This window comes from Uloborus diversus, chromosome 9 (assembly GCF_026930045.1).
Source record: "Uloborus diversus isolate 005 chromosome 9, Udiv.v.3.1, whole genome shotgun sequence".
NCBI classification, from domain to species: Eukaryota; Metazoa; Arthropoda; class Arachnida; order Araneae; family Uloboridae; genus Uloborus; species Uloborus diversus.
In genome coordinates this window covers 89,364,049-89,490,007 of record NC_072739.1, presented here as the reverse complement: position 1 = coordinate 89,490,007, position 125,959 = coordinate 89,364,049, and the positions used below count along the sequence as shown (strand labels likewise).

Sequence of the window (125,959 nt, the reverse complement as noted above, 5' to 3'; positions counted from 1 at the left end):
CTTTGCTTTTAGCAAGGGCGCCCATATAGGAGGCAAGGGCGGCTGGAGCCTCCCCCCCCCCTAGAAATTTGAACTCCCTTGCTTTTAGTACTTTTTTCTTTGGAAAAATGTAAACATTTCTTCTCCAGCCATTAAATGAATAAGTTATTGAAAATGTCAAATTTTAATGACTAATCTGTCCTGAAATCTGCTTCCATGGAGGAAATATCCTGCTAAACCATGGTTAAAATATCTGACCCCCCCCCCCCCTTATAATTTTGCATATGGGCGCCCATGGCTTTTAGTATCCATTACAGGTGTCACAGGCAGGTATGACACCACTTCTACATGGCACCTTTCGCCTTGTTCCAGAAGAAGAGATCTTGATTTATATGTTCAGGTCTTAACGACACAAAAATGTTCTCTAGTCGGGATACTTTTCAATTTCTTCTAAACATATGATATTTATGTTCAAGAAAGTGGTATAACTGCTACCTATTTGTCCCACCATTGTCATATCATATTTCCCTTTGACTAAGGTAAGTTTGCAAGAGTTAGCGGCAAATTTGTCACAACAAAGCTAAATTTGCAATGAACGTTCAGCAAATTTAATACGACAAAGTTGACTTTTGTACTTCCTCTAATGTCCCCAAAGTTTGGATTTTAACAATTGCATTTTTAGAGCCTTAATGTTGAAAAATGTCCGAGAGGAGCCCCAAAACCCTCTCTCTTCCCCTGTAATGTTGCCAAACAAAACCAAAGAGTGCATTTTCAGGCCTTAAATTTTGATGCCCCATCCCTTAACGTCCATGTTCATGGACGTCAGCTGAACATGGAAGGGAGGGGAGGCTCAGAGAAGCCCCGATGGGAGGTCACTGTGACCTCATAGAAATTTTCTTATTCGGCAAATTTTTCTGACGGTTCGGCAAAAATGTCATCATTCGGCGGAATTTGGAGTTTTATTCAGCAAATTGAGTGTTTCCGCCCTCCCAAAAGTTTAAGTTCAGGACCCTAATTACACGGGACTGATCTATTACCCCCCTCCCTCCCTCCCTCCCTCAGAGATTTTAGAAGAAATGTAATTCTAAAATGATAGTGGTATTAACCCAACCAAACGCCAATAACTTTCTCTCTTCAATGGCTCCCAAAGATGTGTACCCTTTCAAACTCTGACAAATTTACTACAGCCCAACTCATTTTTGATAATAAATCGTCAGTTAAAGTTTTTTTTTTTTGGTTTTATTAAAAATATATATTGGGGGGGGGGAGCAGCTGCCCTCCCTTGCCCAATCTGGATAGGTCCATGTTCACGTCCAGTGTGGTGATGACGGGGGGGGGGGGGGGGGGGGGGGGGGGGGCAAGAGATGCGACTAATCTCACATTTTTTTCATCATTGAAGATAGCTAATAAATGTTTATAGATACTTTTTTAAAAATATTTTTTCAGAGTATTCATGCAAATCTAAAAATCATCAAAGGTAACTTAAAATTGCAATTTTAAGACTTTAATTCCGAAGACTATCTGGATGTAAAAACCGCCGACCGAACACACACCCTCCTACTCCTAACTTCAAAGAAGGCCCAAAGTTGCGTTATTAAGACCCTAGTTTCGGAATCTTTTCTAGGAGTTAGAGAAAACCCTCTTACTTTTGCGTCTGTATAAAAGTAGCGCAAAACTACGTTTTTAAGACTTAGATTAGAAAAATCGGGACTCTATGTTAGAGGGAATAGTTTTTGGGAGTTATTCTGCAGAAACTTTCAAAACTCAAATCCTTAAAACAAAATTTAAGACAATCTTTAATGATGTTGCGAAAAAGGGAGGGAGGAGACAATTCCCCCGATTTTTAAAATTAGGTTTTAAAACATAAATGTTCTATGATTGATCGATGAATGAAAGGTTTGGGAGTCCTCCTTCAACTTAAAATTGCAAATGATCTCCTATGATTTTATCTAGAGTCCCTATATGAAAACGTAGTTTTCAGAGTTGCTACAACGCAGCATCATTTTCCTATTGGTCGAAGACCGCCTGAGGCAAGATTTCTTCTTCTCCCGTAGGATTAACATGGAGCGTATGACAGTGCTGTGGAAAAACCCAGAATCTGAAAAATTAAAGGTGAGTCCAGGACTTTAATGCTCATATTACTGTTCTACAATGTTCAAATTATACGTGTGTAGCTTTACTTGAGTGAGTCCATTCCTATTTCTTTAACTATCGCGTAATTATATCAAGAACATGTGTTCCGGTGTGCTAAAATTCCATTCTGACACTTTATTTGGGTCTTTTATAGTTATTTTTTCTGTTAAATCAATGATTCCAATCACAACGTTATTGAAAAACAACACTTTAAGACAAGGCAAAAGTTTAAATTGTGTAAATTAAATATTTTTAACGATAGATCTCTGTATTCGGTTTGGCGCGATCAATTTCGTGCTTGGCGACGAGTGGAAGTAAACAAAACATACACTTGTGATGTGAAGAGATCTTAACTTGTGATTTGTATTATAAATGCTGTATGCTGCGGAAATTTTTATTTTGAATGTGACTTGATATAAAAACCCATTTTAACTTATGTTTTAATGTTAAGGTTCTTATTTTTCCTGATCATTTCATTTCTTAGACAAAAATTGACTAATGTATTGTTTTTAATGTTCCTTCAAGCTAAAACTCCATGTTAAATCTTCTCTTAATGCAACGTAAGTATTTACCGTGTCAAATTTTTGTTTTTTGAAAGGAGATGCAGAGGAAATAAAATGCTTATAAATAATAGGACTTTCAGTGCTTGCTCGCAGTATCTTTTAATAACATTTTGATTTATGGAAACGTTTTGTTATGATATTCTGCCAAATGTTTATTAGTTAAAATTTGTTTAAAAAAATGTCAGTTCAATTATGAAATTAATGTGACCACATGAATTTGCCAAAGCGTTTGAGGTGGATATGAAGTACAACACTTGCTTGACACACAGTACAGTTTTTATCGATTTTTTAAGTTGAGCGAGCCAATTTAAGATGTACTAATTTATTAAAAATTTAATTGTATGTAGTTTTGGTTATTTTGGCAATTTACTCTTTTTTTATTCAACAAGCATGTCAGTCGCTGTGTGTTCCATCATAAACAGAAAACTGAGGTGACACCTCAGTTTTCAGCTTAGAACACCATAGCACCGTCAGTGTATAAATAAATGAATTTACTGAAAAATGTGGCTTTATTTTAAAGAATTTAAATTTAAGCATCAGCATATTTCATTCTCTATATTTTTACTTCACTTAAATTTATATGTTAAAGACAAATAAGAACAGTTTATAATTAGTTTCTATAGTTTGCACTCACATTTTTTTAATCACAAGCACAAGTAAGCGCTTTGATGAGGTAGTGGCATTCACGTAAAAGTTTAAGACAGGAGTTCAATTTTTTTTTTGAGCAATCACGATTGCTTATTGTTCTCATTTGACTGTTTTTGGCGTCTTTTGATTTTTCCCACCGCCACCCTCCGCACCATCACCGTCGATGGGCTCCTCACGATGCTGCTCCTAAAGCGAAAGCCATCTCCAGGTTGCATCCATGTCCTACACACAAGCGCATACATACACAACTACACATACACATGCACATACACACACATACATACACATACACGCACACACACATACACACACGCATACATACACACACATACACACACACACACACACAACTACCCACACATTCATGCCAGCACACAGACATAAACACATATGCCTACACACACATACCCCCCCCCCCCCCACACACACACATTCATACAGGGCCGTGTCCAAGGAGAGGGTTTTAGGGGTTAAACCCCTCCCATTGGGGAAAAAAATTAATAAGCCAAATTAAGTAAATGTGTATTTGGTTTTTATTAACACAAATGTAAAAGTTAGTGTTCAGCGATATCGGGGAAAAAAAAACAAAAGAAATAAAACTTTTAATCAGAAGTTACATGCAATTTACAACTGTGAGAGCTTTATCAACTAGAATAATGCTTTGGAAAAACTATGTAGGATGAACCACAAAATGATTTGCCAATACCAAGCATTATGAACTTGGTACATGTTGCAGCAATGAAGATGCGTTGATTGTGTTTGGTAATGTAATTTGCATCTGCAATAAGCCTTTTCTTGTCTAGTATAATAAGCAATACTTCAGAACATGAAGCCTGATATACATGCTACATTGTAAAAGAACTTGTGAAAAGCTTTTTAAACATTTTTATTGCATATACTGCATAGTAAACAAATTTGAATAGAAAGAAACAAACAAGGTTTTTTGAAAGTTTGAATAAAAAAAAGCTGTAAAATGATGGAGTACTGCTGTCACTTTCTCAGCCAGAATTATCCTTCAAGTGCGGGAAGGGGGAGGGGGGAAGCAGTCCTTACAGGTGTATCAATGTCATACTGGGATCGGCAATTTAACGTAAAACTAAAGTTTGTTAGGGATTGAACTCCCTGCCCCCCAGTTAAGGATGTACTAGTTTTAAAACCCCTCCCTATGTGAAAATCTGGACACGGGCCTGCATTCATACACACAACTACCCACACACTTATGCCAGCATGCAGACACAAACACACACGCCTACATACACACACTCGTGATTGCGGAAAACATAATTTGAATTCAAGATGTCAAAATTCAAATTATTTTTATTTTATTTTATTTTTTTACACAATCTTGACTAAAACCATTAAAAAATTAATTTATTGTTTTCTGAAAATTACTCAGGACTACTGAAATAACACTTTCTGGAATAAAATTTGTTCAATATAACTGCCATGTGATTTCATTATAGGATTTGTAGGACCATAGGATCTATTTCTAGGTCAGAAAATAAAATAAAAATTATTAATATTATTAAAATAATTGGGACCGGTACAACGTGCCACACTGTCCAACGTGCCCCACCTCCCCCACAATTTTGTTGTGGATATTCCTAAGTGAGGTGCCGTTCATTACTTATTTTAGTCATCATAAACTGGTGATTTCTCTTCTTAAGAGCAAAGATGATGCACAGTAACAAATATGTACATAATTTTATGTACATACATGAATGAAAAGCACAATCTATGCAGGTCAAAAGGGATTGATGAATTAAAATATTCCCCTGTAATATGTGTTTTACTTTTTCATGTGTTTTTAAAACACACCCTGTTATTCGAAATTTAACTTTACAACACTTAATGCAAAGTAGTTGAAATACCGCTGTATTTCAATTAAAGTGTGTTTATTTATTTTCCATTTATAATTTTATGAACTACTTTTAAAAACATTCCTGCCAATTGTGTATTGATGATTTAGCACATTTAACTAGTTTTACTTCTGCTTTTAAATTTATTTGCCCTTAATGTTTTTTAAGTTTTTTCCAGATATTCCGCAACTTGAAGAAAGCTCAGCTATTAATTGAATTGTAGCCCTGATGCAGATGGTCTAGAAAGCTCATGATAATATTGTACTGTTCGCTTAAAAAATTGTATAATAGAATGATCTCCAATTTTCAGTTTACAAGCATGTCCAGAAATCATTTTCCAAGTTTTCTTAGCTTGACAGCTTTATCAAAACTAATTTTAATCAAGTTGTTTAAAAAAATAATAAACTTCCATACATAATATGCCATTCATGTTTGTTATGCGTCACATTATGCTGATAACTTCGCAAAATTTGTTGCCGAAATGGTCTTTCGACTTTCAGCAACGACATACAAATCAACGAAAATTTTGTGTTTAAATGCTAAATAGTGTAATTAAATTAAATTTCTGATCTTCATACAAACAATGCTGTATTTCTGATTTGTCATGCTTATTATCAAATTTATTATCATTCATTTGTATAATAATATTGAAATGTAAAGAGGTTAAACAAACAATAATTTTGCAACAGAAATTGAGAAATAGCTGGAATTCTGTTTTGATTCTCCAAATTTAGAGTTTTGAATTTGTTTTGTAAAACAAATACTTTCTTAAGGTTTATGCTTGTTTGTCATGTAAAAATATTGTTTTCAATTTAGATTTTTAATAAATTTTTGGTATTTAATGCAAGGCTAAAAAATATAGGTATATATAAAATTATGAAAGATGCATTTAGGTTTGTTTATTGTTATACCTTACTTCAGCATTGAATGAATAGTTCATTGATGCTAGTTCTCTTCCTGTAGTTATGCAGAAATCCCCTCCCCCCTCTCAAGAAGAGATTTTTCTGCCCACTTAAACTACAGGACAGGATTTGAATAACTGCGAATAGCTCCAATTTTGGAAGGGATAGGTAGCAACTGTTCTTAGTCTACTTCTGACTGTCAATGCACCTGTTCTGTGTCTGACTGAGTTCTGGAAGTATTTTTCAGGATGTTGGAATATAGGTCGTGTTCATCCATCCATGATATGGGGTAATGAATAGAATTACAATCTATATGAAAAAATCTGAACAAAAAATTCAATTTATTTCATTGAAGGGTTCTTTTCCCCCAAAAAAAATTCACTTCACAAATAGTATAAAAGAAAAGAAATTACAAGCATCAGTGTATTTTGCCCTGTCTAATCGAAACTCCCTGATTGAGTAGATGGGAGTAAAGCCTATAACAAAATTTATTTTCTTTATGCTTATAAGTGATTGAAATTTTTGATTAAACTTATGTTTTGTCCATAGTTATAGGAAATGATACTTTGAAGTAAGGAATTTTTAAAAATTTGGTAATAATAACCACATTTTGAACATCTAGATATTTTGAAGTTATGTTGCATTTCAGAAAACACAAAGATTATTCTTTGCTTATTTTGTTACTTAAGCAGTTATTGACAATAATAGTTTGCCCCAAAATCTATAAAAACTACAAATCCTGTTTCAGTACCCTGAATTTGATTTTGATTGCCTCATTGAGAAAAATGTCTTCGTTTCCTCTTTTTTTTCCTCGTGTAACAATAATGGAAATTCTGTGTTTGAAATAATGTTTACACATGTAACAACACCAAAAAAATAATTGAATATTAGAGACTTGTGTTGTAATCTTTATGTGGTAATGACCTGAAGACTTATTATGGAATGAATGAGTTTTCTTCATACTAAGTTGTATTTAAAATCTCTGTCAAAATTAAATGTAAACATTGCTTTTCCACCAACATTGAAAATAAGTACAAGTCCTCTACTGGTGCTATGAATGATATTTTTCTTTGTTTCATTAAGAAAGTGTCTACTTTCTTTTCTTTATAATATTGTTTTGATGTGAAAATATTGTTCAAAATTTAAGTAATAGATGTATGATGCAGAGAAATAAATAAATAACAATAGATACATTTGTTTCTTATTCATATGAGTTGAAAATAAGTAATGTTTAAAATTACACCACCTCAACTCCTCAATTTATTTCTGAATATTTCAGTCTATATCAAATTAAAGTAATAATTTTCAACTTTATTCAAATTAATATTTCAACCAGGAGTGCCTACTGAACCACTAAAATATTTAGAGGATCTTGGTATCTTTTCTTTCTTTTTTTTTGGGGGGGGGGAGGAGGTTACCTCTTTTTAACCATCTACCTATTTCTAGTATTAAGCTTTCAAATTTTCCTTTGCATATTTATCCTTCAAATTTTTAATTTAATGTTGAACTCAATCACTTTAAATCAGAAAATTGTACACGGTAAACTTAAACATGCAATTTTTTTAATAGCAAACCATTTTAATTAGTAATATTGCTTTTTAGATGGTTACAGGAAATATTTTTAGATTTAAAACTCTTTATAATGCTTGCCTTTCCGAAACAAAAACAAGCAATTTCTAATGTGCATTATCTGTATTTTTCATTTATAAATTTTAATTTTCTTACCCTTTTTTTTATCTCTTCATTTTTATTTTGAATCAATTAAATTCTAATACATGGAGGTGAGAATTCACATGCTGCAACCAAGAAAAAAAAAGAAAAGAAATAAATAAAAATTATTACAAAAAAAAAAACCTGTCAGCAGATTTGAATGGATATATTTTTGCTGAAATTAAAAAATATTAAATTATTCCTTAGTTTTGACTGTAAAAGGCATGTGACAGCAAAGTTGCACTTTTTGAAGATTATCAAATTGCCCATTAGCAAGGGTTCCCATATGCAAAATTTTAAGGGGGGGGGGCTCAAAAGTTTTCCCTATCCCCATGGAAACCGATTTCAGTACACATTAGGGACATTAAAATTTTATATTTTTTATAAATTATTCATTAATGGCTGGGAAAGAAATTTTCATACATTTTTGCAAAGAAAAAAGCACTAAAAGCAAAGAAGTTCTCATTTGCCCTTGCCCATTAGTGACTGAAGTTTTTAATTAAACTAATGTTTTGTTAACAGTTATGGGAAACAACACTTTGAAGTGGGGATTTTTAAACATTTTGTAATAATAAACACATTTTGTATATCAACTGTTTTGAAGTTGCGTTTCATTTCAAAAAACACTAAGACTTCTTTGCCACATAAATATAATAGTCACGAACATTTAATTTTAAATCCTGTCTTGGTATTCTGGTTTTGATTGCTCCATTAAGAAAATGCATTTGGGGGGGGGGTGAAAATGCTTTAAATTTTGTTTTTTAAATAAAGTTCATAGATACAATAACACCAAAAAATAAATTGAACAACAGAGATCTCTGTTGTTTACAACAACAACAAGATTACAACAATAAGATCATGCTATTGATCTGAAGACTTAGCATGAGGTAAATGAGTTTTCCTCATGCTCAATTGTTTTTAATTTTTTGTTTTTGCTTTCTCATAAAAATTCAAAATAAGTACAAGTCCTTGCTTGGTGTTCTGAATTGTTTTAACTTTGTTTCATTAAAAAAAATGTCTACTACCTAACTACCTTTCATTAGAGTATTGTTTCAGTATAAAAACGTTGTTGAAAATTTTAAGTAATATATAGTGTACTTTCTAGAAATAAATATAAAACAATGTCGACGTCTATTTCTTATGCGTATACAAATGTTAAAAAAATATAATGTGTCAAAATACACGCCCCCCCCCCCTTAACTTCCCAATTTATTTCTGAATATTTGTATCTGTATCTAGTTTCAAATAAAAATGACCTCTGATTTCAGTTTTCAACTTTATACAAATTAATCTTTTAACTAGGGCTGCCCACTAAACCATTGAAATATTCAGAGGTTCTTAATCTCTTTTTTGGAGTGGGGGGGGGGGGAGTGAGATAAGATCCCCGCAGTGTGGGGTGGCTCACGTCTTAAGGGGTTCAACGGCCAATGAAAGTGAAGAAAAAAAATGAAAAAAACCTAGCACTAAGACTTATTTAACGTTACAAATATACACTGATGGCCTCTGGGGAGAGCCATACAGATTTTGTTGCAGGGAGGCCCAAAATGTATAGATCAGGGCCTGGATAAGATACCTTGTTTTAAGCTTCTACATATTTCTAGTATTACTCTTTCAAACTTTCCTTTGCATATACATGGGTGACACACCCCTAACAGCACACCACAACCCCCCTTCCCCCCTAGGTGGGCATCCCAGGCATATATTTCCCTTCGGAATTTTTAAGCTAATAATGCTAAACTTTTTTTCATTGAAATCAGAAAATTATTTTTTTTCCCCTTAGAAAAAAAATAAGTGATGCTTTTGATATATTAATATTCGCAACTCCAATGAACTATAGGGGGCACTGAAGTCACTGTCTAATGGAGGACTTAAAAACTAAAACAAACGCACATGGTAACGAAGAAAATGCTAAAAGTGTTGTGATTTTTGTTCGTACGTATGATTTTTTCGCTTTATTCCTTTTAAATTAATTTTCAAAGTCTTGTGGATATTCTGGCCCACGTAGAAAGAAATGAGAATTCAAGAAGCATTACTAAACGTCAAAGATTAATGCAAACTACGTAGTTCGTAGTTCTAAGCAGCTATTTCCACGATGTTGAATTCGATATTTATCAATTCTTGATAAAACTAAACCCTATAACCCTAAACAAATTTGGCGAAACCTTTCAGCTGAGAATAAAAGGAATAAAGTAAATTCTTTCTCGGTTATTCATTTTGTTCTACGATAATATATTCAAGAAAATATTTTGCATACTGTCCAATACAACTAAATGCTGCTGTAAAATATGGTAAGTTTAATTAATTTAAGATTAAAAAAAACCCCATATTCTTACAAATTCATACAAAACAATAAATTTTTTTACCTTGTATAACGTTATCCAAGTTTGTTAATCCAGAATTTTCGCTTTCACCAATTATTAAGGAAATAATGAAAACTAACATTATTTTGAGAAGCTCGAGAATACTACTAAGGGACGAATTAATTTCTGTAGCTGAAAGCAAACTAAGACACATCGATTGCGTTAATAAATACTCAGAACAAACCGCCTGTGTTTACGTCAACAGACACACGTGGAACGCAACGTGGCAATGTTTTAGTTTCATTTGCAGTTTTGTAAATCACCGCAAGGTAGCGTATTCGAGCGCTGGAGTTCCGAATAGGAAATATTTCTATGTTCAAAAATCTTTATAACGCTTAATTTAATGTAGCAAAAACAAGCAATTTTTTTTTTTCGTTATTTGTTGCTTATTTATCAATTTTCATTTTCTTAATCAGTTTTTTTCCTTCAATCATTTTGAATCAATTAAAATATATTATTTTCGTTGTCTCTGAATCTTTTGATTAAATTAAAATTAATCGTATTAAAGAGAATAAGGTTTAAGAAAAAATTTGCTTTAAATTCTGCTAACACAGGGCCATTTTGTCTTTTTTTAATGTTTGAATCAAAATCGAGCGTTTCATTTATTGACGGCATGCATTTTCGAATCCGCGTGCTTACATCATTGAGCTGTATAGTAACCCTGGAGAGCGGATGGGGTCGAATCCATAGACTAATAATAAGAGTAGACCGAGCTTTTTCATTCTTGCTGATGAAGAAAATTGGTTCATAGATGCATCACGTGACTAGTGGAAGGACTTGGCGAAGACTTTGGCAGCATGGTTGCTAGATGGCAGCATTATCTATAGTTTGACACTCGACATGTATTTTAAGACAATGTGTTTTCATTAAAAAAAATTTTCCAAGTGCAGAGATTGAACTGTTTTTTTTTAGTTATGCATTATTTTGACACTAGTAATAGTTTTTGGTCTCAGTTTTCAGTAACTTTTATTTCATTCGGAACTACTACGTCAGCGTTTTGGCGTAAACGTATAATGACGTAAACGTTTTGCGTTAACGCAAAAATGTACTAATCGGTATATTAAATTGAAATTGTAGGTAAAAATCTTACCGTTTGCCGATTCGTTTTGGGCGCTTGAATATTTAATTGCTTAGAGAGTTATTGAAATTGACTAAAGGAAATGCAGAATACTATCTAAACGAAAAACTCACTATATTAACAAAATATTTACAACTTAGAATAACAAATTTACAAATCGGGGCTCTCCTCTGATATGCCCCCCTCTTGGCGAGATTTTAATTTTTCGCTCGATACGAAAATCGCCAATGAGGCGATAACTTGGCAACCCTGGTTTTGCAACTTGAACGCTGGAAAGTAGTTTCTCGAAGTCTGTCTTTTTGCACGTGTCTGTGTGGTAGGAGGTAGGTGCTCATATGTTCCGCTTTTAGAGTATTCTTTTTCTTGTTGTTTTTTAATGTTAATTTAGTTGAATTTTCTATTTTAATTATGAGTTCGGTTTGTGATGTCCAAAAGTATCAATTGAAATTTTTGAATGAATCTTCTTTTTCTTTTTCGTCAGGTCGTCCAACGTTTGGACGTACCGGAGTCCTAAATAGATTTTTTATATTTAAACTAATTGAAAATAAAGAGGTTTTTTTAGAATTTTTAAGGGAAATTGGTTTACTTAAGAATGAAATGTTATGTTCTAGATGTAATTCTGTTATGAAAATTAAAAAAACTAAAAAATGTTCAGATGGGTTAATTTTTTTTTTGTAGAAAGGTTATTGGGGGTGTTGTTTGTGGAAAAGAAGCAACGATCAGGAGTGGGTCATGGTTTAGTTCTAGCAAGTTGAAAATAGAGGAGATTTTTTTTGATAACATATGAGATTTTAATTGGGACCAAAACTGCTGATATTGAAAGTCAATATTTTTTTTCATCACAAACTTTAGCCGATTGGCGAAATTATATTAATGAAGAAATATTAAATTACATTGAATTAAAATCCGAACAAATAGGGGGGGGGGTTTGGGAAAGTTATTGAAGTTGATGAATCTAAATTTGGGAAAAGAAAATATAATCGGGGACATGCAGTTGAGGGACAATGGGTTTTTGGGGGGGTTGAACGGGGTTCGGGGAAAACTTTTTTGGTTGCTGTTGGGGATAGGGGTAGGGAAACTCTATTTTTGGCAATTAAGCAGTGGATACTACCAGGCACGACGGGTGCACTCCGATTGTTGGAGGGTATATGATACATTGGGGGAGGAGGGGTATGAGCATTTAACAGTCAACCATAAACTTAATTTTGTACATCCAGAAACTAAATGTCACACTAACACAATTGAATCCACATGGAGACACGTTAAAAGTACTCTACCAACATATAATAGATTAGGGGATTTTAAATTTTATTTAGCTTATTATTTATACAAAAAAAATTGTGAATACAAAAATGAGGATATGTTTGTAAAGTTTTTCGAAATAATTCGCGAAATTAATTGGGTGGAGTACAAAATACAAGTAAAATAAGGGTTGTTTTTTTTGGAATTTTTTTTGTCAAAACAAACATAATTTAAATATTTTTGTAAAGTAATGATAATAAAAAATGGGATAATTTCCCTAAGAGCGGAACATATGTGCACTGCCTCACGTGAGGAAGTAAAAGAAAAGTAAAAAAGGTAAGTGAACATATTTTGAATTATTGTGTTTTTAGTGTGTTTCTGGTAGTTTGTATTTTGGTCTGGTTGGCATTTTTGTAGCACAAAAATGGTGTTAATTTCACATAAAATCTGTGACTTTATTGTATACTGAACGGAGGAGATCTGTGACTTATATCCGACTGTGATGTATATTAAAAGTCGGAGGGATAACGGACCGAGCGGCAGCGAGGTCCTGGCGAGCCCGAGGTCTCATAGTACTTTCGTAATGAGACCTCGGCTCTCGTATCCCGGAGAAACAACGGAAAAAAATTAATGCATTAATTTCATTAAATAATTAATGACATAATTTGAATTTTTCCTGTTGGCGCTAAAAAAGCATCGCTAAGAACGATGTATGACATATGACGTCATACATAGTTTTCTTGGCGACGCTTTTTTGGCGCCAACAGGAAAAAGTCGCCAAGAGGGGGGTATATCAGATTTGTTCCCAAATCGGACTCCATAAAAGATCATTCTTCTGTGTTCCATCAATTTTATTTATTTTATTTCGATCGTCTGCTACGATCAACGCCCGCTGTTGCTAGGATATCCACCAGTCACATGGTTTGGTTTATGAGCAGCAAAAGGGTTGCCATAGCTCGGTCTATTCTTATTATTAGTCTATGGTCGAATCGGATTGGGGTACAGTGTAACCTTCGAATCTCGCCAATGTTCCTCTCGTTAGGCTTAGGAGATGGTCTTAGCATTGGAGTCTACGAGGAAGCTCGCAAGCTTTAAAAAATATTTAAAAATAACCCATTTGCTTTTTGTTATCAAATTACCGGTTTTTAATCACATCACGTTGTCGCTCTGCTGAATATATACATCATTAAACAAAACAATTCTTTACTTTTATTTAGTAAAAGAATAAAAATTTGGCTCCTTTTCGGCAACCATTATTGCCAAGACTCGGGGTGACGTGGGATGACGTAGAAGGAGAGGGAGGGAACTTCCATCGCTCGGAGCGCTCGGAGATATGTTTTTCTTTTCCTTCGTTTTTTGTTTGTTTCGCTTAATAAGAGTAAGAATTAACAGATAATTTGTAAATTCAAATTTTAATTGTATAATTAAAAATTTTAGTATTTTTCATCGAGAATGTAGGATTATTTAACACAGTAACACAGTACTTTTTAAACAAATGCAGATTTATTTCAATTTATTAACCATTTACCTTCTGTAAAAACAGTTACGCGAGTCGTAATTTTTGCGAAAATGAACGTATCGGTGACTTTGCGAGATAAAAAATTTAGTGAATTGTATGTGAATAGAACAGAAAGTTTAAATATTTCGCGTGGCTTAAATTTTCGCGATAATGATGAGCTAGCGAAAATTAAAGTAAAACGAAAACAAGGGTTTTCACATTCACAAAATTGTTTTTGTATGTTTATCTCTTTTCTGCAGGGAAGTTTTAGGTTTTCTTTCTCAAATATTCAGCAGATATTTTGTAAGTATTGTGTTGTCTTCATAATACTTATTTAAAAAAATTTTTTTTTTCAAAAACATTAAAAAAAAAAAAAAAAAACCTCTTAATTTGGCTTTTAGCTATAATTATGAGGTACATACTAATTTTTGAATCACAGATTTTTTTTTTTTTTTTTTTTTTTTTTTTTTTTGATCGTTAGAAAAGAATTTATTGAAGAAAAGAACTTATCAATTTTCCTTTTACACAATTCCCAGTTTTTTTTTTACAGATTTGTGACGTATCGCATTATATTTTCATCTTTTTGAGAACTATTTCTTTTGCAATGTAAAGAAATAGTTGGAAAAAAAAATGTCTAAATTCCCAACTTTATTATCAATTATTTTAAATCGTTTATTCATTCATTCTTCGTTGATAGAAAAAAGTACAAATTATGTATTAATATCCTCTTGGTTTAATCATTATGAAAATGTTTCTAAGTAATACCGTGTATTTTTTATACAATTATAATGAAATTATATAAGGTTAAACAGTTTATAGGTATAAAATTTCAAAAAAAAAAAAAAAGATTTTGCGACCACATTGGAAGAAATTAATATTGACTTTCTCTTTGAACACTCCGTATTGTGAACACCCCCGATATTCTGAACACATTTTGATGGCGAATCCATATAGTAAGATATCCTGCTGCTGCTTTTGCGGCGACAATGTTTTATCCAATCCCCCTTTTTGGTGCACCCCCCCCCCCCCCCCAATCGGAATATTTTTGTCCATTCCATAAGTGTCCAGGTTAGAAATAATTTACTGTACAATATTTCTGCTCTTTAAAGATGATTTATTGGCTTAAGGGCTTTTTGAAAACATTATTAAAAAAACCATGATATTGTTTATTTTATTTTTTAATTGTATCGGGGGGGGGGGTTACCTTTCGGTGCCCCTCCCAAAAATTATTTCTGTGTCCGCCCTTGCACGTATGGGGGGTTTTTGTTTGTGAAATATTTTTTTATATTTCTAAAATAGGTTTGTGACTGAATTGAAACTCATTATTTCAATCAAGTCCATGTTCTTGTATGCTATGTATAATAGTACAATTACTTCCAATTGTTCCTAAAAATAAAGATGAAAGAAAGAATAAAATTTCAACTCAATACATTTGTAAAAAAAATATGTATTTCAGTTCCTGTTCGTACTATAAATAAAACAAGTGTAATAAATCAACGAATTCAAAAATCGAAATATAAAATTCATGAAACCATTTCTTGTATACACAAAACAATACAAATGATAATAATGAAATGATACAAGTTTTCTATATTAAGTCAAATATACACTTCTGGTTGACTTTGATTGCATGAGCAAAATATGTAGAAAGATAAATTTTTGAATTTTTAAAAACTGCGGAAAATGAAACAAAGAAGATATGATTTTAAAGCAAAGAAATGTATTTTGTAGGGCAGAAAATAATGTTTGAGTAGTAAAATTTCCGCATTGGAGTAACAAAAAATTATTTTGGAGTGAGAAATGCTAAATTTAGGAGTGAAGGGAAGAAAAAAAAAAGCAGCTATATATTTGCCCCGCAAAAAGGGGGGAAAAAAGAACATGAGACGTAGAAAGTATAAAAGAGAATTAGGCAAAGTGAGACAGGAAGAAGAGTGAGACAGCAAAAATTTCTTTTATGTCTAAGGCTAATTCCAGCCTGGTAAAAGTTTTGAAAAATCAATTCGACATTCTGTGAACAGTAGCGTAACTATTAATAACCTTAACCTAACTAATAACCTTAAAAAAAAAAACTCTTAAAAATTTTTTGTTTAATCAGCCGACATGCCGCCCCTCTGTCTGCTGCGCCCCTGGCGAGAGCCACTCCTGCCAACCCCTAGTTACGCTACTGTCTGTGAACAATATTTAAATAAAAGGTTGCTTTCAAACCTGATGCAAAGGAAATGACTATGTCATCATAATTTGACCCCATCGAACTAAAATATCTGCATTGTGTCTAAAACTGTTACATTATTTTTACAGACTGATGCTTTAGCCTGTTATTTTTTTTGGGGGGGGGGGGGGTCTGAAAATGGCGTTAATTGAGTTTATATATTACAATGAGAGAACAGTGAGACAGGAAGAGTGAGATACTACAAATAATTGCCTCACTGCTGTATGGTACTTCTGTATTACTTATAAATTCAATTGAGTTACAACTAGCCACTTGATGCAATCAATAACAAAAGAGTTTTGAAAGCCTTGCACTAACAAAATATAGATGTATGAATGGAATTATGGCTATTATAGCTCAAACGATTCCCCAATCTAAAATCTTCTAAATCGTTCGATCTCAGTCCCAAACAGTGACACACAATTATAAGACAAATTCTTGGCTTTGGCTTTTTAAGCAACTTAGTATGATGTATATAAATGTCTACGCATCAGTTTTTGAAAAAAATATGTAGTTTGATAAGCTCACCGACAGAAATACATCGATTTTTTCCCCAAAAACCGTTCTTCCGTTACCGCTTGAATTCACCACCTCAACATTTTATTATTTTAATGCTATTCTGAGGGCTAATTTACTATTGTGATGGATTGAAGCAGCTCGCTGGAGACGCAAGCTTATTATAGTAAGCAAAAAATATTTGTGTGAAATTATTTTTACTTTTATTATCTTGTTAAACTGTAGCCTGAAAAGCATTTAAACTTCTAAAAATATGTGTAAATCATAAAACATTCGTAAACATAACGAGGGCATTTCCGTGAAAATGACCCAAAAATAGGATGTTTATGCGCTCTTGTCAAGGTTATTTAATTACATTACATTTTAAATAACTCTACTGTTTAGATTAGACCAATTCTAAAATTTAAAACGATCTGGCAACTAGTATTTTTTGACCCCTGAATATATGTATTGTTGACACTAGTGGATTAAATTAACTATTTTTTTCAATAGTTATTTACAGCTTGCTGGAATTCATGGTTTTATATTTATTTTGTATTCCTGATTTTATAATTATTTATACTGTCACCAATAATGTTTTGCAATGTTTATTGGAGTAGTTTACTGTTCCAGAGAAAAAATATACATTTTCAAAATCAATGACACTGTTACTAGAGCCGAAATCATTGGTAAGTTAATTCCAATTTTTTTTAAAGTTTCAGCCTTTAATTTTTTGGCTTAATTTTAAATATTTTCTATTTTTAAGGGTGCAGCTGCTCTCCCTTGCCTACTCTATAGATACGCCCATGTATGCATGTGTATACATCTATCTTGTATTAAATTGCTACATCCTCACATCTTTATGTATTGATCACCGCGAGTCTTGTAGCTCCAAAACAGGGGTGTACAATTTTTTAACCGACTTCAAAAAGGAGGCGGTTATCAGTTCATATCGTATGTATGTTTTTTTTTTTTGTTTGTCCACTCATAGCGTCTCACCTAGTGAACTGATTTTGATGATTCTTTTTTTAATGGATAGGGGATGGCTCAACTTAGGTCCCATTTCTTTGTTTGACCATATTTGTTCTTTTAGAAAAAAAGTTATGGGCAAAAAACAGTAAATTTTATGCAATTAAAATGATATTGTAGCGAAGTTCGCACTTTTCATCCGTGGATAACGGTGGCTCAGTGGTAGAATTCTCGCTTCCCATACGAGCGACCCGGGTTCAAATCCCGACTAGGAAAAAGTGAATTTTACTAAAATTTCGTTTCTACTGTTTCCCGTATATTCTCGAATGTTCTATTAATTTCTGTATCTTTCCAAGTCTGGAAAGTTCCAGCACTTTCTCAAGTATTCGCTTTATTTGGCTTTCACATTGTCTTCGCTATCTTCATCTACGCGACAATATGAAACTCATTGTTATAAAAGTTTGGTGCCACATACCGTTTAGCTACCTTTTTAACCGACTTCAAAAAGGAGGCGGTTATCAGTTCATACCGTATGTATGTTTTTTTTTTTTTGTTTGTCCACTCACAGCGTCTCATTTAGAGAACCGATTTTGATGATTCCTTTTTTAATGGATAGGAGAGGGCTCAACTTAGGTCCCATTACTTTGTTTGACCATATTTGTTCTTTAGAAAAAAAGTTATGGGCAAAAAACAGTACATTTTATGCAATTTCCCTATTAAATGATTAAAATATGAAACCCATTGTTTTAAAAGTTTGGTGCCATATATAACAGTAACATTAATAGTAATTGTAATGATAATTTTGAATAAAGGCTTTTCTAAAGCAATATAGTGATATAGAACCGAACTTCTTACTAGGTAACTTCTTACTTTTACTGAAATATCTACATTTACACTAAAAAGAATGAAATAAAAAAATTTTGAAAAAAAAATAGAACCGACTTCAAAATTGCTCTAAAAAGTGAAAAATAATTTTATTCTTTAAACACCATCGATAATACTTTTAAACATAATTTTTGAAGTTGGCGCAAAAACAAAATGTAAAATCCATTGTAACCATGCTTCGTTCATATTTTTATCAAAAATCATTCAAAGTTAGGAACGAAACATTTATATCGCTACTTAAATATGCTGTCATCAATGCGTAATGCATGTGGTAGTGAAGAAACTGGACCTGGTAAAATTTATACTTGTAGTTGAGTTATGGCTGTGAATGATTTTATCGATCGTTTTTGCGTCAACTTCAAAAATTATGTTTAAAAGTATTATCGATGGTGTTTAAAGAATAAAACTATTTTTCACTTTTTAGAGCAATTTTGAAGTCGGTTCTATTTTTTTTTCAAAATTTTTTTATTTTTCTTTCTTTTCAAATGTGCACTTTAATAAAATTCCTGTTACATCTTTGGAGTGCAAAATTGAACATTTCATACGCAATCAATCGTTTGTCCCCTCCAACTGGAAAAATTTGAAATGACGGGCCTGATAATCGTTGTTTTAAAATTTTCTTACACATTCTTTTTTAGAAAGAAAACATGCCAATATCATTTATGTGAGTCAACACATTATCTAAAAGTGCCTTTGAAACCATTTTTTTTAAAACATAGTAAAAGGTGACTTATTATAGCACGAAAATATACCACATTGATAAATCTAACTGTTTTTCAAAACCATGACATAAGATAAATGAATGTCTTTGTGCTGAAAGGTAAAGTAAGAAGTAACAACGTCAGAAAGCACAAATTGCAGATTATTGCAGGCACGTGTTTCAGCGTTACAAAGAAAGCCTTCATCAATGCAAAAGAAATGAGCTTGTGGATGAAAAGACATCCGACAAAAGCTTTTGTCGGATATCTTTTCATCCATAAGCATTATCATCCATTTTAAACCTAAGCTTTTATTCATGCATGCGATTAGTGACGAGGGAAAGATCACTGATTTAAAAATTTTATCGGTTGCCAGTTTCTGTTAAATAAACAAAATACTTCTTATTTCAGCAAGAAAAGCTTTGAAAAAGATTTAAAATTCTCCCTTGATCCTACTTTTGGGGGTAGCAACACGTGAAAGTTTAGTTACGTTTTCTTTTCCGTGCTGTCCTCTGTTATTTAGAGAGAAAAAAATCATTTAAATTTTGATATCTTGACGTTTCCGCAAACACGAATTGCGATAGGACCCTACTCGTTGAAGTTCATATTTCTACAGATGGAATGGAAATGGTAAAGAAATCTGCACCCGTCCTATTATGACTCATGATTTTCCAGAATAGATAATACGAGGCATATCCATGAAAAATAAAATAGTGATATGGATGCAGTAATTAAGATTGTGATTTTATGGCCAATATTCACCAGTACATTTATCATAAAGATTATTTACAGCGTATTACGTTATGTATTTTTATTTCTTATCAGTGTTAACTGATGGGAATGAGTAATTGGGAAATTTTGAATTTAGATAGTTTTATTGTTTAAATTCATCCATACAGGTGTTTTCGCCTGAAAAAACGCAATTTTTACCCAAAAAAACCTTTTTTAAATAATAAGTCTGCTTGAGTTAGACCCTGAAAAAAAAAAATAATAATAATTATAATAATAAAACCAATCCGCCGACGATTTGTAACTATGATGACGAAAATTTCGCTCTCTAAATAAATACTAAAAACAACCATCGTCATGGTAGTCTGTTAAAGGAGAGTAACATCCTTTTTGGTGAAGCGAGGATAGTATATAATTCGTTATTGCTAAAAAAAAAAACAGCTCTGAAAAAAATATAAATAAAATCAAACCGCACATGGTTTGCAACTATGAAGGCGAAATTTTCCCTCCTAAATAAGTACTAAAAACAACCATTGTCATGGAAATCTGAAAAATCAGAGCAACATCAAACTTGGGAAAGTGAGAATAGTACGCAATTCGTGATTGCTCAAAAAAAAAAAAAAAAGTATTTTATTTTATGTGTTTGGACTGACCCGTTGATAGTAATCGAAAGAACACATTTTTCCTGCTTATGAAAGCATTCGTTTGGGACTTTAGATTCATATTGAACTGAAGTTATAAATAACCTTTCTCAAGTAAGTTTCAAGAACAATTCTAAACCTTTATTTACGCAATTGGTAACTCATGATTCTGCTTTTACGACTAGCAAAACTCAGTAGTTGTGATTATCTTTCTTTTTTGCTTGTTTTTTCATTTCTTTTTCAATTTAATGCGCGCTTTTTCCCGCGAGATTCATCTGAAAATGAGCTAAGGCAATCGAGGTCGCGATTATTTCAATTTTTTAATTTAATATAAGTTCTTGTACTACTAATTACTGTAATATATTTCATGTAAAATATAAGTGTCAAGTCCACCCTTTATGGTTTTACAACAGGATACGGTACACAACACAACAATACTTCATTTAAGTTTCATTTGCATCAATTATTTCGTTTCAAGAGAAAAGCAAAACTGCCAGTCTTCCCAAAAAGCGCAGCTATTACATAACTGGTTGCATCCAATGAGATCAGCGATCGCATCCTCGTTAACACGCCCTCCAGTGCATCAGCAAAAATCGTAACGCCAGCGAAACAGCGATAATCTTACAAATCTAGTCTTCCGCTCTACCCCGTTCTCCCGCCAAGCGAGCTCAAGTTTCCACTATTGTAGGTTTTCTCCATTTTATAGAGCTCACTGGCTTACATCCTTCAGAACCCGTTTCAGCCACTCTTCCCGCTCCCGCTTGTGAATATTTTTTTAAAGGAAACTCGAAAGCGAACAAAAAGCCAATCTTGCACCTCGGCGGCAACCTTATCTTCCCCTGTAACCGGTTGCGCTTTCCGAGCGTAGCTGTTGTCGCAACTCAGAAAACTACGTTTTCATGTAGGGACTCTAATTTTATCAGGGGTTCGGGAACGCAGAACACGAGCTGATCTTTGAAAGTGACGTCAAACTCCTGCTCAATGTTTGCTTGCTTACGTTCGATGAGCGCGACCGGTTAGTTAATCACGTGACAGCTAATGACCACGTGATCCAATCAACTATAGAACGCTGGGGTTAGTAACCAGTTTTTTTTACCGGTAGACCGTCGGTGAGTTTCGTCGAACGCAAGGCTTGTCTTAGCCTTCATATTTTTGTTCTGTCAATTTACGTCAAGCAGAATGGCAAATAGTCAGAAACTGTCATGACATTTCGTTGTTATGTTAGTTTCTTATGGAAATCGGTCAATGCAGGAACGATCCTGACAGATAAACGGGAGGCAACCCTATATTTTGGCGCTAAATGATATCATTCTCAAACTTGGCGACAAGGATTCTTCCTGTACCTCGTGCGTGGTTTAGAAAATGGCTTGAAGAATGTAGTAATGAGTAATGTGTTAATGTATTTATTATGATGAGATTTTTACAATTAAATATGCATGAAAGTAAGTGAAACATTTTCTTGGATGTGACTATATTAAGTTGTATCTTTTTGTTTTTTTTATTTTGAAAAGGAGCATGTTCCTTTATTTATGCTTACTGTCTGACCACGGATTGTATGGAATGAGTAACACCGTTTTACAGCCGGAAATAGATAAATTTATTATTTTTTAGCGATGTCAGCTTTTGCAGAAGCAGAGTCTCATTCAAATGAGCGGAATACGCGCATCAAATTTTTACTTTCCCCCCTTATTCACATAGATTCGTTGATCTGGACGTTTGAAAATTCCTTGCAATCTGTGGTTGGACAGTACAACGGTCATGAAATTAAAAGCATGTATTAAGATTTATTATGGCTAGGCCTTAGGTTTTTTTCTAGATTATTATTCTGTGCATCTGTACTTTCTATCCGGACAAAATTGATATTTATTTATGCCATAATTAGACGCCTTTCAGTTATCTAATATAATATGGGAAATTGTTGTTAGACGTTAGCTTGCATAGGTGTGCATTAAATAAACGTTTCTCGTGTGCTTGAGATTTTTGCTTCCCCCCCCCCCCCCTTGAATAATCGAAACTATTAGGCTTCTTTTCATTTCCCGCCTAAATTAACGTCCATTTCTTTAAGACGTCCTTAAGGATTCTTCCTGTAAGCGTGCATGTATTCACATTATTAAACGTTTATCCTTTGAAACATTTAGATGTTTCCTTTTCCTTGCATAATTAAAGCTACTGAGTTGCTTAATTATCCAAAATTAACAATCATTTTTCTCAGACTTGTTGACTTTTGTCAGAATTGTTCCTGTCAGCCTTTAGCGTGCGTAGATCTGCGTCAACTAGAAATCTGTTATCGTGAGTAAATTGTTTAATTTCCTACATTTAGTAAAACCATTTTGATGTATAATTAAATTAATTACTGCCAGAATTAAATTTATTCTTGTCTTCTATTCTTAAGGGCAGATTCCTCCTGTTAGCCATTAGGGTGCAAAGATGTGTTTCTAATGAACGCTATTGAAAATTGTACTGTAAAGCATTTTTGTTACTTGAACAATTAGGAATATTTTGCAGCAAATTTAATTTTCTGCCAAAATTAACTTTCTTTCAAATATCAAGTCTTAAGTAAGGATTCTTTCTGTCTCCTGTGTAGTTGAGCATCAAATGACTTCATTCTGACATTTATTTTCTTTTCCTTTTGCATAGTTGAAACTATTTAGGGCCATTCCTCCGTCACATGTGGGACAAAAATACGCTTAAATTTCATTAACATTTCGTCATATCTCTTAATATTTTAATGAAACTGGGGTAAGCAATTTTTTTAATCTTTAAATTTGATACAAAGATACTTCTGAAACAATTTTGTTATTTAAATTAAAATTTATTTACATGCGTCACGTGCGGGACATCTAAAGTCAACCTCTGGTAACTTGCTTGTGGATAAGCTAATATTTTTGCTCTATTGATACAACAATGACGAAACAAATTGCAGATTTTGAAAGCTATGGTTCCAATGTAAAGGAAACATATCTGATAAGTTTAGAAATAATTATTTAAACCATTGAAAAAAAAATGTCTATGCCTATTCCATAGAAAATGGTCATTTTGTCCGTGACGGTTTCTGTATTTCATAAAAAAGAAATAATTTTTGAAGAAAGTTTTGGCTAAAGAAGTCACACATGCGTTTGTGATGTCTTAAGCAACAAAACTTTGTTCATTATCCTTTTAAATTATTATTTTTTATGACATATACGAAGCGTCACGTGCGGGAACAAATTTCAGTTTTCCGTGGAATAGCCCTTTGACTGTTCAATTTCCCGGCAAAATATTTCCTTCAAAAATTAACTCTGTAAAGGTTCTTCCTGTTAAGTCCCCTTCCCTTCAACCATCATATCTTTTCTTCTTGTTGAATATTCTCCCTATTAGCCTTCCCGGGTGTGCCAAAAATGAACATTTATTAATTTTCATATTCTTGGTGTCAGAAATCAGTATGCTGTTTAATTTACTGTCAAAATTCATGCATTTTATGTATTATTCTTATCCAGCATTATATATGTGTAACAAATAGGTGTTTATCATGAGTAAAATACTTATTTCCTAATCCTTACATAATTCAAACTATTTAGCTGTTTAATTCATTACTTAAAATTATATGCCAGATTTTTAATCTCTACTGAACTTGAACTTTGTCTAGCAACAAATGAAAGATTTTTGTAGTTTGCTAAGAGCTAAATTATTTAAGCATGAAACACTGTTCTATTAAATTAGTAGGGCACCTGGTACATTTGTCAATAGAACCTGAAGTATAAGTTCACCTTTCAGTGAGCAGTCATTGTTAGAGCAATGATTGAAATCTTTGAGATTGTGGGTTTTTCACTGGTCAGACATCAGTTCCAAGTTCATCTGATGCACAAAATTCCTGCGTACATGTGTATAAAAATGCTTTATTTCAGTGTGCCCAAAGTTTAATGTTCTATTTGTATTATGAATACATTTTTCGCTTATTGTATATTTTTCAGAAGGGTTCCTCCATGTTAGTTTACAAAGATGTCAGTTGTTTGATCCTGAATAGCGAGAAGATGGATGATTTCATGGAAACTTAAAGCACAACACTAGTTGAATTTAGAGTTTGCATGACAGTTACTTTATTAAAGTCTGCTGCAAAGTCTTAATTTTGCTGGTAATAATGCTTTAACTGGACTTTTCAATGAACAAGAACAACCATTAGAATCCTTGAAATGCTGGGTCTATGCTTTGCAGTCAGAAATCAGTATTAAGTTCATCTGATGCACAAACTTCCTTTGGGATAAGTATAAAAATAATTATTTCAATGTGCCCAAAGTTGAATGTTCAATTTGTATTGTGAATTATGAATACATTTTTTGCTTATTGTATATTTTTCAGAAGGGTTCCTCCATGTTAGTTTACCAAGATGGCAATTGTTTGATCCTGAATAGCGAGAAGATGGATGATTTCATGGAAACGTAAAGCACAACACTAGTTGAATTTAGACTTTGCATGACAGTTACTTTATTAAAGTCTGCTGCAAAGTCTTAATTTTGCTGGTAATAATGCTTTAACTGGACCTTTAAATGAGCAAGAACAACCATTAGAATCTTTGAAATGGTGGGTCTATGCTTTGCAGTCAGAAATCAGTATTAAGTTCATCTGATGCACAAACTTCCTGTGGGATAAGTATAAAAATAATTATTTCAATGTGCCCAAAGTTGAATGTTCAATTTGTATTGTGAATTATGAATACATTTTTTGCTTATTGTATATTTTTCAGAAAGGTTCCTCCATGTTAGTTTACCAAGATGTCAATTGTTTGATCCTGAATAGAGAGAAGATGAATGATTTCATGGAAACTTAAAGCACAACACTAGTTGAATTTAGACTTTGCATGACAGTTACTTTATTAAAGTCTGCTGCAAAGTCTTAATTTTGCTGGTAATAATGCTTTAACTGGATCTTTCAATGAGCAAGAACAACCATTAGAATCTTTGAAATGGTGGGTCTATGCTTTGCAGTCAGAAATCAGTATTAAGTTCATCTGATGCACAAACTTCCTGTGGGATAAGTATAAAAATATTTCAATGTGCCCAAAGTTGAATGTTCAATTTGTATTGTGAATTATGAATACATTTTTTGCTTATTGTATATTTTTCAGAAGGGTTCCTCCATGTTAGTTTACCAAGATGGCAATTGTTTGATCCTGAATAGCGAGAAGATGAATGATTTCATGGAAACTTAAAGCACGACACTAGCTGAATTTAGACTTTGCATGACATTTACTTTATTAAAGTCTGCTGCAAAGTCTTAATTTTGCTGGTAATAATGCTTTAACTGGACCTTTCAATGAGCAGGAACAACCATTAGAATCTTTGAAATGGTGGGTCTATGCTTTGTAGCCAGAAATCAGTTTTAAGTTCATCTGATGCACAAACTTCCTGTGAATATAAGTATAAAAATAATTATTTCAATGTGGCCCGAAGTTGAATGTTCAATTTGTATTCATAACACAGCTGGCTTAAAAAAAATCTGTGTATTATTCTATTTTAAAACAAATTCTTGCTGTTATTATACCAAGAATGAATATGCTTCTCTAAGTTATTCCTGTAGTTAGCTCAGTACTCTAAAGTTTTTCCTGGTGCAAAAGTTTCATAAATGTCAAAAGAAAAACATTTACAAAACTTCTTTGGCATGCTGGCATTAAAAGTTGGAGATCACTATCTGTAATTTTATGGTGTAAGAAATTAGGGGTATGAGGAAAGTAGAAATGAAGCAAAGTATTCTAGTGAGGGGAATCAAAAGAAAATGAGCATTAAATCAACATTGCATTTTAAGTAAAAGGTATAAGCAACACTTAAGTGTATAATAGTAGTGGTATATATGCTTTATGTTATTGATATGTTTCAAAAATCCCGTCAAAGCAATGACATATATAGTTTTTTCAATTATTTAAATACATAAATGTATTTAAATATTAAATATCAAAGCTATAGTTAAAAGAGAAAATGATTGTCTTTCTTTGGGTCAAATATATTTTTCTTGTACTTTAATTTATTGTTTTCTACAAAAGCACTATATTAGTAGTTAATGGTAAAAATAATATAGTAGTTTGGTAACAAGTTTAGTATGATAGTCATTAGGCATGTATTTTCCGTATGGATTTTAAAAAGATCATCCTTTCAAATTAACAGAGGAGTAATTTTAAGCTATATTCATATTTCAATGTCAAGAACATTTGAGCAAGAGCATTACAAATATTCGCATGTTGAATAAGTGCTGAAAAGCATGTGGAGACATTCCTCAATTTATCATACCATCCAATTTTTACTTTCTTCTATATCTAATATATAGAAGAAAGTATTGGATTCGTGCAAATTTTCGAATTTCGAATTTTGACGGATTCGAACGTTTTGAGGTGTGCTGAGTCCATTTCGACCATTTTTGGAAAATGTCTGTCTGTGTGTGTGTGTGTATGTATGTATGTGTGTGTGTGTGTGTGTGTGTGTGTGTGTATGTATGTGTGTCACGTCTGTGTGTGACCAGTTTTTTGTGGCCGCTCTACAACAAAAACTACCGCATGAAATCGAACGAAATTTAGTACACATATGTGCCCCTATGTGAACTTGTGCCATTAGTTTTTGGCGCGAATTCCTCCAAGGGGGGTGGAGCAATGGGACGTTTTTCGAGTTACGCGTGCTTGCTATTCCTCAGGAAGTAACTGGCGGAATCAAACAAAATTTGGTCCATATGTTGGTATTAACAGGAACAGGTGCTGACTCAATTTTGGTGTCAATAACTCAAACGGGGGTTGAGCTGTAGAACGTTTTTTGTCGTCAATTGTGACTGCTGTATCTCAAGAAATAATGAACGGAATGAAAGAAAAATTTATCGGCAAGTAGCCCTTAGTGGGTATAAGAACAGATTTTATTTTTGTGTCAACAGCTAAAAGGGGGGTAGCGCAATCACCCGTTCTTTTTTTCCATTGTGAGTACCCTATCTCAAGAAGTAATGCTACGTTCTGGTTGAAATTTGGAATATATGTGAATCCATATGTAAACAGGCTTTGGTTCTATTTTGACGCCGATCGCTCCAAGAGGTGTTGATTTTTTTTTTTTTTTTTTTTTTTTTTTTGCGAATAAAAATATTTTTATTAATGCAACAATAAGAAAGATAAATCGTAATAGATTGTCGTCTGCGTATTTCTCGTGATTTTAATTGTATGGAAATGATAGGAAATATTATCTCAATGATTTAAAATTTTGAACTGTTGCCATCTTATGTTTGTTAACAAATAAAATATTTGTAATTCATTCAAGCAAGGCTTTTAAAATAACTTTCAATTTTCGCTCTTTGCTTTGCTTTTGCAATAATTCAGACATTGGGATAGTCGTCAAGTTTTTGCATGTGTCATTTTGTTTTTGTTGGGAATATTGCTTCCTCGTCAAGCATGGGGAGGGATCAGAAAAAAAAGAAAAGTATAGAAGAAAGTTTCGTGATGGCCACAACATACTAGTTAAGAATGTTTTATTCTGGATTTGGTTATATGCTGTAATTGTGTTTTTCAGTGTTAGCATTTAAACAACACACATTACAATTATAAGTGGGTAATTTTGCTTCTAAATTAAAATAAAACCACAGCATTATATTTTGCATATGCTTCACACTTAGCAGGTTTTATTTTATAATACAATCAATGTAATTGACGTTCGATTTTAACAAATTTACTGTAGTACATTCGTCCCTCGTATAACACGGTACTTGCACAACACGGTTTCGATATTACACAGTACGAAACTTCAATTTAATACTTCATGGTTTTGATATAACAAGAAAGTTATCTTTAATAAAGAAGACATTTCCTTTTTGTTTAGTACATTCTGTTAATGTTTGATAACTTTTTACTTTGTTTTTCATGAAACTTGGTTTCGATATAACACGATAGACATGCTTTGATTTACATTATTTCTAAGTCTCGTATAACACGGTTTCGATACAACACGATACATATTGACATGATTTTTACTATGTACATGATAAATTAGTGTAAAAAATATGTTAATAAGTTTAAAAAAGTCTCGTATAACACGATTTCGATACTACACGGAACGAATACGAGAGACGCCTGTATATTTACAAGAAAATTATTCAGCTTTATATATTAAATAGTTTTATTAAGAATTGTTATTTAACTTTATGTTTCCATAGAGTTTTATTAAGAGTTTGTCAAATTTTAATCTATTCAGAATTCTATCATGTATCATATAAAACACATTACTTGGAAAATTCTTTTCTATTTTAAACAAGTGTTATCGTTTTTTTTTTCTCCTTAATCCGTTTGCTATATGAACATTTTTCTGTATTAAACGTTTTTTTTTAATTACTAAAAATTCACAGTTTTGATTTTTTTTTTTTTTTTTTTAAATGAAGGCTGTTTTGAGTGTACAAGCACCTGACAGGCTCGTCATTTCAAAAAAAATAACCAAGGGAACGATGCGGAAAATACTCAGTTTCTATTGCAGGTGAAAATCAAGAGTAGGGGATTTTTAAACGGGGAGGGTGGGGGTGCACCCCTAGTCACGTTAATTTAATGTCTGTTAATCATGGAGTAGGAGAGGATAGGATTTTTTTTAGTTTGTCAGTTTGAACATACATTTGCCCTTTGTATACTTATATGCATATATTATATAAATTGGGCTAAGTAAATAACTTAATGAAGTAGTAACTTGCTCCTTGCCTTTTCGCTGCAATAAATTAATAAATAATAGTTTAACGCAACAAATCGGTGGGTAGCCTTAAGTCCAGGTAGGTTTGCGTTTTCTTTGAAGTGGAAGGGGGGGGGGGGGGGGAATTCTAACATATTCTCTATTAGGGGGCAGCACATTCAGAAATATTTTTCTGCGGTCCTTCATTTCGAAATTTTACATGGAGGGAGGGGTGTGTGCACTCAATGGGAATTGACTTGGGGAAAACAACGAAAAACACGCCCGCTATCCACTTATAACTAATAAAAAGCATTATTTTTCCAAAGTAAGGGGGACTTTCGACCTTCCTCCCTTCCGTCCACATGGAGGGGGGGGGGCAAGTGGGGGCTCTAGCCCCACCTTGGAAATTAGAACTTCCTTGCTTTTAGTACTTTTTTTCTAGCAAGAAAGTAAAAACATTTCTCCAGCCATTAATGAATAAATTATTAAAAATGTCAAATTTTAATAACTCTAATCTGTACTGCAATCGGTTTCTATGCGGAAAGTATCTTACTAAACCATGGAAAAAATACCTGACCCCCTCCCCCCTTAAAATTTTGCTTATGCGCGCCCATGACCCGAACCCCCTAAATGACGACGGACTTACTTGTGGCTTATTAGCAATCTTCGTGTTTTCATAAGCACTCAAAGATTAGTGAGGATTGGTTGAGACTCAATGAAGGTGCTCCCCCCCCCTCCCAAAGCCCAATATCTAAGGTTGTGCTTCTGTTAATATTGTTTCTCTTGAAAGTTGCGCGTATGCTTTATCTATGTTACAAAAAAAGAAAAGAGAGAAAATATTAAAATTTTTAATGGAACCATTTCTAATGAAAAATGTTACAACTACTATTTTGCAGAAAAAGTTTGCAAAATTACTGCATCTAGGAGTTTTCCCTCCCCTTAAGAGCAAGGGTGCACCCCCTCCAAAATAAAACCCCATAACAGGGAAAATACCACTCGAAATACCCCCCCCCCCAAAACAATTTCGATGGTGCAGTGCGCCATGACCTCTCCAAGGTGGGTACCCCTCTGCAACTATGTGTTTCGTAGTTGTCCCCTCCCCCCAATCGGGAGCAGCACCCAGGATACCCCTTGAAATTTCTATGGTACGGTTCGTGCCACGATCCCCCTTGAGTGGGCACTCAAGAGGGTCAATTAATATGTTATCAAAATTAAGGTAGTTAGTACAACGAGGGGGCCTCCGTAGCTCTGTGGTAGAAGCTTCGTCTTCCAAGCCGAAGATCGTGGGTTCGATTCCCGCTTGTGCCTTGAGTGTTGTAAATCTTTCCTGTGTGTGTGTCTGGAGGCAAAGCGCTTGGCACGCAGTCCTCTATCTATGTGAAGCTGTCTAGCTTCTAAATAAATGGATAAATAAAGTGCAACAAGTGGGACTTCAGAGCAGACAGCATGATTGACATTTTTAGGGAGAGGAGGGTTTGGTAAAATTGTCTTTGTCGTGTTCAGGGGATCTCATTTTGGGGATGCATTTGAGGATGAGGGGACGTCATTGTTCTTGAGGGGGAAGAGGAGCATCTCTGATTTAGGAAAGATTTTTTTGGTGCAAATGGAATTTCATAAAAAATGCGAAGAAACTGTAAAGTCATTTAGTTTGTTTTATTATAATTCAAAATATATAACTTTAGAATACAGAACGAACCAGTTTATTTTCTTAAACTAATTTGCATTTAATGATGTTTACCATTCTTGAAAATACCAAATACATGAAAAAAAGTACACTTAAAATCGGAAAGAACATACTCCTTCAGGAAGTGTTTCCAAAAAGGAAAAATAAACTGCAACTGTATTGCTTATGGTATCGCACTTTTTTTTTTGGCATCATGTTCGTCATGTTGATAAGAACTCGCCTTGAAATAGATGAAGTCGCCAAAATGGTAACCATGGACCCAGGATCGTTCCTGCATTGACCGACGTGTGTTTCTTATTTACTAATTAAATATTACGATGGAGGCTGTTCCTCGTTTGCCGATGCTTAGTTGCGATCTTAAAATAAGTCCTAGTAATACTGAATTTGGATCTGCTTTAAAAAAGGTAAAAGTTTATTCTTGAAAATTATATAAATCTTTCAACAGCTCTCAAATCATGTTCATGTCTTGTGCTGAACTTCTACTTCTCCTTTAAATATTTGCTGTAAGTGATTGCATTGATTTTTTCAAAATTTCAATTCAATTTATAAATATCCCCCCCCCCCTACAAAGTGAGTACGTCATTTAATTTCGGATTTATGAATTGTTCAAAGTATTGGTTTTATTTCAATCGGTTCGCCATGCATTTTTGCTCTTTCACTTTGTTGGGCAAACTGTTTTCCTAAAACTTTATTTTTATGAAGAAATACGATGACAACTTCATTGATGAAGATGCCCTTAGGAGTTTAAAGTTCGGACCATACAGTAAGGGGAAAGCCGTATTGGAAATTGGCCATGGAACAGCAACAGTGCCCCAGTAAGGAAAAATCTCTTGAATCATATTCGGTCCCCCGCCAAAAAAAAAAAAAAAAAAAACTGAGAAAAAATGTTGCCTGCCTCCAATTCATCGCAGCAATTTAGATTTTTCCACTTAAATTTACTAAAAATACCACTAAAAAGTTTTTGCAATGTTTCCTCTATTTAATTCAGATTTTTGAAGTAATCTTAGTCAATTTGGTTCATTGTAGGGGAAGGTGGAGCACCTTGGAACATGAACCATCTTGGGACACCAAAAATTTCAGCTTTAATTTTGTAAACAGAAATTAGTTCTCTTAGGACATCATCAGTCACAGCAGGATCTACTCTTCAACATACTTTGGAATTTCTCACAATGAACAGGAAAAGCCTGATCTAATTTTCACTGTTTTGAACGGTTCGGAGTGGAATTAATAGGTGGTTTCATTATTAAAAATTTTAAGTAGGAAATGAAATAAATTCAATCATAGCATGTGGGAATTAAAACATTTCCTTTCACAATAATTTTAAGGTTAAAAAATGAATTTTGCTGTTAAGTCTAACTTTTAAAAAAGTTGATGTATAATAACAATCTTAAGTGGGACAGGTTGGGATACACTGGTGGGGAAGGTTGGGACACTGTCCCAAGCTGCTCCACCAATGTACAGAACAGAAAAAGCTTATTTCATTGTACTTAATAAATCTGATGAGTTTAAATGAAATAACATTGAGAAAATGGCTATTTTTTCTCAGAAAATTGATTTTTCTCCCTCAGTAAAGTATTAAAATATTAAAAACCCAAAAATGGTGAGATCTAGAAAAGAAAATAGGAAGTTCCCTGCTGTTGATGCATCTGTTGTTGAAACGGCAGCAGCAAATGTTATTAGTAATAAGATTTCAATTATTTACGATGACAATTATTAGGATTATTGCTGGGATTCCAAGGTTCCAAGGATTCGAAGGTGCCCCACCTAGTGAGGCAGGTTAGGACATAGTAATGACTTTTTAATTTTTTTAAATGAAAATTTAATATGATGAAATAATGGAGGAAAATAAACTTTTATTGAAGCAAAAATGTCTAAATTGCATGTTCATCTATGTTTGGTAAAAATTGGTTTGAAAATAAAATTTCTAAAAATCATTATTCATTCCTTTCCCTACTCTGCTATACTAGACATAATTTTTTCGTAATTTTGAAAGTATAAAGTATAACCTGAACCGGAATAATATTTTGCTACATCAATAATTGTTGAACTTAAAGCATGATTTACATTTGTATCATAACCCTTTCATTTCAATGTATAATGCTGCTTCAATAAGTTGAAGGTTGTTCTTGATAATGTTTATCCCCTTTTGGAGTAAAAGGGACAGGGTGATTGGCATCTAAAACTGGTGGATGCACCAGGATTATAGATGTAGTATAGTACATTCAAATCTTATAGCTACATTTTTTTTTTTTTTTTGAAGCATCATTTCCATTTGAAAGTAATTTAATATGTACGTGAAACGGAAATCTCTTTCTATTTGCAGTTTGAAATTTTCCAAAAATTGAAATATGTAAGAAACGAGAAAAATTGTTGTAGCTGTACTTTTTTGAATATTAAATTCAGATAAATGTGTCGAAATTCATAAAAAGAGATCCACTTGAAACCTTTATTCTGTTTTAAAAAATACAATTTTTGTTTAATCAACTTGTTTATTTATGTTTCAGTATATTAGAGACTACTATCATGAAGACCCTGAATCATATGCTAAAGAGATTAAAGAATTTGAAACTCTCCGATTGGTAAAGTATTTTCCTTCAATAGTTGTCTTGACATTTTTTAATTATTATGAACTTAATCTATTTATCTAAGTTGGAAATAGAAAATGCATTAAAAAGCCTTAATGATACATAATAATGTAGAAGAAAGTTCTCCGAAATATTAGCTTTTTTATTGCAAAAATAATCCAAATGTAAATGCAAATTAGTTTCAAACTACCTTATCTTTTGGCGAGTCTATCAAAATCCAAAACAAGTTTCCCAAAACTACAGCCATAATAAACAAAACAACCCCCCCCCCTCAAATAAGCTGATTTATCTTTTATTACCGTAAAAAAAATGCTTTGTAACAAATTACAATTCGATTGTTTCATGCAAACAATTTTTCATTTATAGGCTCAGCTACAGTGGTTTCAACTGACGCTACTAGTATGCCATGATGTTTGTTAGATTGCAATAATTTATTGCACCTTTTGCTGGAGTTGTAAATTTGATCAAAATAAAAAGCGAATGTTTGGCGTAATAAAGTAAATTTCCGATTATCCGTAGAATAAGGCGGCAGGTTAACCTTGGATAATCCAAATAATAGGTAAAAAGCAATACTACTGTACAGGGTTTGTACAAAAAGCAACCGGACTGAGTTTGTAATGCCCAGGTAAAACGTTTGTAAACCGGTTGTTGGTGCTCTAGTGGTGGTGGGGGATCGAGGGAAGGGGAGCGAACCCGAGTCATTTGCCTCCAAATGCGTAGAGGGTTAGCATCGTGCGAGAGAGCAATGCGTGTTTAGTGACCTCGTCGGAGTGAAAATGAAGCATACCGTCGAGCAACATGTTAACATCAAATTTTGTGTCAAACTCAAGAAAACGCCTATGGAAACTCTTCAAATGATCAATGAGGTTTACAGTGAGGAAGCTTTACCCAGGACTCAAGTCTTCCAGTGGCGTAAGAATTTCCGAGAGGGCCGCGATGACGTCCACGGCGAACAATGCACCGGACATCCATCAACCAGTCACACGGATCCAAATGTGCAAAAAGTGCGGGATGTGTTGAACACCGAGCGTGGTCTTAGCATCTGAGCAACCACAGAAGAGGTCGGGATCAATAAGATGACCGTTCACGACATTGTTAAGAATGATCTAGGTATGAGAAAGATCTGTGCAAAGCTGGTGCCAAAACACCTGACGGACGAGCAAAAGGAGCATTGTGTGCCGGATACGGCCCCACCAGACTTCTTCCTATTCCCTAAGGTCCAGAGAGTACTAAAGGGGACGCGGTTCGGGACTCTGGAAGCTGTTCAACTTGCTACAACAAGGGCTCTAGAAGCTTTACAGGTTGCCGACTTCCAGGGGCGTTCAAAGACTGGAAAATCCGGTACCACCGACTTCCATGAGGATTACTTCGAAGATTTCTAGAGAAAAAGTGTAGACATTTTGCCAATAAATATGTTTTGTAAGCTCAGTCTGGTTACTTTTTATACAAACCCTGTATACAATATCTAAAAATATGAATAACACTCACACATACACTTAAATTAAAGCTAAAAACCTGGCCACATTCCATCTATGTAAAAAATATTACATATCATATAAATACATATCGCTTGTTTGTAAGAAGAGTACCACAATGCTAAATTTTTAATTTTCTCTTTTTTTTCGCTTAAAGGGCTTCAAATGACGTTATCTTCTTTGGAAAAAGGTTTTTTGTTCTAATATTAACCACTGGAAAGCACAGCAAATTTACCTTTCTTACAGCAAATTACCTGAAGAGTTAAACTTCAAACGCTTCTCCGGTAAAATTTCATTTTTTCGTGTTGTGTCACTCTTTTTCCAAATGAGCAATATGTAAAAGCTAAAAATGAGTCATAATGCAATCAAAAGTTTGAAAATCTTTTAATGACGATTAAAAAAAAAAAAAAGTGAAAGGGATAAATCGACCACTCATATTCAGAAGCTTACTGAGTAATTCAAAATTGTTATTTATGTGAAAAAAATTTTTTTGTGAAAATTTGTTCCAAATTAACCGGAGGTCCATATAAATGGGGGCTGGATAAATGAGATTCTACTGTATGTTGCAAAAAATAATTTTTTACTTCACAAAACTATTATCTTTCAAAATTTTCTTCTTGATGTACTGATGCTTAATGCTCAAAATAATGGTACTGAATTTCATTGAATCATCTGTGATTAAATAGTTTTTTAAAAATTGTATTAAAATACCTTTTTTTTCAATTATGTTTATTTTTGGTTATTTTGATCTCTATTCTGTGAATTGAAGTAATGAAATAATTTTTCAGAATGCCATAAAAGCGCCTATGGATTTCACCGGATGTAGTATCCTGAAACGTTACTACTCACAGCTTCATAAGTTGCAAAGTCGTTTTCCAATGACTGATGATGGTGCTGCATGCGTTCCTTTTATGTGGTAAATTTTTTTTTTCGAAGTAGTTAAGTATAAGAAAATGCAAGCGGTTCATGTATTTTAGCTTATGCTAAAATTTTTCTAATTGCTTCTATCAGTTGATAAGTTTTCTTGGTTTTTAATTTAAGCATTGGAAACTTTCCTGACCCTGAATTAGTTTGCAGTGCATGCCTCATAACACCCTGTTTTCCAATTTTGAGTAATAGCTGTCAACAGAAGTGTATTTCTCAAAAGTTATTTTTTTTTTAACTTTCCTCTTTATGTTTTAACTGAATTTGAAGTCCTATACAACTTAAAAAAATGATGTTACAAACCACTAATTGCAATCCAATCATGCAAATTCTGCGTAGTCAGATGCAGTAAAACCTGTAAAGTTGACCACCTGTCTAAGTTGACCGCTTTTGTCAGGAACGGAATTAATCCTATCTTATGTAATGAAGGAAAACCTCTGTAACTTGACCACCTGTCTATCTTGACCACTAATATACACCAACTTTGGTTTGGAGTATTGTAAAAAACCCTTCGTAAGTTGACCACTAGGCAAAAGCATTAGATTGTACTAAAAGTTTTATCAGTTATGCCTCAAATAAGTAACCAGACATTTTAGAAAATCCTATGAATATTTATGTTTCCATCGAAAAACATTGGGCTAATGTTAAGTCCCAGAAAATGAGCCAAACTTCAATGAGGATTTATTTTGTTGAAAAATAGATTACCATGGTTACAAATGTACAAGGAAAAATCAAATGAAAAATTTGAGTCACTTTTGACTTGTTATGAATTTTTAGGAATTGTTAATATCAAGTAAGTAGTTTTTCATAAGCAATGAGCCCTTTTTTTTTTGATCAATTCACAGAAATTTTAAATTTGTATGATACTTTAAGCGTTGTTCTGGTAAATAATCTCTAAAAATATTTAAACAACATTTTTTCTTATTGTTTTAAAGTAATGTTAAACAATGAAAGTGAGTTTAAAATATTCCAGTTAGTAAAAAAATAAAGTCATGGGACAAGAAATGACAAAAAAAAAAGTTTTCATTACTACCCTCTACAAGTTGACCACCTGTCTAAGTTGACCACCAAAGTACTGCACCACAAGTGGTCAACTTACACAGGTTTCACTGTACAATCAATCCCTTTTAAGTTTTAACAAAAATATATGATCAGATTTCTTTTAAATTGTAATGTTTTTTACATTTTTGGAGATGGGTTGTGTTAAAAGTCTGATTTTGTGGATGAACAATGGATTCTTACTGCCATTTTTGTCTTGACTCACATAATTTGAGGTATTTCCAAGTGCCTTTTTTTATCTCAAAAATATCGTTTTGATAAAATAGAACTTTTAAGAGATCTTTTATTGATGTATGGAAATAATACAAAGCAATGCATGAAAATAAATTAGAGAATGTTAAAAATGCCTCATTTTTTTTCCAATATACTATCTCCAGATCTTTTTTGAAGCCACTACAAATTCTACTTCTGTTTCACGGACCTTATTTCAAAACTTGCAAACATTGCAGATGTTATTAAACAATAGTATAGCACTTCTAAGGGGCCATTCATTAATTATGTAAGGGTCCCGAGGGAGAGAGGGACTTCAAACCCACTCTTAGGTAATGTTTTCCAAGTCAATATTTTGTATTAAAAATCACACAGTCAAGTGGTTTGTCAGGGATCATATTTCATTTGCGTCTGGAAGGTAAAATGCATATCAGGATGAGCTGTTTTTTACTTGTTTTACAAAGAATGAATAGTGTAAAATAGAATAAAAGAATAGCACTATGTATGGCATATTTTATTTTTAATTAGTATAGCATTATGTATAAAAAATATCAAAAAGCACATTCAGTCTAGATTCCAACTTTTTAGTAAATATTTCTTTACTCAAAAAGGAAAAATTTAATAAAAATGAGTTTAATAACAATTCCAGTGATGTATGATTCGTTATTTTTTTATTTTGAAGAACCAAATGGAATCTTAAGTAAGAATAGTGGGGAGGGGTTTGAAAAATCTTACATACCCTTACATGCAGTAGGGGGGGGGGGGTCGAAAATTTCCAAAATCATCCTTATATAATTAATAAATGGCCTGTAATTGTTTCCTTGTGTTTTAGATTGTACTTGAAGCTGTTGAATTTTCAGCAATCCATAAGAATATTTCTTTCTCAGCATGTTTATCCAAACATAAGTGCAGGAGCTAGTTATTTGGATTTATAACCCATAAATTATTTTTTGTGCATAGATTTTTTTTTTTTTTTTTTGTTCATTGAACTGCAGAAATAAAAAAGTTGGTGATATAAACCTTAGTTCTCAAAGCATGATATTTTCTTTAATATTTGAGAGAAGACCTACAATTTGAGAATCTGAAGATACCATGGTGTGGATTTAGAGTGCTACATGGCAGGTTCTAATACTAAATGATCTATAGATATAGAAGTTTCAAACTATCTGATCTTTCACAGCATTGTTTGATTTTTTGAAAAATAGTGTAACGGATTCGGTGCGACTTCCACTTTCTTGAAATGAAGACACAGTTCTTGATAAAAACACAGGAGATTTATTTACACTATATACAGGAAAGATCTTCAACAACTGCTAAATTATTCATCAGCAATTAAGCAATTATCACACAACACCGTAAACTCACCGTTTACACACGTATTTACTTCCAAATACGAAAACAACACAGCGAAATGCCTCGCTATAAACAGAGCAAAAATGCACTCAGTTCGAAAATCTCAATCGAAACTGACTGTTTATCCATCGCTAACGGCTTAAATACACCGAAAAGAATTTTCCACAACATTCTACACGTTTCTTTCGGCTTCCCGAAATGCGTAGACCGTTATCAATGAAAAGAAAAATAAAATAGGGGTCGTATACTTTAGCCGAATGAAAAAGGGGTTGTATATTCATTACGGGAAACTATTTACAGGTTACGTTACTACAATAATTACTATTTACAGGATTTGTAACATTGCCCCCTTCCTAAGGACTGCACGTCCCGGGCAGTACAATCCCCAGAAAGGGTGCCAAACTTCTATCACATGTTCACAAATACACACATTAAATAATAATCAATAATGCATAGGAAACACAATAATAACAAGAAATATTACTAAACATTAAAAGCAAAAAAATTATCTACAAATAAGATGTTATCAACCATGGTTGTTTACGTAATACTCATGAACTATGGCCATAGTATGGGGCTAACCGATCATAATGTACAACCCTAGGTTTTGCATTAGGTGATTTTTGGATCCTCACTACGACGTCATTCAGTCGGTTAAGGACTTTGTAGGGTCCATCCCAATGCGACTGCAATTTGGGTGAAAGACCTTTCCGTCGGATGGGATTCCATAACCAAACCTTGTCGCCTTCGTTGAATTCATGTCCAGTAGACCTTGTGTCGTATCTGGTCTTCATCTTCTCCGCCGCGATGTTGATTCGCTCTCGTGCGAAGTTATGAACGTCTTCCAACCGGGCCTGGAGATCCTGGATGTACTCCTCAGGCGATGAAGGCGCATCCGGAGGACGACCGAAGACGAGATCACAAGGTAGCCGAAGCTCTCGTCCGAAGAGCATCTGAGATGGGGCATATCCGGTAGTCTCGTGGACAGCACTGCGGTAGGCCAGCAGGAACAAAGGTAGCTTCTTGTCCCAATCCTGTTGATTTCTGGATACCATAAGTGAGAGATTATTCAGGATTGTGCGGTTAAATCTCTCCACCATGCCGTCCGATTGTGGGTGTAGTGGTGTTGTCCTAGTTTTCTCAATTCCGAAAATTTGACATAGGCCCTTAAACACAGCAGAGATGAAATTCCTCCCTTGATCGTAATGAATCTGCAAAGGTGCTCCGTATCTCGAGATCCAATGTTGGACTAGAGTCTCTGCTACGGTAGTAGCCTCTTGATCTGGAATGGGATATGCTTCCGGCCATTTGGTGAAGTAGTCGATGGAAACAAGAATGTATTTGTTCCCATCAGCAGTTCTTGGTAGAGGACCCAGGATGTCGATCCCAATTCGTTCGAAAGGAGCTCCAACGTTGTACAGATGTAGCTTCCCTCTGCTTCTCTTCTTCGGTCCTTTACGAGCAGCACAGGCGTCACAAGAATGGCACCACTTCTCCACGTCATCCTTCGCCTTGCTCCAGAAGAAGCGCTCCCGAACTTTATTGAGGGTTTTCAAGACACCAAAATGTCCTCCAGTCGCACTACTATGTATTTCCTTCAGAACATCTGAAATCCTGGATCGAGGAAGTAGTAACTGCCACCTAGATGTCTTGCCGTCGTCAGATTCCCATTTCCGGTGTAGCACGCCGTTCCGTAAATGGAGTGAGTTCCATAAAGCCCAGTATCTTTTTGTTGCAGGACTGAAGATGGAAACGTCCTGCCAGCTAGGGCGTCGACTGTCACTTTCCATGAACTCTAAAATTGGTTTTATGTCGGGGTCTTCAAGTTGATCTTTTCGAACTTGGTCATCACTCCATGGATCAGGTTCTGATGATGTTGGAGTCACTGTCACCTGATAGGCGGTAGGGCTAGTCGTTCCATACTGTTTCTCGATTCGGGAACAATAGTGGCAGTTCTCAGGACAGGGTCTCCTTGATAAAGCGTCAGCATTCCCGTGAGATAACCCTTTTCGATGCTTGATCTCCATGTCATATTCCTGGAGCCGCTGTATCCATCTGGCTATCTGGCCTTCTGGATTCTTGAAGTTCAAAAGCCAAGTTAACGAGGCATGATCTGTCCGAAGCAGAAATTTTCGGCCGTAGAGGTAATGATGGAAGTGTTCTACAGCTTTCACTATGGCCAGTAACTCCTTTCTGGTGACGCAGTAATTTCGCTCCGACTTTGATAAGCATTTGCTCCAGTAAGCGATGACATGTTCATTTCCGTCAATTTCTTGGGATAAAACAGCTCCAATTCCCTCGTTGCTCGCATCAGTGTCCAGGATGAAGGATTTTTCAGGCTGAGGATAGGCGAGGATAGGCGTTGATGTTAAAGCCTCCTTCAGTCGTAGAAATGCATCTTCGCATTCTTTTGACCATTCAAACTTTTGCTTGCTCTCCGTCAGCTTATGCAAAGGTCGTGCAATGTTGGAAAAACCCTTCACAAACTTCCTGTAGTACGTGCAGAGCCCCAGGAAACTTCGCAACTGATGGATGTTTTCGGGACGACTCCAACTCCTGACCGCAGATACCTTCTCTGGATCGGTTTGTACACCCTCAGAAGAGATGATGTGACCAAGGTAGTTCACTTCCCGGCGGAACAAATTACATTTGGACGGGCTTAACTTCAGATTGGCTTCCTTAAGCTTTTGCAGCACCTTCCTAAGATTTGCCAGATGTTCTTCGAAGCTGCGTCCCACGATGATGATATCGTCTAAGTAGACCAGACAGGATTCGTAGGAAAGTCCTCTTAACACTGTCTCCATAAGACGCTCGAACGTAGCTGGTGCATTGCAGAGACCGAAGGGCATCACTTTAAACTGCCATAAGCCTTGTCCAGTTGTAAACGCTGTCTTCTCTCGGTCATCAGGGTGTATCTCAACCTGCCAGTAGCCGCTCTTCAAGTCCAGGGTCGAAAACCACTTGTGTCCGGACAGAGTGTCCAAGGTGTCGTCTATCCGTGGAAGAGGGTAACTGTCTTTCTTGGTGATTTCATTCAGCCGTCGGTAATCGACACAAAATCTGGTGGAGCCATCTTTCTTTCGGACCAAGACGATGGGAGACGCCCAGGGACTGGATGACGGTTCGATTACATCATTCTCCTTCATCTCTTTCAGGAGGGTCTCAACCTCTTCCTTCTTGGCGAACGGTAGTCGTCTTGGATGCTGCTTAATAGGGAGGTGTTCTCCAGTGTAAATCCTATGCTGTGTTAAATTCGTACGGCCAACATCCTCCGATGTAGATGAAAACAGATGCTTGAAGTCATCCACCAATTGTTCCGCAGCAGTTCTTTGGTCTTTCGTTAATGGCGCACTCCCAATTAACTTCGATGTCAAGGACTCAGAAGACACAGTCTCGGGGGAATTGATTCTTCTAATGATGCAGTTTACTGGAGTACAAGTTGCTAACACTTCACCTTTTCGGATATTCCTTGGCCTTTCACTCACGTTGGCGACTCTCACAGGAATTACATCCTTAGAAAGGTCCACAAGCGTAGATGCTACCAGCACTCCTTTTAGGCTATTGCTTAGGTTAGGGTATTCAATGAGTCCAAATCGAAAACTATTGGTTTCTTCAATGGAGCCAGGTATTAATGATTCTGACCTTGAGGGAATCGATAAATCTGTTTGGGCTATTATTTGATGAGCGGATTTTACATCACTTTCTGCAGGGAAAACGGCTATGTCTTCTCTCATCGAGTGCAGCTCATTAGTCTTGAAGTTGAGAGTGAAGTCATATTTCTTCAAAAAGTCCAATCCGAGAATGAAGGGGTCCGTGATGTTAGCGACGAATGCCGTATGATGGTAGGTGGCACTCCCAAACACTATTTCCAAGTCCACTTTACCGTCAATCTCAATTTTGTCACCTGTCACAGTCTGGAGACTTACGCGTGGCGATGTCCACAGCAGTTTCAATCCAAATTCACGAGCCACATCTGTCCTAATGATTGTCACATTGGCTCCAGTGTCGACAATCAGTCTGCAGGGGTTCCCATTTACATGTGCGTAAATGAAAAGTCCATCACTGCCACTACTAGAAGAGGAAATCTGCAGAGCTCTAGTGGTGGTGATTTCCTTCCCTCGCGTAGCTTGGCGAGCCGGACAACTCCTTCGCAGGTGTCCTTCACTACCGCATTTCCAGCACTTCTGCTCTTGTTTCTTTTGGGCTGTTATGCTGCTCAGATGTCTTGTCAAGTCACCGAGTTGTCTCTCAAGTTCAGCGAGGTGGGACGACCTGGAATCAGACTCAACAGCTTCCTGAGTCCGGATTAGATGGCGATCCACACGGGTTGCTTCTTGGGCGGCCTCGTATCTCATCGCATACACAACAGCAGAATTCAGGTCTTTGACATCCGCCATCCGTAGAGCTTTCTGGATTTCCGGATCTCGAACCCCGTCGATGTAGTAGTTGAGTGCCAGGTTGTCTCGAACATCCGCAGGGCAGTCGTAAAAAGCAAGATGAGACAGTCTCTCGATGTCCGCCGCAAGCTCTTGCAGGGTTTCCCCAGTTTTCTGGAAACGGGACTTCAACTGGAGTCGGCTGAAATCTTTCTGGCACTTCTCACCGAAGCGAAGCTCCAACGCAGATGTGAGGGCGGCGAAATCCAGGCGCTGGCTGTCCGGAAGGGTCTGGAGAATGTCCGCTGCGTCACCTCTCAGGGATGCTGCAAGATGACAGGCCTTGGTAGCAGAGTCCCATCCGTTCGCTTCCGCCACTATCATGAATTGAGTTTTGTAAACCTGCCACGAAGTTTTCCCATCAAATGTGGCAAGTTTAATGGACGGTCGAGCAACCGATGTGGGAGCCCCAAACTGTACAGAGCTGCTTTTCGCGGTCGCCAGTCTCCTTTCCACGTCCTTAAAGATCTCTTCTTTAAGTAGATGAAATCTTCTATCTTCATCTTCAAATTTATTTTCTACAGCATTGAATCGGCTTTCAACGGTATCAAATTTTTCTTCAATAGCATCAACTCGATGCTCTATGTCATTAAATTTATTTTCCATCACAGTCTTTACCGAAATAAGGTCGTTTTTAATTTCTTCTTGGTTAGACGTTAAGTCCTTTTTCAGCACCGTTAAATCGCTTTTTAACTGGTCTTGATTTGCCAACATACTTGCAGTCAGATCACTTTTTAATTGTTCTTGATTAGCCGCCATACTTTCGCTCAAGTCACTTTTCACAGCATTAATTGCTTCCAGAAGTTGTTTTAATTGTTCATCCACTGCGCGAGTAATCACCATAAAAATAAAGTCCAAATTTAAAAAGTCTTTATGGAAAAAAAAATGTCCAAAGTCACACTTACTACAAGAAAGTCCTGAAGTAGCCCCACGTTGGGCGCCAATTGTAACGGATTCGGTGCGACTTCCACTTTCTTGAAATGAAGACACAGTTCTTGATAAAAACACAGGAGATTTATTTACACTATATAGAGGAAAGATCTTCAACAACTGCTAAATTATTCATCAGCAATTAAGCAATTATCACACAACACCGTAAACTCACCGTTTACACACGTATTTACTTCCAAATACGAAAACAACACAGCGAAATGCCTCGCTATAAACAGAGCAAAAATGCACTCAGTTCGAAAATCTCAATCGAAACTGACTGTTTATCCATCGCTAACGGCTTAAATACACCGAAAAGAATTTTCCACAACATTCTACACGTTTCTTTCGGCTTCCCGAAATGCGTAGACCGTTATCAATGAAAAGAAAAATAAAATAGGGGTCGTATACTTTAGCCGAATGAAAAAGGGGTTGTATATTCATTACGGGAAACTATTTACAGGTTACGTTACTACAATAATTACTATTTACAGGATTTGTAACAATAGTTTGAATTCTACAAACTTATATGATTTTTCATAAGATTATTCAACTCTTTGCAAAAACTTTTGATTTTTCTCAAAATTATTTGATCTTTCATATAATGACTTCCCAATTTCACAAAAGAAAAGGGACCCTGTGAAAAGTCCTGTACAGACCCTTGGTGATAAACAACTAGAAAAGTATGTTATAAACGCCAAAAAATATGCTAGGTTTGAAAACCATCTGCATCTCTATGAAAAAGGCAAATCTTCTTATCCTTATATTTTTTCTCGTCCTTCAATAAATATAAATGTTACCTAAAAGCATATTTTTTATTTTCTTAGGACTGATATTTATTCTGGAGTTGCTTACAACATAACAGATATTGAATATGAAGAAGCTTGTATTCTCTATAACATTGGGGCTTTGCATTCTAAATTAGGAACTATGGATTCCAGATGTAATCCTGAGGTAACTGCTTTGTTGTCAGTCGTTAATATATATTTTTATTGCCCTAAATATATTTTGTAATAATTACTGCATTAATAAAAGAAAAATATTGTAACATATTGTCTGGGCTGTAAGATACACTATAATTTGTCAGTTGCATTTGCATTTCAGAAACTAGGGACAAATGCGCTCTTACATTAATCTACAAAAACATTATAACTGATACAAGTTCTTGCAATGCTATATTCTAAGAGGCATTTTTTTGGTTCTGCTATGTTTTAGCTTCTGTAATGTACTTGCATTTCTTTTTTTTCTCAAAAGGGTCAAAATGACACCTGCCCACACTTTTAGGCATAACCCTTTAGTTTGGGTTTTTAAAAAAATGAAAGTTTTATATTATTGAACAGCACAATTATTTAGGAAAAGTCGAGGAAGGATTTAGCTTGTAATGAAAATACAGAGAAGTAGTTAGCAAAAAAATTTGCCTGAGGTCAAAATGAACCCTCCTGTAACTAGTGTTAAAGATTTTGAAATGTTTTTCATACATTTCTTATTCATCAAAAAAATGTACTTAGAAAATCCTATGCAAATCTTCTTTGTTGAGGTAATCAACAAATGATGTCACTCTTTGAGAGGGGGAGAGGGTGCGTAAAACTGTGACAAGGGGACAAACAGGATAATTAGAAGTGTGAAATCACTTTTTTAAGAACAATATGCTTATAGTAAACAGCATAACATATGGCAAAGGTAGGAGTAAGGTGAAGTGTGACACTTTGTGACATGAAGGGGGTAGGGAGGTCAATTTTTGACATCAATTATAGAAAGTTTCTGACAGCATTAATTTACAAAAGTAAACTATGCACTTTTAAACATCCACTTTGTTTCTCGCAGCTTATAAACATTCAAGTAAAGGATAAATTTTGTAATTTTTCAGTGGAAACTTTCAAACATATTATATTTTTCCATTGTTAGCATTGAGAACAATTTTAATGTACTTTTTAAGTAGAACTATTAAAATTTGTTGTATCAATATTTTCAGGGAATGAAAATAGCATGTACTCATTTCCAGTGTGCTGCATGGGCTTTTCAACATCTACGTGACACTTATCCTCAACCAAAGGGAAGCGACATGTCACATGATCTTTTAACCTTTTTCATAAATATTATGTTGGTAAGATGTTTTGAATAATGTTGATTTCTACATTATGTTGGTATCTTTTATTGACAGTGAACAGTTTTGTAACAAAGCAATTGAATTACTATTTTTTTAAATCCAGCATTAGTGTCTTGCACAGCTCTGGTATACTTTATTATGAATTTACTCCGGACACAACAGGAAAGTCGTGAGAAAAAGTTCTTTCAAGACTTTATTTCTGTGTAGTGAGTTTTTTTTTGCACTGAGGAAGAGGCTCCATTGTAGCCTTGAAATAGCTATGCTCTGTATTTTCTTGACAATTCGTATATATTTACATTGTTTTTCACTTTAATCGCATAGCTCTGATATTTTCAGAAAACCTATTTTTCTAAAACTTTGGATAATCAAATATTAAATTGTTGATAAATCTGTTATTTTTTAACTGCAATGTATTTAGGAATGCAGTTCAAATATTATTTTTCTTTAATAAATCCTTTTACAGTCAAACCACATTAATTGAAAAACATTTAAATTGAATTACTACTGAGACTATCGTTTGTGATCCTAGCCCAATTGTTGTTGTTTTTTGCTCTTGGTAAGACCAACTACAGTTGAAACAAATTGATTTTGAAGGTCTATTGGAGTTTGTTCTATTGACTGTAATTTGACTGCAATAACGACTGTAATTGCTATTTTAAAACTTTTGATTCTTTCATTTTGAAAAATGCAATATCTTTTGATCCAATATGAGAGTTAAATTTTTCTCATTTTTGCTGTTTACTACACTTTGTTAAAATGCAAATGAATCAATTTTCTTAATTTAAAAAAGAACTATAATAAAATCATACATTGAAAGTTTCAAGTGAAATTCCTTTTTTTTTATGAGTGTCAAGTCAAAAAGTTAAATCCTGAATTGCCAGTTAAATTTTACTTTTGCTTCAATTATGTCAATAAATAATTATTAACTGTTCATCCTAGAGCTGTTAAAATACCATTTTAAATTTATTTTACTTTAATAAATTCTTTTATTTTCCAGTTTTGTGTACTTTTGGTGCCTTTATTTTGCAAATTGCAATCTTTTGGTTTCTGCCATGAGAACTGAATTTTTGTTATTTTTGATGTTTACTACACTTTGTTTAGAGCCAAAGAAATAAAATTGCTTTTTATTTTTATTTAAATCATAAAATATAAACATGCTGTTTAAGAGTCGAATGTCAGACTGTGAACTACCAAAATTCAGCAAAACATGTTGAATTTTGTTTATATGTTTGTCAATAGAATGTTTTAGATAATTTTTTGGAGACAATAAGTAATAATAGCTCATAATTAATTTAATAACTCATTAACGTTTTAATTACACACATAGTGCATTATTTTGACTTAAGAAATTTTTCGGAAGCAGGAAATACCTCTGTATGTTTAAACAATTAATGTATGTATGCATAAAATAAAATTACCTATATGTAAGCATTTGGAGTCTTAGTTTAATAAATGACCTTTCTCTCCCCCCCCCACCCGATATTAATTTAAGAACTATTTAGGTATTTTTTCCATAAACTTACAATCACCCTTAATTTAGCAAGTTTCAAAACTTCCTTCAAGAATTATTTTATGTGTCTTAATTTTGTTAAACATCTGTCCTGTCCTGAGCATCTTTACAAATCCTCATATATATATATATATATATATATATATATATATATATATATATACAGTAAAACCTGTTAAGTTGACCACCTGTCTAAGTTGACCGCTTTTGTCAGGAACGGAATTAGTCCTATCTTATATAATGAAGGAAAACCTCCGTAACTTGACCACCTCTCTATCTTGACCACCTGTCTATGTTGACCACTAATGAACACCAGCATAGGTTTGGAGTACCCTTTGTAAGTTGACCACTTGGCAAAAGCATCAGATTTTACTAAAATTTTAATCAGTTATGCATCAAATAAGCAATCAGACATTTTTCAAAAAACCAATTAATATTTATGTTTCTATCTAAAAACATTGGGCTTATATCGCCACAAGTCCTAGAAAATGCGCCAAACTTCATTAAGGAGTTATTTTGTTGAAAGGTAGATTACCATTTTTACAAATGTACAAGAAAAAATCAAATGAAGAATTTAAATCACTTTTGACTTATTATTATTTTTTAGGAATTGTTAATGTCAAGCAAGTAGTTTTTCATAAGCAATGTGATTTTTTTTTTCTTCGATCGATTTACAGGCATTTTAAATTTGTATGATAATTTACGCGTCACTCTGGTAAATAATCTCTAAAAATATTTAAAAACATTTTTACTTATTGTTTTAAAGTAATGTTTAACAATGAAAGTGAGTTTAAAATATTCCAATTAGTTAAAAAATGAATGCATAGGGCAAGAAATGACAAAAAAAAAAAAAAAAAAAAATCGTTACTACCCTCTATAAGTTGACCACCTGTCTAAGTTGACCACCAAAGTACTGCACCGCAAGTGGTCAACTTACACAGGTTTCACTGTATATATATATATATATATATATATATACATACATACAGTAGAACTTCGATTAACTGAGGTTTCTGTTAATCAAGGCGATAATGAACTCTATTTTTAAGAAAAATATTGCACATTTAATAAAATGATACATTTTCAATTTGAAAATAGAAATATTTTCTGAAAATTTGCATTTCAAAAAAAAAAAAAAAAAGAAAACTTACTATAAATTATGTAATATTCCATTTTATAGTTTTTTAACTGTAAAACATTACTTTTTATGGGTTCATCTTTTAAAAATATTCTATTGTATTTTTAATTCCTACATTTTTATAATTTGCGATCCTTAAAAGTTTTTATCAACCGGGAGCTTTCCGACATCCGAGGCACTAGCGGTCCCAATTAGCTCGGATAATCGAGGTTCTACTGTAATAGCCAATGATGAAGTAATGCTCCTGACGTCATCAACAACGAAACTCGCGCCACGCCATGATAATTTGATAATATGTTTTGGTAGTGTTTAAAAGGCAAGGAAAGGCATTATTGTAATGGGGCTGAACTGGATCTGGTAACTTTATTGTTTTACTGGTAAGACTGTGTCATTTCAGAGGAAGGAAGAAACAAAAAAGTGGTCAACAAATGAACACTATCTACTGGAATTGGTTAATTCCCTGGCCGTCATATCTTGATGGGCAATTTTCTAGTTAAAAATATTCTTCACAAATATAAAATTTATTCTATGCAGGGCCATCCCAAGGGGGGCGAGCAGGGCAATTGCCCGGGTGCCATGAAATGAGGAGGCGGCGCAAGGCGCCCCTCGTTTCGACAGAACACGACGACATTCACACGGAAATGACATTTTCACAAGGGCCGCCTTCCGGCGCCCCTCATTGTATAAAATGCCCCTATTGTATAAAATTAGGATCGCCTTGCAGCTTCCCCTCATTTTGTGTATCATAGATACACAGTCACAGACACACAAAATAGAGAATCATTGCACTGAATCTCTATTTTTTCCTAGGACACGAAAATATTCCTCTTTCTGAGTCTCCAAAACCTTCTTTTCCTTTGTATCATTGAAGCAGATACAATTTCTGAGAATATAACTGTTTAGAATTGAACCAAAGACACTTCTCTTTTGTCTAGCTCTCACCAAATTTGTTTGAATTCTGCCCCTGCATGCAGTGATGTAACCATAAAAAAGTTTTAAGGGAGCGCATTCAAAAAACAGAAAAAAAAAATATTTTTGTTCGGATAGGGAAAAAGGTCAAAAGCTGTCTGGTCCAGATTTTGAAACTTAAGAAACGCAATTTTAGTCTTAAAAACGCGATTATAGTCCATGTTTATATTGACGTTACAGTAAGGGAGGGAGCTCAGAGACTGTTTCGGATCGATTATTTTTTTAAATTAAATTGAAATCAATAATTCCTTCTCCCCCTGCAAGTTTTCAAAATTGAAGTATCAAAAACGCAACGTTTTAGGCAAACTTTGTAGATTTTATGAATAGGAGGATCTGGAGCATTTCCCAGGAAAATTGTTCAGGAAAACTCTTAAAAAGAATCATTGGAAAAGTCCAGCTCGAAATTTAATTTTGATGTAAGTTACTTCAATAAATACATTTTCTATTTATAATCAGGAAATTATTTATTGGCGTTCCTAATTTGATCAATATGAATAACAAACTCAGTTATAATTGTTTATTTTTTTTTCTAATAGAATAAGATTTTACTAGATAAATGGATTTTTAACATTTCCATTTCTTGAAATTTTTTGGGGCAAAATGTTTCACAAATATTTGAAACAGATTCATTGCTTGTGTTTTAATTTGTATTATGCATAGCCTTTTGATTGTTCTGTTCATTAATAGGTAAAAAAATAAGTATGAATTATGCATTGATGTTATAACTAACTTGATTTTTCTGTGTGTATAGGGGGGGGGGGGCGACAGGAAACTTTCACCCCGGGTGCCGTTAGCTCTTCGGACGGCCCTGATTCTATGTATATCAACTTTTTTCATTGTTTCTCAAAATTAACTTTTCCCCCTAGGCTCAAGCTCAGGAATGCATTCTTGAAAAATCTATGTTAGATAGCCGTAAATCATCGATTACTGCAAAAATAGCTGCTCAAGTAGTTGACTATTATAAATGTGCACTTGGCATAATGGTGTCAGGAAGCCCCAGTACAGATACAGGCAGTATTTTAGACATTGTTGGTTCCAAAATATTTAAGGTATTTTGCTATTTAATTAGAAAGTTATTTCTCTTTTAAGAGTTTTCTAGCAAGAGCTGAAAAAAATGTTGTAATGTGCTATTAAAATTTCTTTTAAGTATGCAGATATTTTCTTACTTTCATCAGGTATGTCCAAAAAAGGATGGACTTGGAAAAACTTAACATCTAAAATTTCTGTTGAGCTCAGTGTAACATTATATTAATATATAAACCAACTTTAGAAGATCTGATGTTATTTTTTTGATTTTAATAATTAATATAATACATCATAATGCATATGGTATGCAGTCTTGGAGAGGAGGGGGTAGGGGGTTTAGTAAAACAGGCATATACATTTAAACGTCAAAAATGGAAACTAATTAGGATTATAGGTAGTTTTAATTTTCAAAAGTAAAAGTATACAATAGTATGCTTTATAATCAGATGAAGTAGTTATACAATGTGTATGCTCATAGCATACAATACAGTGCATAACACTACAATATGCAATTGCAAATAACATTGAATATACTTCTGAAATGTACTATGACTTCACACAATGAAAGTTGAATTAATTTCTGCAAGTAAAAACAAACTTAAACTAATTGAGAAAAAAAAAAAACCTGTCATTCCTTTAATCATTGTATGTAATTATTTATTTCACAAAATGTATCTGTTCCTTAGCAATTATTGAGCAGTGTATTAAAACTTCATAGCAACACGTTTGGACTATTGTTGTTTCAGATTTTTGACTTTTGGAATTTTCACTTTTTACTGCAGATTAAAGATTGAAATAATTTTATAGTTTTCTTTTATTTGTTTCACCAAAAGAAAATAAACACTTAATCAATACACTTTTGTCTGTATTGCCAGTTTTCATTTTTACAAGTCACTGTATGCTTTTAGTTATACAGTGAAATCCTGTTATGACAAACACCAATACAACAAAATTTCTGTTTTAACAAAGTGCATTTTGAGTCCAGATTTAATTGCTGTAACATTATTTGAATTACGATACAACAAAATTCTCGTTACAAGGAACAAAAATTGCGATCCCTTAAAGTTTGTTGTTACAGGATTTCACAGTATAAATTTATAAAATTCTATTGATGTTAATAATAAAAAATCTGTAATAGTGTAGAATTAATTATTTTTAATTTTTCAAAAAACATGAATAAAATTTTTCTATTGTTACTTAAAAACTTTTTTTTTTTTTTTTTTTGCATTTTCAGAGCTGGAAAAAATTTATTGAATTCAAAATAGCCTACTATTCTAGTATTTCTCATCTCTACATGGGTAATCAGGCTGAAGAAAATGAAAAATGGGGAGAACGTGTGTCTTGGTTTCAGTCTGCTTTTGAACATTTGAGTGAAGCTTTTAAAATTGCCAAGGTAAAAAGGCTTTTTATTGAAAAAGTTCATTATGAGCATATTGAAATTGAATTTTAGTAATGGTGTATTAATTGCAGGGAATAGACAGAGATGACCTCAATGAGCCTCTTACCTTCACAATGGATGTTATTGGTGGAAAGTAATAAAAATTTTTGTGCATAATTTTCTTTTTAATCATGTTTGATTTGTTGCCATTGTTCTTTGAATTATTTTTTCTTGAGTTGAGTGATGATATTTCTTCTTCAGAAGTAGTTTTCATTAGGCTATAAATTGCAATTTGTATTAATTTGATATGAATTAAAACATTCAGATGTTGCTTGTCAAACAAATGTGATTTACAATGTGTAGATTAAAAATCTAAAATTGTTAAGTATTTAGTGCTCCAGCTATGAAATTATTACACATACCTTCTTCTTAAATAAGATGTGGTTTTGTGTTGTATTTTATTCACTTGTGTAATTTGTTAATTAAAATTGCTTTAATCAGTAGTGCCCAACCTTTTCTACCTGAGAGCAGCACCTAACATTAAAGTGATTCTCGGGGGCCGAAACACATATAAAATTTTAAAATATTTTGCATTTTTCTAAATAGTAAGGGAAAATATAAATACAAACACAAATGTGACGACCAGCAACAGGCTCTTGGTCCAGCTAGGCTGGTCCTAGTCAGTTTATTAGTCTCCAAATAAGATCAATGGCCCTCTGAAAGCTATCCTCCCCCTTGCTCATTACCACCTCTTCCTGTAAGCTGTTCCAAATGCCCACAACCCTACTAAAATAGTAGTTTTTCCGTATTTCCAGGTTAGCCTGAGATTTGAATAGCTTGAAGCAATAACCCCTCATCCTGCTTCCGTGCAAAAATTTAACCCATTACTGTTTGACCGCGGATTGTATGTAATTTGGCAATCTGCCTAGTAAAGACTATTCCATCTGAATGAATCTAGCAGGGGAGAAGGGAAAATAACAATGGGATTTTGATGCACGCGTTTTATAATGTCATTAGTGCCTTATTCATTTATTGCATTCTCTATAATAAAATAAGGGAAAACAAAAATAGTTACCATGGAAACAACAAAAAGAAAAGAAAATATTTTCATTTCGTTTAGGAAAGTAAAAGCAAAATGGTAAGTTCAAACCTTTGTTGTAAATAAATAAATCAATTAATTTTTGCAGTGAGAACATAGATCGAATATCGTTTGGATTAAAAAAAAAGTTGCTGAAAGCAAGTTTTCATTTTTACAAAATTAAAGCTAAATAATAGATAGACAAAAGTGCACATCTGTGACAAACCAACTAACACCCCTATAAACTAATAGGCACGTCCATTTCCGTCTATAAACTGGATATTAGCCTTTCCATGTAATCGATGGTCAGACAGTAACATCTTTCATTTTGATAAGTTTAAACAACTGAATCATGTCCTCACTGACTCTCCTTTGGAAAGGAAAGAAAATTAAAAACTGATAATTGTTATAATGATTGCTATACTTCTTTCATTAAATGCATCTGTTTTTCGGAAACCAATTTCTGAATATTTGGCTCCAAATTTGTAACATTGTCATTAATTGTGCTTTTCAAATTTTAATATTAAACAAAACAACGGGCCACACGATTTAGCTTCGCAGGACGGATGTGGCCCACGGGCCGTTGGTAGACAGTCAATGAAGACCAAGATCAAAAGTCTTTTTTTTTTTAGCTGGAAAAATATAGAAAATGAAAGCAAGTTTAGTTGTGTCTTATGAAAACAAAACTGAGCAAAGCAAATTTTAATATTAGAAACAATAAGAGCTACATAATAAAAGTTTTTTTTTTCTTTTTTGAAATGAATTTATGTTTGCAATTTGTAGAAGCCATAGTATCCATATTGAATATTCCATTGCACAATTCCTTCTGTGGACACTTTGTAACAACAAAAGTAGAGTCAACTTTTTTTTTTTCTTTCTTGAGAAGTTAAGTATGTGAAGAATTTTGAAATGTTACTCTGAATCAGAAACTTTATTTAAAATGGTTGGCCTGTTCATCATTTGTGCATTGAAGTCTGCTATTTCTCAAATGATTGTGAGATAACCTTAAATTTAACAATATAACCACTTATAGACATGAAACTTTAGAAAAATAAATGTATTTATTTAATTTTAAATTATTTAAAAATATGAATTACATATTTTAGAATTGAAGTTTTAATTTTTGCTTCATATTTTTTTAAGGATGTCTTACAATATGTTTAATTTTCGTTATTTAGCTATCTTTTTTTTGCTGATGTAAATTGTTATTTTGTTTTCTAAATGAGTTTATTTCCTAGGCATAATTCATCGAAAAAAGAAAATGAATTTGTTTATCATGAAAAAGTTCCAGCAATTAGTAGTTTGCCGGAGTTAAAAGGTGCATCACTTGTTAAAGGAATACCATTTAGTATCACTGATCCTGATGTTTCAGGAGTTGATATATTTGGCCGTTTAGTACCTATGGAGGCTCATGAAGCATCTTCACTGTATAGGTATTTTGGTTTAAATATCGTTTCTTATTAATATCTTAGTGGAGAACCTTTTGCAAGTTGTCATCATTTGCAATCTTGTAACTTTCCGTGGAATTCACTAATTTGTGTTAAACTGTGCCGACCGTAATATAAAAGTAACATTTCATATTTGCTGCTCCCAAGTCAAATTTGATATTTTTTCGCAGCTGTTCCAAAAGTACTCAAAATGGATATCACTATGAAATGGTTTTCTCATATAGAGTATCTCCTCTTTTTTTACAAAATTATTCAAGTCCAAAAGGGTTTTGGTGGATGGAAGTCAATTAATGCACTTTACACGACCTTTATTATAGTTGTTACTGATCCATTAGGATTAAATTATCAGAATGCCTTCTGAAGTCGGATAGCTTGCTATCAACAGCACGTTAGGAATATTCAGAGGTGTGACTATTGTTTCATTACATCATACTGTGAGTATGTACTTTTCTTGCACCATATTTTGCCAAAAAAAAAAGAAAGAAAGAAAGAAACATTTGCTCTGTATTTACGTCACACCTGCTTTCATTTTTAATTCTGCCGAAAGATCTCTAAAATTGCATTTTAGAATAACCTAAAACTTTTCTGTTGAATTTTAATTAAAGCAATCACCCTCTCCCCTCCCTTAACACTTTTATTTTTTCTCCAAGTTTCAACTGTCATCTTCGTCTTCAAGTTTTCTGAAACAGAAAATGTACAGATTTGTAATTAGGGCTCTTTTTCACTTCCTTGTTTAATAAATAATCCAGTAACACAGCAAAGACATGAATGAAATATTAATGCATTGAAAATCGATATTTAATGAATTAAACGCCATGCTTTTTTGAAAATTACTTTTAGTAACTGTTCAATGTTTTTCGTTTTATAAAATTTTCATATATTTCAAATATTGGAATAATTTTTATGAAATGTTAAACAAGATCTCTTGTACTAAGAAAGGATTTTAATAATTTGTTGCATGTATAAGAAAGCACTTGCATTATAGAAACATGTCAGCATTGAATGTATGAGCATGCACTGGCAGCCCAGTTACTGTACCTAAAGACTGCGGATTTTCTCTTATTTTGGGCTCTTCAGTCTGGAATAGCCACAACAGAGTTAGAAGCAAATTTCCTCTCATTGAAGCTGAGATTACTGTCAAACCGTTAGCTAAAATCAACAGACCAGCGAGTCTGTAAGTATGGTGCAAATTGCACCATGCTTGCCTATTTATTTCTTAAACATGTTTTATTTATTTATTTTATGGAAAGTTGACTCAAAAGGAAAAATGATACCAAAGTATCTCAGTATGGGTAAATATTTTCCCAGTATGGGCATTGTTGGCCTTGGCCCACTCTCGCTATGAGCCTGTGCCACTGATTTTCTCTTTTTTAACTTCATGCCATAAGACAGCGGTTCCCAACCTTTTTCTCTTTGCGAACCCCTTGGAACAGGCAAAAAAGTTCGCGAACCCCCTGATGTTGAAATTAGTAATATGTAAGAAACAATAAAAAAAACAGCATGTTTGCTTTCCATTTTTTGCAGCATTTGATTGCAATAAACAAAAATATAATTGTAAAATATCATTAAGTGCAAACATTAATAAAAAGTTAAAACTACATCTACAAGAAAAATTATAAACAAGAAGTTTTATAAACCAACTATTTTTTTTAAGCATACTTTAAATTGGGGAAAAAATCCTTAATGCGATATTTGTGGCTGTTTGACGGAACAAAGAAACTAAAAGTTTGGTTCAATGTCTGACAGTTTGAGTCTTAAATCAGGCTCTGCATTCAATCTGCTTCGGTATTTATCTTTGAGATAAGTATAGGAGGAAAATCCTTTCTCGCACAGATATGTTGTACAAAATGGTAATAAAATTCGAATTGCTTTTTTGGACAAAACGGTATAGTCATTTCTTACACTGAGCCAGAAGTCAATTGACGAGAGCTCTTTAAAGGTAGTTTTCAATGAATTATCACAGGATAACTCGATGAGCATTTCCTTTTCAGGTAATGTCAGGGTGTTCTCTAAGCATGGATTTCATTCAAAAGGATTGCGTATCCAGTTGTTTGAGAGAGGGACGTTACGCCTATTAGGAAAATACTCGTCAAAAGTTAGTTCAAGATGTTGCAGATGTTCACATGCATTTCTTTTAACGCTTTCATCAAGTTTCATTGAGTTTTCTGATAAAAAACTACTAAGAGAAGTGAAACAAGAAAACTCACCCATTTCCAGGCATTGGATCCAGAAATTCAATTTTTTTTACCACAGCTTCAATTTTATCATATACAACGAAAATATTAACAACTGCACCTTGCAGGGATAGATTTAATTCATTTAATTTTGAAAAGATGTCAGCTAAATATGCAAGCCTTTGCCTCCAAAGAAGATCGAATATGCAAGTGGACAAGTGAAATGGATGATCAACAAAAAATGCTTGGACTTCTGACTTCAATTCAAATAAGCGTGTCAAAATTTTGCCACGGGAAAGCCATCTAACTTCTGTGTGAAGAAGTAAAGTAACATGAAGGCTTCTCAATTCCTCACAAAGCGCGTGAAATAGACGGCAGTTTGTGGCACGTGATTTTATGAAATTTACAATTTTTACCGCAACATTCAAAGTAGCGGATAATTCTGCGGGAATGCGCTTACTTGCATAATGCTTGTCTATGAATGCAGCAATGAGTCCATTTAATTTTCTCGTTGATCTTTACTCGCACCACAAAGCCAACAAATTTTCCTGTCATTGACTTTGCACCATCCGTGCACACACCCACACACAAAGACCAATCTATTCCTTTTTCTTCAAAGTAACTGTTGACCAGTTCGAAAATTGCTTCTCCAGTTGTGTTGGTTTTCAAAGGTTTTGCAAATAGTACATCTTCTTTAATTGTATCGTTAAAAATATACCTAACATAGACAAGTAATATTGCAGCGTTTGCTACATCAGTCGACTCATCAAGCTGGATCGCAAAATTATTCTCTTTTATTCTATTCACAAGTTCTTTCTCCACATTACTTGCCAAATCAGTAATTCTGCGTGATACTGTGTTGTTTGATAGCGGAACCAGGTCAATTTTTTTTGCTGACTTTTCTCCCAGCATACACTTAGCAATATCTTTAGCACACGGTCCAATTAAATTTTCTGCAATTGTATGTGGCTGTCCAGATCTTGCAATTCTATAACTGACTCGATATGAAGCTTCAAGGGCCATTTTACTATCTTCGTTGGATTCTAACAGGAACGTAGAGACGCTACACTTTTTATTATATTCCAATTTTCTTTTAAAATATTCGATAGGTTTGTCCTTGTGTGTCGGATGCTTTGTTTCGAGGTGTCTTCTCAGAAGTGACGGTTTCAAACTGCTGTTCGCTAGAACTTCGTTGCAGAGAAGACAAAGCAGCCTAGGTTCAGACTCTTCTCCAGTAAAATAAAAGCAAATTTGTAAATAGTCACTGTCATATTTTCGCTTTTTTCCTTTTTTCTCCCCTAGTTCACTTTTCTGTTTAGTCGGGGGAGGCGGCAGTTCATTACAGCTATCTGTTTCAATATCCTGTGTTGATTCGAAAGTTACTGCTGATGTTGAGGGTTGATCGATTGACTGCTTGTCCATTTGTCGCTCAACCAAACTACCAGTTTTCAACCATCGATCCATAACAGCAGAAAGTTATTAAATCATAAAAATTACCAACACGATTATAACTTCACAAACAGAGTAGCAAGTTCACGTAGCAAAACCAATTGCAAACAAAATCACTTGTTTTCAAGCATCTCTAAAGTATCTCTAAATACGTCTGTTAACAACTATTTCCCCAGAACTATGAGCATGCTGATGTTATTATTTTTGAAAACGAACAGATGGGTAAAATCCAGTAATAAATTTTAAGTTTGGAGCCTTTTGCTGTCATGTCTGCTATTCGATACTGAATTCGACGGAAATTCCCGAGTTATATTTCAACCAGATTAGAAATAATACCCCTATGATGCATTGTTTGAGAATTCTTTATTTTTTTCGACATATGTATATTATGTATATTGTTTGATTGACTCCACGCGATGGCGCCTTTTTAAGGTCATCGTGATCCCCGCCACAGCTTAATACAACGTTTCTGCATGGCGCCTCGCAATAAAGAAGGAAGGATATCTCTTTTTGTTGTCTATCAAAAAAAAATGAGAAAATTTCTTTTTAACCAAGATTATAAAACCGCTGAAAGATTTTTTTTTTTTTTTTTTTTTGAGCTTAATACAAGAGTCTGGCGCGCTTTCAAATTAAAAAAAAAAATTTAGTAACTATGTGTGCAAATTGAATATTTTATAATTTTTTACCAAACTAGGAAAAATCCGCCATTGCACCGAAATTTTCGCGAACCCCTGGGGGTTCGCGAACCACCGGTTGGGAACCTCTGCCATAAGACAAGTCTGTCTCTTTTCATTCTCTCAATATCTGTTTTATACTTCCAAAAATTTTGTGTTATACTTTTATATTTCCTCAGTTTTGCTATTTTTATTTTAATAATTATCATTTTACTTTTACAGTGAAGAGAAAGCAAAAATATTGAGATCTGTATCCGAGAGAATCAAGGGGAAAAATGAAGAATTAATGTATGTTTTCATTTGGTTTCTCTATTATTCTAATTTTTAAGATTTTAATATGTTTTTTACTTGAAATGTTTGCTTCATAATATTAATCATTAATTGTGAGCTTTGGTTAATATACTTTAGGGCTTACTTATCATCGCTTCAACTTGAAAGCTCATCTTCTTTTGATAATGAAGAAAAAATCCCTCAAGAATTACTAGAAAAATGTGCAGCTTTAAGTGTTCGACCTACAGCTATATCAGATTTATCAGATTTAATGGCAGGTAAATGCTTTAAATGTTTTTATTGCATTTTGGAAAACTTGGATGGTTTGCATTTTATGAGTTCTGCTGCTGCATGAGTCTTAAAATCGCTTCTTTTTTCAAGCAAATATTAGAATTTGTTGTGATAATTGCATAGTAAATGCTATTGCATACAAACATGTTTTAATATGAAAACAAAATGTTGAGAACTTTTGTATTATATTTTTTAATTGATAATGAACAACATTTAAATGCTAAAAGAACAGTGATTCTCAACCTGTGGTCTGCAAGTAATTTTCAGGTGGTCCACAAACAGCTAGTGAAAATTAATCTATAATTTTTTAAAAGTTAGTTGTAACTAAATTTTTTAAAGAAAGCTTTAGAATTTATCTTATTTTTTCTAATATAATTGAAAATATCATTGCTATTGTTGGTGGTCCGCTTAGGATTCGGAGGGGTATCAAGCCCCAAGTGCTCCTCAGCAGTGAAAATGTTGAGAACTTCCGTTACAGAAGACATTAATTAGGTCACTTAATTTTATTGAAGAACACATTGTTGAACAAACTAAATGCCTAATCTCAGAATTGATGAGAAAATCATAACATATCTTTACTAATAATAAAGCTGAAAGTCTCTCTGTCTGTCAGGATCTCTGTGACGCACATAGCGTCTATACCGTTCGGCCAATTTTCATAAAATTTGGCACAAAGTTAGTTTGTAGCATGGGGGTGTGCACCTCGAAGCGATTTTTCGAAAATTCGATATGGTTCTTTTTCTATTCCAATTTTAAGAACAAAATTATCATAAGATGGACGAGTAAATTACGAAATCATCATAACGTTTAACCGTAACATAGGCACAAGCCAATTCGCGAGATACGAAATTATCATAACCTGGAACCGTAACATGGGTACAAGCCAATTGACGAGAAAATTCACCATACATGATTTGTAAATATACAGGCAAACCAAAAGAGCTTTTATTTTTTCTATTACGGGCAAAACCGTGCGAGTGCCACTAGTTGAAAATAATTAAGAAAATGCCAAATGTTTGAACTTGATCACAGATTATTCAATTTGGAGCATAGTCACTGAATTCATCTCCTAAAGTCAGTCCTTGTTTTCAACTGTTATCTTTGAGAGAAATTTTTCATCAAATAACTAGATTCTGTACTTTGATTGAAATTGAAAATGTTCAGAGTATTTATGCTGCTCCATTTTTAAATTTTCCCTATGTCACTGGTACACCTGTTGTACCAGTAAAATTTCTTTTTTTGTAAACATTATAATTATACAAATAGGGTATTAAATATTTTTCCCTTAGTATGATAGCCTTCTAGGTGTAGATTTTGTTTTGATGAATTAGTTAGCCGAACATGTGTGCATTAATTGCTATTCAAGAGCATAAATATGTGCTGACAATTCATTTTTCCCTTAAGTGCCTGTTTGAGAGAAATGGTTTATGTAGACAGAAAAACAACTGTTGCTATGTAAAGTTGACTGGTATACTTTGTAGTGTGTGTTATTGAAATGTAGAAGTTATATGTACTTTATGTTATTACTTTATTTGTTTGCTTGCAAACTACATATAAATCTGTTTTTCTGCCTTTTTTTTTTTAAATTTAGAACTGTTGAAGGCATCAAAAGATGTTGAAACGGCTTTAAAAAACTCATCTGTGATAATTTCAGAGGAAGAGCAAAAAGAATTAAAGCATCAAGTATTTATTATTTTTTAAAATGTTTTCCTGTTATATATGTTTATTATGTTATTTGAAGATTGTTATATGTGTATTCATTAATTGCTAATCTTCTAAGTCTGCACTGAGCTTTTGTTTAGCGAAATTTTCCAACCTTTTTGTTATGTATCTTTCCAAATTGTTATGATAGATTTTTATAATATTTAATTAACCATCTACAGTAGGCAAATTTATTTGTGATGACAAAAGTTAAACTTTTACTTATGTCAAAAATTTGACTTTACACGTGTATTGATGCATTTGTAAAACTTTCTATTTCACTTGACATGTGGCAAATCAATATCTATAAAATAGAAGTTTTTGTACTCTACCTCAAAAGCATAGTTCTGGAGTCTGTTTGAGGTCCAAAACTGATCTCTAAAAAAGTTTACTGACACTGAAAAAGGAAAAGATTTTTCATAAAATTTGAAATGTTGAAAACAAAATTTTCACAAATTGAGGCAAGCTATTTTATAATTTTTATTACTTTCTTATGAGAGTGGGAAAAATAAACTTGCTAAATTCTTGTTTATTGCTTATAAATTGATTTATAAGCAATGCAATAAAATGCATCTGTTCAGTTTATGGTTTAATATCATATCACAACATTTTTGGAAAAATTGAGCTGGTGATTAAGTGCCATTAATTGGTGCAACTCATGAATAGTGTGTGTGATATCAAGCACTGTATTAAGTACCTATCATTATTTACTATTTATTTTCAGGTTATTTATATATGTGAACTATAAAAGCCTTTGTTTTGTCACATCATTAATGGTTTTATGTAGCTCTTAATAGCCTGTAACATTATTATAAAAGAAACAATGATTTGTTTAAGTTTCATTGATGTCATAATTTAATGCCAATATGTAAACAATTCAGAATATGGAAATTTGATTTCTTTGTTGACTATGAATATTTTCAGGAAACATTTGGGAAACGAGGACCATCAATGCTGATTGTTGAACTAAAAAAGGAATGTTCAAAATATGAAGAAGCTCATAAAAAAGCAGTAGATTCTAATAATACTTTACAAGCTGCTGTTAACATTCATCTTGGGAATTTGACTAAACTTACAGCCTCGTTGGAAGAATTAGCTGAAAGTTTGCCTTCTCTTGCATCAATCAAAAGTACATGCATTGTTTTTTGAAACTTGAACTATAAAATTTCATTATTTTAACCTGATATGCTAATTTCATATTTTTTAGTGATGATGAATTGTTGATGAAACTTACATTGAATGAAAATAATAAGAATATTTGTAAATTTTCTTGTTTTTGCATCTTGTAATAGTTATCGTTCATGATGATGAAAAATTTTATTTACATGAATTACGTACAGTAAACTCTCGATTATCGGCATTTGGATTACCTGTGGGTCTTTTCACATTTTTTAAAAAATAGTAATGACTTACAGCTACCCGACTTTCATTGCAAAAATTTAAAATCTGTACTAATATTATAGTCATCAAATGTTTCTTAAGCTTATGAGAGTAATATTGTTCGTTTTACGTTTTAAAGATATTTTTTACATTCAATTTTATCATTTTTAGCTAAAATTTAAGTGTATGTGTGAGTGTTATTCATATTTTTAAGCTATTATACATGCTATTATTGTTTCTTATCTATTATTTGGATTATCCGCGGTTACCGTACCGCACTATTCTGCGGATAATCGGGAGTTTACTGTAGTTCATAAAAAATTAAAATTTTAGTGGTCAAAGTAACCTCTAAAAAAAGGTTGCTTTTGCCCGCTACTATTCATGTACTATAACACTTTTTCCCATGGAGAAAAATATAAATAACTTTGTAAGAACTCAACATGAGGGTATGGGTCTGTATAATAACCTAGTCCTCAAGTTATAATCATTACAACATTTTTTCTCATTATTGTTGCTCATTAATATAGAATTTGGGTGAAATTATACATAATGTTTAGTATTTAATTAGCTTAAGATTTTAAAAAAGCTATTTTATTTTCATTTACAGTAAATTGGCTCATAACATTTTTGTACTTTAAAGTAGAATAATTGAGTTTAAGGGAGCCTGAAGAACAGTTTGAAAGAACTTTATTATGAAAAATTGTATGAGAAGGTGCCGCTTTTTATTTTCTGGGGGCTCTTCCGGAAGCTATTTTTGTATCCACCCCCTGTACTCAGCTCTGTATAGCACAATTCAATATAATTAAGCAAAATTATAGGATTTTTTTTATTTCCTTAGCTGCCAGCAAAAGGAATTTAGGTGCTAAATTTTAAAAATAAAATGCTGACAGTTATGTCAGTAAGCTGTTGCTTCAGAACACTTAAATAAAGAGGTTTTTGTGATCTAAAAGTTTGATATGTATCTTAATGGATGCTTTAAAATTGCTTTATAAAAGTTTGATTTCAGATTACTTATTAGTTATATGTTTAGTATACCAGAAATATTTATTATTATGCATTTGTTATTATTTATGCATTTAATAAATTATGTAATATCAAATTCCATTTCTGTATTTTAATTAATATTGTTTAATGTAGCACCAGAAAATGTTCAAATTATGGAACAGTTTAACCATCTCATTGCAAAAGTTGATGAAATGCAGAAACAACGACAATATTTAGAGCAACAACTGCGCAATGCTTTATTGGCAGATGATATCACAAAGCGTCTTGTTACTATGGATAAAAAGGAAGATCTCCAGGTACAATTAAAGATAGTCAAGTGTAAAAAATTATTTAAGTTTCTGAATTTGCACTCAACTATTTAAATATTGCAAAGGAAAAACTGAAAATAATTCTTAATTCATATTGAACTTTCATCAATACATTGATTTTTCTTATTGTTTCTTTTTATTGTTTTGTGTTTTTATTATACAATGAAGATAATTCTAAAAATTTAAGATTCTTGCCTTTATTCTAATGACTTCTTAGATATATCTCTCCATACCCATTAGAATTTTTATAGTAGTGTTAACTTTATTTACAAAGCTTTCTCATTCAAATTGGTATTTTCTGTACTAATGTCCAAATTTTAATGGGGATTTTTAGGGACTAGTCATTGTTCTGACAGCAAATTTTATAGTATTTTTTTTTTGTTCAAGCCTGATTGTTGAATATGCTTCCCTTGACATAACTTTTATTTTCAAGTGCTAAGAAGAGGGAAGCAGCTAGTATTAAATAAAAAATATCAGTAATTAAGGTTACTTTGATTTTTTTAAAAGCTTTTTTTTTACATGTTTTAAAAAAAAGTACAATTTTTCTATAAGTAATTTTTAATTTTTCAGCATACTTTTGATGAAGAACTGAAGAAACATAATGAAATTTTAACATATTTGGATCAAAATCTTACTGCACAAGATAATATATTGTGTGCTCTGACAGAAGCAAATGCTCATTATGCTGATACCAGAAAAGCCATTGCAGAGGTCAAACACAGGTACAAAATAGTTCATAATGATAATGAGTCTGAATGGTGTTTTAGTGTAATTTTATTTAATTATTTTAATTCTTTTGGTGCTCGGTATCTTAAAAATATTTTATCGGATATCAAAAATGCTTTTTTACTAGAAAAAAAGGGGTTGTCAAAAATGTGCAAGTAATATACACATTACATTATCTATTTGTAATATTTGGATAGAATAGTTTGCAGATTCTGTATCTAAACTATCTGCTTGAATAGCAACGTTTTTTTTTTGTCTGTCGTATGTAAGAATAAAAATAAATAATAAAAGTTCATCTGTGACATGTGACATTCTGATCCATGCATGAACATTGTGCACTGAGAAAAAAGCTCCACACAATCATAGAACAGCTTTACGCCACATTTTTTTCTCTTAACCAACGTAGCATTAATTCATTTTATGTGTAAATAAATGCATTCAAGCAATTGATTATGTTCAAGAGCTGTTAGGTGTGTTGAAAAGTAAATGACATTCTTTAAATGTTGTAAAATGTAAACTTACTGACTACAAGAAAGGTATTAAAATGACTGTGAGTAATATTTTTAAATCCTTAATTGATTTTTTAATTTTTAGCATTTTTCATTAAATTTGCAAAAATGAATAATAGTCTAAATTATTCGCAAAATGTTTCAAACTTTATGGTTTAAATAAAAATTAAACAACTTGAAAAATGGAAGAATTAAAAAGCAATTATATAACTAAAAGAAAATTTCTTATATACTTTTAATCATCATATACATTCCATGTAGAAATTGTACGTTTATTTCTTTTACAGGCGTAATGACATGGTGAAATCCTTAATTAGTTCATTTGATGCATATGATGATTTAGTAGCAAAAGCAAAAACAGGTCTTGAATTTTACAAGAAACTACAAGAAAATGTTTCTCGGCTTTTCACTCGTGTACGCAGTGTTACTAAAGTTCAGGATGAAGAAAGGTCTCAAATTACAGAGGCAGAGTTACGAAAAGGTATAATATTGTATGTGAACTGTATTGGGAGTGTATATGTATTTTTTATCTAAATGCTAGATTTATTTTCAATCATTATGAATAATGAATTATTAAGGGTAATCTGCTGTGATGCAATTGCTTTAATAGAAAATGTTTTGTTCTTTTGTTTGATATTTTTTGCATCAAGTTTTATTCTTAGTCTTCAAAATAAAAATTAAGTGCTGTTTTGGTGTATTGAAAACATTTAGTCACTGTATTTAAGAAGTAAAGATTATAGAGATAAAGATTTGCCATTGTTTTGTTCCTCTATGAGATCTATGGAGGTAACTCTATTAACTTGTAAGGTAGTGTTCTCCCCTTTTTATTTCTTTCTCATATAAAAAATAAAATTATATCATTGTCAAAACAATCCTCCAAGGCACAAGGCGATAGCTAGGCATTGATAGAAGGTAAGGCAATTGATTTACAAGCAAGTTACACACACACAAAAAAATCACGGGGAAGAACACATCTTACTCATAACCCCGGACCGTCAGGGGGTTAACAGCTTATAAAAAATGCAAAGCAGTACATAGTTTAGTTGTTTAAGAATGCTTCACTATTTTCCTCTTTGTGCTAAATTTTCTGTTGTTTTTAATAAAAACTTTATTATAGGATCCCGGGTGTCTACACTTCCAAATATGCCTCCAACAGAACAGCATGTTCCCAAATTAAAGGACTATCTTCCTTACATGACAAATCGAGGAGTCCCACCAGGAGTTGCATCTTTTAACAACTATATTCCTACATCACAACCAGCAGCAGCAACTGGACAATATACTTCACAACCAATTAGGCAAGCAACTCTCGGTGGTCCTGTAGCTCCTGATCCAAATAGGAATTTCAAACCCGGAGAAAATTTTCGGACCGAAGAAAATATTGATACAACTTCTATTGGAGTAAGGCCAGCTCCAGTTGGTTCTGAGCAGACTGCTGTTCCAGCAATGTGTTCTGCAAGTTTCAATGCAGCACAGTCTGTTAGAGTGGCTAATTTCAGTATTCCACCCCAACTTCCAGCTTCTGCCACTTCAGGGACACCCGTTGGTCAGGTATTTGCTTCAAATGTGGCAAATCAATACACAAAACCTCCAAATCTTTCTAACATCCCTGTGTCTCAAGTCATGTCTGATGCCACATATACACATTCAAAAGATTCTTATAATTCTGTTTTGCCATTCTCAAGAAGTTCTGATAGCATTTTGTATCAAGGAAAAAATTACATGGTTCCTCAACCTGCTAATTTTGCTGCAGTACCATTTTCAGGTGCACCTGTGATGCCAAATTCTTATGGAAGTATGCCTCATTTCAATGCATATTCTGCAACAACATCGACTGGTTCACCTCAAATTGGACATGCCACCCCTTTCCCTATGTCTAATTCAACAACTTATTTAAATTCTTCCACTTCACCAGCTGCAATTGCACCTATGCAGTCTTATAGCAATTCCGCTGTTACTAACATGCGGAAAGCTCCTCCTATCCAAAGAGTGCCTAGTGGCACTACCTTTCCCGACAGTGTACCTACTATGCAATTTCCAGCTACAACTTCAGCTCAGTTGTTTGATTCTAGAAATCATCATTTTTATTCTTCTCCCGGAAATACAAATGGTTATCAACCTGCAGCTATATCATCCGTAGTTCCTGCATCTGTGCCTTCTTCAGCCATGCCTACTTTCAACAGTGTTTCTTCTCCATCAGCTACAAATGCTCAGATTCAACCAACTGTGCCATTATCTATGCAACAGAATCGATTTCCTTCTAACTACAACATGCCAATTTCATCTTATGGACCTAATATTAATTCAGGGTATAATTATTATGGGACACCTTATCAATCAAATCAAAATTATCAATCTTCTGGTATTGCTATCCAAGGAGCACAGACTAGTGTCACTCCATCAATTGATACAAGAACAAGTGTACTAAATTCTACAAATCCTAGTGTGCCTGGAACTTTGAATTATCCTGTACCACAGCAACAAAATGTGAATGCAAATTATTATACCAATATGTCAGAGAAAACACTGACATCATCAGCTCCAGTACCCTCCTTATCTTGTCAGAATTTTACTTCTTTCTCTCAAGCTAGTAATATCAATTCACCGGTGATACAACCTAGTAGTTTTCCAGCTTATGGACCTACAGTTCCTCCTCAGTCTTATCAATATGATGGAAAGAATACTACAACCACTTATTCATTCAATTCAGCTGCATATAATGTATACAATTCTCAGTCGAATTGCATACCAAATAATAACATTGGAGCTGTGTCTCATACTTCAGGCATAGCTGGTATTCAGCAAGTTTCTACTCAATCTCCAGCTATGAATATGCAAAGTGGTAGTACTGTGCAATCAGGTGGTCATCATGCCGGCCAAGAGAATTTTCATATCACTGGTGAATCTATAAGTCAACAGAATTATTCAACTGCTAATTCTGTTTACAATTCAAGTTTTCCAATACCCAGTCAGCACCTTCCTGCTCCTATGGAACCTAAGCTTGCCGTTCCAAGCCCGCCGTTACAGACAGAACAGGTTGGTAGTGTTCCAAATCAAGCTAATGAGCAAGTTCCCATCATTGACCAAAAACCTAAAGCTCCCCAAGAAGCAGTCGCAAATGCTGTACGAGATTTGATTACACCTCCGCCAGAACCTGAATCTGTTAAAAATCAATTTAAAGAATCTGTTGAAGAATCCACGCAAGTATTGCAGCCTAAGGTTTGTATTGCTTCTCTAAACATCTAATATAAAAACTTTAATCACTGATATTGATGTAAAAAAAATAATTTTTATGCCCAATACAATCTCCTCCCACCCCCTTAACCATAAGGTATTTATGCTGCAAATAAATGTTATAGGAAGAAATTTTGACACAGCAAATGTAAAAAAAAAGGTTGTCTTTTTTTTCCCTTAAGGCATACTTTAAACATTTCAAAAACTTAACATTATTGCTTGCAGGGAAATTTGTAACACTTGCAAAATAAAGAGTCATTTGCTTTGAACAAACTATTTGGAAAGATCTTTTGATGATTAGGTAAAAACGACTTTTTGATTTGTTATGTTGCAGATTTTTGAACAGTTAAAAAAATAAGTGCTTACGAGCAAATTTGTAGTTTTTGTAAAACCTGAACTTAAGGGCTGATTAGGTTCAAACATATTTTATCTAAAACAACTTTTGACACAGAATACATATCAAAATGATTAAATAAATAAGTAAGTAATGCTTTTTTTCCCAAGGGTATTTTTTGAGCATTTTTGAATAGTTCAAAAATGCCAACATTAGCATCTATAAAGATAATTAATGCAGATAAATCCTGAGAAAAAGGCCAAATTTTGTAATTTTTACTTTATTTTCATTTTGTGCCTCATAAAATTTTGCTAACACCCTTCAGAAACTTAATCAGTCAGCAGTTTTATCTTTTACCAAGGTATAATGATGTGAATGTGTACACACCTATTTACATGCATGTTGTAACTTACATTCAATAAAAGGCACCTTACTTACATTTGTGTCCATATCCAAAAATTAAGTTATTCTCTAAGAAATTAAAATTAATTGTTGTGGCCATTTATTAATCATTAAAATATATAGTTGATTAAAATAGTCAATTTATGTGCTAAATTTTATTCGACTGCAATCGATACTTTCTTCTATTTTATAAAATATTCATGTTCTGTTATAGTTAAGTCTAGGAGTGTACAGGGGACATCTGAGTAGTTTTGACTCTCTATAGTGGATTTGTAGCACTGAGTAATGCAGAATTGCACAGATGGCTGTACATAACTTGAAAAATGAGCAAGACTAACAGACAGTAAACTCCTGATCATCCGCGGAATAGGGTGGCACGGCAACGGCAGATGAACCAATTTGCGGATAATTAATTTTGCGGATAGTCGCTTAGTAAGTAGTATAGATCAATAATTCAGTAAGTGGTGCAAAGCTAAAATTAGATCTAAAGCAGTAAGCAGTGCAGACCTAAAGACCTTCAACTAGTCAGATTTTGATGATCTTGAGAGATTTGATGTCACTGGAAGGGAGGGAGAAAAAATAAATAAGAATGTCTGAACTTAGATTTTGCACTTGTTAAGTTGAAATATGTGCATTTATCTACATCCAGTTAATTATCGCCGTTTTTTTTTTTTTTTTTTTTGAAAGTGAAAGTCTGCGGATAGTCGAGAGTTTACTGTATTTTAAAAAATAACAAATTTATGAACTAATTAAAAGCTTGTCTCCATAATTTTTTTCAGGTCATTGATTTAACAAGCATCACCTTGTTAAAAGAAAAAGAGCTTTCACATCAAATGAAAGATCCTTTGGATGACTCTTCTGTCAGAGCAAAATTTGTATCTGAAGTGGAAAAATATGAAAAAGTTGTTGACGGATTAGTGAGAAAATCCTTGAATGGAACAACACCTCTTGATCAGAAATGGAAAGTACGTTATTTGTTGTTTAAAATTTTTTTACTCATAATGCCTAATAGTTTTAAAGCATTATGATGAAAATAAACTTACAAAAAACTGCATTTGAAAAATGAAATTCTCAAGAATCTCGTCACATTTTTTAGAAATAAATGTCTTGTACATTTTCTGTAATTTCATACTACATAATTCTGGGTACAAATTCACTAAATATTTTATGTTCCTGGATGTGTTTATATGTACTGGAAGGAGAAGAAAAAAAATTAAAGATACTTTTTTTGTTGCATCAATTATGAACATTGGATTCTCATTTTATAACTTATCTGTTTACAGGAATTTATTTATTTATTTATTTTTTTTGCACTGAATATAACCCTAAAGCATTGGCGTATTATACAAGTGGAATATTAAGCTGAGCTGATTAATCATATCCCTTTTGACAGGGAAGGGGGAAGTTTGGGGTTTCTGAAACATTTATGCGTTTGTGTAGTTTATTATTGATGTATGTGAATGTATGTATGTGAACATTGCTTATGCAAAGTTCACATGTGTTTTATTTTATAAACAGGGCTTTTCTTCTATTTATAGGAATTTATTGATGCTCAAGACAAGGTGTCTAGAAAAATGTCAATTTCTGTTGCTCGTTGTTGCCCTTTAAAGAATCGTTTCCCCGATGTCATGCCATGTAAGTTATAGATTTTAGTTGCTCTTGCATCAGCTTGAGAAATTATTTTTATAAACTATTTACAGAACTGGCAATCTAGCAAAAAATATTGTGCCAAAATTTGGAACAAATGTTTGTCTTTATTCTCTGTGCTTAGAGCAATACAAAATAGTAAACAGTATTTTCTTCTATGTTCAAAATATGTAGAAGAAAGTATTGGTGGTTTGTGAAAATTTTCTATTGTGGTATTTTGGTGAATATACTTGTTTTAAACTATGCGATTGACTATTTTTGAAAAATGTCTGTGTGCCTGCAACACTTTTTTGTAGCTGCTCTATTTGATATTGAGTTATATATGTAGGACATATTTCACATTTTTGGATTGTGTGAAAGAAATTAAGTAATGATCTCCACGAACAATTCCTATAACATGTAGCTGCTATTTGATTTAGTTTGTCCTGCAACTTAAAAATGAGATATAAATTACCAGGACATGATTGAAACAAGTGCTATATTGATTAATAACTTCCATTCCCTCTCAAGAATTTTAACCTGGGTCGTGTGTGACTAACAATTAAAGCTTTTATGTATTGTGTGTTTTGGTTTCTTGTTTTGTTGAAAATACTACAGAGAAAAGTGAATGTGCATTTTTAATTAATGGTATGATATTTGTCATGAATAATTTCTGTAATATGTCCTAACTTTATTTCATTATTTTTAGATGACTGCAATAGAGTGAAACTAACTACTGCTAAAGATGATTACATAAATGCATCATATTTAAAGGTATGAACCTAATTTTTTTCAGTTTTCGTATTTCTCACAAATAAAGACACTTTCTGAAGTCATGAAAACATTATTTAAGGTTACAACAATTAATAAGGATATATATATAACTAAGGACCTTTGGTTAACTATATTAGCTACACATGACTGAATCTTTAATTATCAAGTCTGGAATCAAGAACATACTTGTGGATCAAATCTGGTGGAAATACATGCCTGACCTTTTATGCATTTTAGATTTTATTAAGCTCTTACACACTAGTCCCAAATTTTTACAGTTCCAAAACTGATTGAATCTGCCTCCACAACACTTCCTCATTTTTGTCTATTGTGCGTTTTTAGAGTTATACATTAATAGCATTCTGTTGAATCTGTTATTTTAAACCTTTCCTGTATTTTATTTTTTACTAGCTGTACCCACACGGCTTTGCCCGTAGTAGGAAATTAAAAAGTCATTTGGTTCGTCTCTATATTTAGTTAGCGTCTATTATGCGATAAGTAATTTTAAGATGTCTTCATATTTTGGCCAATTTGAAAACTTGGCAATACGAATGATTAAATCGAATTACAGTTGGATTTTGATAACTTGAAGCTTTTAACTCAAATATTCCTTTATCTCGAAGTTTTTATGGGGTCCCTAACTCTTGAGACCGTTGTGAAAACTTTTCGTAACTCACACTACCAATAACTCAAACGTTTTAGTCAGTCTCTTGGGAGTTCAAGTTATTGAAAGTTGACTGTCTTATTTTTTGGGCAATGACAAGGACAATATTTTTTCTGGCCATTGTTAAAAAACACCTAAAGAAGCAAATTAACAAATGCTGCAATAAAACTTGTAAAAAAGAAAGGGTTTTCAAAATTGAACATGCAAAAATGTTACACGCTGTTAGTAAAATTAATAAGACTTAGTTTACATATTTTGTACCGAAACAGCATACATTTTTTGCACATAGAGATTTTTCCAAGTTGGCAATTTATGCAACTACTCTGAAACAAATTTAAACCAGATCTTGACTCATATCAAGGGGAGACGGGTTGTGTACTTAGATGTAAGCTTTCAGACCCAGAAGACCCTGTGTAAAATTTCCGATACAAATTGTGAGTGTCTTGATGTGAGAATACTGTAAGTTATAAACATTTAGCTAAATGTTTTGAACTGTCAATGATTTTTGTAAAGATTATTCCCAGTCTGGCGTGGTGTTATTATACACATATTACATACACAGACAAACTTTCTAATACATAATGTTTGTGAATGTTAAAATTTTAATGCTCTAAAGTAATGTACAAATTTTTGTTTTAAGATCATTATTCCAAGTATGAAATTGACTTAAATTATGCTTAAATCATTTTATTGATTTTTTTTTCAGGATATTTGTCCCAACAGCCCTATATTTATATTAACCCAAGCACCTCTTCCAAGTACATTTAATGATTTTTGGCTTATGGTTTGGGAGCAGCAAGTCGAGACTTTAGTGTGCCTTTTATCTGATCTAGAGGTATTTATCTAATTTTAGAAAAGTTACCTATATTTTTTCACTTTGGTACAAGAACAGTACTACTCAAGTAGTTTCCATAATATGACTAAAATATTTTACTTGATACATGCTTCTTCATAATTTGTTGCATTTTTTCTAGTAATTGAAATAAAATAGTTTTTTTTTTTATGTATTTTCAATTTTGGTACAATGGAAACTATTTTGCAATGCTGAGTAATCCCAAATAATAGCTGCTCCCAAATATATTTCACACCAATATATTGGGGTCGAATTTTGAAAATGAAAAAAATATGTATTTAAAAATTTTATTCATCTTTTGTGTGATTAAAAAACACATTAAAATAAACTGAAAAAAAAAAATCATTTTAGTTTGATGTAATTAGTTGCAATTAATGTTCTTAATCATAAGGCAGAGCTTTCATGCCATTTCACAAAAAAAAACTGGTTTTTAATGAAGAACAACTTTTGCTCTAGTTTTTCGCCGTAATGAATGCCTACAGCAACTTTCCGAACGCTCATAAACTTTGTGAATTTAAGATGTAGCCAAAATCGAGTAAACAGAGCTACAGCCTAACCAGTGTGTTGTTGAAACAACAATAGGATTAGCACAATATTAAATCTTTATTTATTTAAACCCCACCAATTACCACTGTACCTAACCTGGTGAGGGTTTGACTAGATATGGTGATTGGGGGGGGGGGGGGAATTCTTAGTTAACCTTTTTTAATTGCCAATTATACTTTCCATCAATATTTGCCCTTGGCTGAATAAAATTCAATTCAAAGAGCAAAGTTCAACTATAGCAGTCAATGGCACAGCAATCATGGCCTTTGGGTAACTGCCATAGGACTTGGCGGCAACAAAAAGGTTAAGACCCACATCATAGTTAATGGCTTTTTCTAGGAAAAATTTGAAGGTTGATATTTGAGAATACCCTGCAGTGGGATGGTGAAAGAAACTAGGTTTTGAGATATTTGAAGGAATGCACTTTGAATTCCAAACTAAAAATAGTGAAATGCTGGAATTTGATGTTTTTTTCATGCTTTATTTTCAGAGGAAGCCAAATAAGCAAGCTTGTACAATAAAGTTAAAATTCAATAGATGACAAAAATGCAAAAAAAATGGAAAATGACAAATTTGCAGTTTTTGCATTTTACTTTTTTACGACAGAGAACAGTTTCTGTTTTTTTTTCCCTTTTTTTTAAATACAGTTGGCTTTCTGTTTAACGACTTTCAAGGGGCTACAAAAAATCGTCCTTAAGTAGAAAGCTTCCTTAAGTAGAATGCTTTTAACACTATAGTTGACCATCTGGGATGGTAAAAAGCCGCCGTTAAATAGAGAAAGTCGTTAAATAGAGCGTCGTTAAACAGAGAGCCAACCGTAAATTTTGCCTTTTTTATAATGATAATTAAAATTTAAAATAAAATTTTTGTAGCTAAAGAATCATGTATATTTCCCGAAAGAACGAGGACAAGTGCTGACTTATGGAACCTATGAAATATCACTTCATAGTAATAAAGAAAAAAATGGTTTTATAGAAAGAATGATTAATATTACCCATATAAAGGTAACTTTCATTAATTGTAGATATTTTTATTGAAATATTTATAAAATGTTTCTTCATTGAGGAATGCTTTTGTTGAGTGTTTTGTCTATAGGTGTTTCTTTAAAAAGGAAAAAAATTAAGTCTGTATTTTTTCGATAACAATTTTCGCTGTTACTTCTATTACTCCTTTTTTACTTCCTTTTACAAAAAAGGAAGTATTGTATTCGCGAAAAAATTTTCACTCAAAAATCGCCCTTAATTTCCATTTTGCTCACCCCCAAATGAATGTTGAGTTTTTTTTTCGATTCGACCACATGCGGAAAAGTGCCTAAGAATGTATAGACACGCGAAATATCCATTTTGACCATCACCGAGGTAATTACAACGACTTTTCTCGTGACGTCTGTATGTATGTGCGTATGTGCGTATGTATCTCGCATAACTCAAAAATGGTATGTCCTAGAAAGTTGAAATTTGGTACATAGACTCGTAGTGGGGTCTAGTTGTGCACCTCCTATTTTGGTTGCATTCGGGTGTTTCTAAAGGGGTCTTTTGCACCTTTTTGGGGGGAAATCATTGTTAATTTCGATGCAAACTCAAGTGGTGTTATAATTTGGCAGTCACTTGGCGATATATCGCCAGTCTTTTGGTTGCCAAGTTTTGTCGCCAACTTGGCGAAAAATTTGGCGATTTTTTTTTTTTTTTTTTAAAATCTGCTTTCAATGTGGCCATTGCTAGTGATATTTAAAGAGTTAGAGAGAGAATCCCATTAAAATTGCAATAATAGGGAAATAGCATTAAATTGGTGTAAAAGGAAGTCATGTGATGCACACATCAGCTCGTTTTCTATACATCAATTGTCAACTTACTAACTTCTGCTCTTTTCTGTAAATTTTTTGACATTATTTACATTAATTTTAAAATGCTTCAAAATTATTTTTAGAGAAGCATTCAAAGTTAAGGTTTTTAAAACCTTCAAACATTAAGGAAAATAATTTCTGACATGGTTTTGGAATGTAGAAATGTCTCAATCAGTCCTATGAATCAAATCTCCATTTCAATCAAACTTTTGAATGCTTTCCCTCTTAAATTTTTCTGTGTAATGCTAATTGAGACAGTGAGAAGCAAAGGGCAAAATTAAAAATTTGGAGATAACCAGCACATATAGTAAGTGAGCTTCTCCCCTGTCTTGGAGCAAGAGAGAGAACTAGTAGCCCTTATAGGTACTGCTATACAGTATGATTTAGGAAACAGTTTCAATGAAAGCCCTACCTAGGACCTTATGTTTAAATGTGTTTTACTCAAAACTTGAAAATGTCCACTTACATCCCTTTGTTTCACATTGCCTCAATTGAGAAATGTAGTGAAAATAATGTTTTTTATTGTGGATGAAACAAGACAAAATGAATCCGGCTACAAAGCAAGAACCATATCATATGGTTCTTGTCATACCATGTGATATGGTAGTATGGTTTATAAAATAATTTCATGGGAAATTGCTTAATAAATATTGAAATCAGTCCCTGTTTTTTTTTTTTTTTTTTTTTTTTTTTTTTAAACTAGTTACTAACAATGCTGGTAGTATCTCAGGTCAAAGTAAGCAAGAATTTTGATAAATAAGAAAGTGGTTGTAAAACTATTTAAAGACTGCTGCCGTTTTGTTATCATTCAATCTATCTATGCAGTGCTATGGATAACAGTTTAATCACATTAGTTGATTTAGTTAGAACTTGAGGGGGTGGGATGCGTTGAAGAATTGTATTTTTTAAGCTCATTTTGTTTTGGTGGGTTTTTCACCCCCCCCCTCATACTTAATATTTTGAAACTTTTCTGTTCTGCTCCATCTTTGTTAGGTAAATTTTAGCAGTAAAATGTCATTATTCTGTTTTTATTCCTCTGCTTATTATTGCAATTTTCAAATCACAAAAAACATAAGAAATTAACACCAAATTTTAATAACTTGTAGGAAATTAATGCAATACTGCGTAAGACATGAATAGAACAGTGACAAACACAAGATTAAAAAAGAACGAACCTTTATTTGCAAACACGGAAACTCAACTGATTTAGTGTTGGCGTTGCCAATCAAAAAGTTTAAACTAAACATTACAAATATTGATACGATATAAAATCGATATATTACAGTACCCCCCCTTCAAAAAATGTATAAACACTATAATACAATAAAATAATTAAAAGCCAAGTCTATCGGGTTTCTTCCTATTTCTCAATGGGTATCTCCTAACAGGAATTTTAGCATCAACATTTTCATTTGGCATATTAGTAACATTATCTTGTACAATGCATTTGGGATTTACATTTTTATCAAAAATAGGAGAACTAGTACTACAATCTGGTACATTATTATTAGAACTTGACAAATTATCAGAAAATGATGAATTATTATTAAACATGGTGTATCCTTAGAAATATTAATCGGTTGACTGTCCTGAATAATGTCGTTTGAAGGTTTTATTTCATCATAATCAGACAGTTCTTTATGCATATCATCTTCAACTATACTTGAATCGGTATCAATAATAGAAGATGGACGGATTTGCTCATTATGCGCTAAAAAAAAATTACCATCAATGTTGACTACCCATGTGTTAAAACCTTTTGGCTTAACTAATGTGCCTTGAGTCCACTTTTGTTTACTTCTATGAGATCGTATCACACAATTTGATTAGGTGAAAAACTATAGTTTCTAGAATGGGAACGGTCGTGATAAAATTTCTGCTCAGCTTGTTTCTTTTCAACATGCGAAGAAGTGCAGGGATGGAGTAAATGTAATGTTGTTCTAATATGACGACCTAGAAAAAGTTCAGTTGGTGACTTTCCAGTCGTACTGTGAGGAGTCGAACGATACATTAACAAAAATCGCTGAATTTTGTTACCAATAGATGAGTTATCATTCCTATCAGCTGACATTTTATCTAGAGCATATTTAAACGTTTGCACAGATCTTTCGGCTAATCCATTAGATTTTGGATGATAAGCAGGAATCAGGGTATGCACAACACCAACATATTTTAGAAACTGCGAAAATTCACGAGAAATAAATTGAGGACCATTGTCCGAAACAATTTCTAAAGGAAAACCATACCTTGAAAACAATTGCTGTAGAGCTGCTATAGTACTTGACGATACCGTAGAAGACATTTTAATTACTTCGATCCATTTGGAGAAACTGTCAACCACGATTAAGTAATTACTTTGACACTTCTGAGCAAAATCAATATGGACACGATGCCATGGTGCTTTCGGCCAGCGCCATGGTTGAAGCGGAGATGCAGGAGGATCTCTAGCTGTTTTCTGACAAGCCAGACATTGAGATGAGATACCTTCTATATCTTTATCCAAATTTGGCCACCAAACATGGCTACGAGCAATAGCTTTCATCTTTGTTGTACCCTGGTGTGTACCATGCAGCAAATCCAATACTCTGCTCCGGTATACATTTGGAATAACAACACGCATGCCCCACAACAAACAGTTCTTGTCACACGAAAGTTCATCTCTCCTATTGAAGAAAGGCTTTAACTCAGGATTATCAGTACTTTCTGGAAATCCACTCTGAACATACTTCAGTATTACACCAAGAACTTTATCTACTCGCGTAGCACGAGCAATGTCATCCGACATCAGAGGCAATTCGTCAACATAAGATACCCGAAAAATATCAGAAGGATACATATCTGTTTCAATATTTTCATCCGGTAATCTAGACAAAGCATCAGCATTCTGGTGTAAAATTCCCTTTTTGTACTTAATTGTATACTTAAATGAAGATAATAATAGAGCCCACCTTTGCAATCGTGCAGCAGACATAGCAGGAATGGATTTATCGGGAGCAAAAATAGTCAACAAAGGTTGGTGATCCGTGACCAGGACAAATGTCCGTCCGAACAGGTACTGATGGAATTTCTTGCAACCGTACACTATAGCTAGAGCTTCTTTTTCTGTTAGTGAATAATTACTTTCAGCTTTAGTCAACGTTCTAGATGCATAAGCAACAGGACGTTCCTCTCCTTCCACTATATGCGATAAAACTGCCCCTAGTCCAACAGGAGAAGCATCACAAGACAGTTGTAAGGGCAACCTTTCGTCATAGTGAGCTAAGACAGTTTTAGAAGTTAACAAAGATTTACATTTTAGAAATGTTTCCTGGCACTGTTTGGACCAGATCCATGGGACATCCTTGTTAAGTAATTCATATAGAGGTGATAACAATGTAGATGAATTTTTAATAAATTTAGCATAATAATTTAAAAGTCCTAAAAAAGATTTGAGCTCTGTGACATTTTGTGGTGTTTTGATATTTTTTATTGCAGACACCTTTTCTTCAGTTGGATGAATTCCAAATTCATCTATTATGTGTCCTAGAAACTCAACCTTAGTTTGCATAAAAACACATTTATCACCATTAAGATGCACATTGTATTTTAAAAATTGTTGTAAAACTTGCTCTAATAAGCGAAAATGTTCTACTTTTGTAGTTGATGAAATTAAAATATCATCCTGAAAGCAAATAACTGAAGGAAAACCTTGCAAAATTTGTTCAATAATAGATTGAAACATTGCGGAAGCGGAAGTAATACCATACTGTAATCTAGTAGGTCTTACTAACCCAAGATGAGTATTAAGTGTCAAAAGTTCCTGAGATGCGTCATCTAATTCAATTTGTTGATATGCATGAGTCAAATCCAACTTAGTAAAAAACTTACCTCCCCGAAGTGTTGCGAATAAATCTTGCTGGGTCGGTAGAGGATATTGATTCACATCCAACATTTTATTGATACTGACTTTGTAGTCGCCACACAACCTGACTGTTCCATTCTTCTTTGGCACAACAACGAGCGGCGTAGCCCATCTTGAATGCTCAACAAACTTCCAAATACCTCTTTGCTCCAGAAGCCTGATTTCATCAGAAACAGCCTTTTTTACTGCATACGGAACCGGTCTAGCCTTGCAAAAAATTGGCTGAAAGTCATCCTTCATTCTAAGCACAGCTTTAAAATGCTTGATCGGTTTATCACTCACTTGAAAAATATCTTTGTATTTTCCCTTAAGAGCTTCAACACAACTTTCACTTTCAAAGGATGCTGAAAATATTTCACTCCAATTTAATTTGAAAATCGATAACCAGTTCTTTCCAAAAAGAGATGCACCATCACCCTTCACAATAACTAACGGTAACATTTCGCACTGGTTATCGCACTTAACTTCCACGAGAATTTCTCCCACTACTGGAATTTCTTTTCCATTGTAATCTTTCAGTCTAGTAGATGATGTCAAAATTTTAGAATTTGGTAAACTGTTCCTTACCCATACTTCTGATGTAATAGAAACGTCAGCGGCTGTATCTAGTTCCATGTCTAAACTTTTGCCATTAATAGTGACGGGAATTATATATTTCTTATTTCCCGAAACTTGATTTACTGATTTCACAGCATAGAGCGAAAGCTCAGATTCACTTTCCACTACTTCAACCTTTTTAGCTGAAGAACCTCTACTTCTACACACTGGTGAAATATGTCCTATTTTGCCACAACTGTGACATTTAGCATTTTTGTACTTGCACTTAGCAAAATCATGTGTAGCACCACAACGATAACACTTCAAGTTTTTCTTGCCATTAGTATTTGCAGCAGAGTTCATACGTGGTTGAGGGTTTTTATTTGCGTTAACGTGTTCAGTCTTACGAACTTTATTCACAGCTGGTGCGAATGTTTTCATATTAGCGGCATCGCTTTCAGCAATTTCAATTGCAACAGCTGTTTCCACTGCATCTGATAGCTTTAAATTTTTTTTCGCGAGAAGTCGCTTTTGTATATTTTCATTGCACAATCCACATACGAATCTGTCCCTTAACGCTTCGTCCAAAAATGCGCCGAAGTCGCAGGTAGAAGCCAATCTTCTTAATTCCACTAAATAACGGGAAACAGATTCACCGGTCAGTTGATTTCTTCTATGGAATCTGAATCGCTCAGCAATGAGGATTGGAGACGGTTTGAAATGCTGTTTCAAGATACTTGTTAATTCGTCGTACTTACAATCTCCTGGAGATTTTGGTAACAGCAAATTTCGAAGAACTTTGTAAGTCTTTATTCCTATTACGGAAATAAAAACAGATACTTTCTTGTCTTCGGCTACGTCGTTTGCAAGAAAAAAATGTTCCAACTGCTCCACGTACAAATTTATGTCGTCATGTTCCGCTTCGAACTCGTGTAAAGTTCCGATGAGGCCTAATTTGCTCATTTTAACTACAGTGCGTTTTAACCAACTTTTAGAGTTCACTTTTACTCACCTCGTCGCCATTTTAATAACTTGTAGGAAATTAATGCAATACTGCGTAAGACATGAATAGAACAGTGACAAACACAAGATTAAAAAAGAACGAACCTTTATTTGCAAACACGGAAACTCAACTGATTTAGTGTTGGCGTTGCCAATCAAAAAGTTTAAACTAAACATTACAAATATTGATACGATATAAAATCGATATATTACACAAATGCACTGTGTAGATTTACTCTCCCGACTCCTAATAACCAAATTTGTTCTTTTATTTTTTTATGACATTTATTACAATGTATAACAAATGCATTGTATGACGTATATTTTGCATTTTGGTAACTTACAATGTATACCAAATACATTGTACTCAACATCCTTGCTGTGTCTTAAATTTCTTTCAATTTAGAACACTTTGTTTAACTTTTGTTATTTTTATGTTCTTCATTTATTCATTTTTTTTTGTGTATGCTATTTGTTTCCAATTACAGTGGCATAACAATTCAAATAAAAACTGAAATATAATTCAAGCAGTTAAAACACATTGAACATTTACAAAGTTAAAACTTCTTGCTGTTAATTCATTAATAGACTTGTCAAAAATATCCTTAGTTTTTAAAATTAGATAAAAATTTATTTTCTTAGTTAATTTCTTCCTCAAATTTTTTAAAACATAAATGATTTCTAAGTGCGTTTTTTTGCCACAGTAAGCTAGATACATTGACTATTTCTTTGAAATCTGAATAAGTAAGTACTTAATTAATATTTAAATACTTTGTAGTAATTGAATACTTTGTGAAGAAAAAAAGAAGGCACCAAACACTACAAGATTTCAATCTCGGGACATTATAGATATTGCATTAATATGAGGAAGAAAGTTTCAAAAAATTGTAATGTTAGTTTCATGTTATAAGTAACATAACTTTAGGTTGAATCTGCTCTATAATTTTAACTTGAATGTTGTCATAGGGATCCTAAATAATGCTGCAGTATTCTGAGTTACAGTGCTCAAGGCAAAAATATAGGGTTTTAAGTGCTTGTTCATCTGAGAAACCTTTAGTTTTGTATTTAAATAAACGAAGTACACTTCATGCAACAGAAAAAATATTGCTAATATGTTGCCTAAATTTAGGCTAGTATTAAAAGTGATATCCAAATCAGTAACATAATCAGAATATATCAGTAATTATAGCATCAGATTTTTTAAAAACTTATTTGTGCTGATTTGTGGTGGAAAATAGGAGCGAAGTTTATTATTTAGTATTTTGGTAAATTAGTTAATGTGTCTGTAGTTTTATTTTTGTTTGTTTTTCAAATGTACTATTAATTAATATTTATGTAATTATTAACTGTTGTGTCCCTTTAAGTTATGAATGTATGCATTTATTATTATTTGTATTACAAAATACTTGATAAGCTTTTCATAGTCTGATTTCAAAATCGCTATAGCATTTTAATAGTTTAGTGCATCAGTTCTTAATTTGTTGTTCTTTTTTTTTATTATATGCATAGAACCGAACATCCAGGGTAGTTGTTCATTTGCAATTTTCATTGTGGCCGGTGAGGTAAGTGGAATTTTCAAAGATTTCTCTCTTTAAATGAAATAAGTTTTTAATGAAATGAACACTTCAGTGAGTGAAATAATCTTAGAAAATTATTAAATTTAAGCTACTAAAAAATAAAATTTATTTTAAAATATGCAAGCAAGTAGAAAAAGAAAATCCTGGTTAATTATTTTTAGACGACAATACATAAATAAAAATAATTGTCTTTAAACTTTTAAATTCTTTAAAAAATCAAATTCTAGTGAATGTTGTCATTATGTTTGAATAAAATATTATGAAAAATTTCATTTTTGCTGAAAGTAATTTTATGCAAAATTTTAGAGGGCGTTCTTTCTTGTATTTCTTTTTTAATTAGAAGAGCTTAAAAGCTCAAATGAGCTTAAAGTTTTTTTTTTTTTTGCCATCAGAATAATTTTCTTTAGAATAACTTTCTCGGCCAATTATTCCAGCTTAGTTTGAAGTACGTAGGAGCATGTATTATCAGAAAAATTATTAGGTATTGTTTTACTGTATTTCAAAATTGTATTTCGCGACTACAATTAGTTTCTGAAAAGAATTAGGAATAGTTTTTAAAAAAATGGCTTTCAATCATTGCAAATTAAGATATGCTTATTTATTTATCATAATCTGTAACTTTATAATCATTTTTTTCATTCTTAAACATTATTCTTCTGAATATTTTTCTGGAATTTTGAAACTACTTTCTTAGAGTTCGTAAAATTGTTTTGTGTCATTTTAGTAGGCTACGAAATCTAATATAATGATAATGATAAATAATCAAAATTCAATAGTCCAATGTTTATTACATTTTGTCAAAGGTCATATGATATTATGAAATTTTTAGTCTTCAAAATTATTACGTAGCAATATTTTGCCCAGATCAATGACATTTAAAATGGCACTTGCAGATACTATCATGAAATCAAACATGCAGTTTAGCAGGAGTGCCCACCTAGGGGGTTCATGGCACAGACTTCGCCATTGAACTTTTTAGGGGGGGGGGGGAGTATTTTTCACTTTTCTTGGGGGGGGGGGGGGGGGCTCTTGCTCTTAGGAAAGTGGGCACCCCTGGGTTTAGTGTACTAAGGGAGCATTTATTAATTATGAAAGGGTTCCGAGGAGGAGGGGGAGTTGGAAAAATCTCTACGTACCCTTACTTGGGAGGAGGGGTGGAGTCCAAGCCCATTCTTACGTAATATTTTCCAAGTCGATATTTACATTTGAAATCACACTGTTAAGTGGTTTGACAGGGATTATTTTTGATTTACATCTGGAAGGCAAAAAAGTATTAGGATGAGCTGTTTTTTATTTGTTTTTACAATGAATAAGTAGTGTTAAATGTAATAAAAGAAACGCATTATGTATGGCATGTTTTATTTTTAATTAGTATCGCATCATATGCAAAAAAATCTTGAAAAAACATTCAGTCTAGATTCTAACTTTTTAGCAAATACTCCTTTACACAAAAAGGTTTAATTTAATAAGAATACGGAATTTAATTTTGATTTCTGTTGTATAAGATTCGTCATTTTGTTATTTTAAAAAACGAAATGGTACCTTATGTAAGAATAGGGGGGAGGGTTTTGAAAATTTTCACGCACCCTCTTACATGGCGGAGGAGGGGGAGGGGGTCAAGAATTGCCAAAATCATCCTTACATAATTAATGAATGGCCCCTAACAGCCAAGTTATGCTATCATTAAGTTTGGCTCAATTAACTCGATTTTTTTTCATTTTATTTCACACGCTCACGGTTCAAATACAATATTGTTTGAAACATTAGCCCATACGTGAAGCATTTTTTTTACTTACATCTTTTTTTCCTTCAATTTTTCAGTGGTGTGCCTAGCTCTGCTGCTCCATTTCTACAATTTACATCTGATGTACTTAGCTATTACAAGCAACAGCGAAATCTCCTGAGACCAGTTGTTGTTCATTGCAGGTAATTTTTTAAAAAAATGCTTAACTACTTATTTCTTGATGGATTATTTATCACTTTTATGCATAGAAATGTTCTAATATTTCAAATATTGATTTTCCTATCTTTCATATCAATAAGTTTGATGCATTTAGATGTACATTTCAGTGCTGGAATCGGTCGCAGTGGCTGCTTTTGTTTAGTTATGTCCTTAGTTTCTGAGATGAACAATGGTCATGGGCCTAGAGATGTTGGTCAAGTGGCTTCTACTATCAGTCAGCAAAGGAAATTTCTTTTACAAGATAAAGATCATTTGAAGTTTTGCTATGATACTGTTTTGTATTATGCCCAAGACTTATTGATGAGAAGTAAGATGTATTGCTATTTTCCTATTTTGTGTTTTAATTTTTAAATGCATATCTCATACTTGTAGATCATACTTAAAAAAAACTTTGCCTCACATCTTTGCTTTATATATGGATGCCTCACTTGCCAAATCGATTAACTCCATAAAAAAAAGTCGAGAAAAGTGATGAAGAAGATAGCGTTTTACATAGAAGTGAATGGGCCCTCATATTACATTTTCTGCCATTGCAGGATCAGAAATGTACTGAACCAAAAATTTAATATACATTCACATTCTAAGCATTGATTAAGCACTATTAAAGCAGAAATGAGGATTTTTTTTTTTTTTTAAAGTGGAGTTAATGGATTTGGCAACTGAGGTTGTCGAATCAAACATTTAAAAATGAATGTTTGATTTAAAAAGAAGTTTAAAAATTTCTACCATGTACTGTTTTAAATTTTGCTTAAAATATTTTGATGTTTTTTCCATTATATATATATATATATATATATATATATATATATATATATATATATATATATATATATATATATATATATATATATATATATATAGTCGAACCTCCATATATCAAACTTCCACATATTGAAATTTTCTATATATTGAAATCCCAGCAAATTTCTATGTTCATTATATAGAAAAACTGTTTTTATATATCGAAAAAAATCTCTATATATCGAAAAAAAATTCGAGACATTGGCAGATTTTTTTTCCACTTTAGACTGTTTGTCTTATGAAAAATGAAGGTTAGAGGAAAAAATTACGTTCATTAAAGGTTGCTACGGAACTCATAAGAAATCTGGGGTTGAATTGTGTGTAGTTAAGTTGTTGTTCTGTTCTGAAGTTCTTAAATTCCCTCAAGTTTATTTCATATCTTAGCTGTTAGCAGTAACACTGTAAAATCAGTTTCAAGTTATCCCTTTTGTTTGTTGATTATCCTTTCTAGTCTTCTTAGCTTCAGTAAAAATCATTTAAGTTAAGTAGATTGATTTTTTACTTTTCTCTCGATCACATTGTTAAAACGAAAATCCCCTAATGTTGCAATCAAGTTGAATTGCTGAAGAATATGAAGATGTATGGTTGGCGTAAAAATGTAATTTCTGTTAATTTTTTAATCATAAACTTTCATTTAATCTGATGCTAGTATAAATTATAAATTGGGTTTCATACACAAAAATGAGCTTTAATTTTAATGTTTTAGGATACTTTTATATTAGAATAAGATCGTTTCCATGTATCGAAATTTCTATATATCGAATTTTTTCTTGCAATTTGCTACTTCGATATATGGAAGTCCGACTGTACAGGGATAGTCAGAACAAGATAGTGAAATTTGACTAATTAATAGATAGAAAACATCTCAAAACCAGAAACGGATGCATGTGAAACATTTCACAAACTTAAACACTAAAACTTTGTGTAAAATTGTTTTTGCATAAGAAAAACCTGTACTCTTTAATATATGTATGACAATAACAACATTCCAACTATCTCAACAATGATCTTTTTTGACAAGAGACCACCGATCGCCGTGTTGTCGTTGTAAAATGTGCATAGGCAGGACAGCAACTTTTAATAATGGCTTTAAAACTTTCTGAAAAACTAAAACTTTGCATTAAATTTTCTTTGTGTAGTAAGTTTCTGACCTGTTTTGTCTTTGTGTGCGCGTAATGCATCAGTATTAAACGTGTTCAAGTGTATTCTAACACCCAGTAAAATTTTGCTGTCTTGTTCAGACTTACCCTGTATATATCCCTTGTTTTAGTATGTAAGTTGTTTCCTTCAGTAATATTTTTCATTATTTTATGAAGTGACATAGCTCAAAAATCATAGCAGTTGAGAGTAATTTGAATGATGATGTTTTTCCTTGTGCATATTTAACAAGATTGCCGTATGTTTTGTTCTTAATGAAATACTGATGTTTCTGCACTTAAATATTTTTTTGGTTTTAATGTCTTTTCAGAAGGAAAAAAAAATAATAAATTGGTTATCAGTTTTTAAAAGTCATGTTTTGCACATAAAGAAATGGTACTCCTGTCTAAATTCAAATGAAAAGTATTTCACTGTTTTCAAATGCTATGTGCACTTTTTAGCGATTTTGATATATTGACTATTAGGATTAGTTTCCTAACCAAATTTTCATATAAAAAGAGTGCTATGTGCATTAGAGTGGGCCGAAATAAGCCGAAATTTTTTTTTTCGAAATCAATTTTTGGATAGCGCGCAAAAGTTGCGTAGTGAGCTAGTTAGCACTCACAAAAAATTTCTTTGATATTAAAAAATATCTAGCCGGCGCTATTTGACACTGAAAAGCCGAAAAAAAAGAGAAAAATGAATTTTTGTCGAAATTTTTTTTAAAAACTAAATTCCAAATATTTTGCTGGAATGCACCGAAAATGTTATATAATGAGCCAGTTAGAGCCCAAAAAATGTTTCATTGGTTTTAATGAGCATTTAACCGCTCCTTTCCGACATCAAAAATTGGAGAAAAATGAAAAAATATTGAATTAAATCATAGACTAATTAAATAGCGCCATTAATCATAGTAATTATTATCACACAATAGTATCATACATTTTCGAGAACTACATATATAGATAATAAAATTTTAAAAAAGAAATCTTCAAATTTGATTTATAATACCTCATGCATAATGAATATTATTTATTGGAATAATATTGTCCCTTGTTATCAAATGATGGAAATTCTTTCCTAGTTTGAAGTTTAGCACGAATGTATGCATCTCGTGCAGTTTCACAACGAATTTTTATTGCAGCTTCGGTTATTAGTTTCACACAACGTTTCACAGCTTGCGTGTGACAGGAAAATTTCTCGAAAGTAAATTCTGTAGAATGTTCTTTGCACATTTCTTTCCATTGTTGGTCTTTTAGATGCATTGTAAGAGGTGGCTCTGTTACAACACAGTTCGCCCAATCAACTAAATCAACATAATCAACGGCTTCAAAATTGAGTTTAGGACGCTCAAAAAATCATACACCATCCGAGCTCTTCGTCTTCTTATTTCTAGAGTTCAGAATGCGCCTAACAGCTAATTCCCGAATGTATTTTCTTGAGTCAAACAACACTGTCAACAGTAGCTGTTCAGGATGAGCGAAATATGCAATATTTGAGAGATCTTTGAAAATTATCTCCATAATGTTGTCTGGAAACTGCCTTACAAGAGAAATCATTTTCCAAAAATTTTGGGCACTATACTGGCAGTTCGGTTTTATTTTCATTTCGAACCACATTGGAGCATAAACTAACATTACATACTTTACAAGCATTGCAAGATTTTCTGGTGGAGTTGGAGTGTCTATATACAAGCGTAGCAAGCGGTTTGCAGTTGTCAGCCATCATGCATAACTGAGTTTGCCTGGGCTACTGTCACTCACGCTAGAAGGCCAACTACCATCTTTTACGGCAAGACAGATTCTATACAAATATTGCTGCTGTTCAGTACTTTAATTTTTTATATCTTCCATGTCTAAAACCAGAAGATTGCAGTCAATTTTAACAAATTTGACCACCGGATTTTTTCGTAATCTCTAAGAAGTTGTCCGATAGCTCCAGAATATGAATGCCCCTTTGTGCAACCGTCCAATTCCAGAATAAGATGCTGCAGTGGCAACTCATTAGTATGCAGCAGACATATGTTCCACTGTAAATTTCTTTTGAGATATGTCTCAAGTAAACGAATTACTCCACCTTTCCATCCTGTATTTACATTTGTTCCGTCGCATCCAATAACCGATAAGTAAAGCAAGCTCATATTATACTTTTTTGCAAAGCCTATAATAATTTGCAAATTTTCTTTTGCACTTTCACCAACTGTTAGTGATAAATGACCGATGTACTTGCTACCTGGTTCTTCTATCAGTACTACATGTGCTTCAGATGCTAATTTTTGATGGCCAGATATCTTTTGAAGAGTGTCACCTTTGCGGCCGTCAAGATACTCTTTATAGCTGCCCCTTTAACTGCTCCTAAATCCCTTTCTCTTAGCTCGCTCCTTTTGTTTATCGACTTCCCTCCTTACTTTGTTTTCATTGACTATATATTTTTGTTGTTTAGGAGAAACTAAGTCGAAATCAGCGAGAACTGCTGTAGCAATTTTAGCCACTGCTCTGTTTGAAGCGCCAGTTAGATCTACTGCTAAAGCTGTATGAGGCATAGAAAGTCTCATTTGACTTGCTGTTGATGGCGCATCATTTCGCTTACGTTTTCCTGAAAGCGGATAATTCAATTTAAAATCGTCATCTGTATTTTCTTTGCTTTCTCCTGATTCAAGCTCTGTTTCAGGTTCATTCAATGTAATATGACTTTCCTTAACCCTCAATTCACTTGTGCTAGGTACTGATGTCTTTCTCATCCAAAGCAACACTTGTTTCAATTTTCTGGTATCTTTTTTCTCTTTTTCGTAGTTTCTGGGTTGTTACTTTATCCACTTTTCCAATAGCCATTTTTCTTACTGTCCTTTTATCAATTAGAAATTGTTTTTCTCCATCAGGGACTTTTGCTTTTTTTCTGCAATTACAAATGTCGCATAAAATTGAATTTTCGCTGTTTTTCCTAAGTAACGTATTGCGTAACATTTCAGTATTTACTTATTTCGAAACTACTCTATTTTTTTTTTTTCATTTTTCCCATGTTTCAGTCTTAAAGGAGCGTAGCTAAATATTCTACGAAATGTATAAAAGGCTTTGAGGATTTCAACTAATTCCCGGACAGATACTTCTAATATTTGCTGAAACTATCTTCAAACTTTTATTTTTGACCCCCCCCCCTTTTTTTGAAAAAACTGCATTTTTGCCCTTTTTTCAGTTTTTCAAGGTCAATATTAAACAAATTTAGCGAAATTTTTTATGGGTAATAACGGGCCCATATAGCAACTTTTCCGCACTATCCAAAAACAGATTTCCAAAAAAAGTTTTTTCGGCCCACCCTAATGTGCATCAATCAGAATATTGTCAACTAAAAACTTCTGTGTGACAGTATGCACTTTGACCAAACTTCCGTATATCAGCTGAAATATTTGTTTGAAAATAGCTGGTGCTGGGAAAAAGCCCATCAGTCGAACATTCAAATACGTGTTTCTCAAAATTGGCTTTTTTTGACTGACGGGGTTTTTTCCCTGTACCCTTCATAAGCCTTGCAAACGTATTTTTGCATACTTAGTAATTTTAAAAATATCTTTGTTTTTATTTTTGATGACACATATTAATTTAAGAAGTTAAAAGCTGTTCGAAATTGCTAAGATAACTTAATAAATTCATGGAAATAATGAAAAAAGTCAATTTTTATACTTTTATTGTAATATTGATGCTAAGAAATAAATCATATTTCTTTATTTTTGATTATTTATTTATTTTTTTATTTAGTTGAAAAATGTCATAGAAATAAATGCAAATAAACAAAATATTGTTTAAGTTACAAAAATGAAAATGTAAGAATATTTTAGTTAATCAGTTTTTTTGTTCCATCATCTAGAGTAGCTTGGACTAAGGAAGGTAAAATGGTTATTTATAATTACAGTCATTTTCACTTAGTTTTCTATATGCTTATGTAGGCTATATTTTTTTTACTAGAAGCCTCTTGTTAAACCATTTCAAATGTAAAGCAAAAACGTTATTTTTTCCTGGAACATTTAGACATGGTTTTTTTTTTACATGAAAATATTTGTTTTAGAAACACAAACCTTGTAGTCAAAAATATTCTTCTGTTATACACAGAAGAATTTGCTTTTACTGCTTCATATTTCTTCTATAGATATCAAATTTTCTCCTTTGGTGTTTCATTTAATTAGCAGCTTTTAAATTTGGAATTTATAAACTTTTTATGTTAAATATATCTTTATCATCTCTTACATGATATAATACGTGGTGATTCAAAAATGATGGGGACAATTTTAACAGATGATAGAGCTTGCGAAAACAAATAATTTCACCCCACAATGTGAATTTTAAAACAAACCTTATGCCTCAAGAGAGTTGCCTGGATAGAGAAAAACTTTACTAAGAATCTATGCTAATGCAATGCTAACATATGTAGCACAGGATTTAAGAAAAATAATCCCTTCAGCCATGCTGAACTTATGCGCTTACCTAATGAGAATGAGGACCTTACACATTAAAATCTTGCATGAGTCCCTCAGAGGGACTCCTCAGTATTTATCCACTTTGACCTTTCTATCCATGTCACCAAAAAAGACTTGATCCCAGCTTATCTTAGACAGTTGATCTTGGAGATCATTAATGAAATCCCCTATAATGCTATTAAAATCTTTACCACTGGCAGTAGACTGGAGGATTGTGCTAGTAGTGGTATTTGAGAAACAAACCAGGAAACAAACTCTCAATCAGCCTCCATAGCCCTCATTTCTTTCTCATCAGTCTTCAAAAGTGAATTAATCATAATTGAACATGGGTTTGAAGCTATTATCAATAACTTCAAGGATCTATGTATCCTTTCAGATAGTTGAGCCTCCCTTCAGCTTCCTTGCAATTGGATCTCAGTAGGAGATAGAACAAGTATTTCTATTCTTCTCAAACTCAAGCTTTTTTCAGAGTCCCACAATATTCATTTACAGTGGATCCTATCACCTTCTTTGCCTGTGAACACTATTCAATGGCACATCTGCAGTGAAATGTTCAAAGTCAGTATTTTTTGCAATACCTTTCACTGGAAATAGGAAATGAACAACAGTAAAAAATATGTTATTCGCTTTTATGATGTAACCAAAGTAAATCAATTATTGCTAGAAATGTGGCAGCAGAATAATAATCTCTCAAGTTCCCACTGTGCACAAATTGAAATGAACATCATGAAATACAATTTTAGAAATACGAGTGAGTTAGACTTGGTTATGTTGGTTTATGGTGGCATTTGAAAACTTGTACACAGTTACAGTATGGGGTCGGGGCAAATTATCAGAATATAAAAGAATACAAATACTTTTCTACGGAAGTTTATACTTTCAACTTTAATATGATAAAATTTGCAAAATCATAACTTCAAAGAGATTTATGTGGAATATATACACAAAGAATTTTTCGTTTTTAAAAGTTTCTTTTAAATAGCTTATTTAAAAAAACACCTAGCTTAAACAGTTACAGTTAAGTATTTTTATAAATTCATGTTTTTAATTGAAAGTATTTCAAAGAAGATATTTCCTTTTGAATGTTTAAAACTTTGTTTTACTTACCAAAGCAATTTTTCCAATGATTATTTTACTGATTATTACTGGGATAGAGTTTTTGGTTATAGTCATGGTTAGAAACGTAAACAAAGTGAATATTGCCATAAAGATCTAAGAAATTATCCATGTCCCAGGGTACAAGTCTGCATCCAGCAGATGTTTTTTATTTGAGTTATAGATGCTGTAATAAAACAGAAAAGTAAAATTAAATAAATAAAATTAAAATAAATGAATATAAAATGTAAATGACTAATTCTTTTTCCTTTTAAGGAGGTATTTTAACCACAAGAGCTACCTTTGAAGACAAGTTGCCAAGCTCAGGAACAACAAGTTCTCACGTTCGCCATCCGTCAGAGGACTTCATTTTAGGCACCGGTGGCTTAGCAAAATTGCAGTCGGGAATTGCAAAAATGGGCATTACTCCTGACCAAACAAACAGTGATAGTACATCAGTAGATAAAGAAACCTTTCCCAAAAGCCCTGTATCTTTAGGAAACGGGAATGTTGCAGGAGATTCTAGTTCTATTGATAAGCTGGATGTAAATGTAGACAAGCCTGCACCAGTTAATGACACTGACTCTAAAATTGAATCCACACCTACTGAAGAATCGAAAAGTAGAGAACTATCCGGTGACAAGAATGTACTACCGTCAATAACTAGTCTTCTAGATCCATCAAATTTCACTCTAGAATCAACAACTTCTCCAGCTAAAAGAAAAATAACTAAAGAAAATTTCATTAGCTCTAAAGGAAGTCTGTCTACTTCAAGTTCTGATAGTGCAGATCCTCTTAGCCAATTAGATCCTTTGTGGTCTTTAAAGAAATAATTTGCATGAGTACTCATGTTGCAAGTGTCTTAATATATTTTGTTTCCAAGCTTACTCTTTGGAGATATATCTTACGAAGTAATTATGAAGAGTTGTATTTTGATACTCTTTATATTTTGCAAAGCCTCAAATGCTTAGTGTAAAATACAGCATCATGCATCTATTTAAAAACTTTAGTTAAATATGAATGTAATTTTTAATTAGGCATTTTAAGTATAACGTGAGAAAATAAGTACTTTTCGCTTAAAATGTTTATGAAGTCATTGCGCTATTTTTTAGAATAATATGCAAATATTTTTTACATTTATGACGAGTTTTATAATTGCGATATAAATTTTTCATTCTTATATCGTTTTTTTAATCTTTTTTTTAATATTTCAGTTATTGTATATTTATATGTTTTTCTCTGAAGAATTCAAAAAGCTTTATGACTGAAACATTTCAAAATAAACTTTGCAATGTTCCATTACTGTTCATTTTTCTTTCTTTCCTTCTTCTTTTTTTGTTTTTATTTCTTTTCCTTTCTTGTTTTTTTTATTTCTTTTCCTTTTTTTTTCCTTCTTCATAAGCCTTAATATTGAGCTATACTTTTTTGTTGGTTAATAAATATTTGTAGTTAATTTATAAAATTTGTAGTTAATTTGTTTCTTAATATTTGTTTTCTTAGTTTGCTATATTGTAAATAAATATCATGTTATTTATGGAGATTTAGTTCTGACAGTTTGTTTCAATGTTTTAGTGTTACTTTCATGACACTCACAATACGCGTTTCTAAGAAATAGGCAGATAAATCCATTTACTTAAAGTTATTGAAAACAAGCTTTGATATAGAAATTGCTGTTTTTGTAAATCTTCCTACTCTTTGAAATATTCTGCCTTTGTGACTTTATTACACATAAACATATTAGATGATATTTTCCTAAAATTCTTGATGCTATTGAATTTTGATTTTCTAAGATTAAAATTTCCATAATAAAATAAGCATTCACCTATACCATTGCTTATTTTGTTTAAAAAAAAACCATCAAAGGAATATGTAATTTTCATAAATTTTGTTTGCGTTTTGCCACCCTTAGTATAACTAAAATGTTTGGGTTCTTTTTGGAATAAAATTTTCATCTATTGATTCAAATAAATAAATAAATAAATAATAATAATAAAATTTCTATAGTGAAATAATCCCCATCCACCAACTTCTAATGAGATTGAGCATTACATTTGCGAAATCTGTAGTTAGATGTAATTTGCTTTCATAATATTTGAAACAAAATTAGTTTTTTTCTCAAGAAAATATGCCATACACTTGACTTTGAAGTAAACATGGAATGTAATGATTGAATGATTGTGTTTTGTGCAATAAAGTTGATAATACAATTAACATAACAACATTTTGTAAAATTTCCTGTAGTTTCATCTGAAATGATTTTTTGGTAAACTGTAGTGTTTGGTCTACTATAGATTTTGATACTAACAAAAATATTTTGAATAAATATTAAGTATTGATATAAATAATTTTCCGTTTTAATATGGTTGTATCAGTGTTCGCGCTCAACTATCCGTAACATGGGTCCCAGGGACCCATTAATGAAATAGATTTGGGTCCTTTGGTGGAAAAAATGAGTCCCTTAAATTTTAAACAGAAAATCTTAGTGCGTAAATTAATAATATAAAAATATTTATACTTGGGGGGGGGGAGGCATGAAATAAAATAAATTGGTTATTTTTGCCCTAATTCTTTTGTGATTTTATCATTGTAAAATTATTTTCAAATAATACACTTGCAAGACTCAGTTATGTGAGAAACTATTTGGTCAGTTACAATGAGATTAACTCAAAATTTACTTTAAAAATGGGTTTTACCATAAAATATAAAACAAGTGCATCTGATTGATCAAGCAAAAAGCACTGCCTTAACTTTTGTTTTCCTGGAAATTTTTCTTAGTGAAAAAAGCAAACAGCCCTCCCCCCTCCCAATTATCATTGGCAATTACATAATAATAATAATAAATCGCAAGTGAATAAACCCAACACAAAAATCGCGATCGCAGAAACGAAACATTTTCTCATATGAGTGTGAAAATTGCTCATTTGCAATCTTAAATCAGTATATTTGACTTTATTTTGACTTGTTCAAAATATCTGTTTTGATTTTTGTTCTATTTTTAAAATCGCGCCATTTTGAAAATGGCGCGATCGATTAATACCCGACTTTTGCAAGTCCAAATAAAAATAACCCATCAGAAAGAGATGAATTATTTGAAAAAGAACAAGGTTAAATTGCTTTTGTATAAAATTCAAGTATTCATAGGCAATTTAACAAGAAAAATGTAAAGTTCCGAACTCTTTGTGTTTAGCGCGATCTGGAAAATATTCGCCATTTTTTTTCTCCCCTGTTTTTATTGGGGATGCAAAATGATGATTTTCAAAAGTAATTCTGGTTACATGAATACCAAATTGCAATATTTTTACTGTACAATTGTCTTGTATTAATCCTGAAGATTGCATTGAAAACCTCTCTCATTTTTAGTCTTCATTTCTGTTTTTAGGAATTTCCTCAAGATAAAAGTTGAGGGAAAGCTTATTCTTAGAATACAGTACAATGGGCTATTTGTGAACTTGCTCCATGAGCTCTGCCCAGGAGGTCACTGTAAGCTCCAGTCTTATCACTAAAATTCCATTGACTGGTCCACAATTGGGGTGTGTTTGAATAGCTGATAAACAGATAGGGTCATTTTAGTCCCTTTCTGTTGATTCTCCTGGTCATTTTGAAGCTTAAAAGCATTTACTAAATAGATCTTTAGCATTTTCTCCCATTTTTTTCTGGTTCTTATCTTTTGGGTTTTCTGGGTCCCTGGGACCCGATTTTTCGCGGAAGTTGCGTCCCTTTCCCGCGAATTTGCGTAAAAAACCCGCTATAGCGCGTAAACGCGAACCCTGGTTGTATAGAGAAATTAAAAAAATTGAAGCTCATTATTTTTGCTGTTAAAAATGTCCAATGTGCAATGTCTAAAAGTTATACTATTTGTATTTTTATTCTTTTTAAATTATTTATTTAACTTTATATCACATGATTTTCTTTAGCAATTGCTGTTCTAAGCTTTTTGTTTTTTAGCTTTTGAAGCAAGCTTGTCACTAAGAATATTTGTATCATTTAATATTCTCTGCATAATTTTCTAATTTGTTACATTTAAGGTATGATAATGAATAAAATCTTTAACAAATTGCTATTGAAAGCATTTCAGAATTTGCAGCGTTAGTAGGAGGACAAAAGTATTATGCTTTGCTATAAATGTAGTGGCAGAAGTTTCAAATGTTAATTGCAATTTGTAAAAATGCTGAAAAAATGCCTTTATGCAAACATCATAAATTATTATTCGTTTATGAGTGTGTGAAATATGTTATGCTATAAAGAAATATTCCTTTTTTGTTTTTCAATTTGATTAACTGTGATAAATAAATGCATCTATAATAAAACAATTATGATGTTTTGTTTTACTAAGAGATCTTGATTATGTTTTTGTGATTTTAATATTTAAATAAATTATTTTAGGGAGTGAGGGACGACTTTCAGTTCCAGGTCCCAATAGTACCTGCATTTGCTATCACCACAAACAGATCTTAAGGTGAAACTTTTGATAAAATTGGCTTATTATTACAACGTCCAGTGCTTTCGCATGTACAATTATATGTTGCCATGAGTAGAGTTCGCTCATTTGAATGTTGGAAATTTTATATTTAATGTTAATATCATGCCTACTTTTACAAAATATATTGTTTGTGCAGAAGTTTTACGTATTAAGGGAGTTTTGCGGCAGCATTTCATTCAGAATGACTTCCATAATTGTGAAATTGGCGAACTTTATCCATTTTCGCACCAATGCCAGGACGAGAAATATTTTTCTTTTGCTTTCGTTAAAAAAAAAAGATCTTTGACACATGGAATTCAAATTATGTTTTTCGCAATCACAAGTGTGCATGTATGTGTGTATATGTAGGTGTGTGTGTATGTGTGTGTAGGCAGTTGTGAATGTATGCCCGTGTGTGTTGGATATGGACGCAACCTGGAGACTGTTTTCGCTAGAGGAGAAGCATCGGGAGGAGCCGGTCGACGCTGATGCTGCAGAGGGAGGCGGGGAAAATAAAATCAGTCAAACGCCAAGGACAGTCAAGTGAGAACAATAAGCAGCGTGATTGCTCAAAAAAGAGTAGAGAAATGTCGATTTGCAAGGAATTGACTACGAATGAAGTCCCTCCTTAAGGTGGGGTTCATTAAATTGTAACCGTTCGTGAGAAGGCGTAGGAAATAAATGGCAAGAGGAACATACAATTGGGAGAATGGGACATCAAGCTTTTTTTGATAAGAACGTTTATGAAAAACAGTGTGAGATGTGGCAAGGGAAGAGGGGTTATGGTGAAGTGTGAAACTTTGCGACAAAGGAGAGAGAGATCAAAAATTTTGTGTATTTGTTAAAAGTGTATTTGTCAGTTTTCCCTTAAACCGTAAACAAATCACAAACACGGTTTAAAAAAAAAAAACACTATTACTGCGACGTCCAGTGTTTTTGAATGGACACTATTGCAATGTAGCAAGTAGGATTCGTTCATTTGACTGTTTGTAACTAACAGCAGAGGTCTGCTAACAGCAGAGGTCAAGGTAACTTACTCAATAACATTAAACTTATTAAAAGAAGCATTTTTCATGCAGAAGTTTTATATATAATCTGAGTTTTGCAGGATCATTTCATTCGGGAAGATTTCGATGATTGTTAAATTGGCGTTCGCTCGTCATCTATTGGCGTCAAATTTTTGGCACCAATTGCAGCTCGAGAAATGTTTTTACTCTGCATACGAAAACAAAGAGTAGGGAAATGTATATTTGCTTACGGTTGCCACAAAATAGGGGCTGTCCACGAATGAAGTCCCGCTTTAAGGTGGGTTCACGAAATAGTAACAGTTTGTGACAAGGGAGAGGAAAGACATGACAAGAGGAGCATACAATTGGGAAAACGTGACAAAAAACCTTTTTTTAATAGGAACGTTTATGAAAAACAGCGTGACATGTGACAAAGGGAAGAGGGGGTATAGTGAAGGGCAAAACATTGTGACAAAGGAGAGGTTCGAGGATTGAAAATGATGAAAAGTGACATCAGTTATGCACCGCCCTTAACAGTAAACAAATCACATAGTCGACCTTTTTTAAAATTTGTACTATTATTACGACGCCCAGTGTTTTTGAATGTACAGGTATATGACGTTTTGTAAGTAGCATTGTTCACACAGAAGTTTTACGTACAAATATAGTTTTGATGCTTCATTTCATGCGGGAAGATTTCGAAAATTGGATAATTGGTGATTTTTATCCAGTAGCGTCAATTTTTTTGTTTCCAATGCCAGCGCGAAAAAGGTTTTTCCTTTGCATACGTAAACAAAGAGTAGGTAAACATTTAATTGCATAGGGTTAGCACAAAGCAACATAATATCCGAAATAAAATAATTCAAGTCAGCAATTTGTCGACCACACCAATTTCTCAATAGGGTTGTTTCCTTCAATCAAAAGTACTACTAGTCCAGTCAATAGGTAGAAAAAAACGGGCTTGCCTTACAAAAAATGGGGTCAAAGATTTTATTTTTTAAATTTGTGTATACTAGTGCCAATATGAAAAAACCAAGTTATCCAACACGAAAGACCTCGGGAGAACTTTTGGGGGCCGAAAACCCCCCAAAATTTGACTTTTTGTGGTATTTTCAAAATATCTCAAAAATGGTTAAAATTACAAAAAAACTTCGAATGCAAATGTTAAAGAGGATTAAATTTCCTTCAACTTTTGTCATTACAACATTTTTGTAGCATGAAAAGCAAGCGAGTTACAGCTTCTTGAAAGTCACACTTTTTCTGAACCCCTTCAGCGAAGTGCGTGAAAGCGCATCGGATAACGGAGGAAAAAAGGAGAAACCCCGGCAGTCTGACCTTGGAAATCATTTGTCTTTCACAGCTGAGGGTAAATGCCTTCGTTCCCTTTAATTTAAACAAAACCCCCCATTCCATTCCCCCCCCTTTTTTTTCTCCAAATGAAATGAATCGACTCAATAGCTACTCATGTTGGTCACTTCAGGGTTTGAGCAAGAGTATGTTTTATCAATTTGTGTGTTCTGAATTACAATTTTTTTCCTAGAAATGATTACGCCTGACCAAGGTGTTTTTTATCATTATTATTTGCGAAATCAGTTTGCATGAATGCGAAATAAAGATTGCGAAGGAGAAGGGAACAGAAAATCTTCAAAGATGCAGCGCAAAACGGCAAAATGAAGAACATCAGCGTTTTTTGAAGTTCTTAAAAGAAGTGACAATTCACACTGCCTGTCACAAATGCTATATCAATGAGCAATTAATCTCTTCCCTTGAAGTAATGGTTGAACTTAACACGTTAATTAAATTCCTTAAGAAAGATTTCTGGCAAATTATAACAAAAAGAATTGTCTTATTCTACTCCTTGAGACATATTTCGAAGAGTGTGGCATTGATGTCAGGCAGACTCAAGATGATGCCGACTCACTCACTTACTGCTCTTTCAAAGGCAAAAGAAATTGAAAAGGTTGTTATAGTGAGCGAGAGGACTGATGACAGCTTTAGGATAGCCTTTCAGCAACTTGTTTTTTTTTAAACCTGGAAGAGGGAATGCTTGTGATTTGTTTTTTTCCCCACTAAATCTTTTAAGTTTGACCCCAGCAATATTCTTTTCATCCATGCGTCTAGTGGGTGTGATACGACTTCGGCAATCTTTGGCCAAGGCAAAATTAAGTTGTACAAAATAGTCAAAAAAAAAAAACTCCTGAAATTAAGGAAGCTATTGAAGTATTTATGGACCCAATCTGTCATCATGATGCCTTCCTTAGCTGCAGCTGGAGAAAACATTTTGAAAATATTATACACAGGTGACGTAAAGTATTTGAACCTATCTTTGGATACTTTGCAATTTAATCTTTTTATAAAACTAGTATACAGGGCTAAGATAAATCTTGCAGGGCTACCTCCAACGTGCGGGGAGGGGGGCATGCTGGACTTTATCACTCATATCGGTTCTACCACCAAATTCAAAGTTGGTTGGGCAGCATAATTGATCCAGAGAAATGGGGTTGGGAACGCAGGACGCAAGGTCTAATGCATGTTGACACGAAAAGAGATTCAGTTACTCAGAATCTTTTGAAGATTGTACCTTGTACCTGCAAGAAAAATTGTACTGGAGCCTGTTCTTGTCACAAGGCAGGTTTAAAATGCTCCAGCACGTGCAAACACTGCAGTGGCACAAATTGTGAAAATGTTGCAGAAATTTCATCTTTGGATGAGACTGCTGAAGAAGATAATTTGTTCCAGGAGCTTTTGGAATAACCGCAACAAGGAGATAAACAATTAAAGGACCACAGCTTCTTTCTACCCCCTTACAGATTCTGAACTGGGAGAACCTGGACCTTCAAAACGGCTTCGAAGAAGATAAACAGCGTATTTTGGTGTTATTTCTCTATTTGCTTTAAGGTCGAATGAATCTCTCTGTAATTTAGATGTATGTATTAATCTTCTACAGTTGGATTTTCATTTTGTAAGGTAATTCTTTTGGGTTTTTCATGCCTCAAAAAGTCAGTTTCTGCAGAATTTTTTCAAAGTGTTCATTACGTATTACTATTGTACCTTTATTTATTTATTTTTATGTCTATTGTTTGCTTATTATCACCCTAATATTTATTCATTCACATTTATATTCGGATATTGCATTTTCGCTTGTTATAGAATAGATGGTACGAATTATGTGCTTTAAATGAATGAGAATATTTTGTAATTCAATTACAAACTGCAATATAAATCATATGTTATTGGAGTCTGACTGAAGACTACCTCTGTCAGACTATAGAAATATTAGTTCGTGAGCGGTGGGGGAGGGTTTATTATTATTATTGTATCAGAGCATAGGCTGCATGACTGTGTTGATTGTTTGCTTATTAGCTGCCTAATATTCATTCCTTCACATTAATATTTAAAAATCGCATCTTTGTTTGCAATAATTAGACTAGAATGTACGAATTATATCCCTCAAATGAATGTATATATTGTGTAATCCAGTTACAAACAACAATATATCATCTATTATTGGAGTCTGATGAAGACTACCTCTGTCAGATCAGAAAAGTTAGTTCGTGAGCAGTGGGGAAGGTTTTTTTAAAAATTATTATTGCATCGTCGTATGTGCTTTAAATGAATGCGTATACATGTATTTCAGTTTCATAATACATCGTTTGTTTTTGGAGTCTAGTGGGAACTAATCTGTCAGCCAGAATTGCCACTGTGTCCAGCGGGGGAGGGGGGGGGGAGGTGAGCAAGAAACTCAAACTACTCTAACTGTCGATAAACTCTCTGAAACTAAAGTTTCCATTGAAGTTCTAATAATTAAGACGCCTTGCTTTCAATGTGAAAGCAATGTGTGTTTTTTTGTTCGGAGTGGAGGAAAACTGCCTATTTTCAAAGAGCTATAGCAAGCTTGTTATTTGTGCTACAAAAAAGTTGTAAATACAAAAGTTGTAGGAAATTTTATGTTCTTTAAACTTTACATTTAAAACTTTTTTCTAAGTTGAACCATTTCGGAGATATTTTGGAAAAAACAAAAAAAGTCATAAATTTTTGTGGTTTTTCGGCCCCCAAAAGTTCTCCCGGAGTCTTTCGTGTTGGATAACTTGGTTTTTCCATGTCGGCACCAATATGTACAAATTAAAAAAATAAAATCTTTGACCCCATTTTTTGCAAGGTAAAATGTATCTATTGACTGGACTATACTTTAAGTCAATGAAAAAGATGGAATAAGAAAAAACTAGTATGTTGTGGCCATCACGAAACTTTCTTCTATATTTTTCTTTTTTTTTTCTGATCCCTCCCCATGCTTGACGAGGAAGCAATATTCCCAACAAAAACAAAATGACACATGCAAAAACTTGACGACTATCCCAATGTCTGAAATATTGCGAAAGCAAAGCAAAGAGCGAAAATTGAAAGTTATTTTAAAAGCCTTGCTTGAATGAATTACAAATATTTTATTTGTTAACAAACATAAGATGGCAACAGTTAAAAATTTTAAATCATTGCGATAATATTTCCTATCATTTCCATACAATTAAAATCACGAGAAATACGCAGACGACAATCTATTACGATTTATCTTTCTTATTGTTGCATTAATAAAAATTTTTATTCGAAAAAAAAAAAAAATCAACACCTCTTGGAGCGATCGGCGTCAAAATAGAACCAAAGCCTGTTTACATATGGATTCACATATATTCCAAATTTCAACCAGAACGTAGCATTACTTCTTGAGATAGGGCACTCAAAATGGAAAAAAAAGAACGGGTGATTGCGCTACCCCCTTTTTAGCTGTTGACACAAAAATAAAATCAGTTCTTATATCCACTAAGGGCTACTTGCGGATAAATTTTTCTTTCATTCCGTTCATTATTTCTTGAGATACAGCAGTCACAATTGACGACAAAAAACGTTCTATAGCTCAACCCCCGTTTGAGTTATTGACACCAAAATTGAATCAGCACCTGTTCCTGTTAATACCAACATATGGATCAAATTTTGTTTGATTCCGCCAGTTACTTCCTGAGGAATAGCAAGCACGCGTAACTCGAAAAACGTCCCATTGCTCCACCCCCCTTGGAGGAATTCGCGCCAAAAACTAATGGGCACACGTTCACATAGGGGCACATATGTGTACCAAATTTCGTTCGATTTCATGCGGTAGTTTTTGTTGTAGAGCGGCCACAAAAAACTGGTCACACACAGACGTGACACACATACACACACACATACACACACACATACAGACAGACAGACATTTTCCAAAAATGATCGAAATGGACTCAGCACACCTCAAAACGTTCGAATCCGTCAAAATTCGAAATTCGAAAATTTGCACGAATCCAATACTTTCTTCTATATATTAGATATAGAAGAAAGTAAAAATGTTGAGCCATAAAAAACTTTTATTTTCTCAACAGTTGTTTTTTTAAAAACTCTTTTGAATGTCCGATTTTGGAAATAAGGCGGGGTCTTTATGACGTTATAAGTGATGTACTCTTCGGCGCACCACTCCATTGCCGCGCTAAATGTTTATGGTTTGTTCTCAACCGCGTTTCGGGTTATGATAATTTGCGCTGTGCGCTAATGGCATCAATGAGTGGCATTTTATCGCTTTTGATGCCAAAAAATTAATTTCAATCTGCACACCAATTAAAATAATTGTTAAAAAATATTAATTTTTTTCAAATTATTTAAAAAATGCTACACCCTTTGTTTTTCAGCATCTTCTTTCAGTAAAAAATACTTTGAAAATTTCGGAAACGACCCCATTACCGAAATATCCCCTTTCATGTATTTATTTTGAGATTAATAGATAAAAAGCAAAATTGGAATAAATTATTACTGTGGTATTGTGTGTCCGTATAAAAATTGTATGTTTTCAGATATGCAGTAAACATGAGTAAGAGTAGAAATAAAAATGTTAAAAATAGTTAAATTCATACAAGTTTTCTCAAATATTCATTTATTAATATGGTCGAATTTCGACCACTGGGCGAACACTAGTACAAATAAATAAATAAATGAAACAAAATATATTTTTTAAAAAAGTCCTTCGTTCTCTTCCACATTGAGCACAAAAATACCTTATGACGCAATACTTGGTGTAAAAACATCTTTCAATGATTATTTAATTTCAATCAGCTACGCTTAGTAATTGTGTGTGAAGATATTGTTATCAAAATACATACTCTGAATAATAATCGGACAAAGCATTGTTCTTCTGTGGTTACCGACACGTTCACACAAATAAATTATCACGATTTTTTACCTCAATGTCTTTTATTCTGCTGACACTTAGATTTCTAACTGGTTCGAAATCAATGGCGGTTGGTAGGAACTTTCATTTTGGTGCGACTCCAGAATCGGAGTTCGTTCGCCTTGATTGCTCCAGGAGGTGCAAGTTATGTATTTAGCGGGTGTGGTCGGAAGGTTAATCCGCAAGCAGGGCCGATCTTACGGTGTCGGCCGCCCGTGTGCAAAGACCTGATGTGCCGCCCCTGAAGAGCAATTTGCATGTTTTGACTATAACGCCCATATAAATCTATATAAATCTTTCTTCAAATTTCTGTATCAATTTCTAATTTAAAAAAAACAGAAGAAGGATGAATTTATGTAAAAAGTTAGAAAAAACTCTTTAGGTACAATTTATATCTTTGAGGAATGTAATAGGTACAAAAAATGTACTAGTCGTAAAAACGCATTTTATAATCTGTCTTTGGTGACATCAGAGGAAAAACGGCGGGGGGGGGGGGGGGGAATCGCCCCCAGAAAATATTTTAAATTGGCGCATGAAAATTAGCTGTAATTAATCTTTGGTTGTGTTTGGTTGCAAGGACAAAAGAGTCTGGAACATTCAAAGTGCATGGAGAAATTTTCAATATTGACGTCAAAAATTGCAATTTTAGGAAATTTTTCGAGACTTGAGGGGAAAGTAATGTTGGAGTTCTTTCCTAAAATTCTTTAAAAATTGATGTTAAATTGCAGTTATTTTTTGTGGCCTTAGTTTAGAAAGGATCGGCGCTCTCCCAAGAAATTTTCTGAATCGGAAGTTTTAAACAAGCAATTTTGGGTTATTTTGGTTGACGTTGCTAGAGGGAGGGAGATTCGGTCGTCTTCTATCCACTGTAAAAAAATTCCGAAACGTTACTGAGTATTTCCGCATAACGTTTCGGGATTTCAATGGTTTTTATCCACTTCCTGGAAAAATCAAGTATCATTGTCAAAATGTTCCCTGAATTGCTGAATGAATGAATGCAGACTTCTCACTGTTGAGAAAAATATTTTTAGCTCCCCGTTTAAAGGTTAACTGAGCGTATTTATAAAATGTTTTGGCTTCAGCTCGACTGTGGTCTGTCCAGTCTGATAAAGCGTCCAAACGGCGCAAATCATTCTATGGGCTAAGTAGCTTTGCAAGAATTGCAGACGAGTGAAGTTCTTGATACTTACTTGCAATTCTGTCTCAGCTTTGGCCATGTTTGCAATACTGCTCTTGGAGCTTTCCTGGAAACAGAAGAAGGTGCCAAGCTATTGCCTTTTATCTCCTAAGTTTACTCTGAAGTCTGACTGGCTTTAAACGAGAAAATTTCTGGATTTTTTCAGGATAATTTCTGGAAGGTTTCTGAATTTTAGCGGAAAACGTTCCCTTTTTTTTTGCAAGAGATGTTACTGGCAGAAATTGGGCACATCAGCTGCCCATTATATTCCTAGAACGTTTTTGAATCGTTTTTACAGTGTCGAAAGTTTTGAAAATTGAAGTTTAAAACTCAAATTTAGGCCATCTTTGGTGAAGGTAGGGGGTCTCTGGCATCTTTCCTCTGGTAATTTATCGGCACTATTGTTTCAAAAATTCATTTTTCGCTACATTTGGACACGATAGGGGAAACGGGAAAATTCTGAACTGAGAGAAATATTTTCCGGAATTAAAATCAATTTTAGGGTATTCTTGTGAAGGAAGGGTTTTAGGATTCTAAAAAGCGCAATTTTGTACTATCTTTGGTGACGTTAAGGAAACCGAGAAGCTTCAGCGGAACTTTCTGAATATTTTTCGATATTAATATCTGAAAAATACAACTGAAGATTTGTCTCCGATTGATAAGGGATGCCTGATGCCCTAGCGCCGTGAAAATTTACGTAAGCCATCTGGAATTTTTTAGAAATGGAAGTCCCAAAATCGTATTTTAGGCATTGTTTGATAACGATGGGACAAGGAGCGGTTGGGGATTCAGTGTGCCCTCAAGAACTGTTTTTTGAAACTGAAGTCAATTTCAAGCTAGTTTAGGCAGGAAGGGTTTGGTGGCTTCACGGAACCATATAAAAACGAAAGTTTGAGCCATAGTTATTACGTTGGAAAAAAGGGGGATCCGCGGTATTTCCCCCAAAGTTCTTCGAAACTGATGATTGAAAAACACAACTTTAGTTTGTTTTGAATACGTTAAGTCAGAGGGGGTAGGATTAGGGGCCTCTCTAGAGACACTAATTATGTAATAATATATGTAATAATTATGTAATAATAACACTATTAATATATGTTTGACTCTCAGGGGAGTTGCAATTTTCCATTGTCTCTCCTGTCTCCACGCATCCATGACTGCTGAACACAAAATTTGTTGTTTGAAATAATTGGGACAGTTTCTTATCAGCAGAGTTTTTTTTTTTTACATAAAATATGTGTTCATTGTTAAGGGTCAATAAAAGCTTGGGAGGCTGGGGATGAGCATTAGTGACCTTTAGAAGGCACCCTTTCATGCTTCGGGGGGGGGGGGGGAATTTCCGTCATTACCCCTCCCCTGTATCTATGCCTGACTACCAGTTCTGTCACAAATTTTGCAACCAAATGAAGCATGTGAGTAAAGAGTTGATATTAATGGATAATGGAGCAACACAATGTGCTCTAACCTTCCTTTTTCTTAATATGCTATGCTGTTGGAAAATTGGCACCTACTTTGATAATTGAACATTTAAAATTCTGCATATTTATTCGACTTATTATGTCATCTTCTGAGAAATTCTTGAGTAATTTTGCTTGATCAAAAGAATTATATGATGCGGCCTGCGGCCGCCCCTTGCTTTGGCCGCCCTTGTGCGGTGCACACTCTGCACACCTGCTAGGATCGGCCCTGTCCGCAAGACCCCTTGATTTCATGCGATATCGTCAATTCTGTATGTATTTGTGACTGTTAAATACCGAAACCTGGTAGATGTCCACCTTTACTGGTGAATGTTAGGATTCACCAGCAAAGATAGTGGCAAAAGACAGAATGTTCCCGCAGTGCCGAATCTACGAATTTTCCCAGCTGGGGCAAATCTTGAAACTGCCGCCTTACTCATCTTCTTTCAAGTTTTTCTATTGCTTGTCAGCGAAAAACACACAGAAATAGGGTGAATTCGACCCCCCCCCCTCAGAATTTGCCGCACGGGGCAAAGGCCCCGGTTTGCTGCCCACTAGATCCTAGTGATGTTCCGGATATCCGTATCCGCGGATATCCGAGGGAAAATAAAGATCTGTATCCGTATCCGTTTTTTTTTTTTGACGGATCTTAAACGGATCATTTCTATTCTAAAAATTTTTAAATACATGAATAAAAGACTCTTAAATACCGTTTAAATTCGGTTTTATTCCCTATTTGAATTATAAGGTATCATTTCAGAAGCCAATTTGTACCCCCTCCCCCGCCCTGTTGCAAAAAGGAATGGGAAATAAGTTTTAAAAGTGTATCAGTGTGTCGTTTTGTGGCATCGTAGCTCCCAAACAGATGAACTGATTTTGATAGTTCATTTTTCGTTCAAAAGGTAACATGATCGAAAGTGTTCTTAGCTTGGCCTCGTTTTTGTAGAACTTTAATTACCGGAAATATTAATTAAAAACCGACTTAACGTTTTTCACAATTATGGTAGTAAAAATGTACCTTACGTTAAAAATGTTGGCCCTGATTAAAAGAACGAAGTTTCTGCTTTTGGCATTTACTTGAAACTCCCAACTTATATACAGTAGGAGATATAATTTTGTTAAGTAAATTTTAAATGCAATTTTAAGTCTTTATACGCGTGATTGGTAGCAATTTCATAGTCGGAAGATAAGGAGAAAAAGCTCAATGATTTAAAATTTTTACTTGCTGTCAGTTCATATTTGTTAACAAATGTGTGTTCTGACCCGCGAAATTCATCTTAATATGATGTCGGCTCTCTGGGACATGTTTTTTTTTTTAATTTAATATTAGTTACTGTTATTGATTTGGGGTTTCTGTTATTCTTCATTTTTGTTTTTCTCTGCATCCTTCAAAAAAAAAAAAAAAAGTGGGACTAAATTCTGTTTGTAAAGGTGTTCCTGGCTCTGTATTTTGTCGGTCGGAGTAAGTTCGGTGGAATGGGTCCGCGTTGCATTTATGCTGAAATAAAATGCAAAAAATTATTTCTAGCCTGTCCAGTAGCAGCTTTACACCCTTGCTCCTGTATTCTACATCTACCGAGCAAGCTAGAAATAATTTTTCACATTCCATCTAAGCATTAATGCAGCGCTGGCCCATTCCTTCCAACTCTCCCTCAATTTTAGCGGAGATTTCTTTAAAGAGTAAATCATAGTCTTGATTATATTTTAGCCGCAGTTGACATTTTTTGAAGCAACTGCCATTTTCTGACGGGAATACCTTCCGTAACAAATTTTACACTTGGATAGTTGAATTGGGTAAAACAAATTTTGAGATCCGTATCCGTATCCGCGGATATTAACACTAATGATCCTTATCCGTATCCACGGATCTACTTTTTAACGATTCGGCACATCACTACTAGATCCGGCACTGTGTTTCCGGTGAGTACAGGTGTTGACATTCTCCAGTTTTGATCTTTCACAGTAAATTCTGCCTGTGCAATTCGGCAGAGCCAGTATATTTCAGCAACTCAGTCGTCTATTGCTGTGAAAATCAAACGTAATTTTTTTTCAGAATGTTGGTTTTTAAGGTCTGGAAATCTGCCAACAAGATTTTTCCTTTTGTCAGCTTAAAATAAGAATTGTAAAAACTATGTAATGTACTACAAACAATGCTATCTGGAGTGCATGTTACAGGAATACAGTGAAATCCTAATAAACGAGTACCAATGTGCCGAGATTTCCGTTTCAAAGAAGTGCATTTTGAGTCCAGATTTAATTGCCTAACCATTATTTGAACTTATTCACAAACAACGAAATTTCCGTTACAACGAACAAAATTTGCGGCCCCTTGAAGTTTGTTATAGCGGTATTTCGCTGTATATTCATAGAGGAGAGAAGAGTATCATGGAACACACTTGAACTTATCATTTCAGATAATTTTTCTCTCTCAATCATTGGAATGTTTCCTTTTCATCAATCGAGTTTTCCCCTTTACCAATCGTACCTCACCCCCTCCTCCCATTCTTAAAATTTAACAGTTTTTTTTTTCTTGCTTTTGTTTTTTCTTTGTAAGAACTTTTCCTCGGGGATTTGAATTTTCTTTCTGTCATTTCAGTTTTCATTCTTCGCTACTAGCCTCTCCAGAAATTCGATAGTCCCTAAATTCTTAAGATTTCACCTTACCAGGGAACGAATAATGTGATGATGAAAAAAATTCACATAGCGCATCGTTTACACAGACCGACCATGTCAGCCTAGTCGGAAACTAGGGACCCGGGCCTTGGGGGGGGGGGGGGGGGGCTGGGACACTGGCGCAAAAAAAAAAAAAAAAAAAAAGAGAGAGAAAAGAAGGAAAGGAAAAAAAAGAAAGAAAAAGGGGTTTAAAAAAACTCCGACTAAGAGAAAACGTAAAGATTAAGTAAAATTTGCTCTTTTGATATTTATTGTTGGGGCACTTAAAATATAGTTAATTGTTTTCTAATAAACAGTTTTGATTTTTTCCTTTTTCCCCCACTTTTTTTTTCTTTTTACCCCCTCCCTTTTTTTGATCCTTTTTCTCTTTTCTTTTCCTTTTTTTTTCTTTTTTTTAGGGGGAGCAGGAGGGGTCCGGCAACATAACTGACAGGGAGCCCGCCTTGTCTCTCTGCGGCCCTGCCGTTTGCATTACAATCAAAAGTGCATATTAAGACATTTTTCTTTTTTTTCGCAAAAATTATTTGCCGTCGTGTCCCCGTTATCCTCTTATATGTATTAGCAAGTTCACTGATCGAGTAACGCAGACGTCACCAACAATGAAACTCGCATCATAGCATGCGTGACGGAATTATTGCATTGTTTAAGTGTCAAAGGTTCAGTAAGTTATTTAATATGTTTTGGAAATGTTTGACATGCAGGGAAATGCTTTATTTTGGAAAGGCTGAACTGGAACCGGTAACTGAACTGTTTTACTGGTAAAACTGCAATTTAAGGAGAATGAAGAAACAAAAAAGTGGTCAACAATGAACGCTATCTACTGGAGTTTAGGGTTAATTTACTGGAGTTAGGGTTAAAATTTCAGCTATCAAAATATCACCAAACAGGCAATTGCTTTGTTCAAATGTAGAAAGAATTTTCACCCGTCATATCATGACGAGTGATTTTCTAGTCGAGATAATAACGACTTAAAGTCTACCAAAATTTTAAGAAAAGCGCCAAATTTAAAGACTTGCAGATAAGTAGAAGGTACAACGGGACTTCACCATCTGCATGTGTCAGGACGTCCATCTGCAAACCGTGTGAAACAGGTTTTCCATTAACATCGAAACATTTGCCGACTTTTCTTAAAATTGGGACACGAGGACAAATAATTTATGCATCCATGTCTTCTATGCTCTTTCAATAGCTACTTATTTCAATTTTTTTCATTGTTACACTATTATATGATTTTCTGGTAGGTAGCATACACATTTCCTCGTTATAAATGTTCCTCTGTCATTGGGAGTTTTGGCGTCACTTTCAGAATTGCGCCAAATTTGTATTTTTGTTGTAACACAAGTTGGGGCTAGCTTTCAGTTCGAAATCCAGTGTGATCATTCATTTTAGCTGCAAATACTGACACTTAATGCAATAAATCACTTTGTTTCTTCAAAAAACTGAAACTGTTCCCCAAGATCTCATCTTTTTATTTATGACACTAAAAGCAACTGATAAATCTAACAAGAATTTTTATAGAAGTACGTGACGTGAGTGACATTCCGACCTCAAATCTTCGAGAACAACACAACGAAAATAATGCGAAAAGTTTCGAACTCCAGCAGTGAGTCAGTTGTTAATCCTCTTACAGTATCATGCTTGCCTACGTTTCGCATCTATCTTACTTTGTCTTTTCGGGGATCTAGAAGAGGAGAAAAGGTATTTTAGAACGGGGGGGGGGGGAGGAAAAAAAACACGCAAAGAAGCTTACATTTCAAGATATGTAAAAACTTGAGCTGCATTTAGAAACGTTGCAAGGTGCTCTTGATCATAGAAGTTTCAACCTAAAATGAGATCATTAGACGATAATTTTCGATTGTTTTCTTTCTATTTTCGGCCTTAGCACTAAATCGTGTACAGAGTTAAATAGAACGATTTCATGAATGCGTCCATATGAGAATCAATATAACCATTAGAGTAGAACCTTGTTTATTTGAATCAAATTTATGGCCCTTTTAGACATCTTATGCTCACATTAATAATTATAAATTAAGCAAGAACATAATTTAAAGTACGCTGAATATTCGCTTTTAACTTTGATTAAATGTACAGCTCCTATACAAATTGTACAGTAAACAGTGGCGTACCTAGCATGGGTGACACCCGGGGTGGTAATTTGTGGTGATACCCCCCCCCCCCTAAAAACGCAAAAGAAAAAAAATGTAAACATGAAAACATTAAATTTATACTATTTTCAGAAACAACTACATTTGTGTTTTTCGAAATTTCAAATGGGGTTATGTACAAAAATAAAATAAAAGTGGGGTGCCTGGGGGTTTACCCGATTCTTAAAAATGCATTTTAGCTTCATATGTTTCAAAAACTTGCAATTCCATTTTGGGTGTCACCCCCCAGACGGGTGACACCTGGAGTGGAACGCCCCCCCCCCCCCCCCCGTATCTACGCCACTGCAATACATTAGTTCTAGGGGAGACTGCGTTTTGAAGAGTCCGATATTTTCCCCTTCTCTTGATTTGCCACTGAATATACTTTCTATCATCAAAGATAGAGCAGCTAGGATAACTAGTTTGCATTGCAGCTTGCAACTTCATTTTTTTGGGGGGGGGGAGGGGAGGGCATAAGAAGACATGAAATAATACTTTCACTCGAGCCTCATTAATATCATTGATATGACGTCATTTGTTTTGACCTTGTTAATGAATGTCCGATTGTTACAATGTAAGGTCGAAGATAAAGTGATTTAAATTCATCTTATCATTTCGAGATCAATAGCAGAATACTAAATGAACCAACCCGTTTTTTTTTTTCTCTCCTAAGCGGCTAAAATAAGAAAATGTGAGGCAATTTATGAGCAAGATTGCTATTTGTCTGCGATGAGAAAGTTTACGTTTTTCAAGGTCTGAAAATAATGGGGTCGTGTCCAAAATTTTAAAAGTATTTTTTTCTGAAAAAACATGCGTAAAAACATAGGATTTAACCATTTTTTTATATATTTTGTTAAAGTTTCATATTAAAAAAAAAAATTACTTAAATCGTTGCGCTTTCATTGTTTACATTTCTTGCCGATGACATCACAAATGATGAAATGCCATTCTGTGTTGCCATTCACAGAGCAAAATATTTAATTCGCATCTTTACTCACGTGTATTGGCAACGATATGGTTGATAGCAAGTGTAGAGCGCTTTAATTCACTTCTTGATTACCATAACGTGGAAACGCGGTACAAAATGCGCCAAAGAGCATCATTTGAAACGTCATCAAAATCACGCCTTGTTTGCAAAATCGGACATTTTTAAAAAATTAAATAAAAAATAACTGTTGGGAAAATGAAAGAATTTTCTGGGTCCATGTTATTTCTTTTGCTTATTCTAAAAAAATTCAGTGACTAGAAGTACTACTTTTGACTGAAGGAAACTACCCTATTGCGTTTATATAGTAAATAATTTAAAAATCTCTTTTTTTTTTTGCAGAGTTTAGATTTAAAGCAAAGAGTTTGCGCTGAAATAGAGGGTTGGGACAAACCTAAATTGACAGCATTGTGAAGGCTACACAGATCCTAATCACAGGGGTGCCCATCCCCCCAAATTCAATGGCGCAAATTCCCCCTCCCCCCCCAAAAAAAAGGTCCCAGCCCTCTCTCTTTTTTATGTTTTAGTTTATTTTTTTAAATTTGATTTATTTTTTAAACATTTTTTATAAATTATTTTTTTAAATTTCTTTTTTCTTTTTTCTTTTATTTATATTATTTTAAAAGAAATGTTGTGTGCTACGCCAAAAACATATACACATTGCACACACAAACTAAATAAATGAATGAATTAAAATATAAACAGAATAAAATTAAAATAAATAAAATAAACAATTTAAATAAAAAATAAATCAATACATAAATTTAAATTTTTTCCATTAATAAATTTAAATATATAAATAAATACCTTTTAAAGTCCCCCCCCCCCCCGAAAATTTTGATGGTGCACCTTGCGCCATAATCCCCCACTGTGGGCACCCCTGACTACACAGATCCTAATCACAGCATGTTAGCCTCATTTATAGACTGCTGCACCAACTATTGTTGTGTTTATTTAAATTACTCAACAATTGTTGCATTGCAAAGTTGGTTGATTCTTAACATTTCGTATCTTGTAAAACAGTACATAATTACTTTTCCCCCTTAAGATTCCCTATGTTTGTGAATCTAGTTAAATGTATTGAAAATTGCCTCAATTTCTTCTTCTTTATGAACAGACATAACTTTCCAGTCGACTTAATATTTTCTGAGCGAGTGAAAGAAATTCCTTTACTTTTATACTGACATTTTCAGCTTAGTTTTACGAACTAAAATTGAATATGAATTTTTTCAAATGGTTCCTTTTATCCTTTTCACTGTCCATTCCGTTGCAAAAACAAAATTTCGAAGTATTTTGACTTCTGGGGAGAAAAAAGTTCTGAGCCAGAAATGAAGTGGGGCACTAGAGATCTTCTGAATATGGGTAGCAAATTGTAATGTCTAAAACAGCGGTTCCCAACCTTTTTCTCTTTGCGAACCCCTTGGAACAGGCAAAAAAGTTCGCGAACCCCCTGATGTTGAAATTAGTAACATGTAAGAAACAATAAAAAACAGCATGTTTGCTTTCCATTTTTTGCAACATTTGATTGCAATAAACAAAAATATAATTGTAAAATATCATTAAGTGCAAACATTAATAAAAAGTTAAAACTACATCTACAAGAAAAATTATAAACAAGAAGTTTTATAAACCAACTATTTTTTTTTAGCATACTTAAAATTGGGGAAAAAATCCTTAATGCGATATTTGTGGCTGTTTGACGGAACAAAGAAACTGAAAGTTTGGTTCAATGTCTGACAGTTTGAGTCTTAAATCAGGCTCTGCATTCAATCTGCTTCGGTATTTATCTTTGAGATAAGTATAGGAGGAAAATCCTTTCTCGCACAGATATGTTGCACAAAATGGTAATAAAATTCGAATTGCTTTTTTGGACAAAACGGTATAGTCATTTCTTACACTGAGCCAGAAGTCAATTAACGAGAGCTCTTTAAAGGTAGTTTTCAATGAATTATCACAGGATAACTCGATGAGCATTTCCTTTTCAGGTAATGTCAGGGTGTTCTCTAAGCATGGATTTCCTTCAAAAGGATTGCGTATCCAGTTGTTTGAGAGAGGGACGTTACGCCTATTAGGAAAATACTCGTCAAAAGTTAGTTCAAGATGTTGCAGATGTTCACATACATTTCTTTTAACGCTTTCATCAAGTTTCATTGAGTTTTCTAATAAAAAACTACTAAGAGAAGTGAAACAAGTAAACTCACCCATTTCCAGGCATTGGATCCAGAAATTCAATTTTTTTTACCATAGCTTCAATTTTATCATATACAACGAAAATATTAACAACTGCACCTTGCAAGGATAGATTTAATTCATTTAATTTTGAAAAGATGTCAGCTAAATATGCAAGCCTTTGCATCCAAAGAGGATCGAATATGCAAGTGGACAAGTGAAATGGATGATCAACGAAAAATGCTTGGACTTCTGACTTCAATTCAAATAAGCGTGTCAAAATTTTGCCACGGGAAAGCCATCTAACTTATGTGTGAAGAAGTAAAGTAACATGAAGGCTTCTCAATTCCTCACAAAGCGCGTGAAATAGACGGCAGTTTGTGGCACGTGATTCTATGAAATTTACAATTTTTACCGCATCATTCAAAGTAGCGGGTAATTCTGCGGGAATACGCTTACATGCTAATGCTTGTCTATGAATGCAGCAATGAGTCCATTCAATTTTCTCGTTGATCTTCTTTACTCGCACCACAAAGCCAACAAATTTTCCTGTCATTGATTTTGCACCATCCGTGCACACACCCACACACAAAGACCAATCTATTCCATTTTCTTCAAAGTAACTGTTGACCAGTTCGAAAATTGCTTCTCCAGTTGTGTTGGTTTTCAAAGGTTTTGCAAATAGTACATCTTCTTTAATTGTATCGTTAAAAATATACCAAACATAGACAAGTAATATTGCAGCGTTTGCTACATCAGTCGACTCATCGAGCTGGATCGCAAAATTATTCTCTTTTATTCTATTCACAATTTCTTTCTCCACATTACTTGCCAAATCAGTAATTCTGCGTGATACTGTGTTGTTTGATAGCGGAACCAGGTTAATTTTTTTTTGCTGACTTTTCTCCCAGCATACACTTAGCAATATCTTTAGCACACGGTCCAATTAAATTTTCTGCAATTGAATGTGGCTGTCCAGATCTTGCCATTCTATAACTGACTCGATATGAAGCTTCAAGGGCCATTTTACTATCTTCGTTGGATTCTAACAGGAACGTAGAGACGCTACACTTTTTATTATATTCCACTTTTCTTTTAAAATATTCGATAGGTTTGTCCTTGTGTGTCGGATGCTTTGTTTCGAGGTGTCTTCTCAGAAGTGACGGTTTCAAACTGCTGTTCGCTAGAACTTCGTTGCAGAGAAGACAAAGCGGTCTAGGTTCAGACTTCTCCAGTAAAATAAAAGCCCATTTGTAAATAGTCACTGTCATATTTTCGCTTTTTTCCTTTTTTCTCCCCTAGTTCACTTTTCTGTTTAGTCGGGAGAGGCGGCAGTTCATTACAGCTATCTATTTCAATATCCTGTGTTGATTCGAAAGTTACTGCTGATGTTGAGGGTTGATCGATTGACTGCTTGTCCATTTGTCGCTCAACCAAACTACCAGTTTTCAACCATCGATCCATAACAGCAGAAAGTTATTAAATCATAAAAATTACCAACACGATTATAACTTCACAAACAGAGTAGCAAGTTCACGTAGCAAAACCAATTGCAAACAAAATCACTTGTTTTCAAGCATCTCTAAAGTATATCTAAATACGTCTGTTAACAACTATTTCCCCAGAACTATGAGCATGCTGATGTTATATATTTTTGAAAACGAACAGATGGGTAAAATCCAGTAATAAATTTTAAGTTTGGAGCCTTTTGCTGTCATGTCTGCTATTCGATGACTGAATTCGACGGAAATTCCCGAGTTATATTTCAACCAGATTAGAAATAATACCCCTATGATGCATTGTTTGAGAATTCTTTATTTTTTTCGACATGTATATATTATGTATATTGTTTGATTGACTCCACGCGATGGCGCTTTTTTAAGGTCATCGTGATCCCCGCCACAGCTTAATACAACGTTTCTGCATGGCGCCTCGCAATAAAGAAGGAAGGATATCTCTTTTTGTTGTCTATCGAAAAAAAAAATGAGAAAATTTCTTTTTAATTAAGATTTTAAAATCGCTGAAAGATTTTTTTTTTTTTTTTTTTTTTTTTTTGAGCTTAATACAAGAGTCTGGCGCGTTTTCAAATTAAAAAAAAAATTTAGTAACTATGTGTGCAAATTGAATATTTTATAATTTTTTACCAAACTAGGAAAAATCCGCCATTGCACCGAAATTTTCGCGAACCCCCTTCCTGCACCTCGCGAACCCCTGGGGGTTCGCGAACCACCGGTTGGGAACCTCTGGTCTAAAACAATGATTCCCAAACGAGGGATTGCAATACCGGACCGAAAATTCAATACCGGTATTCGGTACTCTTAAAACGTGGTACCGGAATACCGGTATTAATACCGGTATTTGAAATTTCTCAAAAAATACACATTTCATAATTTTGTACAAAAAATGTATTATTTATGTAAACAGATTTCGAACAAATATAAAAGGAAGGAACAATGTCCTAATAGAAAATCAATAATAGTGAACAACATAATGCATCAATTGAATTGTCTCTAAGCCAGGAACTCATTTTAGTGCTCAACTTTTCTACAGTTGAAAATACTCTTTCTGAATTCACGCAGGTGGTACCAGTTAACAATGCACGATACACCTCCTCTAATTGTCTAGAAGTCGTTCATTTTGAAATAATTCGGTCTTTTGCTTGTTATTTTCGGATAAATCCTTTTGTGTGTGTGTGTGTGTGTGTTTCTTTAGTATTGTGTGTATTATTATTACTTTAATTTATAGCTAGTTGTTATTTTTTTCCGAGGGACGACACTTTTCTAATGTTACCATCATTTTCTCTTGAGCAGGAGAGTTTTGTGTTTGCTTTTTATTAGCCCTTATGGTTTGATTTTTGCGATAAACTTGACGAAATTTGAGCTTGTTAATTTCTCTTATTCGTTTTCGCTTTATTTTCAAAATTATTTTAGATTATAATTATGTAAATATTCGAAAATATGTTTCAATTGATTATTCTTTACCTCCATGCAAATTTTCAAGGCACTACATCATTTCTAAATATTATCTTGCCAAGTATAAAGCCAAATAACGAGACAGGACAGCAAACCAATACCGGTGACAACAAATTACCTTTTTTTTTTGTCAAAATTTAGTACAGTCAAAACAAATAATTATAAAAGAAATCATAAAGTATTATTGAAATTGATGGTTTGAATAAATTGTTCATAGGGCAAATACATTCGAAATTGCACTCGAAATGAACTTTCATAAAAGGGAATGTAAGTGATCAGGGAAATGGAAAAAATAAAAACATGGTGTACAAAAGCGCACGAAAATACGATTCATCTCACCATCAAGTAATGACGATATCATTTTGCAATTTTTCCGCTGTTTTTGTTTAATGATATTCTATTAGTTTGTTCTTTTGAAGCGAAATATTTACATCAATTGATTGATTTTGGTTCTGTATCATGGAAAAAGAAATGTACATTTTAACTAGAAGTAGATATTTAATAAATTAAATTGAAAATTCTTTAATTTAAACTATTTAAGCTAATACCGAAAATACCGGGATTTTAGCCCAGCAAATACCGGTATTATGAAATTGCAAAACTGCTCGAAATACCGGTATTGCAATCACTGTTCCCAACCTTTTTGAGCTTATCGCCCTCCTCTAGAGGTTGAGTGACACCTTTCGCTACCCCCCCCCCCTTCTTCCTTGGGGGAAAAAACCATAAGTTGAGTCTAGTGAACATCGATATTATTAAAATTACAAATGCCTAATTTTTGTTTGAAATAAAATGTACATAATGTAAGCAATTTTATCCAATCACCCTTAAACTAAAAAATAAATGAATATGTATAAATCCTTTCTTCCCCTTTTCTTTCTTTCTTTTACTAAAAGAACTGATCTTTGAAAGGAAATACTTAACTAAGATCACCAACGTACTTTTCAAAAACAGAATGCATTTTTTATGAAATTATTTTCTTTTTATTATTTATTTGAAAACTCATAAACTTGGCGATAAATGATGAAAGAGTTCCTTAGAGTTCAACCGGGGTGTGAGGAGGAAGCTCTTGAATCTTAATTTGTTTCCTTGTGATTCCTCGTCTGAACTTTGGACAATCGGTTTCGTTATGCATTTCCAATTTCGATTATTCGCGAGCTTTTTGTTATTAGTATTTTATCTATTGAATAATTACCGCTCCTCAAGAATTTATCTACCCCCCCCCCCCCCCCGAGGTGCCAAATCGTCGCGCCGTTCTAAAAGTTAGAGAGCCTCTGGTCTAAGCAGAGTCTGATTAACCTCTGAATTTTGGGGAAACTCTGTCTCATTTCGAAGACCTCCACTTTTTATTTAAGGAAGTTTTTCTAAAAATTCTATCGGCTGGTGGCATGATGGTTAGGCGTTGGCCTTCTACGCCTTAGGACCCAGGATCTGACTTGAGGTGGCCAGTCGGTGGATTTTCGAGATGCAGAAAATCATCAGCGCCCATGTCGTATGATTATATGGCATGTAAAAGATCCCTTGGGTATTTGTTTGGCTTAGAATTCTCTCGGCAAAATTAAATTTCTAGTGCAATTTCGCATCAAAGAGAGCCCAAGTGCCTCCATCTGGTGGAAACTGTACGTCAATAACTGCTTGTGTCATGCATTAGGACCTTAAAGGAGGCACATGAAACACTGATGCAGTGTAGGGGAGTGCACTATATCTGGTTATGGCCTAGCCACCCCTTCCGGTGAGCCTCTTATACAGACCCAATGAAAACAAAAAAAAACTTTTTCTAAAAATTACACGTACATTGAAGCATGCTAATGCTGTAAGTACTATCCCACCAAAAACATTCTGTAAAAAACTAGCCAAGTCTCGATGGAGCTGTTTGTTTATCTCTAAAAAGTAATGAAATCTAAACAAAGTCATGACAAGTCGAAGGTTCCTTACTGCGATTTCTTTATTGTTATAGTTAATGTTGTGTGACTTGGCCGTTAAACATTCTTTATACGTTAGTGGGTACAAGTCAATTTTGTTTACACGTTTTCCAAGTGGCAATTTTCCATCGTCAATGGGTAGCGGTTCTGGCGACAGATTGGTGCAATCGTGTCATGGAGCACCTGTTTTTGTACCCTTGTGTATACTCTTTAACGGCTAAGTCACACAACATTAACTATAACAATAAAGAAATCGCAGTAAGGAACCTTCGACTTGTCATGACTTTGTTTAGATTTCATTACTTTTTAGAGATAAACAAACAGCTCCATCGAGACTTGGCTAGTTTTTTACAGAATGTTTTTGGTGGGATTTCACTTCTTTTTGTAGAAACATTTAATTTGTGTGATATTCGAGTAGACTAAAGTTAGGCTAGATTAAATTAGAAGATATGTCCCACTACGCTGGACTTTCGCAATGACAGTCGATTTTTCGATGTACCAAGAGTAGAAGGGGGCATTACCATATCTAATACAGCTGAGACCAGCTGAGGGTTCTTCATTAGATACTTCAGACTTTCGATTTTTGACATCAAATGAAGCGGCCCACCAAGTTGAATATTTTTTGTAAAGGCGGTTAGCCTAGTTTTTATAGTTTTCCCTTTATGTAGTCATCAAACCTTAACTCTGTACCAAATTTCACCTCTCTGAGTTTATGGGAAGTACTAGTTCTATTTTGATGATTATGAGTAAGTGAGTGAGTGTCATAAATGCGAAACTTTGCTTTCACTTAACTTCGGAACTAAATGACCTACAGACTTGAAATTTCGGATTTGTAGTGTGTGATTATAGCTTACTGGATGACGAAAATTTCTGCGTTCTGGTCTCATCAGAAGGTTCTCAAATAGGGGCCTGAAAATGCGACGAAATGGTTCCGGTAAAGATGGTACGGCAGTGTTTGCTTCGCGCTCGACTTGGCTAGGGCACTGCCGTGCCCCTCGATTTTTTCGTGGCCCAGTAGAATTTAGATTAAAAGTTATTCCTCTCGCCCCATTCCACGCATTTTGAAATTTCATACATTTGCACTGAGGGGGGGGGGTAGTTCTCAGTGAATACGGGTGGTTACTTTTTGAATCAGATTTATCACTTTACAAACTAATTGCTATAAAACTACATCCAGAGGCGTCTGGATGGGAAGTCACTGTGACCTTCCATACATTTCCTCATTCGGCATATTTTGTCTGAAGATTCGGCAAATTAGGAGACATAATTGCAATTTTTAAATGCTCGAATGTTCCTTTTTATCCTACTTTCCCAGTAAAAGTCGGAGAAAGAAGAAAAAAATCATGAAAGAAGGCTTAATGCATCTTAAAAATATCCCGAAAAACGAAAAAAAGTCAAAAATAAATAAAATAGTTAGATAAATATTGAAAAATTAAAAATTTGAAAGTAGGGTATTGAGATGGGGAAAAATGTCTTTCGGTCTGTCTGTCTGTCCCCCCTAATAACTTTTGAATGACTAGTCCGATTCGAACAATTTTTTTTTTGTTAGAAAGATCTCGGCGAGGATATCTTATTCCCATAATTCATTTTTGATTTGAACAATTTTTCGTTCAATTTTGAACAGTTCAAAGAAACTTAACATTAGCGCCTACGGGGAAATTCAAATCAAAAATAAATCTTGAACTTAGAGGCGAAGTGGCTCCAAACAAACTTTGTAGGGAAAAGTATTTGATGAAAAACATGTATCGAAAATATCTTTTTGATTTGAACAAGTTTTCTTTCAATTTTGAACAGTTCAAATCTCTTAACATTAGCGCCTACGGGGAAACTGAAAGTCAATATAGATTTCGAACTTAAAGGCGGATTTACTTCAAACAATCTTTGTTGGAAATAGCTCTTGACGACCTACTCCCGAATTTGACTCCGAAAATTTTGGCACTCCTGACTCCGACTCCTGTACCCGAAAATTACTCGGACTCCGACTTCCCGACTTTGAATCTGACTTCGTAGCTTTGGCAAAAATTTATGCACCGAGGAAAAATGGCTGACTCCGACTCTTGGATATTCGAATTTGACTCCAACTCCTGTATCAAATAATAAGTCCTACTCCGTCTCTGCAAATATTGGCAGATTTGCGGACGTTTTGGGGAAATGACCGATTTCATCTCCGAGTCTTTGAATTAAAAGCTTTCGGCTCTCGAATCTAACTCTTTTGTCCCAAAATCAGATGGACTCTGACTCTGACTCCACAGCCATGGTTTTTACTGTGAAATAATTGTTTTAAATATGTTTTGATTTATTTTCAAGCTAAAGTTTTAATTTATGTATTCAGTTTTTGGCTGACAAATTCGGAGTCCTTTATGTTTTTACATAAAGATATGCGCAGACGATTTTTTTTTCGACAATGAAAATTATTTCTTTAAGTTGACATTTTATTCGCAACTCCAGCGCTCGAATACACTACCTAAGTACCTTGCGGTGATTCACAAAACTGCCGAAAAAACTAAAACATTGCCACATTGTGTTCCACGTGTGTCTGTTGACGTAAACACAGGCAGTTTGTTCTGAGTATTTATTAACGCAATCGATGTGTCTTAGATTGCTTTCAGCTACAGAAATTGTTTCGTCACTTAATAGCATTCTCGAGCTTCTCAAAATAATGTTAGTTTTCCTTATTTCCTTCTAAAACGTGAGTTGATTGAGAAATGATGAAAGTCTAAACACAAGAAAACTCCGGATTAACAAACTTGGATAACTTTATACCAGGTAAAAAATTTTATTGTTTTGTGTGAATTAGTAAAAATATGTTTTTTTTTAATCTTAAATTAATTTAACCATCCATATTTTACAGCAGCATTTAGTTGGAATGGACAGTATGCAAAATATTTTCTTGAATATATTATCGTAGAACATAACTAAAAAATGTTTAACCGAGAAAGAATTTACTTTATTGCTTTTATTCTCAGCTGAAAGGTTTTGCCAAATTTGTTTAGGGTTATAGTTTTAGTATTGTGCGAGCAAAGTAGCCTTGGCGAGATTCCGCATGTTGGTTAAACCATTTTTAATTTTTATCATGAGTGGAATAAAATGGTAGAAAGATTACAGAATTCGATAAGTAAAAAGAAATAATGGTAGATCAAACTGAAAAGAAAACTACCACCATATATCCGTGGGAATTTTGTTGATGATTTGCATAGCATGACATAATTAAATCATTGCTCAGAAATTAGAAACATCGAAACAGAAAAATTTTAAATTAACCGATTCGGGAATTTGAGAGAAATAACACAGCTAAAAATGCAAAACAATAAGCGTTAGCCAAGCAAGGCAAAGGAGTATCATCTTCTTTTGATAATAACTAGCAAAAACACCCGGCATTGCCCGGGTCAGTAATAGTTATGAGAAACAATCGTTACTTGCCCTTGTTTTCTGTTTTAAGCGAAAGAATTCAAAACAAACCTTTTTGACGTGATTAAAATTCGAGCTTCTTTCTTACTCATAAAACTAAAATAGCAATAAGTATAAAGAACAAAATAGTATTCATTTAGAAACGAAAGCACTACATTTAAGCGTATGCAAATTTGAAGAATTTCCGAAATATGAAATTAAACTTTACATGTTTAAAAAGATTTCTCTGTTAGTACTTTTTTTTGCATCTAAAACCTTCTCTGTATGGCTATTGATGTACGAACTGTTTTAAAAAATGTAGCCGCCCGTGTTCGCCTTACACTTGCTTTAGTTTTTTTTTGGGGGGAAATTTCAATTATTGTAGGCATTTAGTGCTATTTAAAATGTTTCCAAATTTGCGAGAATCATTTTGGGACACCTTCGATAATACTCCCCGCTCTTACTAATTTTTATTATAGAAATATTGTGGCCAGATGCTGAGATACTTTTGGTCAAAATAAAATGGCGCTAAACGGTTTCATCCGAAATGTTTCCAAAATAAGTAGTAAAATTTGGCAATTGTTTGAAATTGCGCAAAAATACAAATTTATGGAAGTTTTTTTGCTCTTTATGGATTTGCCTTATTTAGTTGCTGGATTATTTTACACAGTAAAAAAAGTTTTTTAAAAAGATTTTTTGATTGGCGATATTTTGTTTATATAGTGTAAGCTGAGAAACATTATTACGTAGATTCAGTAAATTAATTGTTGAGTGCTAGTAAGCACGAAACTGCAGTCCTCGGCTGGAAATGACTGAGCTGGCGGTGTATTTCATGTATTATTACGTAGCCTTTGGCTTCAAAAACAGCGACAGGTGAAAAAACTACCAAATGAATCAGCTACTGAATCTTTCTGCAAAAATTTTGGCGATATTTCTGCTGATTGATTGGATAGTGAGTAAGTGTCCAATCCGCATAAATAATAATAAAAAAACCGTTAGTTACATTTAAGTTCCGTTTAAATGGAAAATAATCAACCAAATCTAGTTATTATTAGCCAATCTTGGGGAAAAAACGTTACTTTAAGATTTGACTTGAGAAAAGCCTCAAACAGTCAGACGAGACACAAAAACATTCAACAATTCTAACTATGAACTGGGAGTTGAGATGATACACTAAATAATGAATTTTGTTGAGGAAAGCCTTCGAACATGGAACAGAAAAAACTCATAACTCGTTTTTCATACAACTTAGAACTTTCTAACAAATGCCATCTTCAGCAGAAAAATAAGCAATTTCGATGGACACATAATTTTAATATGTGCACGTATTTTTGCAGCAACGTTATATTGGGGCATTTATGCGAAAATTTGGACAAATTAGAATAAAAAAGGAACGAAAAAAATCCGATTGATAGAACTGGTCTACAAACCTCCCCAGTATCAAAAAGAACAAACGGTGAAAGTTGCAGCCAAATCTGCCAGGTAGTTTCTGAGATCTTAAGGAACAAATTTACCAAAGTCCATTTTTATATATATAGATTCGTAATGTCATATTAAATTTTCTAGCATTAATTGTTATTTTTGTCAGGCCACAATTATTATTTAATTTTATCAAGAATTGATAAATATCGAATTCAACATCGTGGAAATGGCTGCTTAGAACTACGAACTACGTAGTTTGCATTAATTTCTAACGTTTATTAATGCTTTTTGAATTCTCATTTCTTTCTACGTGGGCCAGAACATCAACAAGACTTTGAAAACTAATTAAAAAGAATAAAGCGAAAAAAATCATGCTTCATGCATACGAACAAAATTTACTAGGCTTATTAGCATTTTCTTCGTTACCATGTGCGTTTGTTTTACCTTTTTCGTCCGCCATTAGAAAGTGGCTCCAGTGCCCCCTATAGTTCGTTGGAGTTGCGAATTGTTTTTATTTATTTTTGAAAGTACATTAATTCATTCTTAAAATTTTTTTGGCAACAGGGAAAAACAAACGTTTTTTTTTTTTGATATGATTATTTTAATGAGCTTTTAATTTGAAATCTTTTTTTTTCCTTTTTTGAAAGCGGTTGAAGTTTGTTTTTTTTATGGAAAAAATGTATTTAGCTGTTTTGTTTAAAAGGTGCTGCTATTTTATTTGTTCTTTTACTTATTTTTTACGTATCTAATTCTTTAGATGAGCGAGGCATTCTTTATTTCTCGAAATCAGCTTAAAATATTTAAAAAATATGTTTGAATTAAATTACGATTTTAGCTAATTTTGAGAATACTGATCAGATACTAGAAAGTCGACATTGGTATACGGGAAAGTAGGCTCGTTTAGTTCTAGACAGAATTTTTTGTTATTCGATGTACTTATGTGTGTATGGAAATATTTTATCATTCGGCGAAATTTGAAATTCAAAAATTTAAATTCAGGGCACCCCTGAGTACACTGTAACACAATCGAACAAGATTTTATTGAACCAATTCTAATAATTGCAACCTTCTAAAACTGCATCAGAAAATGGATCTTTTTTAGGCACAGTTGTTTAGTCATTTTTGGGTCCCCTGAAAATTCTGAGGGGAAGCTCAAATTTCTCGAGTCTTTTGGGTAATCTAGCAGTGAGTCTAAGAACTTTATTTAACAGACTGCACAGAAAAGTTTAGTGCAAAAATAACTACACAGCTCTTTGAAAAATTAGGTTATTTTCGAGAAGTGTTTCAGCATTTTTCTAAAATGTTAAATGATTTCTTACGAGTAGAGCTTGTAGGAAAAAGACACAAAAGGCAAAGACATAATTTATGGCACTTTCAAAATACTTAACCTTGAAATTTCAATGATTCGAGACAGTTTTACAGGAAATCAGTTCTTTTATCGTAAGTCGCAGAGTAATATGCTTACGTTTCGTTAAGTGCCACCTAATAATTTGGAAAGGGGGGGGGGCGTAGGGTCAGAAGGGCTGAATAAATTGAACGTAATAGCTTCTTCATTTCATCTTGCAAACGCAATGCGATTCAGCGAAGCATGAAAATATTTTTCATGTTTCTAACTTATTTTGAAAATGATTTTACGGAGTACTATATTATGCAACTTTAATGGTGAAGTTTAAATGACATTGCCTCTTTGCACGGAGTATTTTGATCGTGAAAAATATGGTTTATAATTCTGCTGTGGGCAAGTAAAGGGTAGTAACTGCAAATTTTTCATTTTTTTTTTGCATTTTTCCATCTATTTGTAAGCTAGCTTTATTACACACTAGCGGTGTCCGCATGGCTTTGCCCGTAGTAGAAAATTAAAAGGTCATTCGGTTCGCCTGTATATTAACAAATAATGGAAGATGAATTTCTCGCCAATTTGCTATATTAATTTGCTTGTCCATGTTGCGGTTCCACGTTATGATAATTACGTAATTTGTTCGTCCACGTTGTGATAATTTGCTCTGGAAAATTTTCCTAAAATTGGAATATAAAAAGAACAAAATCGAATTTTCGAAAAATCGCTTCGAGGTGCACACCCCTATGCTACAAACTAATTTTGTACCAAATTTCATGAAAATCGGCCGAACAATCTAGGTGCTATGCGCGTC

The 125,959-nt window shown here is 33.5% G+C and overlaps 1 protein-coding gene across 1 annotated transcript; it reads left to right on the top strand.

Annotated features, from left to right (window-relative positions):
* The first annotated feature begins 31,216 nt into the window (after positions 1–31,216).
* On the top strand, positions 31,217–94,157 carry LOC129230363 (tyrosine-protein phosphatase non-receptor type 23-like). The gene is made up of 26 exons (XM_054864761.1): positions 31,217–31,331; positions 33,432–33,506; positions 35,776–35,903; positions 44,727–44,853; positions 45,872–46,003; positions 50,490–50,672; positions 51,884–52,042; positions 52,120–52,181; positions 54,344–54,538; positions 59,073–59,138; positions 59,259–59,398; positions 61,003–61,094; positions 62,037–62,241; positions 63,630–63,793; positions 64,376–64,527; positions 65,328–65,521; positions 66,158–68,259; positions 69,790–69,975; positions 70,549–70,645; positions 71,346–71,410; positions 72,781–72,909; positions 74,346–74,477; positions 82,266–82,318; positions 84,155–84,259; positions 84,404–84,603; positions 92,071–94,157. The coding sequence occupies exons 1-26, from the start codon at positions 31,245–31,247 to the stop codon at positions 92,625–92,627; spliced, it is 5,787 nt and encodes a 1,928-aa protein (XP_054720736.1). The 5' UTR covers positions 31,217–31,244; the 3' UTR covers positions 92,628–94,157.
* The last annotated feature ends 31,802 nt before the right edge of the window (positions 94,158–125,959 follow it).

Excerpts from the sequence above, each read along its gene's own strand:
- LOC129230363 (XM_054864761.1), top strand. The coding sequence starts at position 31,245 with ATGGAGGCTGTTCCTCGTTTGCCGATGCTTAGTTGCGATCTTAAAATA. Across the intron at positions 35,904-44,726 it reads GCATGCGTTCCTTTTATGTG|GACTGATATTTATTCTGGAG; the intron begins GTAAATTTTTTT and ends TTATTTTCTTAG. Across the intron at positions 50,673-51,883 it reads TTGGTTCCAAAATATTTAAG|AGCTGGAAAAAATTTATTGA; the intron begins GTATTTTGCTAT and ends TTGCATTTTCAG.